Source organism: Microtus oregoni, unplaced genomic scaffold (assembly GCF_018167655.1).
Source record: "Microtus oregoni isolate MIOR12 unplaced genomic scaffold, Mior012 000044F_ref0000062, whole genome shotgun sequence".
Lineage (NCBI taxonomy): Eukaryota > Metazoa > Chordata > Mammalia > Rodentia > Cricetidae > Microtus > Microtus oregoni.
Window position 1 is genome coordinate 3,397,037 of NW_024543218.1, and position 144,179 is coordinate 3,541,215.

The 144,179-nt window shown below is 38.8% G+C and overlaps 1 pseudogene; it reads right to left on the bottom strand.

Annotated features, from left to right (window-relative positions):
• Window positions 1–9,248: 9,248 nt before the first annotated feature.
• On the bottom strand, window positions 9,249–60,006 carry LOC121434682 (annotated as a pseudogene).
• Between the last annotated feature and the right edge of the window lie 84,173 nt (window positions 60,007–144,179).

The following is a 144,179-nucleotide window of genomic DNA, read 5'->3' on the forward strand; positions in this document are numbered from 1 at the left end:
GAGTACATACCATATTCATCTCTCTGGGTCTGGGTTATCACACTCAGGACAGTGTCCTCCTTTTCCATCCATGCATACAAAATTCAAGAAGCCACCATTTTTTACCTCCGAGCAGCACTCCAATGTGTACATGTTTGACACCTTTTTAAAATTTTTTCCATTCAAAGATTTACACTTCTTCCCCTCCTCTCATTCCCCTCCCGCTTACCCACTCCCCCTCCTCCCTCCCTCTCTTTCCTTAAGAGAGAGCAAGGAAGCCTGATCTGTGGGAAGTCCAAGGACTAGGAAGCTTTGCATCCAAATAGACCAGGGTCCTAAATAGCCAGTACATGCAGTAGGAACAAGTCCCAGTGCCTTTATCAATTGCTTCTTAGTCAACACCCATTGTCAGCCACAGAGAGTCCAGTTTTATTGCAGACTCATTCAGTTTCAGTCCAGCTGGATTTGGTGAGTTCCCATTAGAACAGGCACACTGTCTTGGTGGTGGACAAAACCCTCACGGTCCAGATTTTCTTGCTCATCTCCCTCCTTCTGCTCTTCAATTGGACCTTGGGAGCTCAGTCCGTTGCTCTGATGAGCATCTCTGTCTCTATCTCCATCCATCACCGGGCGAAGATTCTATGGTGATATTCGAGATAATCATCCGTGTGTTAGTGGGGCAAGGCCAGTTCAGACACTCTCTCCTCTGCTGTCCAAGGACCTAGCTGGGGACATCTCCATAGACACCGGGGATCCCCTCAAGTGCCAAATCTCTTGGCAACCCTAAAATGGCTCCCTTAATATAGATATCTGATGTAGGTGGGCCTTCTACTTTCATTGGTTAATAAAGAACCAGGAATGCAGCCTGAAGCTCTTTCTACAAATGGCACCCACGTGGATAACTGCATCCACAGAAAGCCTGAGAAAGCTTGGAAAAGAATAGAGTAAAGCATGTTTTCTTGCTGGCAGCAATTTCTTGGGTCCGTTCTGCTTCCTAGAAGCAAGCAAGCACTCTCATCTAAGAGAGGCTTCCTGACTCAGTCTTAGCTGCAAAACCCTGCAGCTTCTTTTAAAGGTTCTGCCACGAAACACTTAAATGGTGTTGATGAAAAGTTGAATACATGCTTTTCGGTTTTCAGCCATAGCATGAAAAAAAGCTGAGTTGTTTTAAAATGCCAGCTTCCTGGGCCGTGCTGCCAGGACAGACTCTGACTCTGTAAGACAGACATTCTGACTGAGTGTGATCTGTGAGCAGAATGGTGCAGCTTTCTTGCTGGCAGGGACCTTGAAACGCCATAGAGTTGTAGCGGAAAACACAGCTACAGCCGGTACCTCTGAAATGATGCTGGAATGCTAAGGAATGGGCTGAATCTAGGTGGCAAAGCCATGGCTTTAACCCTCTCCTTAAGGACTCATGTAGTCAGAAAAAGACAGATATACAGTAAAGAGAGATTCAAAGACAAAGAAAACCTCTAGATGATTTACAGTGTGTTAAAAATATATGCCGGCTAAAAGTTAAAGTTCTTAAAGTAAAAAGAAAAAGAGTACTTGGGTGTGGTAGTACACACCTTTAATCCCAACACTTGTGAGGCAGAAGTAGATTGACCTCTATGACTTCAAGGTGTGGTAACACACACCTTTAATCCCAATGCCTGGGAGGCAGAGACAGACAGATCTCTGAGAGTTCAAGGACAGCCTGGCCTACAGAGTTATTCCAGGACAAAGATTTACAAAGAACCTGTCTCAAAAAGTAAAAATAAATGAAATAGAGGTTAAAAATAAAGCCACACAAAGATGGAAAATACACATATTATCTTAATACTGTATGCTATTATGCTCTCATTGAATTGTTTGAATGCTGAGGATGGAGCAACAGATGCTAAAAGATATTTGTTTATGAATCCTGCTGAACTAATCCAACATACATATTTTGAAAATACCTTGACTTCAGAATTTGGATCTAAGGATATGATGCTTTGGAAAAAAGATTCTTCTTTTGTTTTCACAGAGGATGAGACCCTGCGGATTGCTTCTATCCCAATATGGTATGATAGACTATGCCCTCCTGAAAGGTTGCTGTGAAAACCCTCAAAAAATTACTTCACTCAACTGCTGACTGAGATGAACCTGGCACACAGGTTACACCTTAAAAGACCTGATTAAGAGTGCCCCCATTCAGCACGAAGCAGTTTGGAATGAAATAACAGTGCCCATATTCCCAAATATTGCTTATAAATGTTCATTTTACATTTAAAGAGAGATATGATAGAGATATGAATAATTTGCATTGGTATGGATTTGACTTTAGTGATTTAAATTTTAGGTCAATCTTGTTATATGTATATGTATTTGTGACCTTTGACTGAGGTATTGTGATTGTGTAGTTCATGTGAAAATGTAATCTATTATAGGTTGTTAATGGATAGTCATCTATAATAGTCAAGTTTGTAGTCATGTTAGATTTTCTAGATGTACATAGATATATTTTAGATAGAAATTCTTCATATCTTTTAAAGACTACAGAATATGATATTTAATGTTTTAATAACTTAGGGCTTTTCATGACAATGAAAATGGCAGCACCAATTTACTTCAAGAGGAAGATGGGCATCAAAGAGGCTCCTTATGGAGTTTGACAGCCATTTGGGCAAGAAAATGCTCTTGCCTGGACTGTTGCATGAACTGGACACAGAACCCTCAGAGAGAGGACAGCTGAACTTGCTTAAAGGTGAGATGGTTTTTTGGGTTTCCTGATTCATGAAAGAGTCTGTGAGACATTCTGCAGGACACAGAAGTTAGTGACTGAACTCTTTTAAAATATTTTGATTCATGGAGATGTCTCTGGATACTATGGGCCTAAAGGCCAAAGATGGATGCCCCAATGGTCCAAAAGAACTTTGGGCGACTGTCCAGGTAGTGAGATGTCTCTGTCATTTCTAGAGTTTGGAAGTTGCTTATTTCTTGTTTGCTTAGGTAATATTATATCCTTCTGGAGTCTTTGATGGAGTTAAATAATATATAGATAGTTATAGTTTTCCTTAGTTGTGATAAAAGATAAAGTAGATGTAAATATTGTCACTTTAATTCTTGCTTTGTAACTGCTTTGTTATATGTAATTTTGCTATGTTAAAGTCTTTCTTTTTTGCTTAAACAGAAAAAGGGGAAATGATGTAGGTGGGCCTTCTGCTGTCATTGGTTAATAAAGAAACGGCCTTGGCCCTGATAGGTCAGAAAATTAGGTAGGTGGAGTAGACCGAACAGAATGCTGGGGGAAAGTGAGGCAGATGCCATGCCTCTCCTCTCCAGGTCAGACGCAATGAAGCTCCAGCCCAAGATGGACTTAGGCTAGAATCTTCCTGGTAAGCCAAACCTCATGGTCTACAGAGATTACTAGATATGGGTTAAAACAGGATATGAGAATTAGCCAGTAGGAGGCTAGAGCTAATGGGCCAGGCAATGTTTAAAAGAATACAACTTCTGTGTTATTATTTCGGGGCATAAGCTAGCCAGGTGGCCAGGAGCCAGGCTGCAGGAACACAACCCGAAGCTCCTTCTACAAATATCTTCTTCCCTGCTCCTATATCTGCCCTTCCTCCATCTCTACTTCCCCACTCCCTCAAAGATCTTTCCAGTCTTTCCTTTCTCCCTTCTCTCTTTCTCTTTCCCCTTCCCAGAACCCCACCACCATGCTTCCAATTTTGCCTGACAATATTGTTTCATTCCAACTTCCAAGAGGATCTATTTATGGTTTTCTTTGGGTTCACCTTGTTATTAGGCTTCTCTAGGCTTGCAAACTATAGGCTTAATGTCCTTTCTTTATGGCAATAATCTCCTAATATGTGAGTACATACCATATTCATCTTTTGGGTCTGGGTTATCTCACTCAGGATAATGTTTTCTATTTCCATCCATTTGGATGCAAAATTCAAGATGTCATTGTTTTTATTACCACTGAGTAAGTACTACACTAATGTGTATATGTTCCACACCTTCTTTATCCTTCCTTCCATTAAAGGGAATCTAGGTTGTTTTCAGGTTTTGGTTATCACAAACAATGCCACTATGATCATTGTTGAACAAATGCCTCTGTAATATGACTGGGCATCTTCTGGGTACATTCCCAAGAGTGGTATTGAGGCAGACTGACCCCCAATCCCCTGAGAAACTGCCAACTAATTTCCAAAGTGGCTGCACATGCCCACACTCCCACCAACAATGGACAAGTGATCCCCTTTCTCCACATCCTCCCCTGCCTTGTCCCATGGTCACACTGACAGGTATCTCGCATGTTTCCATGGTTGCTTCATCTGGGGTTGGAGAAAGGGACCCACATTGGAGCACTGGAGTGAGCTCCCAGGGTCCAGTTGAGGGGCTGAGGGAAGCAGAGGATGAGCAAGAAGGTCAGGGCAGAGAGGGGTTGGTCCACTCACAGAGACAATGTCCCTGATCTAATGGGAGCTCACCAATTCCATCTGGACTGGGACTGAATGAGGCTGTGGTCAGGCTGAAATCTCTGGGCATGAGTGATGGTGAGGGCTGGCGGAGAAGCCATTGATAATGTCACTGGGACTTGTGTCTGCTGGATGAACTGGCTTTTTGGGATTCTGGTCTATTTGGATGCTTGCGTCCATGGGACTGGATGGATGGGGGAGGGCCTTGGACTTCCAACAAGATGGGGTATCCTGGGACTGGAGGGGGAGGGAGGAGGATAGGTCAGGAAGTACGGGGAGGGAGTAGGTGGAAATTTTGGAATGGAAAAATTAAAAAAAATGAAAAATAAAATAAAAAATGTCAAAAAAAAAGAAAGAAAGAAAGCCTAAGTTAGTTTTCCATGCTACCACTCTTTTATTTCTTCTGGGTCATCAAGGTTGTGGTAAAGAACTTAGATCAACCATTCAAACCACACTGGTACTGACATGTTCATGAGACTCAGCAGTTAGAACACTGGTGACTCATCCACGGGGACCAACCTTGATACCCAGCACCCACAACTGTATATACTTCCAGTCAGAGGTGATTAGACACTGTCTCCATGTCTACGTCTAAAGTAAACTTCATTCTTTTTGAAGATAACAGGCACGCAAAGAAAACCTATTATAAATAAAGAATCACATACAGACCTTTCTGTTCAGCATTTGCATATCTTGTGCCATAAGAAGCCAGAATAATGTACCACATATTCAGGACCTACAATTACATGGAGTTCTGACCAATCTGAAATGTGGGATAGGAATCACACTTGGGTACCCAAGAGAACCAGTACTCCTGAGACCACTCTCCAGTTCCCATATGTCATGATAATGCTGATGGTGAAGGTGTCCCAGTTTCCTTCTGTCTCTTGTCTCTTGAAAGATAACATCACCTCTAAATGGTTGTCAAAGGATCTAATAGACTGAATGTGAATGGAATTTCTATATTGCTTCTTATCTTCATTGATAAAACAGATCTCCTTATGTGAAAAGATAAAAAACTTGGTTAAAATAAACCTGAGTCAAGCCAGATTTGATTAGAAAAAGTCCACATAGCCAGGGATTTCAAGAATTCATGATGGGGAACAAGTTGACCTCAAACTTACTGTGGTGGGCCCCACACATACTCCTGTGTGCTATGATTATAGCCATACACCTCTAAGTCCAGCTGAAATAGGTGTTTTTAAAGGACTTATCATTGAATCAGAGAAATAAGATTTAGAGGGAGCACCATTGTTTTCATGATGAGCAATATTTCTTGAAATTCTATAATATGAACAGCCAAATCATTTCGTATGTTCTCAATAATGGGTTATTTTCTTTGCATTGTTAATTCCATCCATTTTTAAATGTTTGAAGTGTGTTTGTGTGAATACACCTGTGCCATGATGTGTATGTAGCACTGACAGGAAAACTAACAGGGGTCTATGATCTACTTCCACTTCGTGAGTTCTAGTGATGATACCTAGGGAACCACTTGGCTGCAAGTGACCTCAATGGCACTTCTTTGTATTTAAAAATTATTCATCAATGAGCTCATATAGAAGTGTGCACATGGAAGCACCCAAGTGAAAATATGGGAAACAACTGTAGAAGTCTTATCGGTAACCCAGAGATAGAACTCAGGTTCTCAGAATTAGCAGCAATGAACTTTACTAAATGAGACAATTCTATGCCATATAATTTATCTTCTAAGAATATATATATAAATATATTTAGCCTTCAGAATGAACAAATTAGAAATGTATGGTAGTATAAATAAGTACATATGCAAAGATTTATTATTCAAGATATCCTGGGTCCTTATACCCTTGAATGAATTTACATTTACAATCTGAAAGACAATAATTTACTGATGTACTATTTCTTCAAATCAAATTTGATCATCACTGATATAGTTCTGTGGGAAGAAACTGTGTATACTAGGCAAGAAACCCAACATTCATCCCAGCAGAACATCAAGCTATGGTATGAGATACACAACTGATTGCTGATTATTTTACTTTATTATATCAATATCATATAAATGAAAATATTTTTTGAATACACACATGAGGTATTTAATGTTTCTTATAATCACATTTTTCAGTCATTTTAGCATTAACATTGTTAAATTGTGTTGAGAAAACAGAACACATTGGGAGTTCATGATCTACCCTTGAACTTGTGCTCAGGTAGCAGACACATAAGCATCATGACTTCAAATGTATCTCTGAATCATTACTGACATCCAAGCCAGCATGAGGACCTCAAGGAATTTTGTGAAAAGATGAAAGTCAAAACCAGAAACAACTGACCACCCTTTCACTTACTTGAAAATTCCTTACTTGAAAATTATTATCAGACATGTTTTAATATTTTAATAACCAATGGGTCACTTCAATGATGGGGATGTCATCTTATACATTACATCATAAAAATACCTATTACTAGGGAAAGGCACAATAGAAGCTGAACAAAAGCCATAGAAGGAATATAATGTATAAAAATTAAATTTTAGTAAATAAAGTTGTCACAATATAGAACACTTTAGTACCTACCTCAAATGTTTCAAAATAGAAACCAAAATGCAATGATTTCCACCATCAATCTTGAGTGAACATGTTACATAATTTACTTCTTTCAAAGTTATGATGAAAAATAATTTTTCTTCAAGCTGAAGAAAACTTTGATGGCTAAAGTCAATAAAAATTGTTTTCTGCTTATGAGTTTGTTCCTACTTCCAAAATTCAATGTAATATGAATAGACATTAAAATATTTATAGGACTAGAATCATGTCTAGGTGACTAAGAAATCTTCATTCCAAGGACTCAGGTCAAATTTTTAAGAGCTACCTGTAATTTCTGCTACAAGAAGATGCAAGGTGTTAACGTTTTCAGAATACAGAATGCACATTAACATTCTCTCTCTCTCACACACACACACATACACATGCACATCATTACAACAAAAGCAAACTTTTAAAAAAATTTTCACGCATGGAAATTTTTCTCCTGTAAGCATTTATTAATGTAAAAGATGAGTCCAGGCATATTACAGCTCACTTACAGAGTGTTTCTTCATGAAGTATTGGTTCATGTAAAGAGAAATCAAATTTAAACTTGAAGTAAGAGAAATAAATCCTTCTAAGTTGGTGGTATCATTTGGGAAGATTTAGGACACGCTGCACTGCTGAAGGAAATATGTCACTGAGAGTAGGCTATGAGAATTTACATTCATACACCAGTTCCAGTTCCAACACTCTGCTTCATGTGGAAGATTACAGCTTTGGGTTCTTAAGTTCCAGCTTTAGTGCCATGTCTGACACTTTTTGTCATGGCTCTTTCATGGTGATCCTGTTTTCCTCTAGAACCATGGCCTGAATTATATGCTTTTATATGTTGAAAGAGACATTATATCACAACCAAAAAGGAGGCAGTACACATCCATAAATATTTACACCTAAATTACAAATTCCATGCAGTTGAAGAGAGTATAAAATCTAAAAGGGTTACATTATTGTTCAAATTCATTTTGCAGGTCTTAAAATTCTGGAAGGAAGGATACGCTGACTACTGAAAGTTAGGCAACACCAACAGCTGTGAAAAGAAGTTTGCCCCCACTAGACATAGCAATTCTCTTTCTCTCTGAGAGAGAGTCATTACAGCTGGGCTCTGCTCCATTCTTCTATGAAAGCTTCCCAGCAGAAATGTCAGTTTCTGATCTGCTCCACTCTCCTAAGGGAGTCTCCCATAAGAGGTGTCCATTGCTTCTGTGCTCTTCTGGGCTAAGTGAGTTTCCAAACAGTTATGTCAACTGTATCTCTGTTCAACTCCACTAGGGATTTCCTGATCCATTTCAGTGAAAGAAGGTGTTCATATAAATCTCAGTCAAGAGATTTATTTGGGAGGGAAGAATCCAGAGTGTGAGTTCCTCTGCAAGTTTGGAAAGAGGCAGCTGCCAACTGAATGAGCATATGACTCATATAGGGCGTCTTGGAGGCAGAGCAGCTCTAAGGAGATTTAGAAGGTGAGAATTGGTCAGATTTAAATGCCTGGGCTTGAACAAGCTCAGACATGGGCTGGATTTTGTGCTCTGGAGTTGGTGGGTTTTGAGCTCAGATTGACAAGGGTAGATTGCATTTTTTTTTGCTCTGGTTTGAGAGACAAAGCAGATTTCTTTCAGTATCCAGTTTTGATGTTTGACTGTGTTTTCAGGGTGATGTTGTATTTTTCACTAGTTCTGGAATTAGGGGCAAAGGGTTTTCCTTTGTATCTCATTTCAGTACCAGGTTGAAATTCTTACCCTGGCTCTATCTCCTTCCCAAAAGACTTCATAAGATCACAAATTAGGTTTTGTCCATGAGTTTCCTGGTGCAAATAAAATAAAAGCTGGTATCATAATGCTTGAACAGATTGTTGACACAATCATTTTTTTTACAGAATAAATACTGTTGGTTAATAGACTGTAAATGTGATGGCTTAAAATTAATTTGCAATAAGAAACCCTCAGTGTCTTCTTCAGGTACCCAAAAACTTTATCAGATTGATTACACACAAAAAGTTTTACTCCTGTAAAAAGTACAAAACATTTACAACACTAAGTTTATTTTTTTCACTACATTATGATTATTCTCATGTTTTTGAAGACTATAATCCTTAAGTTTACAGTTCTTCTCCAGGATGGTTTGCTTCATGTACTTGGAGATTATTGTGACAACAGATTTGCGAAACAAATCCATTCACAAGTTTCTTTCCAATCTGTGTCCTTTTCTGCATTTGAAGATGAATAAGACATGAAAAGACTTTTCCAAACTCATTTCATGCATACCTTTTTGCACCCATGTGTGTTCTTCGATGCCTTTGAAGAGCATTGTTTTGAGCAAAGACCTTATCACACTGATTACATTCATAGGGTTTCTCTCCAGTATGTGTTCTTTCATGTATTTGAAGAGCACTGTGTTGAGAAAAGGTCTTACCACAGTGATTACATTCATAGGGTTTCTCTCCAGTATGTATTCTCTTATGCAATTGAAGAGTATGGGCCTGTCCAAATGCCTTACCACACTGATTACATTCATAGGGGTTCTCTCCAGTGTGTGTTTGCTTATGCGATTGAAGATGATCGTGTTGTGCAAAGGCTTTACCACACTGATTACAATCATAGGGTTTCTCACCAGTATGAGTTCTTCCATGTGTTTCAAGATGACTGTGTTGAGCAAAGGCCTTACCACACTGATTACTTTCATAGGGTTTCTCTCCAGTATTTATTCTTTTATGCAATTGAAGAGTACGGGGCTGTCCAAACGCCTTACCACACTGATTACATTCATAGGGTTTCTCACTAGTATGTGTTCTTTTATGATATTGAAGAGTATTTTATTGAGCAAAGGCCTTACTACACTGATTACATTCTTAAGGTTTCTCTCCAGTATGTGTTCTTTTATGCACTTTAAGATGACTGTGTTGAGCAAAGGCCTTACCACACTGACTACATTCATAGGGTTTCTAGGTAGTATGTGTTTTTTTATGCAATTGAAGAGTATGAAGCTGTCCAAAGGCCGTACCACACTGATTACATTCATAGGATTTCTCTCCAGTATGTGTTCTTTTATGCTTGTGAAGAGCACTGTGTTGAGCAAAGGCCTTACCACACTGACTACATGCATTGGGTTTCTCTCCAGTATGTGTTTTTTTATGCCTTTGAAGATGATCATGTTGTGCAAAGGCTTTACCACACTGATTACAATCATAGGGTTTCTCACCAGTATGAGTTCTTCCATGTGTTTCAAGATGACTGTGTTGAGCAAAGGCCTTACCACACTGATTACTTTCATAGGGTTTCTCTCCAGTATGTATTCTTTTATGCAATTGAAGAGTATGGGGCCGTCCAAATGCCTTACCACACTGATTACATTCATAGGGTTTCTCTCCAGTGTGTGTTCTTTTATGCAATTGAAGATGATCGTGTCGTGCAAAGGCTTTACCACACTGATTACATTCATAGGGTTTCTCTCCAGTATGTGTTCTTTTATGCACTTTAAGATGACTGTGTTGAGCAAATGCCTTACTACACTGATTACATTCATAAGTTTTCTCTCCAGTATGTGTTCTTTTATGCTCTTTAAGATGACTGTGTTGAACAAAGGCCTTACCACACTGACAACATTTATATGGTTTCTCTCCAGTGTGTGTTCTTTTATGATATTGAAGATGATCATGTCGTGCAAAGGCCTTACCACACTGAATACATTCATAGGGTTTCTCTCCAGTATGTGTTCTTTCATGTATTTGAAGATGACTGTGTTGAGCAAAGACCTTACCACACTGAATACATTCATAGGGTTTCTCTCCAGTGTGTGTTCTTTTATGCGATTGAAGATGACCGTGTCGTGCAAAGGCTTTACCACACTGATTACATGCATAGGGTTTCTCTCCAGTGTGTGTTCTTTCATGGTTTTGAAGAGTATTTTGTTGAGCAAAGGCCTTACTACACTGATTACATTCATAAGGTTTCTCTCCAGTATGTGTTCTTTCATGGTTTTGAAGAGTATTTTTTTGAGCAAAGGCCTTACTACACTGATTACATTCATAAGGTTTCTCTCCAGTATGTGTTCTTTTATGCTCTTTAAGATGACTGTGTTGAACAAAGGCCTTACCACACTGACTACATTCATGTGGTTTCTCTCCAGTGTGTGTTCTTTTATGTGATTGAAGATGATCATGTCGTGCAAAGGCCTTACCACACTGAATACATTCATAGGATTTCTCTCCAGTATGTGTTCTTTCATGTATTTGAAGATGACTGTGTTGAACAAAGGCCTTACCACACTGATTACATTCATAAGGTTTCTCTCCAGTATGTGTTCTTTTATGCCTTTGAAGATCACTCTGATATGCAAAGGCCTTACCACAGTGATTACATTCACAGGGTTTTTTTTCAGTATGTGTTCTTGTGTTCATTTGAAAAGAACTGTGATGAGCAAAGGCTTTACAACACTGATTAGATGCATAGGATTTCTCACTATAATGTTTTCTTTCATTCCTCTGAAGCTGACTATCATATGCCAAGGCTTTATCACATTGAGGATGTACTGAATATTTCTTTCCAGAATTATTTCTTTTAATCCTGCAAGTATAATTGGAACACATAAAAGTTTTACCACATTCAATACACTCATGAACCTACATATCTGTATGTATTATTTTTTATAATTTAGTCTAATAGTAAACAGAATTCAGATATTAAGGTTTTATAACTTTGTTTAAACTCATGCTTTCTTTTGTAATTAAGGGTTGTTTTGCATTTTTTAAGACACTTGTCATGGTAAATTCCTTTATTATGTGGTTTAAATTTTCACCTTTACAGAAACATTTTTCAATTTGACATATTTCACATATTTGAAGACAACTGAATAACCTCAGAACAACTTTATTGCATTCTTAAACTGTCCTATACTGTAAATCATACTACATTTGCTAAGTAAACTAGGACAATAAGAAGTATTTGCACAATTCTAGAACTCATGTGGCTTCTCTGCACTGTGACTTTTTTATGTATTAACAGTTATGTGAGAAAACCAATTTTTTATATAGTTCAATCAATTTGAGAAAGGGTACTTAACATGGGGACTAATGCTTATCTTCTAATTGTTTTTAGAGAGAGATATGCTGTGATTTTCCATATTCCCATGTGCATAGGCTTGTATTGAGAGTAATTTGTGGTATACAAGGTAAAGGAAGAATCACAAACAAAAAATTTCCACACTGAATTATCACGGTGTGACATTCTGTTCCTCATAGATGTGCAGTAGAAGTTTCTTCACAACAACTGCCACTTAACTCTAACTGCTTCTGTCACCAATCTTAATATAGTAATAAGAAGTATATGAGTAATACAAGATTTACTATGTGCTCTCGATTTATTAGAAAGTCTTGCAGATATACTTATCATCACTCCAATGTATACACATTTTGTATTATGAGTAGTAAGAAATAAATGGATTGGTGGATCTACAGAATAGCTCTCATGGTTGTATGCTTCAAATGCTGATATCTGTTTAGCCATTTCTCATGACTTCTTAATTTAAAAAAATGCCTTGAAAATGTAATTCAACTACATGAAATTCTATATGGATTTTTCAGAAGTTAATAATCATAAATGCACTTAAAGCTGTGCTTATTCACACTGTTGCTTTTATTTAAATCTTCTAGGACACATTATCATTTTATTAGAGGATCATTATTTTCAGCATGCATAAGAAAATTACCTTTCATGTCTTCTAGAGTGTTGACAATGTTCTTTACTATTATGTTCTTCCCAAATGTATCCTAAAATGCAGTACCAGAAAATGTATGTTATAATATTGAATACTATGCATCATTTAAGTAACTATTTTAACTAAACCTTAGAACCATTTTGATTTATTTACCTCATTCTTATTCTCCTTTCTAAATCAAATTATTTTTTTCTCATTTTTTTTTTGTTTTTTTTCGAGACAGGTTTTCTCTGTAGCTTTTGGTGCCTGTCCTGGAACTAGCTCTTGTAGACCAGGCTGGCCTCGAACTCAGAGATCTGCCTGCCTCTGCCTCCCGAGTGCTGGGATAAAAGGCGTGTGCCACCACTGCCCGGTTTAAATCAAATTATTGAAGAACATCATTAACCAAGAAAAAGCTGTCCCTTTATCTTGAAACAAGAAGGAAATTAATTTTTACCTATAGTAGTGAGGTTCCTGTAGGTCTCCAGCATCACATCTTTGTAGAGATTCTTCTGGGAAGGATCCAGCAAATTCCACTCTTCCCAAGTGAAGTTGATATGCACATCATCATAGGTCACTGCCTTCTAAAATATGCCATACATGATAGTGACATGATAGTGACACCATTGTAAATGTATACTTCTTTGATAGTATAGTCATAAAATTCTGGTATTCCCTAGTCATATTCTAAGACATAGACACTCACTTTAGAAGGAAAGTGTATAGGAGAGTCATCTCTGTCATTTCTGTACTCTTTGAATGAGATATCACCTTACATGTGAAATATCTATTAGCAAAGAGAAACAAGAAAACATATCAACAGTATATAGTACACATGAGAAAATTTTATGAAGATTAACTAACTACAAATAGAAAAATAAGTTGGACAACCTGGTTGTATTGACTCATGCCTTTAAGCTCAGAACTTCAAAAGCAGAGGCGGGTATATTTTTCCCTGAGTTAAATGCCAGACAAGTCTATGCAATAAGGTCCAGGAAGGTGAAAGTACATAGTAAAACCCTGTCTTCCAGGAAGTGGTGGTGCATGCCTTTAATCCTACCAATCAGGAGGCAGAGGCAGGTTGGTCTCTGTGAGTTTGAGGACAGCCTGTACTTTGAGAGATAGTTCCAGGACAGGCTCCCAAGCTACAGAGAAACCCTGACTCAAAAATCAAATAAACAATAAACAAAAAACAAACAAACAAAAAGACACTGTCTACATTGCAAATATCAGTGAATCAAGCAAGAAAAATAGAGGAACTCAGAGGTTTTTACTGGAGTTCCCACAAAGAAATATGCATTCACTCCACTTCTCTATTTATCTTCCAAACATCCGAAGTGCCCTAATTTAAATTGTAATGCCAATAACATTTTACAAACAGAGCTTTATGTTTAAACAGTTACAAATGGACAGATGAAAACATTAGCAATATAAATCTTGGGCATAAGTAATAAACACAAGCTGGGAGAGGGATGACTGAGTAGTACCTAGCTTTTGATGGTCTTGAATAGATGTGGCAGAATTGCCAGTACTTATTTGGGAATCATAACTATCCATTATTCCAAGTTCACAAATTCTGTGATCCTTTGATCATGTTGAGGACCAGGTACTCATGTGGTCCATAGTCATGCCGATACATCAAATTGTTATATTAATTTTAAAAATGTAAAGTAAGCATAACAAGCAGGAAGAAGTTCAAGCACCTACAATTCAATGACTCTGAATACTTAGGCAGTACTAATGTCACACCTACTGACAGACTTCCAGACCCCAAAATGGGGAAAAAAGCTACTTCTATCATAGCCAACACAGACCAGAATACCAAAGAGCAGATAGAAACCAAGGAATAAACGTGCATCCAACAAAGACAAACAGAGATACTGGCACCTAGACCTGCAGTCACCTCAGACCCAGACACCTGACAAGAGCACAATAACATGATCAACAACAGACAGAACAATATGTCACTACCATATTCCAACTCTCCTACTACAGCACACCCTGAATATTCAAACCCAGTCAAAGTACAATTAAGTTAGATCAACTATGTAGATGTTTTATGTCCTTAAGAAAGAAGTGAATGAATTTTTTAAAAAAGCAAAGGAAGAGGCGCTTTGTTTACGAGCTACCCATCTAGCACTGAGATCTGATCTGGGCACCAGGAGAGCCATCACCAGGGTGAATGAGTTTCACCTGCAGCAGCAGCCCTAGACATGGAACTCAGACATTCCTCATCCCCCAATACTTCCTGGACTTCCTGCAGGGGCTATACTCCCCAGATACTGCCTCTCTCTTTCTATTCCACCCAGCTTGCATCCAGAACCCCCCCTTCTGCCTCCCTCCCCTCTTCAGGCACATTACATCACCCAGCTCAGCCTGTTTGGGCTCTGGGTCCAAATCGTGAGGGCAACCAGGCAGACAGGAGTTCCTTTGTCTCAAGAGCCTGCCTGCAGCAAGAAAGGTAGGCGCTTTGTTTACGAGCTACCCAACCAGCATGGAGATCTGATCTAGGCACCAGAAGAGCCATCACTGGAGAGTGCCATCACTGGGAAGGTACATCAGTGGGCAAGGAGACCTGGTCCTGTAAAAGAAATTCCATAGGGGAGCATTTGGAGGAAGAGATGGGCAGGTGCCAATGCAAGAATTCACCCAACAATCTGAAAAACAACATGAAACCACCAGAACCCAGTGACCTCAAAACAGGAGGACATGAACACCTTAATCAAGAAAAAGTAGAAAAAAATTGACTTTATGAAAGTGATTGACACCCTTAAACAGCATGTAAAAAATGCCCTTATAAAAATGGATGAGAAGTATAACAGAAAGTTTGAAGAATTGAATAAATCAGTGAATGATACCCTAGGAAACCAAGGAGAAACAATCAAACAGATAATGGAAACAGTTCAAGACTTGAAAACTGAAATGGAGGGAAGGAAGAAAACACACACAGAAGGCCGGATGGACATGGAAAATTTAAGTAAACAAACAGAGACTACAGAAACAAACATAGCCAACAGAATACAAGGGATAAAAGAAAGAATCTTAGCTTCTGAAGATATCATAGAGAAAATAAATGCTCTGATCAAAGAAAACAGCAAGTCCAACAAACTCACATCACAAAACATTCAGGAAATCTGGGACACAATAAAAAGATCAAACCTAAGAATAATAGGAGTAGAAGAAGGAGAAGAGTCACAGTTCAAAGGCCCAGAAAATATTTTTAATAAAATTATAGAAGAAAACTTTCCCGACCTAAGGAAAGATATACCTATGAAGGTTCAGGAAGCAAACAGAACACTGAATAGGCTGGATCAAAAAAAAAATCCCCTCACCATATAATAATCAAAACACAAAGCAAACAGAATAAAGAAAGAATATTAAGGGCTGCTAAGGAAAAAGGCCAAGTTACTTATAAAGTTAAACCTATCAGACTTACACCTGTCTTCTCCATGGAAACCATGAAAGCCAGAAGGTCCTGGATAGATGTACTGCAAAAACTGAGAGACCATGGATGCAAGCCCAGACTACTATATCCAGCCAAGCTTCCGTTCACTATAAATGGAGAAAACAAATTTTCCAGGATAAAAACAAATTTAAACAATATTTAGCCACAAATCCAGCCTTACAGAAAGTAATAGAAGGAAAATCACTAACCAAGGAGTCCAACAATGACCACAATAACTCAGACATCTAGACACCCTTCACCAGCAAAACTCAAAGAAGGAAAACACACAAACCCTACTACTAAAAAAGTGACCGGAGTTAACAACCACTAGTCATTAATATCACTTAATGTCAATGGACTCAACTCACCTATAAAAAGGCACAGGAGAAGAGATTGGATACGAAAACAGGATCCAACATTCTGTTGTTTACAAGAAACACACCTCAACCACAAAGACAGGCCCCTACACAGAGTAAAGGGCTGGGAAAAGGCTTATCAAGCAAATGGACCTAAGAAACAAGCAGGTGTGGCCATACTAATTTTTAACAAAGTTGACTTCAAACTTAAATCAATCAGAAGAGTCATTGCCAAATTCCTTTTATGAAGCTACAGTTACTCTGATACCAAAACCACACAAAGACTCAACCAAGAAAGAGAATTACAGCCAATCTCACTCATGAACATCAATGCAAAAATCCTCAATAAAATACTGGCAAACCAAATCCAAGAACACATTAGAAAAATTATCCATTATGATCAAGTAGGCTTCTTCCCAGAGATGCAGGGCTAGTTCAACATATGGAAATCTATCGATTTTTTTTTTGATTTTGCGAGACAGGGTTTCTCCGTAGCTTTTGGTTCCTGTCCTGGAACTAGCTCTTGTAGACCAGGCTGGCCTCGAACTCATAGAGATCCGCTTGCCTCTGCCTCCCGAGTGCTGGGATTAAAGGCATGCGCCACCTCCGCCCGGCATGTAATCCATCATATAAATAAACTGAAAGAAAAAACCATATGATCATTTCATTAGATGCTGAAAAAGCATTTGACAAAATTCAACATCCCTTTATAATAAAAGTCATTGAGAGATTAGGGATATAAAGGTCAAACCTAAATATAATAAAAGCTATTTACAGCAAGCCAACAGGTAACATCAAATTAAACAGAGAGAAACTCAAAGCCATCCCACCAAAATCAGGAACAGGACAAAGATGTCCACTCTCTCCATACCTCATCAATATAGAGCTTGCACTTTTAGCAATAGCAATAAGACATCATAATGGGATCAAGGGGATTCGAATTAGAAATGAAGAAGTTAAACTTTCATTATTTACAGATGATATGATAGTGTACTTAAGCGACCCCAAAAACTCCACCAAAGAACTCCTACAGCTGATAAACACCTTTAGTAATGTGGCAGGATACAAGATCAACTCCAAAAAATCAGCCGCCCTCCTATACACAAAGGATAAAAAAGCAGAGAGGGAAATCAGAGAAGCATCACCTTTCAAGATAGCCACAAACAGCATAAAATATCTTGGGGTAACTCGAACCAAGGAAGTGAAAGATCTATTTGCCAAGAACTTTAAGGCATTGAAGAAAGAAATTGAAGAGGATACCAGAAAATGGAATGATCTCCCTTACTCTTAGATTGGGAGGATCAACATAGTAAAAATGGCAATTCTTCCAAAGGCAATTTATTGATTCAATGCAATCCCCGTCAAGGTCCCATCAAAATTCTTTACAGATCTTGAGAGGACAATAATCAACTTTATATGGAAAAACAAAAAAAAAAACGGGATAGCCAAAATAATGTTATACAATAAAGCAACTTCTAGAGGCAGTACCATCCCTGACTTTAAACTCTATTACAGAGCTACAGTAATGAAAACAGTGTGGTAGCGGCATAAAAACAGAGAAGTTGACCAATGGAATCGTATAGAAGATCCAGATTTTAACCCACAAACCTATGAACACCTCATTTTCGATAAGGGAGCTAAAAGTATACAATGGAAGAAAGAAAGCATCTTCAACAAATGGTGCTGGCAAACCTAGATGTCAATCTGTAGAAGAATGAAAATAGAACCATATCTATCACCATGAACAAAACTCAAGTCCAAATGGATCAAAGACTTCAATATCAATCTGAACACACTGAACCTGATAAAAGAGAAAATGGAAAGTACCCTACCTCATATGGACACAGGATATCACTTCCTATGTATAACCCCAGAAGCACAGACATTAACGGTAACATTAAATAAATGGGACCTACTGAAACTGAGTACATTCTGTAAAGCAAAGGACACTGTCACGAAGATAAAAAGACAACCTACTGACTGGGAGAAGATCTTCACCAACCCTGCAACAGACAAACGTCTGATCTCCAAAATATATAAAGAAATCAAGAAACTAGACTTTAAAATGCTAATTAACTCAATTAATAAATGGGGCATTGAACTGTACAGAGAATTCTCAACAGAAGAAGTTCAAATGGCCAAAAGACACTTAAGGTCATGTTCAACCTCCGTAGCAATCAGGGAAATGCAAATCAAAACAACTTTGAGATATCATCTTACACCTGTCAGACTGGCTAAAATAAAAAACACCAATGATAGCCTTTGCTGGAGAGGTTGTGGCGAAAGGGGTACACTCATCCATTGCTGGTGGGAATGCAATCTTGTGCAACCACTTCAGAAATCAGTGTTTCAGTTTCTCAGGAAATTCGGGATCAACCTACCCCAGGACCCAGCAATACCACTCTTGGGAATATACCTAAGAGATGCCCTCTCATATGACAAAAGCATTTGTTCAACTATGTTCATAGCAGCATTATTTGTAATAGCCAGAACCTGGAAACAACCTAGATGTCCTTCAATGGGAGAATGGATGAAGAAAGTATGGAACATATACACATTAAAGTACTACTCAGTGGTAAAAAACAATGACTTCTCGAATTATGCGTGCAAATGGATGGAAATAGATAACACTATCCTGAGTGAGGTAACCCAGAACCAAAAAGATGAACATGGAATGTACTCACTCATAATTGGTTTCTAGCCATAAATAAAGGTCATTGAGTCTATAACTTGTGATCCTAAAGAAGCTAAATAAGAAGGTGAACCCAAAGAAAAACATATAGTTATCCTCTTGGATATGGGAAGTAGACAAGATTGTCGGACAAAAAATTGAGATCTTGGGGGTGGGGTGGGATGGGGGTAAGGGGAGATGGGGAGAGAAAAGTGAGAAGGGGAGGATGGGGGGAACTTGGGGAAACGGGGTGATTGGGATAAAGGAAGGGTGGATAGGGGAGCAGGGAAGCATACATCTTAACTAAAGGAGCCATCTTAGGGTTGGCAAGAGACTTGAACCTAGAGGGGCTCCCAGGTGCCCAGCGCAATGTCCCCAGTTAGTTACTTGGGCAGCTGAGAATAGGGAACCTGAAATGGCCTTATCCTTAGCCATTCTGATGAATATCTTGCATATCGCCATAGAACCTTCATCTGGCGATGGATGGAGTTAGAGACAGAGACCCACATTGGAGCACCAGAACGAGCTTCCAAGGTCCCAATGAGGAGCAGAAGGGGGGAGAACATGAGCAAGGAAATCAGGACCATGAGGGGTGCACCCATCCACTGAGACAGTGGGGCTGATCTATTGGGAGCTCACGAAGGCCAGCTGGACTATGACTGAAAAAGCATGGGATAAAACCGGACTCTCTGAACATGGCAGATGATGAGGACTGATGAGAAGCCAAGGACATTGGCACTAGGTTTTGATCCTATGTCATGTTCTTGCTTTGTGGGAGCCTAGCCAGTTTGGATGCTCTGCTTCCTAGACCTGGATGGAGGGTTGAGGACCTTGGATTTTCCATAGAGCAGGGAACCCTGACTGATCTTAAGACTGGAGAGGGAGGGGGAGAGGAGTGGGAGGGAAATGGGAGGCTGGGAGGAGGCCGAAATTTTTTTTCAATAAAAAATAAATTAAAAAAAAGAACAATTAGTAAACCATAATTTCAGTTCCCCCAATCAAACTGTAGTGATCTCAACACTGGCTTTGTATTGTTGCATGTTTTTTAAGTAGTAGCACATTCTTTGTTATGTTTTTATTTGTTGTTGTTGATTTTATTTATTCATTTATTTTTGTTTTTTTCGAGATGAGGTTTCTCTGTACCTTTGGTGTCCATCCTGGAACTAGCTCTTATAGACCAGGCTGGCCTCAAACTCTCAGAGATCCACCTGCCTTTGCCTCCTGAATGCTGAGTTTAAAGGCCTGCACCACCACCGCCTGGCTGAGTTATGTTTTTTTTTAGAAGTATCATATTCTTTGAGTTTCATCCCACATCATTTCAATAGATAATGTTTACAATAAATATTATTATGAATTTCAGTTTATATGATGTAAGATCAGAGAAGTTACCTAAAATAATAGGCAATGTTATAGTGAAACTACAAGTTAAAAAACAATAAACTCAATAGATTGGAAATAAGTGATATAATAACCACCTTTGCTTTATACAATCAAAGAAACTGAATATCCCACATTAGCTGCTCGAACAGATCAGTGGCAATGCTGGGTGTGCTCTCTGGTCTTCTAGTTGGCACCTGTCTAGTACATCCCCTTCAAGTTACTTCTAAATCTCAGGTTTATTTAAAATTAGCTCTCATTTATTATATTTAAGTTAACCTTATATTGTGTGTGTCTATTGGTTATAGAAAGAGAAGATATAAAAAGAAGGATACTAGTCAGAACTAAATGTGATGATAACACCCGTTCCATTCATAGTTTGTGAGATATGTATAGTTCATTAACCTTACAAAAAAGGTTTAATGATATAGCAATTAATATTTGACAAAAATGAAATTATATATCCTATAGGAAAATACATCAGATATCTTGCAAATTTTGTTTAAGACAAAGATACATGTGTTGCAGTAGCTCATTTTGCTCCTTCAGCCAATAGCCGATGAGATACCAGACCATTGGAGCGTGGTCTCTCTCCCTTTTTTTTTTTTTTTTTGATTTTAAGAGACAGGGTTTCTCTGTAGCTTTTGGTTCCTGTCCTGGAACTAGCTCTTCTAGACCAGGCTGGCCTCAAACTCACAGAGATCCACCTGCTTCTACCTCCAGAGTGCTGAGATTAAAGTTGTGCACCACCACCGCCTGGCTCTCTCTCTGTTAGGAGCCAATTTCCTCCTAAAATCATTGCAGGAACCATCACCCTGGAGAGTCTGCAGAGAACCCCACACCCTTAATTGTGTTAGGAATAGTTCTATTGACAGAGCCTACCCCACACCCAAATTGGCTGTTAATGAGAGCTATCTGTTAGCGGAACCCACCCCACATTCCAAACTATCTAGGGATCTAGGTGTGTCAACTCGCGACTTCCTGGCCTACAGTGACCTGACCGAAGACAACCTCCTGCCTACGTGACCAACTCGGACCATGTGACCAACGTGAACCACGCGGCAAGAGCCCAGGCCCCTGTGCCCACCCCCCAACTCTTTACCCTATAAAAGTTGTACCCCGTCTCTAATAAACGGAGGCTTTGACAAGAATTCTCGCTTAGCCTCATTCCTCTTTCCTAGCCCATGTCTTCCAGGTGGTGCCTCTCCGGGACCCTGGAATAACAGATTGCAGGGTGGGTTACAACCCCTAGACTGAGTAGCCCACCCAAAGGCAATCGACATCTCTCCCTTTAAAAAAGCTGCCACTTCCCTCAGCTCACTCTCTGGCTTCCGGCTCTGCTTTTGGCAACTGGGCTCCCTTCCTGATTACACAGAGGGCTGTTGTCTGGGACGGTGATCTGTAAGTTTTCCCCCCTTAAATAAATATCCATTCTATTAATCATAAAAAAAGCAAAGGGAAAGATAAATGAAATTTTGGAGAATAATAATAAACCCCTTAAAGAAAGTCAAACAAGCAAACAGTTGACAGAAATGAATAACTCAGTTCAAGAAGTGAAAATTGAAATAGAAGGATGTAAAAAACCACAAGCTGAAGGAATTCTGGAGATAAAAAACTAGATAAATGAAAAGAAAAATCTGGCAAATTAAGGTGAAGTTTATCCTATCTTTGTGAGTCTAAACTTTTATATATAATTTACACACACCATAACTAAGAAAAACGTTGAGGACTGGAGAGATGGCTCAGAGGTTAAGAGCATTGCCTGCTCTTCCAAAGGTCCTGAGTTCAATTCCCAGCAACCACATGGTAGCTCACAACCATCTGTAATGGGGTCTGGTGCCCTCTGCTGGCCCGTAGGCATACACACATAATAAATAAATATTTAAAAAGAAAGAAAGAAAAACGTTAACGATATAATTGTTTTCAACTCAATCAAAAAACCCAGGGCATAACATTAGCCTGGAAGGTCTGTGGCAGCAAAAGCAGAGCCTATTTTCCAAAGTAACAAATTTTGAAGTCAAGATAACTTTAAAGTATGTGTGGGGTTACCATAGCAGCCCCCAAATCAATTGTCTCTCTCTGCAGTCCAAAAAATTCAAAGAAAGCACAAAGTATAACCCAGACTCTGTGTGTATTTTCTATCTTTTCAAGGTCCATTAATTGTTTTACTTACTTTTTTCTTTAAGAACCTTAGTGTAAATTCCTTAAAAAACTATTTTGAATCCATGACTCGGTCTATATTTATCTTCTCTGTCTTAAGCCCATGGACATTTATCAAATAAACTATCACACCCACTCAGAGGCCTTTTTATCTGAATGTTTTTACTGTGTATCTGTAATCCTTTACTGATGAGGAGTGTTTTTGTAATTGGAAGCTGCATTTGACTTCCATTTTTGTGCTTTTACAACCCCTCATTTTTAACTTTCTTAGGGTTTATGTGGATTTAGTTGCCAAACATTTGGTGTCCTAATGTAAATGGGGACTACACTTTCATCTTCTGGCTGCCTAGACCCAAATAATCACACATAAACTATATAATTATATCAGCATTTTAAAAATGCCTCAGGCATATTCTTAGTTAGATTTTTACATGTTCAATTCATCCATTTCTATTCATCTATGTATCACCATGTAAAGTTTTGGGATATTTCACATTCAGTGAATACATGGCATCTCTTTGATCTTCCCAAATAGTGCACCTACCAGTCTGGTCTGTCTCTATAAAAAAAAAAAAAAAAAACAAGTAACAAATGCTGGAAAGTAATGAAATTGGTCTCCAACTACAATCAGGTTTTTTTTCATAATTGGGACTCCAGCAGTCCTATTTTCCTGTGCAGTGCACACTCAAAACTGTTGCTTCTATTCTGGACTGAGGTAGAAACCACTCTCCACATGCAAATCCTTTTCCGTTACCTGCAATGGATATTCAGTTTCATAACTCAAATATATAACTTTGAAACTGTGGTAGAATCATTTAAGATTTTAAAGGTGTAAAGTAGGACAAGGTCATTACTAAGGAGAGAAGACAGGGACCAAATCCTTTTATGTCAAGATAAGATAGATAGTGTTAAAAAATTTTCTGAAATACTAGAAGTACAGCAGTTCAAGAATTAATATGACTTCCTAGGGAGAAATCACTCCACATGTTTGCCAGATTAATAAACAAAAAATCATTTAATAATATTCACATACATCTCTGACTAATGCTCAAAGAGGACCCAGGCTGGAATAAATTTTTGCATTTCACATATTTTCTTATCCTTATGTCTTTTAGGTTCAGGCTCCACACTCTGAACAATTTAAATAGGGGTGGAAGGCTACAAGTCTACCCACCTGGACAGATGGAATACTTACACAGTAAAGTCTTCCCAGCATTATTTCTTACATAAACCAGTGACCTTAAACAGTAAGACCATCTTCATCGACAAGATCATGAGATGTCAGACTTTTCTTCCATTTTTACAAGCTTTTCATTAGCCTCTTAAACGAGTTGATGGCCTGATTTTGGTACATTTCTGTCCAGAATTACAACATGGAGATTCCGGGGGATGTGAAGGATAGGAAAAGTATAAGGCAGAAAAGATAAAAACAGGTTAGGGAAGTCTTGCACAAGCTATGTCTCATGTCAAGTAAATTTCCCAAGAAGAATAAATTTGGGAGACGCACAGAGGCAGAGCGGCGGGGCGGCCAGACGCACAGAGGCAGAGTGGTGCCACGGCCAGACGCGCAGAGGCAGAGCGGCGCCACAGCTAGACACACAGAGGTGGAGCGGCGCGGCAGCCAGACCATTCAGGAAGAGGCTTTGGGGGACCGGCGTGGCGGCAGACACAAGCAGTGGGGACAGGCGTGCGATAAGCAGAGCAGATCACCCTACTACAATTAAATCAAAAAGGTAGGCCTTTGGTTGGCCAGGTCACTGGCACACTGGGAGCCTGGTCCTGTCCTGAAGACCCTTCAGAGGGGTGAGAGGGTTCTTGGTCTGCAGCAGGAACCAGGAAACAGAGCGAGGGCATTTTGTAAGCGGAGCCCTTGGCCAGCAGGGAAACCTGATCCGGTTTTTTAAAAGACCCATTAGATAGGATCAATAGGAGGAGATGGGCAGGCGCCAAGGCAAGAATTCACCCAATAATCTGAAAAACAACATGAAAACACCAGAAACCAATGATCTTACAACAGAAGTATTTGAACAACCTAACACAGAAGAAGTGGAAAAAATTGACTTTATGAAGACAATAGAGTCCCTTAAACAACATGTAAAAAATGCCCTTATAGAAATGGATGAGAAGTATAACAAAACGTTTGAAGAAATGAGTAAATACGTACATGATACCTGGGAAACCAAGAAAAAACGATCAAACAGGCAATGGAAACAGTTCAAGAATTGAAAACTGAAATGAAGGCAAGGAAGAAAATACAAACTGAGGACCAGCTGGATATGGAAAATCTAGGTCAACAAGCAGAGGCTACAGAAACAAGCATAATCAATAGAATACAAGAGCTAGAAGAAAGAATCTCAGATGCTGAGGACACCATAGAGAAAATAAACGAACAGATCAAAGAAAACAGCAAAGACAACAAATTCTCAACACAAAACATTCAGGAAATATGGGACACAATAAAAAAAAACGTAAGAATAATAGGAATAGAGGAAGAAGAAGAGTCACAGCTCAAAGGCCCAGAAAATATTTTCAACAAAATTATGGAAGAAAACTTTCCCAACTTAAAGAAAGATATTCACTTAAATATTCAAGAAGCATACAGAACACCAAACAGACTGGATCAAAGAAAAACATCTCCTTGCCGGGCGGTGGTGGCGCACGCCTTTAATCCCAGCACTTGGGAGGCAGAGGCAGGCGGATCTCTGCGAGTTCGAGACCAGCCTGGTCTACAAGAGCTAGTTCCAGGACAGGCTCCAAAGCTACAGAGAAACCCTGTCTCGAAAAAACCAAAAAAAGAAAAACATCTCCTTGCCAATAATAATCAAAACACAAAATATACAGGTTAAAGAAAGAATATTAAGAGCTGCAAAGGAAAAAGGGCAAGTAACTTATAAAGGTAAACCTATCAGACTTACACCTGACTTCTCTATGGAAACCATGAAAGCCAGAAGGTCCTGGATAGATGTACTGCAGAAGCTAAGAGACCATGGATGCAAACCCAAACTACTATACCCAGCCAAGCTATCATTCATTATCAATGGAGAAAACAAGACATTCCAGGATAAGAACAAATTTAAACAATACGTAGCCACAAATCCAGCCCTACAGAAAGTAATAGAAGGAAAATCGCAACCCAAGGAATCCAACACTGCCAACACTGCCTACAATAACTCAGGCATCTAGTGACCCTTCACCAGCACATCTCAAAGAAGGGAGACACACAATCTCTACTACCAAAAGCAATAAGAATAACCAGAGTAAACAACCACTGGTCATTAATATCACTTAATATTAATGGGCTCAATTCACCTATAAAAAGGCACAGGCTAAAAGATTGGATATGAAAACAGGATCCAACATTCTGCTGTTTGCAAGAAACACATCTCAACCACAAAGACAGGCACCTATTCAGAGTAAAGGTTGGGTAAAGGTGTTTCAAGCAAATGGTCCTAAGAAAAGAGCAGGTGTGGCCATACTAATTTCTAACAAAACTGACTTCAAACTAAAATCAATCAGAAGAGACCGAGAAGGTCACTTTATACTCATAACAGGAACAATTCATCAGGATGATGTCTCAATCCTGAATATCTATGCCCCCAATATAAAGCACCTACTTATGTAAAAGAAATATTACTAGAACTCAAGGCAAACATCAAACCACACACACTAGTAGTAGGAGACTTCAACACACCTCTCTCTCCAAGGGACAGGTCAATCAGACAGAAACCTAATAGAGAATTAAGAGAATTATTGGAGGTAATGAAGCAAATGGACTTAACAGACATCTATAGAACATTCCACCCAAATAGGAAAGAATATACCTTCTTCTCTGCAGCTCATGGAACCTTCTCAAAAATTGACCACATACTCGGAAACAAAGGAAACCTCCACAGATACAAAAAAAATCAGTGTCCACCTGTGTCTTATCAGATCACCACGGATTATAGTTAGAAGGCAACAACCACGCTACCCCCAAAACACCGACAAACTCATGGAAACTGAACAGTCAACTACTGAACCACACCTGGGTCAAGGAAGAAATCAAGAAAGAAATTAAATTCTTCCTTGAATTTAATGAAAATAAAGGAAACATACTCAAACCTATGGGACAAAATGAAAGCAGTGCTAAGAGGAAAGTTCATAGCACTAAGAGCCCACTTAAAGAAAATGGAGAGTGCATACATTGGGAACTTAACAACACACCTGAAAGCTCTAGAAAAAAAAGAAGCAGACGCACCCAGGAGAAGTAGAAGACTCGAAATAATAAAACTGAGGGCTGAAATCAATAAAATAGAAACACAGAAAACAGTCCAAAGAATCAATGAAACAAAAAGCTGGTTCTTGGAGAAAATCAACAAGATTGACAAACCCCTATCCAAACTAATTAAACGACAGAGAGAGAACACGCATATAAGATCAGAAATGAAAAGGGGGACATAACCACAGACACAGAGGAAATTCAGAGAATCATTAGATCTTACTACAAAAGCCTGTATGCCACAAAACTGGAAAATACAAAAGAAATGGACATTTTTTAAAATAAGTACGAAAGGTAAACCAAGACCAGGTGAATGATAAATAGACCTGTTTACTCACGAAGAATTAGAAGCGGTTATCAAAAATCTCCCTTTGAAAAAAAGCCCAGGACCAGATGGTTTCAATGCAGAATTCTACCAGAACTTCCAAGAAGAGCTAATACCTATACTCCTTAATGTATTTCACAATATAGAAACAGAAGAGTCATTGCCAAATTCCTTTTATGAAGCTACAGTTACCCTGATACCAAAACCACACAAAGACCCAACAAAGAAAGAGAATTCCAGATCTATCTCACTCATGAACATCGACGCAAAAACTCTCAATAAAATACTGGCAAACCGAATCCAAGAACACACAAGAAAAATTATCCATTATGATCAAGTAGGCTTCATCCCAGAGATGCAGGGCTGATTCAACATACGCAAACTATCAATGTAATCCACCATATAAATAAACTGAAGGAAAAAAAAACCATATGATCATTTCATTAGATGCTGAAAAAGCATTCGACAAAATTCAACACCCCTTTATGATAAAGGTCTTGGAGAGAATAGGGATACAAGGGTCCTACTGAAATATAATAAAAACTATTTACAGCAAGCTGACAGCTAACATTAAGTTAAACGGAGAAAAACTCAAAGCCATCCCACTAAAATCAGGAACATGACAAGGATGTCCACTCTCTCCATACCTCTTCAATATAGTGCTTGAAGTTCTAGCAATAGCAATAAGACAACATAAGGAGATCAAGGGGATTCATCTTGGAAAGGAAGAAGTTAAGCTTTCGTTATTTGCAGATGATATGATAGTATACATAAGCGACCCCAAAAATTCTACCAAAGAACTCCTACAGCTGATAAACACCTTTAGTAATGTGGCAGGATACAAGATCAACTCCAAAAAATCAGTTGCCTTCCTATACACTAAGGATAAGGACGCAGAGAGGGAAATCAGAGAAGCATCACCATTCACGGTAGCCACAAATAGCATAAAGTATCTTGGGGTAACTCTGACCAAGGAAGTGAAAGATCTATTTGACAAGAACTATAAGTCTTTGAAGAAAGAAATTGAAGAAGACACCAGAAAATGGAAGGACCTCCCTTGCTCTTGGATTGGGAGGATCAACATAGTAAAAATGGCAATTTTACCAAAAGCAATCTATAGATTCAATGCAATCCCCATCAAAATCCCACCAAAATTCTTCACAGATCTGGAGAAGACAATAATCAACTTTATATGGAAAAACAAAAAACCCAGGATAGCCACAACAATCTTATACAATAAAGGATTGTCTGGAGGCATTACCGTCCCTGACTTCAAACTCTATTACAGAGCCACAGTATTGAAAACAGCTTGGTATTGGCATAAAAACAGAGAAGTCGACCAATGGAATCGAATAGAAGACCCTGACTTTAACCCACAAACCTATGAACACCTGATTTTTGATAAAGGTGCTAAAAGTATACAATGGAAAAAAGAGAGCATCTTCAACAAATTGTGCTGGCAAAACTGTATGTCAATCTGTAGAAGAATGAAAATAGATCCATATCTATTACCATGTACAAAATTCAAGTCCAAATGGATTAAAGACCTCAATATCAGTCCGAACACACTGAACCTGATAGAAGAGAAAGTGGGAAGTACTCTACAGCACATGGGCACAGGAGATCGCTTCCTACGTATAACCACAGCAGCACAGACTCTAAGGGCATCATTGAATAAATGGGACCTCCTGAGACTGAGAAGCTTCTGTAAAGCAAAGGACACTGTCACTAAGACAAAAAGGCAACCCACTTACTGGGAGAAGATTTTCACCAACCCCGCAACTGACAAAGGTCTGATCTCCAAAATATATAAAGAAATCAAGAAACTGGACCGTAAAAAGCTAATCAACCCAATTATAAAATGGGGAATTGAGCTGAACATAGAATTCTCAACAGAAGAAGTTCAAATGGCCAAAAGACACTTAAGGTCATGCTCAACTTCCTTAGCGATCAGGGAAATGCAAATCAAGACAACTTTAAGATACCATTTTACACCTGTCAGAATGGCTAAAATAAAAAACACCAATGATAGCCTTTGCTGGAGAGGTTGTGGAGAAAGGGTACACTCACCCATTGCTGGTGGGAATGCAAACTGTGCAACCACTCTGGAAAGCAGTGTTTCGGTTTCTCAGGAAATTCAGGATCAACCTACCCCTGGACCCAGCAATACCACTCTTGGGAATATACCCAAAAGAGGCCCTATCATACAACAAAAGTATATGCTCAACTATGTTCATGGCAGCATTGTTTGTAATAGCCAGAACCTGGAAACAACCTAGATGCCCTTCAACGGAAGAATGGATGAAGAAAGTATGGAATATATACATATTAGAGTATTACTCAGCAGTAAAAACAAGGACTTCTTGAATTTTGCATACAAATGGATGGAAATAGAAAACACTATCCTGAGTGAGGTAAGCCATACCCAAAAAGAGGAACATGGGATGTACTCACTCATATTTGGTTTCTAGCCATAAATAAAGGACATTGGGCTTATAATTCATGTTCCTAGAGAAGCTAAATAAGAAGGTGAATCCAAAGACAAACACATAGGCATCCTCATGAATATTAACCTTCATCAGGCGATGAAAGGAGACAGAGACAGAGACCCACATGGGAGCACCGGACAGAAATCTCAAGGTCCAAATCAGGAGCAGAAGGAGACGGAGCATGAGCAAGGAACTCAGGACCACAAGGGGTGCACCCACACACTGGGACAATGGGGATGTTCTATCGGGAACTCACCAAGGCCAGCTGGCCTAGGTCTGAAAAAGCATGGGATAAAACCGGACTTGCTGAACATAGTGGACAATGAGGTCTACTGAGAACTCAAGAACAATGGCAATGGGTTTTTGATCCTACTGCACGTACTGGCTTTGGGGGAGCCTAGGCAGTTTGGATGCTGACCTTACGAGACCTGGATAGAGGTGGGCTTCCCACAGGTCAGGGAACCGTGATTGCTCTTCGAGCAGATGAGGGAGGGGGACTTGATCGGGGGAGGGGGAGGGAAATGGGAAGCAGTTGCGGGGAGGAGGCAGAAATCCTTAATAAATAAATAAATTTAAAAAAAACTAAACAATTTAATTGCACTTATGCCTACGTGTAATCAATTACACTTTCTAATAAAGTTATTAAACTAGAAAAATAAAAAAAAGAATAAATTTGGGCTAGAGAGATGGCTCAGCAGTTAACAGTATTGACTGCTCTTTGAGAGGACCTGGGTTCAATTCCCAGTACCCACGTGACAGCTCCTAAATATCTGTAAATCCAGTTTCACAAGATCTGATCCCTACACACCAACACATATAAAATAAAATAGAATAACTCATAAAATATCCAGTATTTATACTGGCTGAGAAATAACTTGGGGCTCTTTCATATTGACTTTCAGTCGGCTCAGTCTGTTTTATGTTTATGTCTTCATTTCTCTTAATCTAACATTTCCTCAGCCTCAGCATCCCTTCCCAGAGAACTCCCAGCTGAATTCTGTTGGACAGACCATATGGGGTATCCAACTATGCATGAACAAAATTTACTGCAGTTTCTGTATGATGCTGCTTTTGATACAAGGAATTACTTTGCATAATCTGTCCATAAATTAAGAGCTTAGCTGGATAGAGCCTTACACATTAGGGCACCTTGTTAAGATTAAAATGTAAAGCAAGGGCCTTCTCCTTAGCTGTGTAAAATCCTTGAAAATCCCTCTTGCTTTCACTACTGGACAGCCATCTAAAACAACCTAGTGCTTTTTTTCCTCATCAAAAACCTAGATTTTTTTCATTCTTTTTATGTTTTTCTTTTTCACTGTAGATTTGAAGGAGTCAGCAGTAATAACCATACAGCAGAAGTAATATTTTGTCTAAGATATCAGTCCATTAATTTTTAATTCTGCCTTTGTCACTTTCTTGGGACATGGAAAGATTAAGAAAGACTGGGGGCCAAAGTGTCACACAACTGATCTCCAGCAAACTTTTTATGAAGTCTTCTAAGTTCCTTTACTTACTTACCAGGCCAAAATAAATCAATAGGGCCACAAGGAATAAAGTCAAGCTTGGGATGGAGGGACCAGAACAAGATGAGGTTATGAGAGCAATCATAATTATTATATCTTTATGAGAAACAGAAAATAATGGCAATTTCCAGGATCAATACAGTGTAGTTGCCAGGATATCATGAACTGCAAGCTATACAGGGAATAAAGGATTGTGGTCTCAGATCAAGTGTACTGTTGAACTTCCATACTTCCTTGACCACTAAGGGATTACTCAGAGAAACACAGATTAGTCTGAATGACTCACTGCTCCAGAGAGTGCATCCCTATGTCAGCAACTTAAAAAAGCACACTGTGCCCCAGGAGCCATGGACTTTAATGTGACATAACCAAGACACACATCTCTCAGGGTAGATGGGCCAATCCAACTCCTTTGTTCCCTGCAGAGTCTTTGCCCACTAAAATCCTATAACCTTGAACTCTACTGCCTGCCAACACTCCCATCTTTCAGGTCCTACAACGACAGTCAGTTAAGCTGTGTAGAGTTTTCTATGACTTTTGCCATCTAAAGTCCTGTTAGCTTTAAAATTCTTCCACAGTCAATATTCCCAAGTCCATTGCAGCAACAAAACCATTTTTCTGGTACCATTTTTATTTCAACTTGCTTCTTTGTTCCTGTGATTAAATTATCTAACCTAAAGCAACTCTGGTAATGGACAGGTTGAGTTGTTACCCCTAAGTCAGAATCCACCATTGTGGGAGCTTAGGATAGGAACTCAAGTTAATCACTGGAGGCAAAACATTTGGAACCATTGTTTCTTGGTTTTCTCTTGTGCTTTGTCACTGTTTTGTGCTCAGCTAGCCCCCTTATTCAGCCCAGGCCCACTTGCTTAGAGACATTGCCAACTCAGTGGAAGAGTCTTCTTCAAACATCAATCATCAATCAATATAATCACTTTCAGACAGAAATCAGACATTCTGATCTAAGCACACACTCAATTGATAATTCCTCAGATGACCCTAGGCTTTGTCTTGTTGACAGCTGAGGCTAATTATCACACAGAGACAATATTGTATGAGAATGTTTTAAAGAACAAAAAATATAATGTATTATTCCTGTCAATCACTTAACCAGCATGTACCCATGAAGGTAACAAGAAATGGAAAACACAGATTGCCAGAAAATGGAAAGAGATAAGGATCTAAGATCAAGAAGAGAAAACTAAAACTTTCAATCCAAAGAAACTATTCAAAACAAAAACATGATAGCAGAAGAAATATTCTGAATACAAATTGATGAAGGTTCATTATTTTTGAAATTTTAATGATATAAATAGATAATGGTTCATAAAATCAACAAAAATGTCACCAGTGCCAAAACAAGACTCAAAGACAGACCTATGAATATACATTATGGTCCCTTAAAAAGAACTATAAGATTCTAGTCAAAATTGAACTTCAGAAAATCACTGGCCATCATTCATCCTGTACACTCCAGTTCTCTTCTTTAACAATAATAAAAAAAGGGTTTTGTAAGAAGGGCTATTCCACCAAAATTCAAAAGATTCACTTGACGCCTTCTGATATTTTTGCTTTGTGGAAATAATTTTCATGACTAAAAGGACCTCATTTTCTTATGATAAAGAAAATGATGTTTGTTAGGATCACTTACACACCATTTCATTTCGTACAATTGGTGATTGCCTCTAAGTCTGTATCAGAGTGAGGAAATATAAGCTTTTTAAATGAAATTTTAAGAGAACAGATTTTTAAAGAATCACTGTACATGTGAAGTAACTTGCTTTATTCAGACTGCTTTCTAAATCGCAAAGAATTTTGAAAATAAGGTTATTCCAACAATTTATAAGAGGAAAGCTAATTACAAAGTAACATTCACAGTGGAAACACTCAGAATGCTCATTGGGATTATGTGTTAATCACATCAACATTTAAGTAGCAAAGACTCAAATATGAAGATAGCAACAACTGGAACATATGCCAGGAAATGGAAAGATGCTGGCATCTAAGATGAAAAAAAAAATTCCGCACGGAAACATCCCCCAAACCTCAAACTTAAGGAACTGATGAAGTAAGAAATTTTCTGAATAAAATTGGTGAAGGTCCATCATTTTCAAGAAAGTGAATAATAAATTAGATTTCAGTTGTAGATTACAAAAAAATCATATACAGATTCACATGATATGGTTTCTGCATTTTTCACAAAGATCCATCAATCAAGAATGTGTACAATGTTTGTGAAAGAATAAAGTGTTAAAGAGAAAGAACCGTGAACAAAAGCAGAAATATGTAGTCAATTTTAAATCAAAAGACCAAAGTAAACTTAGGCAAGGAAAAGTGTGATCTTGGTCAATGCTACCCAGCGATCTTTGGTTATATGTGTACAGAAATTAAATAAACATAAACTGTTCAACTTTCACAAAGATATCTCAAAGTGACCCTTAAATTGTTGTTTCTGACCACAGATCTGTCTTCTGAGATGCAGCCACATGATATGGATGCTCTCTTTGCAAATAGAGAGGATCTCTTGTTACAGCTCTCCAGATCCTTGTGCTATCTTCTGGTTGAAGGTAAACACAGTCCCACTAATGTGCAATCATAAAACAACCTAAAAAATGATTTAAAATCTGCTTCCTGCTACATGAATTATGACGGAATTGGTAGATTGTGCCCGATCTACCTGGCTAACACAACGCACACCTGAGAAATCTCTGCACATAAGAAACTCCTTAGCCGGGCGGTGGTGGCGCACGCCTTTAATCCCAGCACTCGGGAGGCAGAGGCAGGCGGATCTCTGTGAGTTCGAGACCAGCCTGGTCTAGAAGAGCTAGTTCCAGGACAGGCTCCAAAACCACAGAGAAACCCTGTCTCGAAAAACCAAAAAAAAAAAAAAAAAAAGAAACTCCTTTTGTTCCCTGGTAAGCTTCACTGGATCACACCATTGTGGCAAGTGGCAGAATCACAATAACAGAATTCTACTCAAGTATTGCTCTACCAGTTCCTAAACAATTTGTAATCTTTAGAACAGAAACCTGAAATTGGAAAGCAATATTCAGATATTCAATAGTCTAGAAATTAGAACTTCACTTTTCTAATCTCTCTTCCCACTGCACAACAAAAGCAGTGCCCATGTGTATACTCTGGACATAGATACAACCAGCATCATATCTTTCCATTCCAGGGCTGCAGAGTCTCCCCTTCCCCACTAAATCTACACACAGGGAGGCTCAGAGAACAAGGGCCACTGTCAGCATGAACCACATGAACCAACATAACCACAGTCTGTCTCATGATCCTTCCAAATCACATCAGAAATAACAGTTCAACAGACCTGCTCTATACACCACCCCCACTCAGCAAGGGATAGCTTGTGGTCTTCCTTAAAGGTACCTACTACAGAGGCAGAGGAGAGTCATGGAAAGAACCCACAAACTATCTGCCACTAGTACTCTTGATTGTCAGTGCTTCCCAGAATTCCCTCATTGCCTAGGACCTCCCAGCTAAGACTCAAAATATTAGCAGGTTTTCTACTGGAGGATCAGAGATCAAATGACTCAGACAGCACAGCCCTTCCAGTTCTGCCCTCCCAGCCCAGCAGACAGGGCCCCAGTTTAAAAACTTTCTATTTGCCGGGCAGTGGTGGCTCACGCCTTTAATTGTAGCACTTAGGAGGCAGAGGCAGGTGGATCTCTTTGAGTTCGAGACATGCCTGGTCTACAAGATCTAGTTCCAGGACAGGCTCCAAAACCACAGAGAAACCCAGTCTTGAAAAACCAAAAACAAAACAAAAAAACAAAAAAAAATACAAACTTTGTATTTAGCACACATTATTCCACTCTCCTAGAGCACACACATCCTGTTCCTCATCCAAAGTGCAGGGTCCATTGTGTGCACATTCCATTACACACTTACTTTCCAGTGCAGCCATCACCTTGTCTGAGAGATGCGAAATTTTGGAGAAAATCATGTCAGATTCATAAAGTAATTACTCTTACTGTGTAACTGTGGTTACTTTGTAACTGTTGTCAAAATGACAGACCATGAATTAGAAAACAATTCAGGCATATTAGGACTTGAAGGCAGCAAAGAGAATGTAAATATGACATAGTTTTCATCTCAAAAATTATTTCGAAAACTTGAAACACACTTTCTGCCCATGTGCTCCAGAGTCTAGGGATTTGTATTCATGCACATTAAATATTTCTCATATATTTTACTAAAGATGAATGTCCTAATGCAGAAAAGTAACAGTCCTTTTAAGCAGGGCCACAACATTTTAACTACATCTTCTATTTTAGATGAACTTCTGTAAATAGAGCAATTAGATTTAAAGATATGGTCAGTCCTTTTCCAAGATTCTTGACTGCTCTGGTCTATGGACTGCAAACAATGGTCAATCAGGACAGTCATAGAGCATCTACAATTGACTCCCTCATTCCACATAGCTAATCTCAACTTCTATTGAAGGAGGAAAGCTCTCACCCTCAGTCCAACCTTATTTTTTTCTTTCAACACAGGGTTTCTCTGTGGTTTTGGAGCCTGTCCTGGAACTAGCTCTTCTAGACCAGGCTGGTCTCGAACTCACAGAGATCCGCCTGCCTCTGCCTCCCGAGTGCTGGGATTAAAGGCGTGCGCCACCACCACCAGGCCAACTTTTTTGTTTCTGCCCTGTGTCTCCACCAGCTTCAAGTTGGTCAATGAGCTCAACTTTTGCACAGGTCTCTCTGCTTCTAAGTCCCCAACAAAAGCCAGAAAGATCAGCAGACACTCATTAACTACTCTATTTTTCTTTCTCACTTACAAATCAAGGTCAAACCTGTAAGGAGTTGCAGAACTGTTTTCCCAGCACTGGCAGCAGAGGAAAGATTGATTAGGAGTTCAAAATGATTCTCAGTTACACAGCATGAGGCAAGCCTAAGCTATAGGGCACATTGCTTTACACAGAAATCAATAATCAACATCACTTGAAAGAAATAAAATGCAAATATTAGTGACTTTGAAATGTTGGAGAACTGCCTGGTGGTGGTGGCAAGCCTTTAATCCCAGCACTCAGGAGGCGGAGGCAGGCAGATCTCTGTGAGTTCGAGGTCCACCTGGTCTACAAAGGGAGTTTCAGGACAGGCTCCAAAAGCTACAGAAAAACCCTGTCTCGAAAAAGCAAAAAAAAAAAAGTTGGAGAACAAAAACAGAGACAAGAGCAACAATACACTTAAAGAGAATAACTGAAAATGACACCAATAAGTGATTTTTTAAATGACAAAAATACTGCACTTTTAAGATTAAATAAAACTTTCTACATTGACTTTGACAGAGTAGGACCTTCAATAAGAGAGGGGATGTCATTAATGAAAGATTGATGGTGCCCATATACATATGTTGGCTGCTGAGATCAGTAACCTGACACATAAGAGTTAGTCAATGGGGGGGCTGGAGATATGGCTCAGTGGTTAAGAGCACTGATTGTTCTTCCACAGGTCCTGAGTTCAATTCCCAGCAACCACATGGTGGCTCACAACCACCTGTAATAAAATCTGGTGCCAACGTCTGGCCTGCAGAGACACATGCAGACAGAACATTGTAAACATAATAAATAAATTGAAAAAAAAAAGAGTTAGTCAATGGCCTGTTTCTCAGATCTCTGAGTTGATATAACTGTGTCAAGCAAGATCAACCACATCTGCACAGGATAGTGGCCTAATTGCAAATTCAATGTTCATTGGCTCAAGATGACCTTCCCAATCTGTACACCCCCACAAATTATATGCATTCAATCACATGGGATTAAATTAATAACACATGCTGGGAAATTACAAATTCACTGAACCTACAACAATCAGACCCTTTTTCATAATGGTGGCTTCAATAGTTGATTGCCTCCACTGTTTCCCCTGCAGTGTACACAATAAACTATTCATCCTATTCTGGTCTGAAGACAGAAGGTATGCTCCATATGCACATCCTTTACAGTGACTGCATTGCATGGTCAACTACATGACTCAAATGTATAAGTCTAAATCTGTGGGTGGGCAATGGTGGCGCATGCCTTTAATCCCAGCACTCGGGAGGCAGAGGAAGGCGGATATCTGTGAGTCCGAGACCAGCCTGGTCTACAGAGTTAGTTCCAGGACAGGCTCCAAAGCCACAGAGAAACCCATTCTCGAAAAAACAAAAGAAAAAAAAAAACCTGTGAGGTTTTATGGTCATTTTTTATAGGAATTTTGAGAGTGTAGTATACCAAGGACACCTGAGTCAAAATAAGAATTTGTCTTAGAAACTATTTTTCTAACAGGATGGAAATGCAGCTGTTCTAGAATTAATACACCTTTCCATTGAGAAATCACATCATACACTTAGGAGATTAATAAAGAAAGACCTCTTTAATGATGGTATACATCAATCTCTGGCTAATGCTCAAAGAAGAATCAGCTAGACAGATTTCACATTTGCTGTTGTCCTTAAGCCTCCTTTAGGATTAGGCTCTAGGTTAAACTTTCAATAACTGAAATAGAAACAGACAACTTGCCAGGCTAGACATTTAGTCAGATAGGAGAGTTACAGAGCAAATACATTTCCAGCATAATTTCTTATGTACACTGGTGACCTGAATCAGCAGATCATGCTTCAGTAAAAGGGTCCTGAGTTGAAGGTCACAGGGGATGATAAGTTAGGAAAAGTAAAATGTGAAAAGTTAAAAATTTAGGGTGGGGAGGTCTTGCAGATGCCTAGTAAGCTTCCTGAGAAAAACAGCAACTTGCTGGGCATTGATGGAACATACCCTTGATGAGCCAAGGGAGATCTATGAGTTCAAGGACAGCCTGGTCTACCCAGTAAGTTCCATGATAGTCAGGACAGTCCTACAGAGAAAGACTGTTTCAAAATATTATTAAAAAGGAGTAAAAGAAGAATAGCAACTTGGATCCTTCCAGAGTGGAAATGGAAGGAAATGGGAGAATTATAAGAAGACAGTAAACAATATCATGTGAATTTGGGAGGAGGTTCGTCAGACATTTCTACTCAATTGGAACACAGGTTATCTCAAGAACTTTACTAAAGAGCACAGTGGCCTGGGGACTGATAACCATAGCTCCATATGGTGAAAGGCTTGGGTTCTTGGTCCTAAAGGAACCCCTCCACAAAGGCCTTGGCACCAGACCATTACCAGCTCTCCAAAGAATATTCCTTAGAGAAGGAGCTCTGTTTTATTATCAATACATCAGGTCTTTAGGGAAACTCACAAGACTTAGCCCCCAGGCTGTTACTAGGTCTTCTAGGAATGTCCCTGATCTCTGCCAGAGGGAATAAATAAAACCCTTGATTGATCAGGTAACTCCTTAGCAAAACAATGTTTGGCATTTCAAATATATGTCACCTGGTGTCCTATTGCCCATCTGGAAGAACTGTGCTTTTCATAAGAAGAAAACTGGAACTTTGAGCCACATCAGGCCTTAAGGTTGTTTAGGAACCTGTAATGCCTCCTTGAAAAGCTTGCTTGAGGGTTTTTTTTTTTTATATGAGCATGTGCGTGGTGTCTGGTTTTAAATCAGTGGTGGCTTCTCTGTAGCAGTTTGGAGCTAAATATCTGGACAATCCAGTTGAACAAAGTGTGCCCTAGCATCCTAATCTCTAACAGCCCTGATTAAAATACATTTATCTTCTGGGTGATTTAGAGGCAGTCCTCCCCCAGCTAATTCTACTTTGTGAGACTGAACTATTTCCAAGGCATTGGAAAATTCATTATATCAGCAATTCAACTCTTCTATGTTGCAGCTTAGAAGTGCAGCGCTACCCCACAGGTGAGCTGCCTTGATACCATTCACAAGTTAAACACAAATCAAGATTTATGAAAGTACTCAATTTTGAGAAGACACTGGAGAAACTAGACCTCTCTGAGTAAGGCAAGTTAAAGTTGAGAAGAAAGATGTTTGTATACATAGCACCCTGCTCCCAATTCTCTAAGCAGATTAAGCACACAGCAATAGGTCTAGGAATTAACAGGACCACAAGGGACTTCACGAGGCAGGGAATATGGCGGCAGGTTCCCACACAGATCACGCAAGGATGCACCATGCTGTTTGCCGCACCTCACCCTCTGCTCCTCCCCATCTGGAGACAGCATTCCCTAGCTCACCATGTTGTGGTTCCCCAGATCGCAAAAGCTCTCAGACCGTCATCTCCCTGCAGCAGCAACTTCAGCACAGCACAGGAAACAACTGGCACAAGCTCCTCCACAAAGCCAAGTCTGAAGGCGGGTGCCCGGAAGAACCCTGCACTGTTTCTGACTGGCAGGTCACCTGGAGGGCCTGATTGGCTGGTGCGGTCTGAGTGGCAAGAACACTCTCCACAGGGCTATAGTGTGCTTAAAGACACAGTACAGTGGTTCCTGGCCATTCCTTCCACCTGAGTCAAAGATCTTTTCTAGATTGTCCAAGCTTTGCATTTCAAAAGCACTTGCCCCTTGCTCCAAAAGGAGACACTTTCACAATCTTGCACTCCATAGGAACTTTTCCTTTTTCCTCCAGGACACAGTGTGCCTAGCTAGCCTGTACTGTGCACTGTGCTGTGCTAGGTGTATGCAGGGATTTCTTGTCCTACAGGGGGATGGGTGCACAGAGTATTAACAGCTAAAAATAACTTTAAGGTCACTAAAGATGATTGTTCTGTGGCTTCATGCTGAGGTCACATGAACGTAAGGTACTTTTTACATGGTTTTCACAGGGATTTCACACAACAGAAAAGAGAAAAGGAGGAACCAGATCTTAAACAAGATGATTAGTCTTTCCCCAACTGATGGCTGGATGATGGCTCCATTGCCTAATGGGTTCTATTCCTGAAATTCAGAGCAAATTCGAGGCAAATGAATGCTAATAAAAAAGTGTAGTGTTGCCGGGCGGTGGTGGCGCACGCCTTTAATCCCAGCACTCGGGAGGCAGAGGCAGGCGGATCTCTGTGAGTTCGAGACCAGCCTGGTCTACAAGAGCTAGTTCCAGGATAGGCTCCAAAACCACAGAGAAACCCTGTCTCGAAAAACCAAAAAAAAAAAAAGTGTAGTGTTCATGAAAATTTTAATACATAGATAATAATGAAGCTAGGAATAATGTCTTCATGAGCACTATTGTTAGCCAGCACATTTCTTTCCTTGGTCAGGTAAATAAAATATACAACTGCAGTATTTAACATTCTACATGACCAGGACAGGTAGAATGAATCTCACCATTATGTAAAAAGTGGGTTTATTAGAATGTCTCACAAGCTGTAGTCCAGGTAACTTAAAAATACCTTGCTAGCAATGCTAATTGGAAAAATCCAGTCCATCACTTCTCAACGTTTTGTCTAAGATCAAGTGAAGAATTCAGTAGTTTTTTCTGTCGACGAGACTGGCTATTGTGTGTGTTTTGTTTTCTGCTATAAATTGGAGTAGTGTGCTTTCAAGGCCTGGGAAGAAGAGTTTTGGGATGTTGATGGAGATTGCATAAATATATTAATTGCTTTTCGTAGGGTTGCCATTTTTATCAAGTTGATTCTACCTATCCAAGAGCATCTGTCCATTTTCTTGTATTTTCTTCAGTTTATTTCTTTAAAGATTTAAAGTTTTGTAATAATAGGTATTTCACTTCTTTGGTTACTGTTACCTGAAGATATTTTAAATTATTTGTGGCTATTGTAAATGGTGATGCTCCTCTGATTTCGTTCTTAGCTTTTTTATTTTTATATAGGAGGGCTACTGAATTTTTTGAGCTGATCTTGTATCCTGACAAATTACTGAAGGTATTTATGAGCTGTAGGAGTTCCCTGATAGAGTTTGTGGGGTCACTTATGTATACTGTCATATCATCTGTGAAAAGCAAAAGCTTAACTTCCTACTTTCCAGTTTAGATCCCCATGATCTTCTTTTGTTTTCTTTTCTCTCTAGCTAGAGTTTCAAGAACTATGTTTCCTAGGTATGGTGAGAGAGAAGAGCCTTGAATTGTTCCTATTTTAGTGGAATCATTTTGAGTTTCTCTCCATTTAATTTGATGTTTGCCCTATGCTTTCTGTATATTTCTTTTATTATGTTAAGATACCTTCCTTGTATCTCTCATGTCTCCAAGACCTTTATCACGAAGGGGTGTTGGATTTTGTCAAATGCTTTTTCAGCATCTAATGAGATGATTATTTTTTTTCAATTTATTTATATGGTGGATTACATTGACAGACCACATGCTTCATATGTTAAACCATTCTGCATCTCTGGGATGAAACTAGGTTCATCATGGTGAATAATTTTTTTGGTGTGTTCTTCGATTCAGTTTGTCAGTATTTTATTGAATATTTTTGCATTAATGATCATGAGGGTGATTGGCATGTAATCCTTTTTGATTCTTTGTGTGGAATTAGTATCAGGGTAACTGTAACATCATAAAATGGAAATGTTTGTATGGAAATGTTCCTTCTGTTTTTATTTTGTGTAACCATTTGAGGAGTATTGTTGTTACCTCTTCTTTGAAGTTCTGGCAGAATTCTTCACTGAAACCATCCAGTCCTTGGCTTTTTTTTAGGGGAAGGGATGCTTTTGATGTCTGCTTCTATTTACTTGAAGGTTATAGGTGTATTTGAATTGTTCACCAGGTCTTGATTTAATTTTGGTATGTGGTACCTATTCAGAAAATTGTCCATTTACCTTACATTTTCCAATTTTGTGGAATACAGGATTTGAGGTATGATGAAATGATTCTCTGGATTTCCTTAGTGTCTGTTGCTATGCCCACTTTTTCATTTATGATTTTGTTAATTTGGATGTTCTCTCTCTGCCTTTTGGTTAAGTAGGATAACGTCCCTAAGAGTCTCTGCTTTTACATTGTGATTATGGTTAGAAGTGGATTTGTTAACTGAGCATGCTCCAGGAAAGGGAGAACTTTGCATGACCATGTTCAGACTCCCTACATACTCCAAAACCACAGAGAAACCCTGTCTCAAAAAAAATAAAAATAAAACAAACAGACTCCCTACATAAAATCCCCATGCTTCATTTGTTGGGGAAAACACTGTTTTGAAAACAACTCCCATGCTTTTTGTGCCTTCTGCAGGAAAGAATTTTTTTCTCATTTCTTCTGTCTTGGCTGTTGAAATGTCTATTTTTGGTAGTCAAAACTGACTACCCCTGGGATCATGTTATACACAAAGAATTGATTATACCTGAGAGATTTTACTTTAAGGTTTAGAAATCAGAAAATCCTACATTAATCCATATAATTTGAGATGATTAGACCCACCTTAACCCTCTTGGTTTCTGTGTACACTTAACCAGTGAGCCATCTCTCCAGCCCATGTTTGTGCACAGTTTTAACACCATCACTCATGAGCAGAGGTAGTGGGATTTTCTGGTTTGAGATCAATCTGACCTACAGAATGAGCTCTACAAATACACAGAAAAATCCTGTCTTGAAATCACAAAAAAAAACTGAATTATACAAAGACTATGACCCAACTTTAATCAGTAACTCCCATTCTGCTAACAGCAGTCACATATAAAGTATTTTGATGAAGAAGCAAAGTCCTTTTTTTTTTTTTAAATTTTTCGAGACACAGTTTCTCAGTAGCTTTTCGTTCCTGTCCTGGAACTAGCTCTTGTAGTCCAGGCTGGACTCGCCTGCCTTTGCCTCCCGAGTGAAAAGTCCTTTTTTTGCCTCTGTGCTCTAGCTCTGCTTACCAAGCTCATTCCTTTACTAGCATTAGTGCCTACTTCATTGTAATTTTGGTGAATACTTAAAACTAGCTGAGTCACAGAGCCTTGTGGACAGAACAGCTACTGGATTCAAAAGGCTGAGAAGGAAGCTATTGGATTCTTCAATTGCCATTGGTAAGCAGCTGTTCTTAAGGCATCTGAACAACAGCTTGTCAGACATTCTAATAAGCTTGCTTTTTACGTCATGGTGAGATTTATTCTATCTGTCCTGTTCATGTAGAGAATCTTGAATACTGCAGTTGTATATTTTATTTACCTGACCAAGGAGGGAGATGCGCTGGCTAACAATAGTGCTCATAAAGACATTTTTTTCTAGCTCCATTATTCTCTATGTATTCAAATTTTCATGAACACTACTCTTTTTATTACTATTCAGTTGCCTGGAGTTTGCTTCGAATTTAAGGAATAAAACCCATAAAGCAATGGAGCCATTATCCAGCTTTCTGATGGGGGAAAGACTAATCATCTTGATTGAGACATGGGTCCTGCTTTTCTCTTTCCTTTTGTGTAAAATCCCTGTGAAAACCATGTAAAAAGTACCTACAGTTCATCTGACCTCAGAATGAAGCCACAGAACAAATATTTCATTTTGTAATTTTAAAACTCTCTTTTGTTCTTAGTATTCCAGGCATCCTTACCTCTGTGGGACAGGAATTACTCCACCCACCTAGCACAGTGCACCGTACAAGTCACATAGTGTGCTGGAAGAAAAAGGGAAAGTTCCTAGGAGTGCAAGAAGATGACATTGAGCTGGGCGGTGGTGGCACACGCCTTTATCCCAGCACTTGGGGGGGGGGGGCAGAGGCAGGCGAATCTCGGTGAGTTTGAGACCAGCCTGGTTGACTGCTTTTGTAGACAAAGGCAAGTGCTATTGAAATGCATATGGTCTCAGATCTCTGTTGGGGTAAATGGATTGGACAGGAACAAGTATTGTGTCTCTTTCAGCACACTATACCCCTATGGGCAGTGCTCTAGCCACTCAGGACTCACTAGCCAATCAGCATTCCAGATGACCTGCCAGTCAGAAGCAGTAGAGGTCTCTTAAGGGCAGCGGCCTTCAGGCCTGGCTTTGAAGAGGAGCTGGCGCCAGTGGATTCCTGTTTTGGGTGCAGTTGCTGTTGCAGAGAGACAATAATCCGAGAACTTTGGCAAAATGGAGAAGCATAACATGGTGAGTGAGGGAATGCTGCCCCCTGATGGGGAGGAGCAGAGGGCGAAGTCCGGAAGACACTATGGTGTTACCTCCATGGGTTTGGGTGGGAACCTGCTGTTATATTCCCAGTATTGTGAAGTCCCACATGGTCCCTGCTAACTCCTGAACCTAGGGGCAGGCCTCTGAATAACTTTGCTTTGTGACTTCATCTCCTTAGAGTATTGGGAGCAGTAAGCTCCAAAACTCCTTCCTAGTCAACTTCAACAGGGTTCATGCATTCATAGATACAAGTTGCCAAACTCAGAGAAGCCTCGTTTCCTCAGTATCTTCTCTATATTGACCACTTTGCATTTAAGCTTTAAATATAATCTGAATTAATATTTAAATTTGTGGAGGTTATCAAAGGCTTCTCACATGTTGTGTAGCTTTCGACTACTGTATCATAATGATGAATAGTAGAATTGGTGATACAATAGATTGACCAATGCTTAAAAAATAATTAAGTCCCATAAAGAAGAATTTATCAGAGGGAGAACTGCATCTAAAACACCCAAAACGTAAGTATATGCTAATTAGGGCTGGAAGAGATTAGAATGCCTGTTAGAATGATTGTTCACCAGGATTGTCCAGATATTTGACCCCAAACCATTTCAAAGAAGCCATCACTGATTTAAAGGTGGTGGTAGAGCACGCCTTTAATTCGAGCACTCTCGAGGCAGTGACAGGTGGATTTCTTTGAGTTCAAGGCCAGCCTGATCTCTCAAGAGTTCCAGAACAGGCTCCTCAGGTACTGAGAAACCCTATCTTGAAAAATCCCTGAGTGCTGGGATTAAAGTCGTGCACCACCACTGCCCAGAAAAGATGCTATTTTTCTTCAGAAGCTTACTCGGCATTGCATGTATCTTCTGCAACACCTCCCCACCCTATCATTTTTATCTTTTACTTGTCCAGTCCAGTCTTCCTCCTCCCTTGTGATCTTCACCTTAGAACCCTGTCAGTGAAGAATGACCTGCTGTAACAAGTCATGGGCATACTTGAGAAAATAGTCTGGGAATATTCTTGCCTAGATATTTAGACTGGCAAGTTGCCTGTTTCTATTTCAATTGTACAGAGTATAATCTGGATCATTATCCTAAGGGATACTTATGGATAACAGCATATATTGAATGCACAATCTATCTAACCTAGCTCCCCTTGAGCAATGGACAGATCAATGCATAACATCATTAAAGAGACTTTTCTTTATTAGTCTTCTAAGTCTGTGATGTGAATTCTCAGTGGGAAGACATATTAATTCTTGAAGAGATGCATTTCCATCCTGATAGAAATATTTTGCTGAGGCAACTTCTGTTACGTTGACTCAGTTGGCCTTGTTCCCTGTCTGTTGCTTTCCTGGACAGTGACCTTGAGTGTCCTCTATATTACACCATCAAAGTTCTTTTTTTGTTGTTGTTTGTTTGTTTGATTTTTGAGACAGGGTTTCTCTGTGGCTTTGGAGCCTGTTCTGTAACTCACGCTGGTAGACCATGCTGGCCTCGAACTCACAGAGATCCACCTGCCTCTGCCTCCCGAGTGCTGGGATTAAAGGCGTGCACCACCACCGTCTGGCTCACCATCAAAGTTCTTAAATAAGTGTACCAATTCACAGTTCTAAAATTATGTATTTGCCGGTCAGTGGTGGTGCATGCCTTTAAAGCAAGCACTCGGAAGGCAGAGGCAGGCAGATCTCTGTGAGACTGAAGCCAGTGTAGTCTACAACAGCTAGTTCCCGGACAGGCACCAAAGTTACAAAGATACCCTGTCTCAAACAAAACCAATAAAATAAAATAAAGCATTTGAACCATGTAGTTGACTGTGCAATGCAGTCACAGGAAAAGGGTTTGCATATGGAGCTTTTATTCTCTCCTCAGACCACAATAGGAAAAATAGATTATTGTGTGCACTGCAAGGGGCACAATGTAGGCAATCAGCCGTTGGAGACATCACTATGGAAAAGGGCCTGATTGAGGTGGCAGGAGAGGTTTGTAATTGCCCAGCATGTGTAAATTAATGTCATGTGAATGAACACAGACCAGATTGTGTGGGTGTCCACATTAGGAAGGTTATCTTGAGTCAAGTAACATTGAATTTACAATTATACAATTATCCTGCAGATATGATTGATCTTTGTTTATTGATATTTACTGAGCTCTACAATTCTCTTTGCTTCACTCCCTGCCTCTCCACTCCCCCATTCAACCCTCTCCCAAGATCCCTATGTGCCCAATTTACTCAGGAGATCTTGTCTTTTTATAATTTTTACTTCCCATATAGATTAGATGTATGTAAGTCTCTCTTAGCATCCTCATTTTTGTCTAAGATCTGGGATTGTGGTTTGTAGGCTGGCTTTCATTGCTTTATGCTTAAAAACCACCTATAAGTTAGTACATGTGATAATTGTCTTTCTGTGTCTGGATTACCTCACTTAAAATAATGTTTTCTAGCTCCATCCTTTTTCCTGAAAAATTTAAGATATCGTTATTTTTTTTCTGCTGTGTAGCACTCCATTGTGTAAATGTACCACATTTTTCTTATCCATTCTTCTATGGAGGGGCATTTAGGTTGTTTCCACATTCTGGGTGTGACAAAAAAAGCTGCTATGAAGATAGTTGAGCACATGTCCTTGTGGTACGATTGAGCATCCTTTGGTTACATACCCAAAAGTGGTATTACTGGGTCTTGAGAAAGGTTGTTTCCTAATTTTCTGAGAAATTTCCACACTGACAACCAAAGGGACTGTATCAGCTTGCATTCCCACACTGATTCTTTAAAATTCTGTTCTTTTGATAATCCAATTTAAAAGTTTTCATTTTCTCACTGTAATGCAGACTTGGATTCCATCACCAATTGTAGGAAACATGGTAAGTGATCCTAACAGACATAATTTTCTTTATAAGAGAATGAGATGCTTTCAGTAATCAAATCTATTTTCTCTAAAGGAAAAACATCAGAAGACTTCAAGTGAATATTGTAAATTTTGGTGAAAGAGCCCTTCTCACCGAACCCATTTTCTATTATTGGTAAAGGAGAGAACAGGAGTGTACAGGGTGCGTGATGGCCAATGATTTCTAAAGAATTGATTTTGAATAGAAACTTCTTGTTCTTCTTTAAGAAACAATAATATGTGTGTGTGTGTGTGTGTGTGTAGATTTGTGTTTGTCAATGGTGTCATCTATATTATTGATTTTGTGAACCATAATTTAATTATATCATTCATTGTTTGCAAAATTGATGGACCTTCTCCAGTTTGTACTCAGAATATTTTTTTTTTGATTTTTCGAGACAGGGTTTCTCCGTAGCTTTTGGTTCCTGTCCTGGAACTAGCTCTTGTAGACCAGGCTGGCCTCGAACTCACAGAGATCCACCTGCCTCTGCCTCCCGAGTGCTGGGATTAAAGGCGTGCGCCACCACCGCCCGGCTCAGAATATTTTTTATATTCTTTGGTGATAAACATTTTTACTTTTCTCTTCTTGATCTCAGATGCTTGCTTCTAATTATTTAATTTTATTTTTTCATTTATATTTTAACAATAAAGCTTGCTTGAAGATCATAAAGTAAACAGATTCCATGGCCCGCCTTACACCCCAGGCAATACTGACACACACCTTTAATCCCAGTAGTCACACTAGTTTGTTGTAGAGTCAATGCTGGTGTCTAATATCTTTAATCCTATCACTAAGGAACTGCAGATAGAAAGTGGCATGCCTGGGCAGAGAGAGGAATATAAGGTGGTACGAGAGAGGAGCTGAGGATTGAGTGTTTTGTAGAAACAGCATTCACTCTGAGGACTTACAGAGACAGGATACCCCATTTGGTGAGTCTAACAACATTTATCTAGAGCTTCCCTTGGAGGGAATGCTGAGGCTAAGGAAAAGTTAGATTAAGAGAAATGAAGACAGAAACATAGGTTAGACTGAGAGGATGAAAGGTCAATAGAAAGCAGCCTGAGTTTATTTCTCAGCCAGCATATATACTAAACACAGTCAAAAGGCAGATCAAAAAGCAGTACAGTCAGCTCCCCACCTCCCTGCACTGTGCTTGGAGGCAGCTCAAACCTGTGCATTATCTGATCCAGCTAAGCAGCTTCTAATCACTAACAAGGAGTGCCCCTGGCTGGCCTCCAAGCCCAAATCTTAATAGAAAAAATATGCTCTTTTAGCTGAGAAAAATGCTTTTTCTGTTGAGAAACACAGATGTTACTCATCGCCCACGAGTTACTGTAAGAACAGCAGGCATGCTTGAACTCAAATGGAATTTTTTTTAAAGATTTATTTTTTATGTAAACAGTGTTCTGGCTGCATGTAACCTGCATGCCAAAAGTGCACCAGATCTCACTACAGATGGTTGTGAGCCACCATGTGGTTGCTGGGAACCGAACTCAGGACCTCTGGAAAAGCAGCCAGTGCTATCAACCCCTGAGCCATCTCTCCAGCCCCTCAAATGGAATCTTTAAGTCTGAAATGACTCCAGATGGAAACTGAGTCACACGTGGGCTCCCACATTGGACTGTGAATTTCATAAAGTTAAGAACTAGTGGCTGGATGCTGTGCTTCTCTAATCTTTCAGCCTTCAGCCCTACTATCTGACTACAGGATTTATGAATAAGATCAATTTGTACTACGTCTAAAATCTAATTTTAAGAAAGGCTTCTTCTTAATTCCTCTTCATGATTTTTGGTCTAAATTTTTGTCAAGTAACTTAAAATTAAGATTTTGAATTCTGTATATAAATAAAAAAAACTATGCTCCTTTAACCTCTTTTAGCTTTACTACATACAGCCATACAGCACTTAAAAGGTTTTCTACAGTAAACCATGATCATTCTTAGCAGTGACCATTAAAATCTTAAACAAGGGCTAAGGGCCCCACACCATTGATTCCTCCTAGAGTGTGGTAATGCCACTAAACTGACTACCCTCCTCCAAAGGTCAGCTTTGGGCTATAAATTATTCAGGACAGTTCCAAGATTACTATCTAAGATGGTCCTCATGCACTACACTAGCCAGGACATGAGACAATTCCACCACTTTCCCATTACACAAAGACTGGACAATTCTCCCATGAATTGAAATTATCCTAGGTTTATTTCAGGGTCTCTTATAGATGCCATTGCCCACAAACAACCAAAAATAATTTTTGAAACATGGTGCCCATATTTCCAAGAGTTTGGGTAAGCAGTTTGGACATGCATTAGGTCATGATTCATGTGTTCATTGAGATGGAGGTGGTAACAAGATACTATGGGTAATGGTAAAAAATATAAACAAAGGAGATTATATTCAGTTGTCTTGAAAAGAAAAAGGGAAGATGTATAAATTATAGGATAAATGATAGATTACTAAATTGACTTTAAATAAAAACAACTATTTTTATTAAATATTTTACATTAGTATGGCTTTTGTATATTAATACATATTTGAGATTATTTTTGTTATATTATAGATGTTTCTAATCTTAACATATTTGTGTATACTCATGCAAATTCACGGTTATTTTTGATAAAACATACTGTAAATACATTTCTAACTCTTTTTTTTTTGCATTTCTCAGTTTTCATTTTTACTGATTTCAATCACAACCCATGGGGTAGTGCTTTGCATGTTTGTGACAGGTTTTCTCCATTCAGTTAGCTCTCTCTGGGAGAGCACTCACAGAAAATTCCTGAGACATGTCTTATGAAATGCGCTAGGCATTTGTTCATTTAATCAAGCTGACAATGGAAAGTAACCATAGCAAGCGTATCTGTTATCAACTTGATAAACAAATACTTTATTCCAAAAGATAACATTGCACTCATTACATAAAAATGCCTTCAGTTTGTCTCCAATATTCCCAAAGTCTTAACATTCTAACATTGCTCAAACGTCTAAGGTCAGTGTTTCAACTGAGACTTTGGCAGTTTCTTGACAGTAAGGCCTGTAAGATCAAAAACAAAGAAAGGAAGACCACCATACTGCATACTTCAAGTATATAACAGCACAGTGTAACCATCCCCAGAAGGAAGGAATAGAAGATCAAAGAAATACTGGGCCACAGTCAGGCAGAATCCCAGCCGACTCAACACCAAATGCCCGGATGTGGCACCTGGGCCTGTGATATTCTCTTCTGTGTTCCACTAGCCTTGGCTGTTCCCACAAGCACTTTCTTCAATGCTGCGTCTTCTCTCTTGACTATGTGGATTGCTCCCCTCACAACGTGGTTACTCTCCATTAAGTCTTTTCTCTTTAGGAAAAACAGTTCTCATGAGCACAACAAATAATGTGTCATATTAATAACTTGAGCACTAATCCCATCAAGTTGACAATTGAAATTATCCATCACACAATAATATATATACATATATAATTATATAAATTTAGTTATTTTTGCACTAACTGTAATTTATCTCCTTTTTTTTATTGAGAAAAGGAGAAAAAAAAACAAGTTTCCACCTCCTCCCAGCCTCCCATTTCCCTCCCCCTCCTCCGCCCCTACGCCCCCTCCTCCCACCCTTCTCCCCCTCCCCCCACTCCTTTCCCCCTCCCTCTCCAGTCCAAAGAGCAGTCAGGGTACCCTGCCCTGTGGTAAGTCCTAGGTCCTCCCACCTCCGTCCATATCTAGGAAGGTGAACATCCAAACTGGCTGGGCTCCCACAAAGCCATCACATTACGTAGGATCAAACCCCCGTGCCATTGTCCTTTGCGTCTCATCAGCCCTCATTGTTCGCCATGTTCAGAGAGTCCAGTTTTATCCCATGCTTTTTCAGTCACAGTCCAGCCGGTCTTGGTGAGCTCTCAATAGATCAGCTCCACTGTCTCAGTGGGTGGGTGCATCCCTCGTGGTCCCGACTTCTTTGCTCATGTTCTCCCTCCTTCTGCTCCTCATTGGGACTTTGGGAGCTCAGTCCAGTGCTCCAGTGTGGGTCTCTGTCTCTATCTCCATCCATCACCAGATGAAGGTTCTATGATGATATGCAATTTACAATTTAACAACAACACTAACCACAAAAAGCCTAAAAACCCATGGAAATTGAACAGTGCTCTATTAAACTACCCCTGTGTCAAGGAGAAAATAAAGACATACTATAAAAAAGCTGTTCTCCACAAAACTGGAAAGGTTAAACACATTTAAACAAGGTTAGTCAGCAAAGTAAAATCAACCCAATGACAGCAGGCAACTTATCCATCTGTTTTTGACCAACTTTTATGAGACCTGATTTTGAAAATCGGGAGTTCCTGTCTACCACTATAATCCATCAATCTGTCATTGAAACATTCCTTCAACAGTGTCAGTTTTTCTTTTCCAATGGAGGAATTGTAGAAACTAAGAACATTTTGGCTCTTCCTTCACCCACAAATCCAGGACTTGGTGGAGTCAATGATAACACTTCATTGCCACCACAGTTGCAACCGCAGCTCATTCACCCACAATTGCTAATAGGTCCTCTTGATATTATATAAACAGAACATGATTGCAAATGGCCTGAAATTGGACAAAAGCAAATCTAGACATGCACATTTCAGGGTTTAGTAATATATTTCATGTTTCATACAGATAAGCTACATTCAAATTGATGAGACATTTTCTCTTTGAACTATGTTGTATTCCCATACCTTGCAAACTTAAAATGTGGTAAGCATGACTGGAGAGGCTTAATTTTTATAAACAAATAATAGTTATAAAAATGCAAAGCTGCTGCTGCATGCACCCTGATTGCAATGAGTATATCATTCCTGTGGTGATTTCTGTCACATTATATTGTGAATAAAATTGTTCTATAGAAATTAAATGATTTAAAACTTATATATGAAATGTTTAATGCTTTCAGCCTGCTTTATGGCTGGTTTTGTTATTTGATGTGCTAATTTTTGAACTTAATTCACATTCAAGCAGCCTGTATAGATAACTAAAGCAGAGTTAAGTATTTTATAATTTCAGGCTGCTATGCCATGCTTGGGATATTGTTGGAAAGAAAGAAAAAAAAATAAGTAACATATTTCATATTTCTGCACCTTCATCTTCTAAGTAAATCTTTGGATGATTTCATGAAGAGTGAATGTTTCATATACTCAAATACCAAGGACACACTTGTGGTTAAAGTGAGCTGATAATGTGGTGTAAAGGGTGGTTGTCCCCAACTCATTTCTTTATGATCTCTAATGAAAAATACATTTTGTGGGGGCTGGAGAGATGGCTCAGCAGTTAAGAGCACTGACTGCTCTTCCCGAGGACCCAGGTTCAATTCCCAGCACCCACATGGCAGTCCACAACTGTCTGAAAATCCAGTTCCAGCGATCTGATCACCCTTACACCAATGCACATAAAATAAAGTTAAATAAACCATAGAAAATTAAAAAAAAAGAAAAATACATTTTGTATACAGTTAATTCTGTAAACAGATGCATGTTCATAAGATCTATGATGGTCTTATAATCTTAATCTAAAATATTTTAGATATTTTTAACTTTTTCCTCTTGGGAAATACATTTAGTATAGTGTAGAAAAATACTTCATGACATTTTTTTTCATATAATGTTATATAACTTTTCATACATAAACATGAAATTTGATGTAGAAAATATTTTAAATGAAACATTTTATCTAGGACTTCAATTTAATTTGTTTCTTGAATCTATTTCTATGTGGCATTGAAAATATATTCCAAAAATTCCATTGCTAATACAGCAATAAAAAGAATTTCAGTACTGACAAACTTCTTGGAGTATGTATATATACAATTACAAACTTGTATTCCTACTCTTTCTGTGATATGTTGTTTTACAGTCAAGAATGGCTTTTGTGAAATTTTTTAAACCAGTTTTCCCCTTTGATGTTGGTACCAGAGTTGCTATAAATGACTGCTGCTTTAGGGGTTAAATATTTTGTTAGTGGAGATACAAGCAATACACTAAATGATAATAAAACTTTCTGACTGGATAATAGGTAAATATAGTTGGGCTATATTCAAAATTATTTTAATACACTAATTATATCATGTCGATTGCCTTTGGGTGGGTTACTCAATCTAGGGTTAGTAACCCACCCGGCAGTCAGTTATTCCAGGGTCACGGAGAGGCACTACCTGGAAGATATGAGCTAGGAAAGTGGAAGGAGGCTAAGCGAGAGTTCTTGTCAAAGCCTCCATTTATTAGAGACGGGGTACAACTTTTATAGGGTAAAGAGTTGGGGGATGGGCACAGGGGCCTGGGCTCTTGCCGCGTGGTTCATGTTGGTCACATGGTCCGAGTTGGTCACGTAGGCAGGAGGTTGTCTTAGGTCAGGTCACTGTAGGCCAAGAAGTCACGAGTTGACACACCTAGCTCCCTAGATAGTTTGGAATGTGGGGTGGGTTCCGCTAACAGATAGCTCTCCATAAACAGCCAATTTGGGTGTGGGGTAGGCTCTGTCAATAGAAGGATTCCTAACACAATTAAGGGTGTGGGGGTCTCTGCAGACTCCCCAGGGTGATGGTTCCTGTAATGATTTTAGGAGGAAATTGGCTCCTAACAATATCATTTCTTTTAATGGGAAAAGGAAAATGGTTTGTTTTTTATGCTGGGTCATGTTTTGTGTAGTAAAGAAAAAATTCTTTAGTCAATATTGTAATCTTTGTATTTCAATGTTAAGATTTCCTTGTTTGTATTATACTAAATCAATGATTTTGAGAAAAAAAGAAATCAACAATTTTCTGAATAGGTATCACATACCATTATTAGATCAAGACCAGGTGAATAATTTAGATCAACCTATAACCTGCAAGGAAAGAGAAGTCATTCCAACCAAAAAAAGTCCAAGGCCAGAGAGTGTCAGTGCAGAATTCCATCAGAACTAAGACCCAATAGCAATACTCCTCAAAGGGTTCCACATAATAGAAACAGAAGGAACATTGCCAGACCCCTTTTATGGTGCTACAGTTACCCCTATACCAAAACTATGCAAAGATTCAACCAAGAGAGAATTATAGACCCATCTCACTGATGAACATACATTCAAAAAATACTCAATAAAATACTAGGAAAGGAAATCCAAAAACACACCAAAAAATCATCTACCATGATGAAGTCAGCTTCATCTCAGAGATACAAGAATGGTTCAACATACAAAAATCTATTAAGAATCCTGCCCTCTTTAAGTTCTTTCCTGACATCCTTAAGTAGTGAATGACAATATGACAATATAAGCCAAATTAATCCTGTTCTCCCACTAGAACTCCTGATTGCTAAGGCTTCCCAGAATCCCTCATTGGCTAGGGCCACCCAGCTGGGACTCACAATATTAGCAGCTTCTCTACTGGAGGATCAGAGACCAAATGACTCAGACAGTACAATCCATCCAGTTCTGCCCTCCCAGCCCAGCAGACAGGGCCCCTGTTTAAAAAGATTGTGTTTAGTATACATTATTCCACTACCCTAGAGCACATCCTGTTCCACATCCAAAGTACAGGATCCTTTGTTGCACATTCCATTGCACACTCACTTTACAGTGCATCCATCCCATTGCATCAGAAGTGGGAAATCCTGCAGACTAACACAGGCCACATTCATAAAGTAACTCCTGTTACTGTGTAACTGTGGTTACTTTGTAACTGTTGCTAAAGAAAAACATACCATGAATTAGAAAACAATCCAGGCATATTTGGGTTTGAAGGCAACAAGGAAAATGTAAGTATAATGTGGATTTCATCTCTAAAATTATTTTGAAAACTTGAAATAGACTTTATGGCCATGTGCTCCAGAGACTAGGGATTTGTATTAGAGCACATTAAAGATTTCTCATGCATTTTCTCAAAAGATGAACATCTTAATGCAGAAATATAACAGTCCTGTTAAGCAGGGCCACAACCTTTTACCCAGATTTTGTATTTTAGCTGAGCTACTGTAAATATAGCAATGTGGTTTAAAGATAATGTCAGTTTCTTTCCCAGATTCTTGATTGCCTTGGTCTGTGGACTGAAAACAATTGTCAATCTGAACATTCATGAAATATCTACAATTGACTACCTGATTCCACATAGCTAATCTCAACTACTGTTGACGGAAGAAAGCTTTCACCCTCAGTACAACTTCTCCCTTTGTGCCCTGTGTCTCCAGCAGCTTCAAAATTGGTCAATGAGCTCACCTCTTGCACAGGTTCCTTTTCTTCTAAGTCCCCATAAAGACTAGAAAGATTAGCAGACACTCAGTAACTACTCTACATTTCTTCTTCATTGACAAGTCAAGGCCAAGCCTATAAGAAGTTGCAGGACTGTTTTCCCAGCACTGGGGAGCAGAGGAAAGATTAGGTGTTCAAAATGATTCTCAATTATGTAGTATGAGGCAAGCCTAAACTAGAGGAGACATTGTTCTCCACAGAAATCAATAATTAACATCACTTGAGAGACATAAAATGCAACTATTAATAACTTTGAAACATTGGAGAACAGAAATAGAGACAAGTGCAGCAATACACTTAATGAAAACATCTGAAAATAATACCAATAAGAGCCGGGCGATGGTGGCGCATGCCTTTAATCCCAGCACTCGGGAGGCAGAGGCAGGCGGATCTCTGTGAGTTCAAGACCAGCCTGGTCTACAGAGCTAGTTCCAGGACAGGCTCCAAAGCCACAGAGAAACCCTGTCTCGAAAAACCAAAAAAAAAATACCAATAAGAGATTTTAAAATGATAAAAATATTGCACTCTTGAGATTAAATAAAACTTTCTATATTGACTTTGAAACAGAGTTGGCCTTTGTATAGGAGAGGGAATGTCATTAATAAGAGATAGATTAATGGTTTCTATATACATATGTTGGCTACTGAGATCTGTAACCTGACACATAAAGTTAGTTAATGGCCTGTTTCTCAAATCTCTAAGCAGACAAAACTGTGTCAAGCAAGATCAACCATGTCTGCATAGAATTGTTGCCTAATTGCCTTTCCTGGAACTAGCTCCTGGAGACCAGGCTGGCCTTGAATTTACAGCCAGCCTTTGCCTCCCTAGTGCTGGGATTAAAGGCCTGTGCCACCTCTGCCCAGCCAGGAACATCTTCATAATGGTGGCTCTAATAGTTGATTGCCTCCACTGTTTCCCCTGCAGTGTACACAATAAACTATTCATCCTATTGTGGTCTGAAGACATAAGGAATGCTCCATATGCACCATATGCAAATCCTTTCCCTGCAACTGCAATGCACAGTCAACTACATGACACAAATGCATAATTTTAAAACTGTGAGGTTTTTTTTTTTTTTAGGAATTTTGTGTTTTTTTTTCTTTTTTGGATTTTTCAAGACAGGGTTTCTCCATAGCTTTTGGTTTTGAAAGTCTAATGTACAGGACAGCAAGGTCATTGCCCTGGACAGCAGCAGACCTAGGGCACCTGAGTCAACATAAGAGAACTTCTCTCGGGGGCTGGAGAGATGGCTCAGTGGTTAAGAGCATTGCCTGCTCTTCCAAAGGTCCTGAGTTCAATTCCCGGAAACCACATGGTGGCTCACAACCATCTGGAATGAGGTCTGGTGCCCTCTTCTGGCCTACAGACATACACACAGACAGAATATTGTATACATAATAAATAAAAAAAAGAGAACTTCTCTCAGAAACTATTTTCTAACAGGATGGAAATGCAGCTGTTCTAGAACTAATATCCCTTTCCATTGAGAAATAACTTTACACACTAGGAGATTAATAAAGAAAAACCTCTTTAATGATGGTAGACATCAATCTCTAGCTAACGCTCAAAGAGGTGCCAGCTAGACAGATTCCACATTTGCAGTTCACCTTAAATGTCCTTTAGGTTCAGGCTCTGGGTTACACTTTGAACAATTGAAATAGAAACAGGCAACTTGCCAGGCTAGACATTTAGGCAGATAGGAGAGTTACAGAGCAAAGATATTATCAAGGTAATTTCTTCATTAAACTGGTAACCATAATCAGCAGGTGATTCCTTCAGTGACAGGGTCCTGAGGTGAAGGTCACAGGGATGAGAAGGATAGGAAAACCAAATTGTAAAAAAGATAAAAAGCTAGGGTGGGGAGGTCTTGCAGATGCCTAGAAAGCTTCCTAGGAAAAATTGCATTTTTCTGGGCATTGGTGGCACACACCCTTGCTGGGCCAAGTAATCTCTGTGAGTTCAAGGATAGCCTCTTCTACCCAGTGAGTTCCAGAATAGTCTGGACACTCCTACAGAGAAACCTTGTCTCAAAAGAATTTTAAAATGGAGAATAGCATCTTGTATTGAAAGACCCCCACAGTATAGACAAACAGCTAAGCAGCAGCAATGCCAGGCTTAAACTTTGGAGCAACGCAAGTAACATTAGAGCAGGGAAGTTCGACTTGAGAACAAGGGCGGAGAAGCCAGGCAAGATATCTGCGGTCAGCCGGTCAGCCATCTGGCCCCAAGCGATAAGGAACCCGCAGCTGGCCTGCTCTAATGAGAACCTCCCGTTTGCTTAAGGAAACAGGATGCCTATAGTCAGCACATGTGCCCAACTTAGAATATCAGTAATTCACAGAAGAGACAACTCCCCCTATGAAAGATCCCAGCTTGGCTGCTGTAACATCATTTCACAAAGCTTTTGATGAACGACTGTAAGTGCAGAGTAAGGTCAGGGTCCCTGGCTGCAAAACAGGATATTTATATCCATAGATTCGGGCAGGACATCAATTAACAGGATATCTGTTCCCATACATCTGTGCTGGGAGAGGAAAAACCACCTGTGCCCCTTGCCCCATTCCAACTGACCACTAACGATGCATTTGCTTCTGTAATCTGCTTCTGCTGCCCTCTTTCCTATAAAAAGACCTTCCCCCAGTCTGCAGGCGCGCTTTGTCTTTCGAGAGACTAAGTCGCCCCAGGTACCTGTGTACTGAATAAAGCCTCTTGCTGTTTGCATCCGAAGAGTGATCTCGCTGTTCCTTGGGAGGGTCTCCTTAGCCTGAAAGACTGCCCACCACTGGGGTCTTTCAGTATACTTCCAAGGGAGAAATGAAAGAAATTAGAGAATTATAAGTACAAATTATCACATGAATTTAGGAGGAGGCTACTCAAACAAATCTATACAATGGGAACACAGGGTATCTCAAGAACTTTACTACGGGGCTGGAGAGATGGCTCAGTGGTTAAGAGCATTGCCTGCTCTTCCAAAGGTCCTGAGTTCAATTCCCAGCAACCACATGGTGGCTCACAACCATCTGTAATGAGGTCTGGTGCCCTCTTCTGGCATACATGGAGGCTGAACACTGTGTACATAAATAAATAAATAAATCTTTAAAAAAAAAAAAAAGAACTTTACTACGAGCAGAGTGGCCATGGGACTGATAACTATAGCTCCATATGGTGGGAAGAGTTAGGTTCTTAGAATCTTTTTTTTTTTTTTTTTGGATTTTTCGAGACAGGGTTTCTCTGTAGCTTTCGGTTCCTGTCCTGAAACTAGCTCTTGTAGACCAGGCTGGCCTCAAACTCACAGAGATGTGCCTTGTCTCTGCCTCCCAAGTGAGGTTCTTAGAATCTGAAGCCACCCCTCCACAAAGGCTTTGGCACCAGAACATTACCAGCTCCCCTAAGCATATTCCTGGTTTTAGAAAAGGAGCTGTGTTTTATTATCAGTAGATCAGATACTTAGGGAAACTCACAAGGCTAAGGCCCCGGACTATTACTAGGTCTGCCAGGATTGTTCCTCCTTCCTCAAGGGGACATAAAAGAAAACCCTTGATTGTTCAGGTTACTCCTCCACACAACAATGTTTTGCATTTCATTTATATGTCACCTGGTGTCATATTGCCCATCTGGAAGAACTGTGCTTTTCTCAAATAGAAAACTGGAACTTTACATCACACCAGGCTTTAAAATAGCTTAGGAACCTGTCATGCCTCCTTTAAAAGCTTGTTAGAGGTTGTTTTTTGATATGGGGATGTGCCTTGTGTCTGGTTTTAAGTCAGTGGTGGCTTCTTTGTAATTTTTTGGAGCCAAATATCTGGACAATCCGATTGAACAATGTGTACCCTAGCATCCTAATCTCTAGTAGCCCTGATTAAAATACATTTAACTTTTGGGTGATTTAGAGGCAGTCCTCCCTCAGCTAATTCTACTTTGTGAGACTGAACTATTTCCAAGGCATTGGAAAATCCTTTATATCAGCAACTCAACTCTTCTATGTTGCAGCTTAGAAGTGCAGTGCTACCCAACAGGTGAGATGCCTTGATACCGTCCACAAGTTAAACACAAATGGAGATTGTATGTAAAGGTTAAATGCAAAGTGCTCAATTTCAAGAAGATACTGGAGAAACTAGGCCTCTCTGAGTATGGCATATTGAAGTTGACAAGAAAGATGTTTGTACACACAGCACCCTGCTCCCAATTCTCTAAGCGGATTAAACCCACAGAACAAAGTTATTCAGAGGCCTGTTCCTTAAATCTAGGAATTAACAAAGACCACATGGGACTTTACAACACAGGGAATATGGCAGCAGGTTCCCACACTGATCCCAGGAGGATGCACCATGCCATCTCCTGCACCTCACCCTCTGCTCCTCCCCATCTGGAGACAGCATTCCAACCCCCCCCCCCCCCCCCCCCCCCCGCTCACCATGTTATTGTTTCCCAGCTCGCCAAAGCTCTCAGGTCATCAACTTCTTCCAGCAGCAGCAATTTCACTGCAGCACATGAAACCACTGGGAACAGCTCCTCGGCAAAGCCAAGTCTGAACGTGGCTGCCTGGAAGAACCCTGCACTGCCTATGACTGGCAGGTCACCTGGAGGGTCTGATTGGCTTGTGCAGTCTGAGTGACAAGGACACTGTCCACAGGGCTGTAGCGTGCTTAAAGACTCTGCAGAGTGATTCCTGACCATTTCTCCCACCCCATTCAAAGATCGTTTCTACATAGGCCAAGGTAAGCATTTCAATAGCACTTGTCCTAGGCTACAAAAGCAGACAATGTCACAATCCTGCACTCCACAGGAACTTTCCCTTTTTCCTCCAGGACCCAGTGTGGCTAGCTGGCTTGTACTGTGCACTGTGCTTATCTAGGTGGGTGTAGTGATTTCCTGTCCCAGAGGGAAAAAGATGTTCAGAATATTAACAGCTAAGAGAATTTTAAGGTAACAAAAAAAGATAATTGTCATGGTGTTAAAAGTGTGCACTGCCACCAAGCAGTTAAAGATGGTCATATCATCTCAAATTCTACAGATTAATGGAGGTTTTTCCCATTTCAAAATCGTTAAGTAAAATCTCTCTCAGGTATAATCAATTCCCTGATAGAGTGCATGGCGTCACTTATGTATACTAATATATCATCTGTGAATAGCAAAAGCTTGATTTCTTCCTTTCCAGTTTGATTTCCCATGATCTTCTTTTGTTTTCTCTTTGCTCTAGCTAGAGCTTCAAGGACTAAGTTTACTAGGTATGGTGAGAGAGGACAGTTTTGTATTGTTCCTTATCTTAGTGGGCTCATTTTGAGTTTGTCCCCATTTTTTTAATGTTTGCTGTAGGCTTTCTGTCCATTCCTTTCATTATGTTAAGATACCTTTCTTGTATCCCTGATCTCTCCAAGACCTTTATCATGAAGGGGTGTTGAACTTTGTCAAATGCTTCTCAGCATTTAATGAGATGATTATATTTTTTCTTCCAATTTATTTATATGGTGGATTACATTGACAGACTTTCATATGTTAAACTATTCTGCATCTCTAGGATGAAGCCAATTTCATCATGGTGAATAATTTTTTTGGTGTATTCCTAGATTCAGTTTGTCAGTATTTCACTGAATAATTTTGCATTGATGATCATGAGGGAGACTGATATGTAATTCTTTTTTTGATATTTTGTGTGGGATTAGTATCAGGGTAACTGTAACATCATAAAATGGAAATGTTTGTACGGAAATGTTCATTCTGTTTTTAATTTGTGTAACAATTTGAGGAGTACAGCTGTTTCCTCTTCTTTGAAGTTCTGGTAGAATTCTTTACTGAAACCATCAAGTCCAGGGATTTTTTTTAGAGGTGGGGTTGGAAGAAGGCATTTGATGTCTACTTCTATTAACTTGAAGGTTACAGCTGTATTTAAATTGTTCACTGTGTATTGATTTAATGTTGGTATGTGGTACCTATTCAGAAAATTGTCCATTCACTTTACATTTTCCAATTTTGTGGAATACAGGATTTGAGGTATGATGAAATGATTCTCTGGATTTTCTCAGTATCTGTTGCTCCACCCACCTTTTCATTTTTGATTTTGTTAATTTGGATGCTCTCTCTGCCTTTTGACTAAGTTGGATAAGGGTTTGTCTATCTTCTTGATTTTCTTTTTCATAGAATCAGTTTTTTTTTTACATGGATTCTTTATAGTCTTTTCCTTGTTTCTATTTTATCGACTTCACCCGCAAATTTGATTATTTCCTGTCATCTACTCATCCAGGGTGAGTCTGCTTCTTTTGTTCTGGAGCTTTCATTTGTGCTGTTGACCCACTAGTGTGAGATTTCCCCACTTTCTTTATGCAGGCGCTTAGTGCTATGAACTTTCTTCACAGCACTGCTTTCATAGAGTCCCATAGGTCTGGGTTTGTGGTGCCTTCATTTTCATTGTATTCTAGAAAGTCTTTAATTTCTTTCCTTCATTCTTCTCTGACCCATTGTTGATTCAGCTGAGCACTATTCACTTTCCAAGGGTTTGTAGATTTCTGTGATTAGTGTTGTTGAATTCTAACTTTAAAACATGGTGATCTGATAAGACACAGGTGCTTATTACAATTGTTTGTGTCTGTTGAGGTTTGCTTTATCACCATGTATGGGGTCAATTTTAGAGAAGGTCCATGAGGTGCTGAGAAGAATTCATATTCTTTTGTGTTTGGGAGGAATGTTCTCTAGATGTCTGTTAAGTCCAATTGAGTCCTGACATCTATTAGTTATCTTATTTCTCTGTTAAGTTTCTGTGTGGTTAAGCTGGAAGTGGTGGCGCACTCCTTTAATCTCAGCACACGGGAGGCAGAGGCAGGCGGATCACTGGGAGTTTGAGGCCAGCCTGGTCTACAAGAGCTAATTCCAGGACAGGTTCCAAAGCTACAGAGAAACCCTGTCTCAAAAAAAAAAAAAACAAAAACAAAAAACAAAAAAAAGTTTCTGTGTGGTTGACCTTTTCACTGCGGAAAGTGGCCTTTAACATCTCCTACTATTTATGTGTAGAATTTGACTGCAATTTAAGCTTTAGCACTGTTTCTTTTACATATGTATGTCCTCTTGTATTTCGGGCATAGATGTTCAGGATTGAGATTTAGTCTTCATGGATTTTTTCCTGTGACGACTATGAAGTGTACTTCCCCATCTCTTCTGATTGATTTTAGTTTGAAGGCTCTATTTTGTTAGATATTAGGATAGCTATACCTGCTTGTTTCTTAGGTTCATTTAATTGAAAATCTTTTCCCAACCATTTACTCTGAGGCAATGTCTGTCCTTGAGGTTGAAGTGTGTTTCTTATATACAGCAGAAGGATATATTCTGCTTTTATATCCATTCTCTTAGCCTGTGTGTCTTTTTATAGTTGAATTGAGTCCAATAATATTTGGAGATATTAATAACCGGTGATTGATAATCACTATTATTTTTGGTGGTAATGCTTGTGTTTCCTTTCTTTGGGGTTTGCTGATAGGGAGTTATCTGTTGCTTTTTTGGGGATACAATTAGCTTTCTCAAGTTGGAGTTTTTCTTATTTCCTTTTTTATGCTAGATTTGTGAATAATTATTGTTTAAATCTGGGTTTATATGGAATATTATGTTTTCTCCATCGATGGTCATTTAAAGATTTACTGGGGCTAATTGTCTGTGTTCCATCCATGGTCTCTTCATGTCTACAGCAAATTTGTCCACGACCTTCTAGCTTTCATGGTTTCACTTAAGAATTCAGGTGTAACTCTGATAGGTTTGCTTTAATATTACTTGCTCTTTTTCTTTTGCAGGTCTCAGTATTCACTCTTTCTTCTGTATGCTCTGCATTTTGATTATTTATTTTTTAAAATATTTATTTATTTATTATGTATACAATATTCTTTCTACATGTATGCCTGCAGGCCAGAAGAGGGCACCAGACCTCAATACAGATGGTTGTGAGCCACCATGTGGTTGCTGGGAATTGAACTCATGACCTTTGGAAGAGCAGGCAGTGCTCTTAACTGCTGAGCCATCTCTCCAGCCCTGCATTTTGATTATTATATGGTGAGGGGACTTGTTTTTGTTCCCATCTATTTGGTGTTCTGTAAGCTTCTTCTACTTTCATAGTGATATACTTCTCTAGGTTGGGAAAGTTTTCTTCAACAATTATGCTGAATATGGATTCTGTGCCTTTGAGCTGGAGATCTTTTCCTTCTTCTATCCCTGTTATTCTTAGGTTTGAATTTTCATGATGTCCCTGATTTCTTGGATCTTTTGCATTAAAAATTTGTTGAATTGAAAATTCTCTTTGACCAATGAATCTATTTGTTCTTTAGTACCTTCAACTACTGATATTCTTCCTTTCACCTCTTCTATTTTGTTAGTTATGTATGTTATGTATGTTGTTCCCATTTGTTTAAATGGATTTTCCATTTATAGAATTCCCCTTATTTGTGTTTTCTTTATTGCCTTTATTTCAGTTTTCAAGTCTTAAGTGTTTCCACTCTTTGTTTCACATGTTTGATTCTTTTTTCTTGGTTTTCTTTAAGATATTTGTTGATTTCTTCCAATTTTTTTTGTTTGCCTTTTCCTCCATTTCCTTAAATTAATTTTTTATTTCCTCTTTAAATCTGTCCATCATCCTCTTAAAGTTATGTTTAAAATTATTTCTCTCAGCCTCCTCTGGGTTAGGCTGGTCAAGTCTTCCTGTAGTATTTCTATTGGGTTCTGGTGATACCATGTTGCTTTTTAGGTTGTTGAATAAGCTCTTCCATTGGTACCTACCCATCTCTTCCTCAAATTTTTGCTAACAGAGTCTTTGCCTCTTGGTACAATCATTGCAGTTACTGTCTGTGTCTTTGGGAGCTGTTTTTACGTGCTCTGTACTGACACTGTTTGTGTCTTATGGAGTGACGGAGGACTCTTTTGGCCTTCTGTCTTGGTCCACTGTCTTGGTCTTCTCTCTTGATATTCTCTGTGCACTAACAGCCTATGCTTCAGAGTTCCTCTGAAGCCATGTGGGATAGAGGTTTTGGGGCCAGAGTAGGACTTCTAGCTTGAAGCCTCCTACTCTGAGAATTTTGGAACAGCCAAACTGCTGGAAGCTTGTCTTCTGACTGGCTGGATAACCAGAACCTTACTGTACTTAGAGTGGGGTATCAAGCTGGGTGGGTGTTCACTTACCTCTTTGTCTGCTGTGTGCAGTAGCAGCCTGTGCTTGCAAGTTCCTCTTAGGTCACAGGAGACATGATGGTTTCGGGGGTGGATTGGGACTTGTAGCTTACAGGCTGCAATAGAGAGGGTGGTGGATTTGGAGCATCCTACCTGTAGGAATCTTACCAGCTGGCTGACTAGAGAAGCTGATGCAGGTAGGGGAGGGCCCAGGGTTTTGTATGGAGCCAAGGGCCTAGAGAGTGAGTGCCTAGTGGGGTGGGTGCTTACCCACCTCTTGTTCCGCTCTGTGTCCTCTCAGCCTGTGCTTTAGAGTTCCTCTGCCCACCAGCCCCACATATTTCTCTCTCTAGTACAGCTATTGGCTATTAAGCTCTATAGTTGATTAATCAGGTGTTTTAGGCAGGCACAGTAATACAGCTTTATATAGTTAAACAAATGAAAAAAATGAATGCAATACATCTTTGCATCATTAAACAAATATTCCACAGCATAAATTCATGTAACACATCTTAAAATCATATTCCATTACATGAATTAATTCATCGCATACTCAATGTTGACTCAATTCCTGATTTATTGATTTAGTCACTAGAACAAGGTCAGGAAGACCACAGATGCTCTCCCTTATCACCTGACCACGCAGCTATTCTCCTGCCCTGGAATAGACCAATCACTGCTAGTAACCCTTTGAATAAGCCAATCCAATAAGGTGGAAAACAACCTACAGGTTCCCCCCTTGTGTCTGTGGTTTTTTTGCTTTAAAAAATGGACTGTAACAGCTATCAGATGTCCTTCATATCCTGAACTTGAAGGGTCCTGTCATGACAGAATAAAAATCCTCTTGCTTTTGAATCAATTGAGGCTTTGTGAGTAGTGTCTGGAGCAACCCCTCCCTGATGATTGGACTTCTAGTCCAACATTTTGATGCATTGGTCAGGAATTGAGTTGCTTCTGGACTCAATCCAGGCACAGTTGGAGGTAACATCGAGCGCTCTTATTGTCTTTGTCTGTCTGCTTTGTTTCTGTGATTATTGTAGTCTGTGTTTGTTGTTATTTTGAGTCTGTAGTGCTGCAGAGCTTCTGAAATTGTACCTATGTAGGGCCAGTATCTGTACTGGAGGACACTCCAGTAATCTGTAAATCTGGGGGATGCTCCAGTAATCTGTAAATCTGGGGGATGCTCCAGTAATCTGTAAATCTGGAGGACACTCCAGTATCCAAAGGGGCTAAGAGTGACCAGGTCACTCCTCTAGTTCCCAAGAGGCAGGGCTTTTTGCCACTCACTTCCTCTGAATCTGTAGTGCTGTGCAGTTTCTATTTTTGAGTTTGGTTTGGCTTTTTGTGTCTTTGTTTTTATGTCGTGTCTTTGTTTTTGTATATCTGTTTGTATTCGAGTCTAAATCTGGTACGATGGGGCAGTGAGAACCACCTCTCTGACCCTAACTCTGACTTGACAGAAAAGCTGTAGACCAAGCTGTGGAAATCTGAAAGAAATACTGGCAAGTGGTCTGCTTCCTGGAATGGCCCACTTTTTTTTGGGAGGGTGGATTTTTCGAGACAGAGTTTCTCTGTAGCTTTTGGTTCCTTGTCCTGGAACTAGCGCTTATAGACCAGGCTGGCCTCTAACTCACAGAGATCCACTTCTGTCTGCCTCCCGAGTGCTGGGATTAAAGGCGTGTGCCACTGCTGCCAGGCTGGAATGGCCCACTTTTGATGTGGGCTGGCCACAGGTTGGGACGTTCAATCTAGATACTATTTTGCAGGTAAAAGAAAAAGTCTTCCAGCCTTACCCTTATGGCCACCCGGACCAGGTTCCCTATATTGTCACCTGGGAGAACTTGTCCAGAGAACCCCCCTACTCTGGGTCAAACCATTTCATTACAGAGCACAGTGCAGGCACCAAGGCTGCCTTCCCTCTGACTTTGATAACAGCAGTTTGCCCCTCCCCCGTCTCTTTTCCCTGCAGGCGGCCCACAAGCCAGCAGGGTCCAAACTGGTGCTAATTCCTCCCCACAGGACCCAGTAAGCCTGGGGGCTGTTTCTCTGGGGTCAGATACCCTATTAGAAAGCTAAAGTCTTGTAAAGAGCCTGGACCTTTTCACTTTGGCAGCAGATAGAAAGATTGCAAATAAGTATCCCTGTGGCTTTTGGTAAACCACAAATGTGGATTCAGGAGCAACAGGTAGTAGGGCAAGCCAACATCAGAAGGGCCTCCCAGCCCTGTGACATCTTTCTTCTAGGGATGCTCTGTTCTGGTCATCACGTGCTGTGTTCAGGGTAAAGCTTCAGGTTTAAAAACTGGGGAAAGTTGAGCTAAGTCACTTTAAAAAATATGCTTATAAAAAACTACAGATTGTTGGTTTCTATATTTCTTACTAAACAGTGTGTACAGAAAAAAGTAAATTCCCAGCTCTGTTAGATGGACAGAACTACACTGCCTTCAAGAACTATTGCTGTAAAAGCCCTGGCCCCAGGACAGGGCCATGTAAAGAGCCCAGCTGAGCTTCTAAGCCACCCATGTGCCCATGTTCAGATCTGAATTTAACATTTGACTGCTCGCAATACTAGTGATGAGGTGGGGACCCCGAGTTGCCCCACATGGTGACGATTCTCATTTATTATTGATATAAAAAAGGTACATTTTCAGTTGTTTTCAGATTCTGTCTATGAGAAAATAATGTAAAATAGGCCCAAAAGGGATATTGCTGAGTTTTGAGGTAATATGTTACCTAATTCTGAAAATTCATCATACTAATGTTCAAAGTAGCTGTATCAGTTTGCATTTTTACCAAAAATGGAGGAATTTTATTCCACATTCTTTTATTTTTTTTTTTCTTTTTTGGATTTTCGAGACAGGGTTTCTCCATAGCTTTTTGGTTTCTGTCCTGGAACTAGTTCTTGTAGACCAGGCTGGCCTCAAACTCATAGAGATCCGCCTGCTTCTGCCTCCTGAGTGCTGGGATTAAAGGCGTGCACCACCACCGCCCAGCTATTCCACATTCTTTTTTTTTTTTTTTTTTTTTTTTTGGTTTTTCGAGACAGGGTTTCTCTGTGGTTTTGGAGCCTGTACTGGAACTAGCTCTTGTAGACCAGGCTGGTCTCGAACTCACAGAGATCTGCCTGCCTCTACCTCCCGAGTGCTGGGATTACAGGCGTGCGCCACCACCGCCCGGCCAAACAATATTTTTAATCTTGGTCATTTTTAAAGGGATAAGATAAAATCTCAGAATTGTTTGATTTGCATTTCCCCGATGAATAAGGATGTTATATTTAAGCAAATTTTAAATATCTTTCAGTCATTTTAAGTTCATCTGTTCAGAATTTACAGTTTAGGTCTGTAACATAATTTTATTGGATTATTTGTTCTTATTAGGACTAAGTTTTTTTGTTCTTTATGTTTTTTAAAAATAATTAATACAGCCTGGTGGTGGTAGCACATGCCTTTAATCCAAGCACTCGGGAGGCAGAGGCAGGCTGATCTCTGTGAGTTTGAGACCTGCCTGGTCTACAAGAGCTAGTTCCAGGACAGGTTCCAAAACCACAGAGAAGCCCTTTCTCAAAAAAACCAAAAAAAAAAAAAAATAATTGATAAAGATACCTTCCCATTCTATAGGTTGATATTATGTTCTGTTGATTATATCCTTTGCTACACAAAAAGCTTCTCAGTTCTGGAGATCTCATTTATTGATTGTTTCTCTCAATCTATGCCACTGAGGCTGTGTTTGAAAATGTATTTAAAACTTTTTTCTTCTATGAGGTTCAGTATTGTTGGTTTTATGTTGAGGTCTTGATTTGTTTGGGTTTCAGTTTTGTGCATAGAGATAAATATGGATCTATTTTCATTCTTCTATGTCTAATTAATTCTTAAAGGGAGAAACTGACAGTCAAAATGCCGGGCTCATGGCAAATCTCAGGGGCAAGGCACCCCACTAATTTGGCCAAGGTAAAACAGGTTCTTCAGGGGCAAGTTAAAATCTGTGTTTCTTAAATGTTCACTGGAGGTTTACAGGCATTTTACCCAGCCACTAAAGGTCAGCAGGCAGTGGTAGCCATGACCTTCATAGGACAGTCAGCATCAGATATAAGGAGAAAGTTACAGCAAGTAGATAGGTTGCAAGATTATAGCTTGCAGAATTTGGGGAGACAGAGAAAATGTTAAACGAGAGACAGAGAAAATGTAGCGAAAGAGAGAGAGGAGGGAAGTGAAAGAGAAAGGCGGGAGGCAGAGAAAAGAAAAAAAACAGAGGGATCATAAGCAAGAAAGAAATTTGACTAGAAAAAAAAAAGAGGACTCAGACAGATAGGGAGCCTGGGCAACAGAAGATCAAAGACAAATGAAGATGGACAGAGGCACTCCTTGGAAAAAGGCCAATGTGCTTATGGCAAGAAAAAGGAATTAGATTCCTCTATAGATTTTCTAAGGGACACAGGGACTGACCACTCTGTACTAAAACAACTGTTGAACAAAATGGACACCTTACAAACTATAAATTTGGGACAAGAACAAATAAATGACTCATTCCTCCCTGATCACCCCTAAATGTATGATCAAAGCCTTTTGTTGACCAAACGAGGGACTTTGCTTTCCCTGCTGTTTTCAGATCTATAGGAGATGCAGGCTGCTTGTCTGCCTCAACCTCCACCACACCCTCCTCACCAGGATGACCACCTCCCCCTGCCACACCACCAGAGAACTCCTTGCCTCCTAGCAAGTGCCTTGGTGCCATGCTTGCCCTAAAGCCTGCATGAGCCCTGGCTGCTCACCCTGCAGTCTCACTCCCCTCACACATGTCAGACTGTGATAGAGCACTCCCAATGCTACCACAGGTGCCCTCCTGCACTGGGCTGCTGCTCCTGTGCCCTGCTCACACCGATGGACTATGGATCCTACCAGCATCTGCAGAAAGGACATGTGACTGGCAGAATGGCAGACTGAGCTGTGCCAGGCAGAGCCGGAAATGATGGCGAAGCTTGCCAGTGGCACAAGGCTGGGGGTCTGAGCCAAGCAGGTATACAAGACTGAAGGTAAGCGGAAGGTGGGGGGCAGCAATGGTGGACAGGAAGCAAATGATCTGGGCCAGTAATCTCCCTGAAGGGACATTGGCCCGACCAGAAAGCAGAACTTGTGGCTTTGATATAAGCTCTACAGATGGTAGAGGGAATGTCTACGCTGACGGCAGGTATGCTTTTGCCACTACCCACATACATGGAGCAATATACAGACAAAGAGGACTGTTGACATCTGCGGAAATTATTTTGAGCCTCCTCGAGGCCACACAGTTGACAAAGAAGATAGCCATCATACATTGACCTGGACTGGGACAGCCAATGTAATGGCTAAGAAGATCATAAAAGAAATCTTCCTGAGGTTTGGAATGCCCAAGGTAATCATGTCCAATAATAGACCTGCCTTTGCTGCCCAGGTAGATCAGGGTGTGGCCAAGACATTGGGCATCAATTGAAAATTGTGCTTACCAACCCCAAAGGTCATGTCAGATAGATAAGATAAATAAAATTCTAAAAGAAAATTTTTACAAATTAACAAAAATTGGCCCTAGAGACTGGCAAAATGACTGGATAGACCTCCATCCCTCTGTCCTGTTCTGGCTTCAAAACACCCCTGGGCTATTTAAACTCACTACTTATGAGATCCTATGTGAGGGCTGCCACTGCTCACTAAGGCAAATGAGGTATATAATCCTGATGCTGTTTTCCCAGACTGTTATCTGCCCACCTAAAGCCCTCCTGATCATCCAAGCCCAGTGTGGAAGCCTCTGGCTGCTGGCTACCAGTCCAGACACCCAGAGATCATCCATTGGTGATTCCATATATGTCTGGAGCCATCAGTCCCAGAGCCTTAAACCTTCCTGGAAGGGACCCTACACCATACTCCTTATGACAACCACTGCTCTCAAAGTAGATGACATTGTGATTTGGATCAACACATCTCACATAATGCTGACACCTCCACAGGATGACTCAGGACCCTCCAGATAAAAGCTTCAGCACACCCAAAGCTAAACTAAGAACTCTTAAAAAAATACCAAATGAACTCTCCCCAGGACTCTTCCCTACATGTAGACATTATGACTGATATATTTGTTTGGGGGGAGGGGATGTAAGCAAACTTGACAAGGTGGGGGGAGCTGAACTAGCCCCCTCCTGCAGGGGCCCTAAGCACCACACCAAGCCCTAAGGCCCTGCCATTTCCCAGCTCCCGCCCTAAAAACCCCAGCTAGATTCTTTCGAGTCCCAGGTCTGTAGAAAATACCAACTCCTGACGTTCATTTGTGAACAACTCAATATTACCCAAGTTTTAGTACTGACTCAACAATATCAGGCTCTCAAGAGAGACCTCAGAAAATCCCAAGATTGGGATTTGACAAAACAAGAGAAGGGAATGAAAGATTCTAAATGCATTTCTAAGCCCCCTCAACCCTAAGACATTCTTCTAAAACCTTACACTCACTCTTGGAAATGGGACAGTCTCCCCCCCACACACACACTTGCTGGACTGCTTATCTTCCTATGTCCTTGTTAATAATCTTCAAACATAACTCCACTCTCGGAATTGAGGCAAAGACAACCCACAGATGGTGACTCAGTTCCTGATGTGTTGATTTAGTACCTAGAACAAGGTCAGGAAGACCACAGAGATGCTCTCCCTTATCACCTGACCACGCAGCTATTCTCCTGCCCTGGAATAGACCAATCACTGCTAGTAACCCTTTGAATAAGCCAATCCAATAAGGTGGAAAACAACCTACAGGTTCCCCCCTTGTGTCTGTGGCTTTTTGCTTTAAAAGATGGACTGTATCATGCATCAGAGGTCCTTCATATCCCGAACTTGAAGGGTCCTGTCATGACAGAATAAAAATCCTCTTGCTTTTATACCAATTGAGGCTTTGTGAGTGGTGTCTGGAGCAACTCCTCCCTAATGATTGGGCTTCTAGTCCAACAGAGTATAAATTGAAAAATTAGAAACTAAAAGTTTAAAAATTTAATTGACTAAAAGTTACAGTATATTAGTTAGGGTTCTCTAGAGTCATAGACTTATGGACCAAATCCCTCTCCATTCATCTATCTATCTATCTATCTATCTATCTATCTATCTATCTATCTGTCTGCCTTTCTGTCTGTCTGTCTATCTATCTACCTACCTATCTACCATCCATCTATCTATCTATCTATCTATCTATCTATCTATCTATCTATCTATCATCTGTGATCATATGAAGATTTTTGGGGGAATAACTTTCAGAGTGCAGTCCAAAAATGGCTGTCAGTGAAAGGAAGGTTCAGGAATCTACCTCAGACCGACAAGACCGGGTTTCTCAGCTGTTTTGTGTATATGCTGGAATCTCAAAGAAGTAGACTTCAATGACAATGAAGGAATACCTGTGCTGACGAGGTAAGGGAATGCAGAGATGTTGAAGACCCCATGACTATACAGGAAATGCACATGTGACAGAGCACTAGGCAGATCCACAGGAAGTGAATACATCCACCCAAACATGGAACAAGCTATTTTGCTGAGCTGCGGAAACACTTCTCTTTTGGAAAAGTCACTGTCGTACCTTTCTGTGTTAACTTTGTGGAGCCATGATTCTTCCCGAAACACCTCAGCAGTGTGACTTCTGCAGCGCAATGGTGTGACCTTGCTTCCCCACACCAGTGGGCTTTAGAGTGATAACATTCATTCCTTTTTCTAACAGTCAAATTGACATTTGTCAGTCCCACAAATTTACCCTCTAACAGACCACATAGAAATTTCTATAGAAGGCAGGCATTGAGCAGTAAGACAGCATGCCCCACCTTTACGAAAAAAAAAATCTGGGCAGTCCCAAAACTGGTTATCACAAAGAGATTAGATAAGGAGAATGGGTGAATCCAGGATTTAGGCAAGTTTATTAACTTTATCTAATGGTTTGGAATGTCAGGTATTCCCCTTGACTGCTAGCTCTTTCTTTCTTGGCTCAGGTCACCTGTTCAGGAGTACTGCTTTGTCTGGTTCTACCTGATTTTGTCATTCTGATATGCCTATTATCATTGTTATTGCTTGGGGAATATTCCAACTGTGTCTGTAAAGACTAGAAACCTCATGGAGACCAGCCCTTACTCTTACTCTTCTTCTCCTCACTACTTCTACTTCTTCCACTTACTCTCCTTCCTTCTCCTTTTCCTTCCTCTTAGTCTCTTCCCCTTGTTCCCCTTCCCCTTGATTCCCTTCCCCTTCCCCTTCTCCTTCTTTCCCTTCCCCTTCACCTCCTCCTTCTTCTTCTTTTCTTTTCTTTTTTTTCCCTTCTTCACTTTATTTCTCTCCCCTTACATGAAAAATAAAGAAGATGCAGTGGTAATGTACTTCAGTTTAACTTTTACACTCAGATACTTGCCTGTTGTACACATCCAATTCTAAGCATTCTGGGGGTACTGAGGCTGGCACTCAAGGCTCCCTGGTAGAGAGAAATAATACCCCATCTTTCTTCTTCCATTGTCCTTCCAGCATGGTGTGACACAAATTGAAGTTGTGCCTTCTAGCTTCAAGGTCTAGATCAACGTTGAGTGTCATTCATCCTTACTATTTGGATCATTGGCCTGTGGTCCTCCTCCCTTAAGGTACAGATCACAACTGTGCCCTCCAGTTTTGAATTGTAGTTCATTCCCGATATAATACAGTTGAAAACCAAGAACAACTGTCATAATCAATTCATTGTCAACATGACATACAATCATATCACCTTATTAATTTCCAAATGAAAATCAATAACCGGGTTGTAATTATGACTAAACATAACATAATTATGTCAAATACAAGTGATTATATATTTAGAATATTGGCAAGGTCTCATGGAGGATATCATTCTAGTATCTCAAAGTTCTGATAACCACAAATATTCTCTTAATTGATGTTGCAACATATGATAAGGAAATTTAAAAGACATAGAAATAACTTTACAAATACATTGTCAACAAAATACAACAGAAGCACTCATATCAGTTAAAGTTCTCATTGCTGCAATAGTCACGTGACTTTAGATGGCATTTAGAGCTGCCACACTCTGCTGGCCATTCTGTATTTCTCCCGACCTCTGCAAGCACTTCACAAGGTCTTGGGTCTTTTCCTAGAGAAGTGACCCATGCCTTCATTCCTGATGGGCATGTGAAGTTTGTCATACTTACTGGATTATACTGCTTTTGTTTCTCATTTGTTTTAATGGCAAGCCCTGGTATGACAAGGGGATGCCCTGAAAGATCTCCTGCATTCTGGACATATTATCTTTCTTGTCTCTATTGTGAAGAGCAATCCAATTTCCCCATGCTAATCTGGATATATCACCTTGCCTAAAGTTGTTATTCTTTCTCTAGTCTGTTGGTTTAAGAGCATTTGAAGCCCAAATGTCCTTTTCACAGAGGAAGTTTTCCAGTGTAGTCAACCTGCCAGTAGGTTGGTGGCTGGTCACTCTAGTAATGGTGTCATACATGGGGCTAAGTTTTGGTCTGTGCTAATGCGTAATATGGCAACTCAGCAAAACTGTAGCCAAGTCAGCCATGATGAGTTCAAGTCCATGTTCTTGAACCCATGCCTATCTCCCATTTTGGCAATGTGGCCACTATGGTCATGGGCCCATTGGACACTGACATGAATAAATGGGAAAAGAGGCTGATTGTACATGGAAGAGTCAATGTGTCTCAATGAGTTTTGAACTCCTCCTCAGCTGAATGAACATTTTGATCAGCAAAGGTCTTTATACTCCTTTCCCTTTCACAGAGATTCTTCACATTCTCCTTCCTCAGATGTCTTCAATCACCAATTTTCTTTTTTTAAAAATATTTATTTATTTATTGTGTATGCAATATTCTTTCTGTGTGTATGCTTGAAGGCCAGAAGAGGGCACCAGATCTCATTACAGATGGTTGTGAGCCACCATGTGGTTGCTGGGAATTGAACTCAGGACCTCTGGAAGAGCAGGTAATGCTCTTAACCGCTGAGCCATCTTTCCAGCCCAATCACCAATTTTCTAATCATGCTCTTTACTAATCTCTCAGCATCCAGTCAAACCACTGGATAAAGTCCATCAATCAGTTCATTGCTAGTTGTAGATTAGACCATCTCTCCTTCCAAATAAACCACATTCAAATGTGTATTGTTTGATTTTCTGCCCACTGGGAACATTTCCTTTCACAAGCATCTTTCAGGGTTGTCTCAGCCAGGGATTGTAATCCTGCAGCTGTCTAATTCTGAGTGGTTCCTGCATGATGTATTGAACCATCAGCCAGGGCCTAGTCATCTCTTTCTCATTCAACCAATCATAGGGAATAGACTATAGGTGTATTATTGACAACAGAATGCATAGTAACAGGAGTAGAAACCATTGGAAGTGAACCTTCCTTGTGTCATGAACCTTCCTTGTGTCTTCAGGACCTCCTTGGTCCTGATCTGTAATATACCACTTCCATTTGATAGCAGGTTGCAGCTGTATATGTCCTACTTTGTAACTTGATAGATCCAGAAATACCCAGCTCATGATGGGCATTTCACATCACCTGATAAGGTGGTGACTATAATGATTTAAGCCACATATATTTGATACTCCTAGGTTCTAGGGGTCATGTAGGGACAGACAGGCCCTCAGGCACCCAGGGATGTTAAAGGCTCCCTCCTGCATGATCCACATATTACTCAGCTAAGCCCTTCTCTACTTGCATGAGCCCTATCATCTGCATATGATGTAGCCTTGTCAACCCCTGTGTGCATACACCAGACAGCTTGTAAAAGCTGGATGAGCCATCTTCCCAGGCCTGTGCACATCCCTTCTAATACACTCCTAAGAGTATTCGTTGTGTGCTCTGTTTCCTTCATGTTAAGAAAAAAATCCTAGCCCATAGTCCAATTAGGTAAAATGAATCCAAATCAAAATGCTTACCATTTTATTAAGTACAGAGCCCTCTGATGACCGATCCCATGTTGGGAGACAGGACAAGGGGGGGGCGAGAGGGAGGAGCCCATGCAAACTGGGAACTAAGTGTTTCTCCTCTAGGATCACACCTAAATACACTGTTGGAGAAGTCCTGACCCCTCACTGAGGGGGTTGTACCTGGAATGCTGGGATTTGTAGTCCAGGCTAATGCAACTCCTCATCCAGAGGGTGCGGTGATGAATGTCAGAGCCTTGGGCTATGTTCCAGACTTAACATTTCTCACTTGTGCCAAGTAATTTCGGTGACCTACCGTCAAATGTTCGGTTTTTCCCAGTGAATTGAATTAATAATATGTGCTTGCATATTTGAGTATATTTATTTAGCAAATGCTTTTCTGGGCAGCAGCGACAGATATTTGGAATGAATTTAAGAGGTAATATTGTTCCAATTCTCCAGTTCTCCTTTTTTGGATGTTATTCAGGTTTCTTATTTTCCTGGGTTGTGTAAATTTTTGTTTGTAGACTGTGTAGTGGCTGTGGTCTTCCACCTAGTCAGCCTTCTCAGAGATAAATAGAGATCATTATAACTGTTCCTCCAGAAGCACTGTATACAGGGCTGTTAGGTGACTTTTCCTTGATGTTTTCTGGTTTTGTGTTCTCTATTTTTTTGTGTTTGTGAAAATTATGGTGTTGGTAAAGTTATCTTTTAGAATAAGCATCAAGATTGATAGTCAACTTTTCACAGTGTCATCTACTTGAATTTCAAGCAAGACCTTATGGTACAGTATGAACATGTCAGAGGCATTTCTTTCCGTCATTTGTCTAATTTACATTTGTTCCTACATGATTTTGATTTAAGAATGTCCCTAAATGTCTCTGCTTTTACATTGTGATTATGGATAGAAGTGGACTTGTTAACTGAGCATGCTTAAGGAAAGGGAGATGATACATGAGCATGTTCAGACTCCCTACATAAAATCTTCACGCTTCATTTGTTGAGGAACAATACTGTTTTGAAAACAACTCCAAGCTGGACGGTGGTGGCTCACGCCTTTAATCCCAGCATTTGGGAGGCAGAGGCAGGCGGATCTCTGTGAATTCGAGACTAGCCTGGTCTACAAGAGCTAGTTCCAGGACAGGCTCCAAAGCCACAGAGAAACCCTGTCTCAGAAAACCAAAAAAACAAAAAAAAAAAAACCCAACAACTTCCACACTCTTTGTGCCTCCTGCAGGCAAGAATTTTTTTTTTATCATTTTTTCTGTCTTGGTTGTTGAAATGTCTGGCTATTTTTGGTAGTTAAAACTGACTACCTCTGGGATTATCTGATACACAAAGAATTGATTATACCTGAGAGAGATTTTACTTAAAGGTTTTTGAAATGGGAAAATCCTCCATTAGTCTGTATAATTTGAGATGATAGGACTCACTTTAAGCTGCTTGGTGTTTGTTCACAATTAACCAGTGAGCCATCTCTCCCACCCACGTCTGTGCACAGTCCTATCACCATCACTCTTGAGCAGAGGTAGTGGGATTTTCTAGTTTGAGACCAGTCTGGCCTACAGAATGAGTTGTACAACCACACAGAAAAATCCTGTCTTGAAATCACGCACACAAAAACAACTGAATCCAACAAAGACTATGGCCCAACTTAATCAGCATCTTACATTCTGGTAGCAGCAGTCACATATAAAGTATTTTGAAGAAGAAAAGTATCTTTTTTGCCTCTGTGCTCTAGCTCTGGCTACCAAGCTCATTCCTTTACTAGTATTAGAGCCTACTGCATTGTAATTTTGATGAATACTTAAAACCAGCTGAGTCACAGAGCCTTGTGGGCAGAACAACTACAAGATTCTTCACATGACCTTAGACAAAAGGCTGAGAAGCAAGCTATTGGATTCTTCAATTGCTTTTGGTAGGCAGCTATTCTTAAGTTACCTGGACAACAGCTTGTGAGACATTCTAATAAGCCCACTTTTTACATACATGTTGAGATTCATTCTATCAGTCCTGTTGATGTAGAGAATCTTGAATACTCCAGTTGTATATTTTATTCACCTGACTATGGAGGGAGATGTGCTGGCTAACAACAGTGCTCATGAAGACATTCTTTCTAGCTCCATTATTCTCTACATATTCAAATTTCTATGTCCACTACTCTTTTTATTATTATTCATTTGCCCGGAGTTTGCTTCGAATTCAAGGAACAAAACCCATAAAGCAATGGAACAATTATCCAGCTTTCTGATGGGGGAAAGACCAATCATCTAGATCAAGATCTGGTTTCTGCTTTTCTCTTTCCTGTTGTATAAAATCCCTGTGAAAACCATGTAAAAAGTAACTTCAGTTCATCTGACCTCAGAATGAAGACACAGAACAAATATTTCATTTTGTAACTTTAAAACTCTCTTTAATTGTTAGTATTCTAGGCATCCTTACCTCTGTCGAAGAGGAAATTACACCACCCACCTAGCACAGTGTACCATACAAGTCACATAGTGTGCTGGAAGAAAAAGGGAACGTTCCTAGGAGTGCAAAAAGATGACATTGATTGCTTTAGTAGCCTTGGGAAAGTGCTATTGAAATATATATATTCTCAGATCTGGAGAAGTTCTCTATTAGGGGGAATGGATTGCACAGGAACCAGTATTCTGTCTCTTTAAGCACACTATATCCCGATGGGAGGTACTCTTGTCACTCAGGACTCACTAGCCAATCATGTACTCCAGGTGACCTGCCAGTCAGAAGCAGTGCAGGCCTCTTCCTGGCAGCCATCTTCAGTCTTGGCTTTGGAGAGGAGCTTGTGCCAGTGGATTCCTGTTCCCGGGTGCAGTTGCTGTTGCAGGGAGACGATGCGCTGAGAACTTTGGCAAAATGGAGAAGCACAACATGGTGAGTGAGGGAATGCTGTCTCCTGATGTGGAGGAGCAGAGGGTGAGGTGCGGAAAACACTATAGTGTTTTCTCCATGGGTCTGGGTGGGAACCTGTCGCCATATTCCCTGTATGTGAACTTCCTCATGGTCCCTGCTAACTCCTGAACCTAGGGGCAGGCCTCTGAATAACTTTGTTCTGTGGCTTCATCTCCTTAGAGTATTGGGAGCAGGAAGTTGTGTGTAAATACACTTTCCTAGTCAAGTTCAACACGGTTCATGCATTCATGGCCAAGTTGCCAAACTCAGAGAAGCCTAGATTCTCCAATATCTTCTCGACATCTAGCACTTTGCATTTAAGATTTAAATATAATCTGAATTTATATTTAAATTTGTGGAGGTTATCAAAGGCATCTCACGTGTTGTGTAGCTTTCCACTACTGTACCAAAATGTTGAAGAGTAGAATTGGTGATACAATAGATTGACCAATGCTTAAAAAATAATTAGTCTCACAAAGTAGAATTTAGCAGAGGGAGAACTGCATCTAAAACACCAGACTTTAAGTATATGCTAATTAGGCCTGGTAGAGATTAGAATGCCCAGGTATACACTGTTCAGATTGTTCAGATATTTGACTCCAAACTATTTCAAAGAAGCCAGCACTGATTTCAAAATAAAAAGTCGTTGCCAGGCAGTGGTGGTGCACGCCTTTCATTCCAGCACTCTGGAGGCAGAGGCTGGTGAATTTCTTTGAGTTCAAGGCCAGTCTGGTCTACATGAGTTCCAGGACAGGCTCCAAAGCTACTGAGAAATCCCCATCTCGAAAAATCCCCGAGTGCAGGGATTAAAGGAGTGCCCCACCACTGCCCAACTAAGATGCTATTTTTCTTCAGAATCTTACTAGGTACGGGATATATCTTCTGCAACATCTCCCCACCCTATCTTTTTTATCTTTTACTCGTCCAGTCCAGTTTTTCTCCTCTCTCATGATCTTCACCTTAGAACCCTGTCAGTTAAGAATGACCTGCTGTAACACATGTCATTGGCATACTTAAGAGAATATTCTGAGAATACTTTTGCCTAAATATTTAGACTGACAAGTTGCCTGTTTCTATTTCAATTGTTCAAACTATAATCTGGATCATTATCTTAAGGGATACTTATGGATAACGGCATATATTGAATGCAAAATCTGTCTAACCTAGCTCCCCTTGAGCATTGGACAGAGATCATTAAAGAGACTTTTCTTTATTAATCTTCTAAATGTGTTTTGTGATTTCTCAGTAGAAAGTCATATTAATTCTAGAAGAGCTGCATTTCCATCCCAATAGAAATATTGTTTCTGAGACAACTTCTGTTGTGTTGACTCAGGTGGCCTTGGTCCCTGTCTGTTGCTTTCCTGGGCAACCTTGAGTGTCCTCTATATTACGCCTTCAAAGTTCTTAAATGACTGTACCAGTTCCAGTATTAAAATTATGTATTTGCCTGGCAGTAGTGGTGCACACAGAGTCTACAAGAACTAGTTCCTGGACATGCACCAAAGCTACAGCGATACCCTGTCTCAAAACCAATACATTAAAATTAAATAAAATAAAATAAATTAATGTATTTGAGCCATGTAGTTGACTGCCAACACAGTCACAGGAAAAGGATTTGCATATGGAGCATTTCTTCTGTCCTCAGACCACAATAGGAAGAATAGATTATTGCGTGCACTTCAGGGGGCACAGCATAGGCAATCAGCTGTTGGAGCCACCACTATGAAAAAGGGCCTGACCGTGGTAGCAGGAGAGGTTTGTAATTGCCCAGCATGTGTAAATTAATGTCATGTGAATGAACACAGACCAGATTGTATGGGTGTCCAGATTAGGAAGGTTATCTTGAGTCAAGGAACATTGAATTTGCAATTAGGGAACCATCCTCTGCAGATATGATAGATATTTTTTTAATTGAAATTTACTGATCTCTACAATTTTCAATGCTTCACTTCCTCCCTCTCCACTCCCATCTTCAACCCTCTCCCAAGGTCCCCATGTACCCAATTTACTCAGGAGATCTTGTCTTTTTATACTTTATACTTCCCATGTAGATTAAGACTGTATGTAAATCTCTCTTAGCCTACTCTTTTTTAAAGTCAATATAGAAAATTTTATTTAATCTCAAAAGTGCATTTTTTTGGTGTATTGAGAGAGGCTTTCTCTGTAGCTTTGGAGCCTGTCCTGGAACTAGCTCTGTAGACCAGGCTGGTCTCGAACTCACAGAGATCGGCCTGCCTCTGCCTCCGGAGTGCTGGGATTAAAGGCGTGCGCCACCACCGCCCGGGCACCATTCTGTTTTATGTAGTTCAGTGTGTAGGTCATTATGCTGTAGTCTTTGATCCATTGGGACTTGAGGTTTGTTCATGATGATAGATGTGGATCTACTTTCATTCTTCCCCACATTGATATTCAGTTATGCCAGCACCATTAGTTAAATATGTTTTATCCATTTTATATTTTTTGGTGCTTTGTCAAAAATCAGGTGTAGTAGGTGAGTGGAGTGATGTCTGGGTCTTCGCCAGCATCAGTTCCATTGGTCCTCCTATCTGTTTTTGTGCCACACCAGGCTCTCGTCAGTACTGCAGCTCTGTTTTCATCTGAAGAAGTCAAGGAATGTGATGCCTGCAGAAATTATTTTTATATAGGATAGTTTTGGCTATCCTGCAATTTTTTTGGCTTTTCTATATGAAGTTGAGTGTTTTTATTTTGAGATCTGTGAAGAATTTTTCTGATATTTACATGGGAATGGTAGTGAGCCTGTAGATTGCTATGTTGATTTCTACCTAACAAGGGCAAGGGACATCTTCCCATTCTCTGCTGTCCTCTTCAAAGATTTAATGTTCTTTTCCTATAGTCCTTTCACTTCTTTAGTTGGTAATTCCATAATATTTTATATTATTTGCAGTCACTGTTAAGGGTGATTTTTCCATCATTTATTACTTCAAGCCATCTTTCTTTTTCAGAAAATATTTCTTGTAATCACCTCCTACCTACCTTCCTGATGACCACTCCCAATCTTCTGATAACCATAATTTTATCCCCATCTTCTAAGGATACTTTTATACAAAACATACAAGTAAATGTATGAGAGATTTGACTCTACATGTCTCTCATATTTCTGTTAATGGTATCCTTTGAGCTTAAAAACATTGTTGAAACTTTTAGCATTTTAAAGCTCTGGTTTGAGAGCCAAATTGTGTTTCTTTCACTGGGCCTTTTTAATATTTTGGCTGTTTTCAGGAAGATGTTGTTTCTTTATCTAGTTCTAGATTTAGAGACAAAGTTCTTTCCTTTGGCTCTGGTTTAAAGACCAAAGTTGAAAAACCCCTCCTGTTTCCAATAATGTTTTATCCATTACTTTGCTGGTTCAAACTAAAATAAAGAGAGTTATAATGATGTATAAACAAATTGTTGACATTATCAAACTTTTTTCTATGGAATAACTGATTTTGGTTAACTGACTATAAGTGGCTTAACATCTGAAGGAACAATTTAAAATAAGCTCCCAGTTTTTCCTCAGGTCCAAAAGATCATGATAATATGCACAAGTTTTCTTAGATGACTACACACAAAGTCTTACTCTTATATGAAGTACAAAACATTATGACACTGAATTCATTTATAGAGTTTAACTACAGTATGATTTTTTTCATGTTTTTGAAAAGTATCCAAATTATCTTCAGGGTTTCTCTACAGAAGGGCTCATATTATGTATTTGGAGATAATTGTGAAAAAGAATTTACCACATTCCATTCACAGGTATCTCTAGAGTATGTTACATTTTAAGCCATTTAAGAGTACCGGGGTCTGCAAAGGCCTTACCACACTGATTACATTCATAGGGTTTCTCTCCAGTATGTGTTCTTTTATGCAATTGAAGATGATGATGTCATGCAAAGGCCTTACCACATTCATTACATTCATAGGGTTTCCCTCCAATATGTGTTCTATTATGCCTTTGAAGATCACTGTGACATGCAAAGGCCTTAGCACACTGATTACATTCATATGGTTTATCTCCAGTATGTGTTCTTTTATGCAATTGAAGATGACTGAGATGTGCAAAGGCTTTAACACATTGATTATTTTCATAATGTTTCTCTCCAGTATGTGTTCGTTTATGACTTAGATGAGTTTCATGAGGAAGAAGGTCTTTATCATTTTGACCATATTCATAGGGTTTCTCTCCAGTGTGTGTTCTTTTATGCACTTCATGATGATTGTGATAAGAAAAGACTTCGTCACATTGCTTAATTTCACAGCATATTTCTCTGCTATGTGTTTTTTCATTCCTTAGGAGATCAGAGTTATAAAACAAGACTTTACCACAGTGAGAATATACTGAAAACTTCTCTCCAGTTTGATTTCTTTCAATCCTGCAAGGATAATTTACACATGTAAAAGCTTTACCACCTTCAAAGAAGTTGAACCTCATATCTATATGAATTAATTTCTTTTTTTTCAAATTGTAAAAAGGAATCAAATATCAAGGTTTTATAGCTTTGTTTAAAATCATTTTTTGTTCTCTCATTAGGGGTCATTTTACATCTAGAAAAATATTTGTGATGAAAAATACCATTATGTCATTGTTTACGTTTTCATCTATAACTATAACTATAATTTTCTAGGATATTTTTTACATTTTAAGAGAACTCCATATACTGAGTGCTTTACCAACTTTACTCCATTCATAATTTTACTATATTGTGAACCATTATACATTTGGGAAGTGAACTAAGACACCCAGAAGTATTTGCATAGACCAAGAACTCATGTTTGTTTGTTTGTTTTTGTTGTAATGTGAGTTTGTATTTATGTATTACCCATGATGATAGAAAATAAATTAACTTTGTATTTGTGGATCAAATTAAACATGTACACTCTACATAGGAACTACAGTTTATCTTCTTAATTGTTCTTAAAGAGAGGTATGCTAAATATTTCCATATTTTTATTCCATATTCCTATGCTCATACACTTGTGTCAATAGTGACATATCATATATATACATAAAAAATATATATGTATATATATGAAAAAAGAATAGTGACATGGGAGTGTCATATCAATCTGTTGATTTCATTGGTTAAGCAATAAAGAAACTGCTTGGCCCTCATAGGTTAAAACATAGGTGGGTGGAGTAAACAGAACAGAATGCTTGGAGAAGGAAGCTGAGTCGAGGAGTCGCCATGATTCTCCCACTCCAGACAGACGTAGGCTAGAATCTCCCTGGTAAGCGCACCTCGTGGTGCTACATAGATTAATAGAAATGGGTTAAGAGGCTGAAACTAAGGGGCCAAGCAGTGTTTAAAAGAATACAGTTTCCGTGTAATTATTTCGGGTCATAAGCTAAAGCTAGCCGTGCAGGCAGAGGGGGTGCCGGGGACGCAGCCCCGCCGCTCCAATGATTACAACAGAATAGTGTATAAAAGGTTTCCAAAATGAATCTACAAGGTTCGACTTTCACAGACTTTTGTATAGATATTAAGGTTTCTCCACAACAACTGCCCCTTGACCCTTGACTAGTCTGATTTCATTAAACTTAGCACAGTCACAAAAAGTATATTAGTGATACAAGGCTTACCATGGGCTATTGAATTAGTAGAAAATTTTGCAGCTATACTCATCATCACTGAAATATGTATACATTTTCTGTCATGAATAGCAAGAAGCAAATGAAGCAGCAGTTCTACAACATAGCTCTCATGGTGCTATGAATCAAATGGTGATATCTGCTTAGGTATTGCTACCTAGACTTTTTCTTAAATGAAGGCTTTGCAGATGCAATTCACATTCAAGAAATTGAGGTATATGGATTTGTGAGAACTTAATAACCATCAATATATTTAAAGCTGTGGTTATTTACACTGTTGCTTTTGTTTTAAAGTTCCAGAACACATTGCAAACTATTCAAGGGAAATTGTTATGAACTTGCCCAAGAAAATTACCTTGCATGTCTTCTAGAACATTGACAATGCTCTTTGGTGTTAAGGTCTTCCCAAATATATCCTATAATACAGTACCAGAATATATGTCATATTATTTAAGAATGTGCAACAATTAGCTTATTATCTTAAGTGCTCCTATGGATTGTGACTGTGTTATTCACCTCATTCTTCTTTCTCTAAAAAAATTACAGAACAAAATCATAAACCAAGGAAAAGTTGTCTCCATATTTTGAAACATGAAAGAAATTCTTTTTCACCTAGAATAGTTAGGTTCCTGTAGGTCTCCAGCATCACATCTTTGTAGAGATTCTTCTGGGAAGGATTCAGTAAATCCCACTCTTCCTTAGTGAAGTTGATGTGCACATCATCATACGTCACTGCCTTCAAAAATATACCATACATGAGTACAATGTAAGTATGACAGTGAAATGCATACTTCTTTGACAGTATAGTTTTATGATTCTGGTGTTCCCCATTTTTGTTCCATGACATAGACAGTCACTTTAGAAGGAAATTGAAAAGGAGAATCAATTCTGTTATTTCTGTGTCCTTTGTATAGGATACCACCTTATAAGAGCAGTATCTATTCACAGGGAAGAAAAAAAGAAAAGATCAACAGTACGTTGTATGCATGAGAAAATTAATGCCTACTGAAAGGAAAAAAAAGATGGACAAACTGGGCATATTGGTGTATTTTGCCTTTAAAACAATACTCAGCAAACAGAGGTAGGTATATTTGTTTCTGAGATGAATGCCAGTCAAGATTTAACAGAACTGTTATCCATTTTTTGGATACCATGTATTTTGTCAGAGGTTGAGGCATGAACATGTCTTTGACCAAAGGCCAGTTTTGACAACAAGAAAACAAGCTTTGAGTGTCTCCGGTGCTCAACATTCTCTGGAAATAGACAATGCTACCAGTAGTAATCGTGTCTCACTTCAACAGTACCCTAGGTTATTTAAATTCCATATATTACAGCTCTTTGAAGTGGCTGAAGATTACCTATCTATGAAAAATATTTTATGTGTGTGAAAAACCTGATTATTCTAACTGTAAGTATGACAAACATAGATGACTATTGATCTATAATTCTAATACCTGTATAACTTAAAGACTAAGACTTCATATTAGAATATTGTAAATAAGCAACTGTACAACAAATGAGTACAATGTGCTCAAATTGTAACCAATGAATAAATATCTTGATCAGTGGAAGAAATGTACATTGCAATTTGATAAATATATTTGTCAATATATAAAATGTTTTAAGCATTGGTAGAAGCATGAATGCATACAATATTCAATATTTAACATTATATCAATATACAAAAATCTATATCAAAGCAATTGCCTATAAATTATAACTCACAAGCATTCACTCTATTACTCACTATTATTATTAATGTATGTAAACTCACACAAATCTATTATTCCATCCAATTTTCCCTTTTTTTCAAAGAAATCCCTGGGACTGGAGAGATGGTTCAGTGGTTAAGAGCACTGCCTGCTTTTCCAAAGGTCAAGTGTTCAATTCCTAGCAACCACATGGTGGCTCACAACCATCTGTAATGAGATCTGGTGCCCTCTTCTGGCCCGCAAGCATATATGCAGGCAGAATATTGAGACATACATACATACATACATCATACATAAAATTTAAGAATAAAAAAAAATCCCTGAGCCCATAAAATTTCTCTTCTCACCTGCAACCCTATACCAATTATAATCAACCCCTAAATGATGTCCCTAACCCTCGGACAAACTTTGTTGGTAGAGGGGATTGTAGTCTTTTAGAATTACTTCCAGCTGTTATGGGGGCGATGTTCTTTCTATGGGATCCTGCGAAACTAAAATGATGGTTAAGTTCCAAGATTACTGTCTGGTATAACTGCAAATAGTCTCTGAGTATTTTGTAAAGGTTTTCTGATCTTCCTCTTATAAGGTCTGTCTAGAACTTTGTAAAAAGTGGACCATTTCAGCTAACCAAGTTGGAACCATCTTGAGCAGGTGGTATGCGAAACACGTCTGGTAGTAGCACTATCATCATCATGCCATTGTATCAACCAGGTTGAGTTGTTGTTGTGGGGCCCCAACTTCTTCCTGAAACTTCAAAAATTACTGCAGGAAAATTCATTGTTCATTGTGGAAAACTGAAACATTATTTATAGTCATATACAGACATATATATTCAATGACATATACAATAGACTTGAAAGTAGAAATGTAGAAAAGTGAAAATTTTTCTAAATTCTTTTTTCTTTCTGTCCCATGATCCTGACATTGAGAGAGAAACTCTGAATTTTTATTTTAATGACATGCTTGGATTTATAGAGGGACAGAGCCAGTGTCCATCTCCAAAACCAGCTCTATATATTCATAAATATACATCCACTTACAAAAGGCACCCAATGAAATGATAGGATAAAAGTGTACATTACTGAATCTAAAAAAAAATAAAGGGGCATATATGTGTATGATGTAAAAGTGTAGATCATTAAAATTAATTTAAAAAGGCAACTACTTATTTATATATTTTATATTGATATAGATATGGATGCTCCCTTTTGATATAAACTTGACATTTTTATCAAAACATACTGTCTATGATTTTTATATTCTTACTCAAACCATTTTATCTAATTTAACTCACTTAAACATGTAATGAATATTTCTAGTCCTTGAAAGTTATTATTATAAACCAATTAGGATATAAAGTACTGGATGTTAGTACTTTGTTATTTATTACAATGGAAATTATACTCAAGTTAGGTATGTTTTCAACATTATATGGAATTTCATTAGTTGATTCAAATGTAAATACTTTAAAGAAAATGTTTGGTGAAGTAAAGCAAACTTTGTCCCCTGGGAATTACTTCTGAAAATATACAAAAAGGTGATTGTATTAATTATTCAGCATATAAAATAGTGTTATAAAATTTTGAGCCCAAAAATTAAAAATTTGGAGAGGTTATATGTGGAATCCATTATTGGAGTAAAAAATTGAAAATAGTAATTAGAACCAAACCATAAAAGGTGACAAGTCAAAGAGAATTATCATCTACAGCAGAAAAAAATGGTTTTGTAGAAATAAAATTATAGGAGGCACTTATGGATTGTTTGGATCTGGAGTTTGGTTACATTCAAGACTTTTTTTTAATATTGAAAAAAAGGAGAAAAAAAACAAGTTTCCACCTCCTCCCAGCCTCCCATTTCCCTCCCCCTCCTCCCACCCTTCTCCCCCTCCTCCCACCCTTCTCCCCCTCCCAACACTCCTTTCCCCCTCCCTCTCCAGTCCAAAAAGCACTCGGGGATTTCTGCCCTGTGGTAAGTCCTAGGTCCTCCCCCCTCCGTCCATATCTAGGAAGGTGAACATCCAAACTGGCTAGGCTCCCACAAAGCCAGCACATTAAGCAGGATCAAACCCCGTGCCATTGTCCTTTGCGTCTCATCAGCCCTCATTGTTCGCCATGCTCAGAGAGTCCAGTTTTAGCCCATGCTTTTTCAGTCACAGTCCATCTATTGGGTGAGCTCCCAATAGATCAGCTCCACTGTCTCAGTGGGTGGGTGCACCCCTCATGGTCCCGACTCCATTGCTCATGTTCTCCCTCCTTCTGCTCCTCATTGGGACCTTGGGAGCTCAGTCCAGTGCTCCAGTGTGGGTCTCTGTCTCTATCTCTATCTCCATCCATCACCAGATGAAGATTCTATGATGATATGCAAGATATTCATCATTATTGCTCTAGGATAGGGTCATTTCAGGTTCCCTGTACTCAGCTGCCCAAGGAACTAAATGGGGACCTCAGCTTGGGCACCTGGGAGCCCCTCTAGGGTCAGGTCTCTTGCCAACCCTAAAGTGGCTCCCTTAACTAAGAATTGTGGTTCCGTGCTGCCCTGTCCAACCTTCCTTTATCCAAATCCTCCTGTTTCCCCAAGGACCCCCCTCCTTCCCTTCTAATTTTTCTCTCCCCATCTTCCCTTACCCCCATCCCACCCCACCCCCAAGATCCCAATTTTCTCCCCGGCAATTTTGTCTATTTCCCTTAGCCAAGAGGATTACTATATGTTTTTCCTTGGGTTCACCATCTTACTTAGCTTCTTTAGAGTCACCTATTGTAGACTCCGTGACCCTTATTTATGGCTAGAAACCAATTATGAGTGAGTACATCCCATGTTCATCTTTTTGGGTCTAGGACACCTCACTCAGGATAGTGTTTTCTATTTCCATCCATTTGCATGCAAAATTCGAGAAGTCATTGTTTTTTACCACAGCGTAGTACTGAAATGTGTATATATTCCATACTTTCTTCATCCATTCTTCCATTGAAGGGCATCTAGGTTGTTTCCAGGTTCTGGCTATTACAAATAATACTGCTATGAACATAGTTGAACAAATGCTTTTGTCATATGATAGAGCATCTCTTGGGTATATTCCCAAGAGTGGTATTGCTGGGTCCAGGGGTCGGTTGATCCCGAATTTCCTGAGAAACCGAAACACTGACTTCCACAGTGGTTGCACAAGATTGCATTCCCACCAGCAATGGATGAGGGTACCCCTTCCTCCACAGCCTCTCCAGCAAAGGCTATCCTTGGTGTTTTTGACTTTAGCCATTCTGACAGGTATAAGACGATATCTCAAAGTTGTTTTGATTTGCATTTCCCTTATTGCTATGGAAGTTGAGCACAACCTTAAGTGTCTTTGGCCATTTGAACTTCTTCTGTTGAGAATTCTCTGTTCAGTTCAGTGCTCCATTTTTTAATTGGGTTAATTAGCATTTTAAAGTCCAGTTTCTTGAGTTCTCTATATATTTTGGAGATCAGACCTTTGTCTGTTGCGGGGTTGGTGAAGATCTTCTCCCAGTCAGTAGGTTGCCTTTGTGTCTTAGTGACAGTGTCCTTTGCTTTACAGAAGCTTCTCAGTTTTAGTAGGTCCCATTTATTCAATGTTGCCCTTAATGTCTGTGCTGCTGGGGTTATACATAGGAAGCGATCTCCTGTGTCCATATGAGGTAGGGTACTTTCCACTTTCTCTTTTATCAGCTTCAGTGTGTTCAGGATGATATTGAGGTCTTTAATTCCTTTGGACTTGAGTTTTGTGCATGGTGATAGATATGGGTCTATTTTCATTCTTCTACAGGTTGACATCCAGTTGTGCCAGCACCATTTGTTGAAGATGCTTTCTTTCTTCCATTGTATACTTTTAGCTCCTTTATCGAAAATGAGGTGTTCATAGGTTTGTGGGTTAAAATCCGGGTCTTCTATATGATTCCATTGGTCGACTTCTCTGTTTTTATGCCAGTACCACACTGTTTTCATTACTGTAGCTCTGTAATAGAGTTTGAAGTCAGGCATGGTAATGCCTCCAGAAGATCCTTTATTGTAAAAGATTGTTTTGGCTATCCTGTTTTTTTTTTCCATATAAAGTTGATTATTGTCCTCTCCAGATCTGTGAAGAATTTTGATGGGATCTTGATGGGGATTGCATTGAATCTATAAATTGCCTTTGGAAGAATTGCCATTTTTACTATGTTGATCCTCCCAATCCAAGAGCAAGGGAGGTCCATCCATTTTTTGGTACCCTCTTCAATTTCTTTCTTCATTGCCTTAAAGTTCTTGTCAAATAGATCTTTCACTTCCTTGGTTAGATTCACCCCAAGATATTTTATGCTGTTTGTGGCTATCGTGAATGGTGAAGCTTCTCTGATTTCCCTCTCTGCTTCCATATCCTTTGTGTATAAGAGGGCGACTGATTTTTTGGAGTTGATATTGTATCCTGCCACATTACTAAAGCTGTTTATCAGCTGTAAAAGTTCTTTGGTGGAGTTTTGGGGATCGCTTAAGTACACTATCATATGATCTGCGAATAATGAAAGTTTAACTTCTTCCTTTCCAATTCGAATCCCCTTGATCCCATTATGTTGTCTTATTGCTATTGCTAGAACTTCAAGCACTGTATTGAAGAGGTATGGCGAGAGTGGACAGCCTTGTCGTGTTCCTGTGTTAAGCGGGATGGCTTTGAGTTTCTCTCTGTTTAATTTGATGTTAGCTGTCGGCTTACTGTATATAGCTTTTATTATATTTAGGTATTACCCTTGTATCCCTAATCTCTCCAAGACTTTTAACATAAATGGATGCTGAATTTTGTCGAATGCTTTTTCAGCATCCAATGAAATGATCATATGGTTTTCTTCTTTCAGCTTTTTTATATGCTGGATTACATTGATAGATTTTCGTATGTTGAACCAGCCCTGCATCTCAGGAATGAAGCCTACTTGATTATAATGGATAATTTTTCTTATGTCTTCTTGGATTCGGTTTGCCAGTATTTTGTTGAGGATTTTTGCGTCAATGTTCATGAGTGAGATTGGCCTGTAATTCTCTTTCTTGGTTGAGTTTTTGTGTGGTTTTGGTATCAGAGTAACTGTAGCTTCATAAAAGGAATTAGGTAATGACCCTTCTGTTTCTATATTGTGGAATACATTAAGGAGTATAGGTATTACCTCTTCTTGGAAGTTCTGGTAGAATTCTGCATTGAAACCATCTGGTCCTGGTCTTTTTTTGGTAGGGAGGTTTTTGATAAGAGCTTCTAATTCTTTGCGACCAACAGGTCTGTTTAGATTGTTCACCTGGTCCTGGTGTAACTTTGGTATATGGTATTTATCTAAAAAAGTGTCCATTTCTTTTACATTTTCCAGTTTTGTGGCATACCGGCTTTTGTAGTAAGATCTAATGACTCTCTGAATTTCCTCTGTGTCTGTGGTTATGTCCCCCTTTTCATTTCTGATCTTATTAATTTGCGTGTTCTCTCTCTTTCGTTTGATTAGTTTGGATAGGGGTTTATCAATCTTGCTGATTTTCACCAGGAACCAGCTTTTTGTTTCATTGATTCTTTGGATTGTTTTCTGTGTTTCTATTTTGTTGATTTTCGCCCTCAGTTTGATTATTTCCAGTCTTCTACTCCTCCTAGGTGAGTCTGCTTCTTTTTTTTCTAGAGCTTTCAGGTGGGCTGTTAAGTCTCCAAAGTGAGCTTTCTCTGTTTTCTTTAAGTGGGCACTTAGTGCGATGAACTTTCCTCTTAGCACTGCTTTCATAGTGTCCCATAAGTTCGAGTATGTTGTCCCTTTATTTTCATTGAATTCAAGGAAGACTTTAATTTCTTTCTTTATTTCTTCCTTAATCCAGGTATGGTTCAGTAGTTGACTGTTCAGTTTCCATGAGTTTGTAGGCTTTTTGGGGGTAGCATTGTTGTTGAATTCTAACTTTAATCCATGGTGATCTGATAAGACACAGGTGGTTATTAATATTTTTTTGTAACTGTGGATGTTTGCTTTGTTACCGACTATGTGGTCGATTTTTGAGAAGGTTCCATGAGCTGCAGAGAAGAAGGTATATTCTTTCCTATTTGGGTGGAATGTTCTATAGATGTCTGTTAAGTCCATGTGATTCATTACCTCCATTAATTCTCTTATTTCTCTGTTAGGTTTCTGTCTGATTTACCTGTCCATTGGTGAGAGAGGAGTATTGAAGTCTCCTACTATTAGTGTGTGCGGTTTGATGGCTGCCTTGAGTTTTAGTAATGTTTCTTTTACGTACGTGAGTGCTTTTATATTAGGGGCATAGATATTCAGGATTGAGACTTCATCCTGATGAATTGTTCCTGTTATGAGTATAAAATGTCCCTCTCCATCTCTTCTGATTGATTTAAGTTTGAAGTCAACTTTGTTAGAAATTAGTATGGCCACACCTGGTTGTTTCTTAGGTCCATTTGCTTGATAAGCCTTTTCCCAGCCCTTTACTCTGAGTAGGTGCCTGTCTTTGTGGTTGAGGTGTGTTTCTTGTAAACAGCAGAATGTTGGATCCTGTTTTCGTATCCAATCTCTTTGCCTGTGCCTTTTTATAGGTGAGTTGAGCCCATTGATATTAAGTGATATTAATGACCAGTGGTTGTTAACTCCGGTCACTTTTTTAGTAGTAGGGTTTGTGTGTTTCCCTTCTTTGAGTTGCACTGGTGAAGGGTCTCTAGATGTCTGAGTTATTGTGGTCATTGTTGGACTCCTTGTTTAGTGATTTTCCTTCTATTATTTTCTGTAAGGGTGGATTTGTGGCTACGTATTGTTTAAATTTGTTTTTATCCTGGAAAATTTTGTTTTTTCCATTTATAGTGAATGAAAGCTTGGCTGGATATAGTAGTCTGGTCTTGCATCCATGGTCTCTTAGTTTTTGCAGTACATCTATCCAGGACCTTCTGGCTTTCATGGTTTCCATAGAGAAGTCGGGTGTAAGTCTGATAGGTTTACCTTTATTAGTAACTTGGCCTTTTTCCTTTGCGGCCCTTAATATTCTTTCTTTATTCTGTATATTTTGTGTTTTGATTAGTATATGGCGAGGGGATTTTTTTTTTGATCCAGCCTATTTGGTGTTCTGTATGCTTCTTGAACCTTCATAGGTACATCTTTCTTCAGGTTGGGAAAGTTTTCTTCTATAATTTTATTAAGTATATTTTCTGGACCGTTGAGCTTCCCTTCTTCTCCTTCTTCTACTCCAATTATTCTTAGGTTTGATCTTTTTATTGTTCCCAGATTTCCTGATGTTTTGTGATGAGAATTTGTTGGTTTTGCTGTTTTCTTTGATCAGTGTGTTTATTTTCCCTATGGTATCTTCAGTGTCTGACATTCTTTCTTCTATCTCTTGTAATCTGTTGTTAGTACTTGTCTCTGTAGTTCCTGTTCGTTTACCCAGATTTTTCATCTCCATTCTTCCCTCGGTTTGTGCTTTCTTCATTGCTTCCATTTCATTCTTCAAGTCTTGAACCGCTTCCCTAACCTGTTTGATTGCTTTTTCTTGTTTCTCTTGGTTTTCTTGCATGTCTTTGAGCGATTATTTCATTTCCTCTATCTTTTTGTTTGTAATCTCTAATTGTTTATGGCAGTTTTTTACCTCCTGTTTAAGGTCCTCTATTATTTTCATATAGTTCACTTTTGAGTCGATTTCTTCTAATTCTTCTGGAGTAGGGTGTGCAATTCTTCTTATTTCGGGATCCCTGGATTGTGGTGATGTCATGTTGCCTTTCAGGTTGTTGGAGGAATTCTTGCATTGGTGCCTTCCCATCTCTTCCTTCAAATGGAGCCAGGAGAGGCCTGGTGTCTTGGTCCAGTCTTTGTTGTGATTGACTCTCTGGGTATATCTCTTCAGTGTAGAAGCAGGAACCGTTCCCGTCCAGATGGAATTCCTCAGCAACTAAACAGGGCCGCTGGTAGCCCAATGATCCAGGGCCAACAGGATGAATGGAGCAGGGGGGGCAGTATCCAGGAGCTCACAGGAAGCCTGGCGCCGGAGCTGAAGGTGCCCGGGCTCCCTTACATGGGACCCTGAGGCCTGCCAGGTAGGCAGGCACTCACCGCTCTGGGTGGGTAGCCTTTGTGTTGGAGCTTAAAACTGTTCTTGAGCACTGGTCCTAGCATACAGCAGGGCAGGGTTGGGGAGGCGTGCTGGGGGGGTCGGTCGTGAGAAAGAAAGACAGCCCTGCAGAAGGAGCTGGGGGAGGGGGGATTGTGCTCTCTTCTGGGACAGTCCGGCCCTGGATAGCACACACTCACCCATCCAGATGGGATTTCTCAGCAACTAAACAGGGCCACCGGTAGCCCAATGATCCAGGGCCAAAAGGATGAATGGAGCAAGGGGGGGGGGTATCCAGGTGCGCACAGGAAGTGTTGTACCTAAATCATTATTTATCCCAACCTAAAATAAACTTTTTATATCTCTTAACCTTACATATTTCATGCTAGTTTCTGAGTTGTTTCACTTTTATAACAGAAAAAACTACAATTATCTAGTATTTAAGTCCTTTAGAGACCTGAGTAGGTTATAGTACTACCTGAGTAAACAGAAAATATAGTGTTTATCTATCTCCATGCAGAAATCTCAAGTCCAAATTGATCAAAACATAAAAACAACCACATTGAACTTCATAGAAAAGAAAGTGGAAAGTACACTTGAACACATTGGTACAGGAGACTGCTTTCTATATATAACCCCAGCAACATGAACACTAATAGTAATATTTAATAGATGGGACCACCTAAAACTGAAAACTTTCTGAAAAGCAGAGAAAATGTTTAATAAAATGGCAGCCTACAGGATAGAAAAAGGTCTTCTTCAACCCCACTTCAAACAAATGGCTGATATCCAAAATATATAAAGAGCTCAAGGAACTGGTCATCAGAAGAACAAATAAGCCAATGGAAAAAAATTGTACAGACTTAAACAGAGAAGTCTCAACAGATGACTATAAAATGACTGAAAGACACTTAAGGAAATGCTCAACATCCTTATCCATTAAAGAAATGTAAAAACAATTCTGAGATTCCACTTTACACCTGTAAGAATAGCCAAGATCAAAAACACAGAGGACAGTTTATGCTGGAGAGGATGTGGGGTGAAGGGAAAATATCTCCATTGCTGGTGGGCATGCAAACTGGTACAATCACTTTAGAAATCAGAATGGTGATTTCTAAGAAAATTAGGACACAACCTACCTCAAGACCAAGCAATACCACTTTGGGTATAACATAAATGATTCTCAATCATACTGCAAGGGCATGTGTTTAGCGATATTCTTAGCAGCACTATTTCTATTAGCCTGGTAACAACCCAAGCACTCCCTGACCAAAGAATGGATGAGGAAAATGTGCTGCATTTACACAATGGAGTACCACACAGCAGAAAAAAAAATAATGACATTTGGAAATTGCAGGCAAATTTATGCATCAACACATCATACGGAGTGAGGTAACCCAGACCCAGAAAGACAAAATATACAATGTCCTCACTCATAAGTGGCTTTTAGACCTAAAGTAAAGAAAACCAGCCTACAATTCTCAACCCCAGAGAACCTAGATAACAAAGAGGAATCTAAGTGAAATACACATGGATCTAATCTACATGGAAAGTAGAAAAAGACAGAAACTTCTGAACTAATTGCAAGCATGGAGATCATTACAGAAGGTAGAAGAGTGGAAGAAGGGAAGAGAGCAGAGAAAAATATATACCTCAATAAAAAACAATTTTAGCCTGGATAGTCACCCAAGATTCCACTGTACTGTTGGACTTTTTTAACTTTAGCCTATACACCTAGAAGATCTGACCAAGTTTCTGTGAGGCAGGAATTTTGAAGGATTGTCCTGCTTTGCCATGGCAATGCTCAGCTGTCACTTTCTTTCATGTCCTGCCTATCTAATTTAGACAGTCTACTGTCAGTAGTCAACTCAAAGGGCAGTTTCTTGCCAGTGCCTAAGTCTTGCCAGCAAGAAAGTTAACTACATTTAGTCATTTCTATGATAGCCATCATATCTCTGAAATAGGTTGGTGTTGTCAGGAACAGACATGCCTTGCCATAAAAGCCTTATATAATCATAACATCTTAAATGCCATATTTTGAATAGGAAATGTTTGATGACTTATTTAAAATGTATTTTTTGGCCAGGGAGTGATGGTCATGTCTTTAATCCCAGTACTTGTGTGGCAGAAGAAGGTTGATCTCAGTGTGCTCAAGGCCAGCCTGGTCTACAAAGTGATTTCCAGGACAACCAGAGTAATACAAAGGAACCCTATCATGAAAAAGAATGGAAATGAAATGTATTTTTGTTTCACTTTGAAAGACTCCCTAACATGACCATAAGTATGATTATAATATGTAACTATTAACCTGTAATTTTATCAATTTAAATAGCTTGTAATAGTAATTTTCAGGACTAGAGATTTATTTTACATCGTAAAGTGACTTGGGCAAAAACAATACATAAGAGTTAGAAATGTGGGCGCTTTTATATTCGGGGCATAGATATTCAGGATTGAGACTGCATCCTGATGAATTGTTCCTGTTATGAGTATAAAATGTCCCTCTCCATCTCTTCTGATTGATTTAAGTTTGAAGTCAACTTTGTTAGAAATTAGTATGGCCACACCTGGTTGTTTCTTAGGTCCATTTGCTTGATAAGCCTTTTCCCAGCCCTTTACTCTGAGTAGGTGCCTGTCTTTGTGGTTGAGGTGTGTTTCTTGTAAACAGCAGAATGTTGGATCCTGTTTTCGTATCCAATCTCTTTGCCTGTGCCTTTTTATAGGTGAGTTGAGCCCATTGATATTAAGTGATATTAATGACCAGTGGTTGTTAACTCCGGTCACTTTTTTAGTAGTAGGGTTTGTGTGTTTCCCTTCTTTGAGTTGCACTGGTGAAGGGTCTCTAGATGTCTGAGTTATTGTGGTCATTGTTGGACTCCTTGTTTAGTGATTTTCCTTCTATTATTTTCTGTAAGGGTGGATTTGTGGCTACGTATTGTTTAAATTTGTTTTTATCCTGGAAAATTTTGTTTTTTCCATTTATAGTGAATGAAAGCTTGGCTGGATATAGTAGTCTGGTCTTGCATCCATGGTCTCTTAGTTTTTGCAGTACATCTATCCAGGACCTTCTGGCTTTCATGGTTTCCATAGAGAAGTCGGGTGTAAGTCTGATAGGTTTACCTTTATTAGTAACTTGGCCTTTTTCCTTTGCGGCCCTTAATATTCTTTCTTTATTCTGTATATTTTGTGTTTTGATTAGTATATGGCGAGGGGATTTTTTTTTTGATCCAGCCTATTTGGTGTTCTGTATGCTTCTTGAACCTTCATAGGTACATCTTTCTTCAGGTTGGGAAAGTTTTCTTCTATAATTTTATTAAGTATATTTTCTGGACCGTTGAGCTTCCCTTCTTCTCCTTCTTCTACTCCAATTATTCTTAGGTTTGATCTTTTTATTGTTCCCAGATTTCCTGATGTTTTGTGATGAGAATTTGTTGGTTTTGCTGTTTTCTTTGATCAGTGTGTTTATTTTCCCTATGGTATCTTCAGTGTCTGACATTCTTTCTTCTATCTCTTGTAATCTGTTGTTAGTACTTGTCTCTGTAGTTCCTGTTCATTTACCCAGATTTTTCATCTCCATTCTTCCCTCGGTTTGTGCTTTCTTCATTGCTTCCATTTCATTCTTCAAGTCTTGAACTGCTTCCCTAACCTGTTTGATTGCTTTTTCTTGTTTCTCTTGGTTTTCTTGCATGTCTTTGAGCGATTATTTCATTTCCTCTATCTTTTTGTTTGTAATCTCTAATTGTTTATGGCAGTTTTTTACCTCCTGTTTAAGGTCCTCTATTATTTTCATATAGTTCACTTTTGAGTCGATTTCTTCTAATTCTTCTGGAGTAGGGTGTGCAATTCTTCTTATTTCGGGATCCCTGGATTGTGGTGATGTCATGTTGCCTTTCAGGTTGTTGGAGGAATTCTTGCATTGGTGCCTTCCCATCTCTTCCTTCAAATGGAGCCAGGAGAGGCCTGGTGTCTTGGTCCAGTCTTTGTTGTGATTGACTCTCTGGGTATATCTCTTCAGTGTAGAAGCAGGAACCGTTCCCGTCCAGATGGAATTCCTCAGCAACTAAACAGGGCCGCTGGTAGCCCAATGATCCAGGGCCAACAGGATGAATGGAGCAGGGGGGGGCGGTATCCAGGAGCTCACAGGAAGCCTGGCGCTGGAGCTGAAGGTGCCCGGGCTCCCTTACATGGGACCCTGAGGCCTGCCAGGTAGGCAGGCACTCACCACTCTGGGTGGGTAGCCTTTGTGTTGGAGCTTAAAACTGTTCTTGAGCACTGGTCCTAGCATACAGCAGGGCAGGGTTGGGGAGGCGTGCTGGGGGGGTCGGTCGTGAGAAAGAAAGACAGCCCTGCAGAAGGAGCTGGGGGAGGGGGGATTGTGCTCTCTTCTGGGACAGTCCGGCCCTGGATAGCACACACTCACCCATCCAGATGGGATTTCTCAGCAACTAAACAGGGCCACCGGTAGCCCAATGATCCAGGGCCAAAAGGATGAATGGAGCAAGGGGGGGGGTATCCAGGTGCGCACAGGAAGTGTTGTACCTAAATCATTATTTATCCCAACCTAAAATAAACTTTTTATATCTCTTAACCTTACATATTTCATGCTAGTTTCTGAGTTGTTTCACTTTTGTAACAGAAAAAACTACAATTATCTAGTATTTAAGTCCTTTAGAGACCTGAGTAGGTTATAGTACTACCTGAGTAAACAGAAAATATAGTGTTTATCTATCTCCATGCAGAAATCTCAAGTCCAAATTGATCAAAACATAAAAACAACCACATTGAACTTCATAGAAAAGAAAGTGGAAAGTACACTTGAACACATTGGTACAGGAGACTGCTTTCTATATATAACCCCAGCAACATGAACACTAATAGTAATATTTAATAGATGGGACCACCTAAAACTGAAAACTTTCTGAAAAGCAGAGAAAATGTTTAATAAAATGGCAGCCTACAGGATAGAAAAAGGTCTTCTTCAACCCCACTTCAAACAAATGGCTGATATCCAAAATATATAAAGAGCTCAAGGAACTGGTCATCAGAAGAACAAATAAGCCAATGGAAAAAAATTGTACAGACTTAAACAGAGAAGTCTCAACAGATGACTATAAAATGACTGAAAGACACTTAAGGAAATGCTCAACATCCTTATCCATTAAAGAAATGTAAAAACAATTCTGAGATTCCACTTTACACCTGTAAGAATAGCCAAGATCAAAAACACAGAGGACAGTTTATGCTGGAGAGGATGTGGGGTGAAGGGAAAATATCTCCATTGCTGGTGGGCATGCAAACTGGTACAATCACTTTAGAAATCAGAATGGTGATTTCTAAGAAAATTAGGACACAACCTACCTCAAGACCAAGCAATACCACTTTGGGTATAACATAAATGATTCTCAATCATACTGCAAGGGCATGTGTTTAGCGATATTCTTAGCAGCACTATTTCTATTAGCCTGGTAACAACCCAAGCACTCCCTGACCAAAGAATGGATGAGGAAAATGTGCTGCATTTACACAATGGAGTACCACACAGCAGAAAAAAAAATAATGACATTTGGAAATTGCAGGCAAATTTATGCATCAACACATCATACGGAGTGAGGTAACCCAGACCCAGAAAGACAAAATATACAATGTCCTCACTCATAAGTGGCTTTTAGACCTAAAGTAAAGAAAACCAGCCTACAATTCTCAACCCCAGAGAACCTAGATAACAAAGAGGAATCTAAGTGAAATACACATGGATCTAATCTACATGGAAAGTAGAAAAAGACAGAAACTTCTGAACTAATTGCAAGCATGGAGATCATTACAGAAGGTAGAAGAGTGGAAGAAGGGAAGAGAGCAGAGAAAAATATATACCTCAATAAAAAACAATTTTAGCCTGGATAGTCACCCAAGATTCCACTGTACTGTTGGACTTTTTTAACTTTAGCCTATACACCTAGAAGATCTGACCAAGTTTCTGTGAGGCAGGAATTTTGAAGGATTGTCCTGCTTTGCCATGGCAATGCTCAGCTGTCACTTTCTTTCATGTCCTGCCTATCTAATTTAGACAGTCTACTGTCAGTAGTCAACTCAAAGGGCAGTTTCTTGCCAGTGCCTAAGTCTTGCCAGCAAGAAAGTTAACTACATTTAGTCATTTCTATGATAGCCATCATATCTCTGAAATAGGTTGGTGTTGTCAGGAACAGACATGCCTTGCCATAAAAGCCTTATATAATCATAACATCTTAAATGCCATATTTTGAATAGGAAATGTTTGATGACTTATTTAAAATGTATTTTTTGGCCAGGGAGTGATGGTCATGTCTTTAATCCCAGTACTTGTGTGGCAGAAGAAGGTTGATCTCAGTGTGCTCAAGGCCAGCCTGGTCTACAAAGTGATTTCCAGGACAACCAGAGTAATACAAAGGAACCCTATCATGAAAAAGAATGGAAATGAAATGTATTTTTGTTTCACTTTGAAAGACTCCCTAACATGACCATAAGTATGATTATAATATGTAACTATTAACCTGTAATTTTATCAATTTAAATAGCTTGTAATAGTAATTTTCAGGACTAGAGATTTATTTTACATCGTAAAGTGACTTGGGCAAAAACAATACATAAGAGTTAGAAATGTGGGCGCTTTTATATTCGGGGCATAGATATTCAGGATTGAGACTGCATCCTGATGAATTGTTCCTGTTATGAGTATAAAATGTCCCTCTCCATCTCTTCTGATTGATTTAAGTTTGAAGTCAACTTTGTTAGAAATTAGTATGGCCACACCTGGTTGTTTCTTAGGTCCATTTGCTTGATAAGCCTTTTCCCAGCCCTTTACTCTGAGTAGGTGCCTGTCTTTGTGGTTGAGGTGTGTTTCTTGTAAACAGCAGAATGTTGGATCCTGTTTTCGTATCCAATCTCTTTGCCTGTGCCTTTTTATAGGTGAGTTGAGCCCATTGATATTAATGACCAGTGGTTGTTAACTCCGGTCACTTTTTTAGTAGTAGGGTTTGTGTGTTTCCCTTCTTTGAGTTGCGCTGGTGAAAGGTCTCTAGATGACTGAGTTATTGTGGGCATTGTTGGACTCCTTGGTTAGTGATTTTCCTAATTTTCTGTAAGGCTGGATTTGTGGCTACGTATTGTTTGAATTTGTTTTTATCCTGGAAAATTTTGTTTTCTCCATTTATAGTGAACGAAAGCTTGGCTGGATATAGTAGTCTGGTCTTGCATCCATGGTCTCTTAGTTTTTGCAGTACATCTATCTGGCTTTCATGGTTTCCATAGAGAAGTCAGGTGTAAGTCTGATAGGTTTACCTTTATAAGTAACTTGGCCTTTTTCCTTTGCGGCTCTTAATATTCTTTCTTTATTCTGTGTATTTTGTGTTTTGATTATTATATGGCGAGGGGATGTTTTTTTTTTTTTGATCCAGCCTATTCGGTGTTCTGTATGCTTCTTGAACCTTCATAGGTATATCTTTCTTTAGGTTGGGAAAATTTTCTTCTATAATTTCATTAAATATGTATACACACTCATGCACAAATATACACACAAAGTATATACACTGGCACATACATATACATACAAATCATTACTAACTTTGCTTGTGTAGCTTTCCAAATGCTTATTTATTTTAGTTTATATTTGTAATATGAACATTCCCAGCTATTGTATAGGTTTTACATAAAAATGAAGCCATAGTTTCATGAGTAGCCAGGTTTTGAATATTTGGTAAGCCAAATCCCATTTTCAAGTAATTTTATTGTATACTCTATAGATTTGTCACTCAAATTGGTTGAATAAAACACTGACTGGCCAGAAGCTGGGCATGAGGCATTGGGAGCTTGACATGAATGTGTCATGCTGATAAATGTTTTACCAGTGAAAGATACTAAATGGGGAATATGGGTTAACTTAAAATTTAAGAGCAGGTTAGTAATAACTATGATCTTTGTGTAAACATTTTCAATTCTTAAAATCTTAAAACCTTCTGTGTGATAATCTTGCGCTGGCAGTTAGGGAAAAAATGTCTGTTCACAAATGGCATTCCAATGTGTAGCCAAATTTCCACATAAAATCTGAAATAACTTGGAAAAATTCTAAAGACCCCAAAACATAGTTAAATGCAGCATCTTTGTAATGCCTTTTCTTTGGTGGGCTATGTTTTCTAGCAGTGACCAGAGACTTTCCTCCTTCAACCAAGGACTTCATGACTCAACATTAGCAACAAATAAGCAGCTCTCTTAAGAGATCCTAAGTTTACTGTTTGTGTGTCTTCTTTCTCTATCTGGCCAGAGAACACAGGTCAGGCACCTTCTGGCTGCTTTCTCTGTATTTCTGCAAATCAAAGAATGTGTGAAACCTTAATGTGATTGTCTATGACAGACACCCACAGGTTTCAAGGTCATGCATTTGTTTGTGGCTCCAGCCCACCTCTGGTCTGTTATTCAACAGGGCTGCCTTTGAATAGTTTTTGGGAAGCATTACTGGGAATTACCTCCAACTCCTTCCCAGAAATGTCCTTTCTTAGTCAGTCCACTGATCTACTTTGTTACCATACACTAGACCCTATAGAAATTTGCCACAAAGTTCTTGGCCCAAATACGATGGCCGACTTGTAATTTGGAATACTATTTTCCCATTTTTAATTCTGTGTCAAATTTATTGATAGTTCAGAATGATGAATTAGTTAAATGCATGATGGTTAATTGAGGTCTATAAACAAAATTCAGGATAAGAGAAATTTGTGATGTGTAAGCATACAAAAGTAATGTTATTTTTACTGTAGACATTGAAAGACCGTCAGAGAGGACTTTTTATCTGATGAAGTCCCCAGAACCAGGACACTCCGAGACCAGGCCACTGGATGCAATTAGCAAGAGGTTTATTGAGTAAACACAGGTACCTGCTGGCGGCAAAGTCTTTCGGAGGACTTGCTTGCCTGCAGACTGGGGGAAGGTCCTTTTATAGGAAAGAGGGCAGCAGAAGCAGATTACAGAAGCAAATGCGTGGTTAGTGGTCGGTTGGAATGGGGCAAGGGTCATAAGTGGTTTTTCCTTTCCCAGAACAGATGTATGGAAACAGATATCCTGTTCCTCTTTTGGTTTTTCCTTTCCCAGCACAGATGTATGGCAACAGACATCCTGTCATATGGATGTCCTTGTCTTATATCCTGCTTTACAGATTGTCCTATTGTATCCTGCTTTGCAGCCAGGGACCCTGACCTCACTCTGCACTTACATTTGTTAGTCAAAAGCCTTGTGAAATGATGTTACCGCAGCTAAGCTGGGATCTTTCATAGGGGGAATTGTTTCTTTTGTGAACTGCTGATATTCTAAGTTTGGCACATATGCTAGCTATAGGCATACTGTTTCCCCAAGCAAACAGGATGTTCTCATGAGAGCCAGCTAGCTGGAGGCCCTGAAAATTTTTTTAACAAAATAGGCATTCTCACGGGAGCATGTTAGCTGGGGTTTTGAGGGGGGGGGTCTGTAGGGTCTTTCAGACACTAGGTGGTGCCACCAATAAATTGAAACAATGTGATTTCTTGCTGGCCTTTGTGGTACATGAATGATCAAGTGCATATATCCAAGAATGTGTGCACATGAAAGAAATGATTTCACTAGTCCTCAAAATGTAACATAAAATGTACTTGTGCATATAAAGTCATTTGTTAAGTTGAAGCACTCTGGAAAGCAACAGATTGAGGTAAGACAGCAAGAACTTGCAAAGGCTTGCAAATCAGCTAGTAGTCTGAAATGACTGCTTAGGAAAGCTTCAAGTGGAATACTGCAAAATTTTTAAGTGTAGGTGGAAATGCAATCAGCTGAAACATGTTTGTATATTAAACATGGGGAATGTTACATCTCTGCACAATTTCACAATGTAAAAGTTAAAACATACAGAAAACAAACAGGCCATATTCTTGTGCTCTCTTCCACTAGTTTGAACTGTGGAATATTACAGAGATCCTTGTTCATTTAATTCCAAAAGAATGCTTTTGATTTTCTTAAGGAGAAATACCATTTGAGTAACTATTTAATAACATGAAAACATAAGTAATGTTATAATGTTTTGCTTTGTTAATTATGTAATAATCATATATTAAGAGATGTATTAATCATATATTAAGAGTTGTGTTAAATATTGTTTAAACAGTATGCAAAGCAAAAATGAAAGTGTTACTCTCTAAGGTGATTTACTTCAAGAAAAGAAAACATTCAATTGTCTAATATTATCCCATTTTTGTCAAACTACCATGTATTGTCATTATTTAAATTCAAACAAAACAAGGCAATTTATTTCCTCACTTTAATTTTACTTTTTGTGTGGTATGACTCATTGGCAAAAAGTTCTCCGACTAATCAAATAAAGCAATTTTTCTGCATTTTTATGCCATAATACCATATTTTCTCCTTTTCTCCAAAACAACCCTTGCTTTAAAAAGCTTGATATTTTAGTTCTCCACATATCAACTAAATGAACATTAGAAAAACCCTTTAAAAGCAATTACCTCAGCAATATTTATTTTTTGACCTTAATTTTTCATTGCTACCTTAGTTAGATTAATTATATCCAGCTCTTCATTTTTTATTGCTGTAGCTCTTACTTCCATGTGATTTATGAGAGCAAAATAGTGATTAAAAATAAATGAGAGAAATAGGTGGGTTGACATACCGTAATCTGTAATTACTTTTTATTTTATGATGGACACAGTACTGACTGTGACAGTCCTTTAGGAGTTCATGAGCTTTTGACCATTGTTATCATCCTCATTATTTAGCACACTGGCCTCATGAGACAACACTTTTTTTCTAGAAGTGAACATTTAGGTTGTTTTTATATTTAGAACACCATGAATATAGCTGCCATATGCATGCGAATACAATAATTCTTAATTCTAATTTCAATAATATGAAAAATATAATGAGGATATTGCTGGGATCTATAATATAATAATTTATGACATTTTATGAGTACTACTCTGTATATAATAAAGACACATAAACACATGGATTTAAAGAGAATGTCTGGGCATGACACTTTACTGTCCCCTGTGGTAAAGGTGCTGGCCCATGGGAGTATTATGTCCTAATGCATCAAAATACATACACTAAATATGTGTAATTTTACATCAACTATAACAGTGCAACATGTTGTTATTTAATTAGTTGATGTCTGTGGGAAAACCCCACCTATTGCTATCAGAGTTTATATCCCATGATACTACACAATTTCATGTCACATTCAGATTCATTGTTAAATTCTGGAACATGCATTATTTTCACAGTTTGTTTTCTCATTTAAATCATACCGAGTGTTGAAACTTTAAGGTGAAAAAAACAATGTATTTTTTGTCACTGTCCGATACTGTACTATACCATACTATACTATACTATATTATACTATACTATACTATACTGCAGTCTTCTTTCTATGTCTCTGTACATTATTTTCCAAATACACACTCACTCCTACAGCTGATAAACAGCTTTAGTAATGTGGCAGGATACAAGATCAACTCCAAAAAATCAGTTGCCTTCCTATACACTAAGGATAAGGAAGCAGAGAGGGAAATCAGAGAAGCATCACCTTTCACAATAGCCACAAATAGCATAAAATACCTTGGGGTAACCCTGACCAAGGAAGTGAAAGATCTACTTGACAAGAACTATAAGTCTTTGAAGAAAGAAATTGAAGAAGACACCAGAAAATGGAAAGACCTCCCTTGCTCTTGGATTGGGAGGATCAACATAGTAAAAATGGCAATTCTACCAAAAGCAATCTATAGATTCAATGCAATCCCCATCAAAATCCCATCAAAATTCTTCACAGATCTGGAAAAGACAATAATCAACTTTATATGGAAAAACAAAAAACCCAGGATAGCCAAAACAATCTTATACAATAAAGGATTGTCTGGAGGCATTACCATCCCTGACTTCAAACTCTATTACAGAGCTACAGTATTGAAAACAGCTTGGCATTGGCATAAAAACAGAGAAGTCGACCAATGGAATCGAATAGAAGACCCTGACATTAACCCACAAACCTATGAACACCTGATCTTCGATAAAGGAGCTAAAAGTATACAATGGAAAAAAGAGAGCATCTTCAACAAATTATGCTGGCAAAACTGGATGTCAATCTGTAGAAGAATGAAAATAGATCCATATCTATCACCATGCACAAAACTCAAATCCAAATGGATTAAAGACCTCAATATCAGTCCGAACACACTGAACCTGATAGAAGAGAAAGTGGGAAGTACTCTACAGCACATGGGCACAGGAGACCACTTCCTATGTATAACCCCAGCAGCACAGACACTAAGGGCATCATTGAATAAGTGGGACTTCCTGAGGCTGAGAAGCTTCTGTAAAGCAAAGGACACTGTCACTAAGACAAAAAGACAACCCACTGACTGGGAGAAGATCTTCACCAACCCTGCAACTGACAAAGGTTTGATCTCCAAAATATATAAAGAACTCAAGAAACTAGACCGTAAAAGGCTAATCGACCCAATTATAAAATGGGGCACTGATCTGAACAGAGAATTCTCAACAGAAGAACTTCAAATGGCCAAAAGACACTTAAGGTCATGCTCAACTTCCTTAGCGATCAGGGAAATGCAAATCAAGACAACTTTAAGATACCACCTTACACCTGTCAGAATGGCTAAAATCAAAAACACCAATGATAGCCTTTGCTGGAGAGGTTGTGGAGAAAGGGGTACACTCACCCATTGCTGGTGGGAATGCAAACTTGTGCAACCACTCTGGAAAGCAGTGTTTCGGTTTCTCAGGAAATTCGGGATCAACCTACCCCTGGATCCAGCAATACCACTCTTGGGAATATACCCAAGAGAGGCCCTATCATACAACAAAAGTATATGCTCAACTATGTTCATGGCAGCATTGTTTGTAATAGCCAGAACCTGGAAACAACCTAGATGCCCTTCAACGGAAGAATGGATGAAGAAAGTATGGAATATATACATATTAGAGTATTACTCAGCAGTAAAAAACAAGGACTTCTTGAATTTTGCATACAAATGGATGGAAATAGAAAACACTATCCTGAGTGAGGTAAGCCAGACCCAAAAAGAGGAACATGGGATGTACTCACTCATATTTGGTTTCTAGCCATAAATAAAGGACATTGAGCTTATAATTCATGTTCCTAGAGAAGCTAAATAAGGTGAATCCAAAGACAAACACATAGACATCCTCAGGAATATTAACCTTCATCAGGCGATGAAAGGAGACAGAGACAGAGACCCACACAGGAGCACCGGACAGAAATCTCAAGGTCCAAATCAGGAGCAGAAGGAGACGGAGCACGAGCAAGGAACTCAGGACCACGAGAGGTGCACCCACACACTAAGACAATGGGGATGTTCTATTGGGATCTCACCAAGGCCAGCTGGCCTAGGTCTGAAAAAGCATGGGATAAATCCGGACTAGCTGAACATAGCGGACAATGAGGAATACTGAGAATTCAAGAACAATTGCAGTGGGTTTTTGATCCTACTGCACGTACTGGCTTTGTGGGAGCCTAGGCAGTTTGAATGCTCACCTTAAGAGACCTGGATAGAGTTGGGCAGTCCTTGGGCTTCCCACAGGTCAGGGAACCCTGATTGCTCTTCGAGCAGATGAGGGAGGGGGACTTGATCGGGGGAGGAGGAGGGAAATGGGAAGCGGTTGTGGGGACGAGGCAGAAATCCTTAATAAATAAATAAATTAAAAAAAAAAGAATGTTTAGAGTCCTGTGTGAATGGCCTAAATAACACCCGAATGAACAGAACCACAGTCTATTATATTGTCCATCAAACTCCCAGAAGATCTGTCAGCTCAGTCAACCTACTCTTTCTATTCAGAAGGCAATGTACCTCCACTTCCCATGGTATGACTTATGGTCTCCCTCACATTTCCCCAGAGCATCATAAGAGAAAACTAGAATGATCCCCAAATCTACCTCCCAATTGTATCCCTTACTATCACCCTGCTGGGCCTCAGCATAATAGCAGCCCCCCCTACAAGCTGAGCAGAGATCAAAGATTAGACTGCACAGGCCTTCCCAGCTATGGCCTTCTACCCTAGGGGAAGACAAGACTCTCATTAAGGAAATTGGTTTTTAGTAGGAACTCTTCCAGTCTCAGTGCACTTCCTGTTCCTCCTCCAAGATACAGTGTTTCTTGTGTGCATGTTTCTTTACATACTTGATGTCCAGTGCAGACAAGTCCATGCATCACAACTCAAGAATTATCCTGCCAAAGAAAAGTCACATTTACACAGTAACTGCTGTTAAAGCAAAGGGAGGCCATGAATTAAAAATTAATGAAGAGTGTATGAAAAAGCTTAGAAGAAAGATAAGGAAATGGAAATTATGCAATTGTTATCCCCAAAAATTTTTTTAAAAAGTTGAAATAGGCTTTATGGCCATATGCTCCAGAGTCAAAAGTTTTATAATAGAGCACACCAAGATTCAGTCACTTTCTCTCAGAATGTTCATCTTAAACCTATAAAATAAGTAATTTTAGGCAGGGCCATATCATTTTATCCAGTTATATTTTGTTCAAATTAGTGTATCTTCCATAATTTGGTTCCATAATTAGTTCCAATCTTTATCCACATTCTCAATTTCCTTGTCTGTACATGTGAGAAATGACCAGTCAGGACATTTATCAATTACTACATGATATTTTGTTTGTTCCAATAAATAAAGCTTGCTTGGATATTAAAGGTGGGGGGTAAGCACTAGTGGACCGCAGGATGTGGCAGGAAGTGGCTCATGCCTTTAATTCCAGCATTTGGGAGATTAAGACAGGAATATAAGATGGGTGGGGACAGGATCTCATCTCCCATTTGGTCCAAGGATTTAGACAGCTAAAAAGTGAATTTGCTGATGGATTTCTTCTCTGTTCTGTCAGATTTAAAATCTGACTCTGGAATTTTATTAATAATACTAATTAGGATCATGCTTCAATCAATGAAGTTAACTCCTTATTTTTAATGTGGCTGCTTGGTTACTTCTTTGTTCTCCCAGTTTTACCCCAATATCTTACTCTGGAATTTTATTGATAGTACTATTTCAGATTACACTTCAATGAATCAACTTAACTACTTCTTTCTAATATACACTACTTTCAAAAGAGGGAAGTTTTTATGCTCCTTCTTGTCTATGCCTTTTTCTGCTGGGATTACATATGTTTTACATTTAGCCATTGAACTCAATTCTTACAAAGGAGCACACTCATTTACTGGTCTATTTTTCCTTCTCACTGCCTAGGTAAGACCCATGCTTGAACAGTTGCAGGACTTTCTTTCTGGCAATGGGTGGCAAAAGCAGGATTATGAGTTCAAAGGAATTCTCAAACTGCTCACTGTAAGAAAAGCCTAGGTTACGGAAGACATTGCTCTAAACAGAAATAAATAATCAACATAACTTGAGAAAACAAGGAAGAAATTCTTAATGACCTAGAAGCAATGGAGAACAGAAAGAAATAAGAAAGTAGAACAAGGATAAATGTAAAGGAATTCAAATTTAAAAACTGAAACTCATAATTATATTTAAAAAACAAATATAACTGAAAAAAGCACATAGCTAAATTGACTTTGCAAAAGAGAAAATAATTCTCTGGCAGAGGGAATGGCATTCATAAGATATTAATTTACCCTGTGCTTATATGTAATGTTAGCTGCTGAGACCTGTCACCTGAAATATGCAGTTACAGCTAATGGATGGAACAATGAGAGCAAGGTTGAACATATCTGTATATGAGAGCACCTTTTTAGAAATTCCATATTAATTGGTTCTATTAACCTCCACATTGTATATGGAAATCTGGCCTGATTTCATTTATATGGCATGGATCAATACATGCTGGGAAAAACAAAATCCCATAACCATCTAGAATCATACTATGTTTCATAATGGTGACTCTACAACTGTTTGCCTTCACTGTTTCCCCTAAAGTGTACACAGTAAACTATTCCACCTATTATGGTATGAAGGCAAAAACCATGCTGCACACACAAATCCTATTTCTATTACTGAAATGGATACATGACTCAGATTTGTAATTTTATAACTGAGTGATGATTGAGTTCTTTACCCTAAGAATTTAGTTGGTTTAATCATGAGGAGAACAAGCTCATTTCCGGGGAACAATGGAGTGAGATCAATGCCACATGATCCAACATAAGAACTTTTGGTTCAGAAACATTTTGTTACAGCTGGAGATACTGATGTTCAAGAATAATATGCCTTCATCTGCTTAAATCATTTCACAAACTTAAAAGTTGAATAAACAAAATCTCTGTAATAACACCAGGCATCTGGGGTAGTTAATTTTAAAATGAGGAGCCAGGCTGGAACAGATTTTGCATTCCACATAAGTTATCATCTTGAAGTCTGTTTTGGAGTCAAGCCCAGGGTTATACTGTGAACAATTTAAAATGGGATGGGAGAACCCAGTCGGTAGTGGTACAAACCTTTAATCCCAGCATTCATGAGGCAGAGGCAGGTGATCTCTGTGACTTCACGACCATCCTAGGCTGCAAGAGCAAGTTTCAGGACAGGACACAAAGCTACAGAGAAATCCTGTCTTGAAAAATGAAACAAAACAAAAAACTAACACATGAAAAATGGGACATGAGAAGGCATGTCTAACCACTTATTCAGATGGAGATTTACAAAGCATTACTACCTTTTTTTTAAGATTTATTTATTTATTATGTATACAACATTCCTTCCATGTATGCTTGCATGACAGAAGAGGGCACCAGACCTCATTACAGATGGTTGTGAGCCACTATGTGGTTGCTGGGAATTGAACTCAGGACCTCTGGAAGAGCAGTCAGTTCTCTTAAACACTGAGGCATCTATCCAGCCCACCTTCTTTTTTTTTTTTTTAGGTTTTTCGAGACAGGGTTTTTCTGTGGCTTTGGAGCCTGTCCTGGAACTAGCTCTGTAGACCAGGCTAGTCTCGACCTCACAGAGATCTGCTTGCCTCTGCCTCCCGAGTGCTGGGATTAAAGGCGAAAACTATCTTTTTGATAATTCATGATGATCAGAAATTCAAAAAGAACCAAGTCTAAGTTAGTTTCTGGTGCTATCGATTTTTTATTTCTTCTGGGTCACCAAGCCTGAGTAAAAGATGAACTTATTATACCAGCCTTTCCCACATGACTGTTATTAATGACATGTTCATGAGGCTGAATAGAAGATCAGCACCTAGAACACTGAAGACTCATCCACAGGGCCTAACATTGAGATTTACTACCCACAACTGTCTGTACCTCCAGTTGCAGGGGATTAGACACCATCTTCTGGTCACCACTGGTACCTGGGATACCTTTCATATATTCACTGGTCAAACTTTTATATCTAAATTCAATTTCATTCTTTTCTAAAATATGAGACAAACAAAAAATACCTACTAAAATAAAGAGTCAAAGAGATACATGTCCTTTCAGCATTTACATATCTGGTGCCCTAGGAGACCAGAATAAGACACCAGATATTTAATGTCTGCAATGACAGGGAGTTCTGATCAATCAGGTGTGGTGCTACGACTTGAACTTGGGTACCAAAGAGGATCAGTACTCCTGAGACAACTCTCCTGTTCCCACATGTGTCATTACAAAGCTGAAGGTGAAGATGTCCCACTGTTCCTTCTGTCTCATTGCACTTGAAGGATCTAAATGTCCTCTAGACGGTTGTCAAATGATTTCATGGACTGAATGTTAATGGAATTTCAATACTGTTTATGGTTATTGTTATCACAGTTCTTTTTTATGTAAGTGAAGATTAAAAAAAAAGGTTGGTTGAAATCAGTCTGAGTCCAGCCTGATTTTATTAGCAAAAAAGTTCCATAATTTGAGATAGGCTTTTTTTTTGGAATTTTTGAGACAGAATACCTCCACATAGCATGGAGGCCAGGAATTTATTATGGGGAACTAGCTGGCCTCACTAAGATCAGTTGACCCACACTCCTGTGTGCTGTAATTATAGCCATATACCTATAAGTCCAGTTGAAATATGTGTTTTAAGGACTTCTCATTGAATCATAGAAAGAAATAATAAAATAATATACAAAAAGGAGCATCATTGTTCTGATGAATAGCAATGTTTCTTGAAGTTCTATAATTTAAATGACCAAATCATTTCACATGCTCTCAATAATGGGTTATTTTTATTGTGTTGTTAATTCCATCCACTTAAAAATGTTTGAAGTGTGACTGTGTGAATACACCTGTGTCATGATGTGTATGTAGCACTGACAGGAAAACTAACAGGGGTCTATGATCTACTTCTGCTGTGTGAGTTCTAATGATTAATCCTATGGAGACATTTGACTACAAAAGACCTAAATGGCACTTCTTTGGGTTTAAATATTATTCATGAATGTACTCTTAGAGAAGTGTCTATGTGTCACTGCTGAAGTGAAAAAATGTAAGAAAATTTGTAGAAGTATTGTATATAACCCAGAGTATTGTATATAATACCAGGTCATCAGACTTGGCAGCAATGAGCTATAACTTTACTAAATGAGACAATTTTCTGGTGTATAGTTTTGGTCCTGAGGAAGTGTTATAAATAAATGTCTACTCTTCAAAATGAACAAATTTTTCTGTTGTAATATTTTTTTCACATTTAATTTGAGCACCAGTGAAATGGCTCAGTGGGAAAGCACTGTTGTGAGAAAGACTAAAAACCTTACCTCAATTCCTATAGAACATCAAGCTATGGAATTTCATATACAGATGTTTGCTGATTTTCATAAATTATTATATCCATATCAGATAAATGGAAATACTTCGTTGAATACACACATGAGGTATTTAAATTTCTCATAATTTTTATCAGTTATTTTAACTGATAAAACATTGGTGTATTATAACTGATAACATTGTTAAATTCTCTTGAAATCACAGTACATTGGGTGTACATCATCTATCCTGGGATTTGTACTCAAGAGTAAGACAAATGAGCATCATGAGTTCAAATGTATCCCTGAATCATTACTGACATAATAAGACAAATATCAAACAACAAAATTTCAATGAAATTTGTGAAAAGATGAAAATCAAAACCGGAAACACAATCCACCACCATTATGTGAAAAGTGTGATCGAATGTGGCCTGATATTTCAATAACCAATGGGCAAATTATATGATAGGAGCTCCATTATATACATTACAGAAGAAGAATACCTATCACATTGTACAGGCACAACAGAATATGAACAAAAGTCATAGAAGGAATATAAGGTCTACAAAATAAACTTCACTAAATGAATTTGCCACACATACAGCAAACTCTAGTGACTACCTCAAATGTTTAAAAATAGAAACCACAATGCAATTATCTCCTCCATCAGTCTTGACAAAACATGGTTTATAGTTTACTTCCTCCAAGGCTATGATGAAAATAATTTATTTTGAACCTGAAGAAATCTGTGATGTTTAAATGCATTAACATTTTTTTCATGAATAGGAATTTCATCTTTATGAGCTTGTTTCAATTTTAGTCTTAAAATTGATCTAAATAGAATTTAAAACACTAGAGTAATGGTTACTTGACTAACTGAATTTATTCACAGAGTTTCAATGCAGTATGATATTTTTATGGTTTTGAAGCCTACATTCATTAAATTCATACTTTCTCTCCTGAATGGTTGATTGTGACAAAGGATTTACCACATCGATTTCAATCATGGTTGTTCTCACATACAGGAGATTATGCATTTAATGATGAATAAAATATAAAAAGGCTTTATCACACTGATTACATCCATAATGATTCTTACTCTTTTAAGCCTTTGAACATTACTGTGATCTGCAAAGGCTTTACACACTGAATACATCAATGGGGTTTCTCTCTTTTGTATGTTATTTTATGCCTTTAGAGATCAGTGTGTTGTTCAAAGACCTTACCACAATGATTACAATCAAAGAGTTTCTATCTACGATGAGATCTTTTATGCCTTTTAAGATTATTGTGAGCTACAAATTTCATATCACACCGATTACATTCATAGGGTTTCTCTCCAGTATCTGTTCTTTTATGACTATGAAGTTGATCATGTGCTACAAAGGCCTTCTCACACTGAATAAATTCAGAGTTTCTATCTAGGGTGAGAATTTTTATGCCTTTGAAGATGACTCTTCGTTGCAAAGGCCTTACCACACTGATTACATTCATATGGTTTTTCTCCGGTGTGTGTTCTTTGATGACTTTGAAGATTACTGTGTTGTACAAAGGCCTTACCACACTGATTGCATTCATAGGGTTTCTCACCAGTATGTATTCTTTTATGCCTTTGAAGATGAATGTTCGTTGCAAAAGCCTTACCACACTGATTACATTCATAAGGTTTCTCTCCAGTATGTGTTCTTTTATGGCTTTTAAGATGATTGTATTGAGCAAAGGTCTTACCACACTGAGTACATTCATAAGGTTTCTCTCCAGTATGTGTTCTTTTATGGTTTTGAAGAGTACTCTGAGCTGCAAAGGCCTTACCACACTGATTACATTCAAATGGTTTCTCTCCAGTATGTGTTCTTTTATGCAATTGAAGATGATGATGACGTGCAAAGGCCTTACCACACTGAGTACATTCATAGGGCTTTTCACCAGTATGCATTCTTTGATGGTGTTGAAGAGTTCCCTGAAATGAAAAGGCCTTACCACATTGATTACATTCATATGGTTTCTCTCCAAGATGTGTTCTTTGATGGTTTTTAAGATTACTCTTAGCTGCAAAGGCCTTACCACACTGATTACATTCATATGGTTTCTCTCCAGTATGTATTCTTTGATGACTTTGAAGATTACTGTGTTGTGAAAAGGCCTTACCACACTGATTACATTCATATGGTTTCTCTCCTGTGTGTGTTCTCTTATGGGATTGAAGATGACTGTGAGCTGCAAAGGCCTTGTCACACTGATTACATTCATAAGGTTTCTCTCCAGTATGTGTTCTTCCATGGTATTGAAGAGCATTGTACCGTGCAAAGGCCTTACCACACTGATTGCATTCATAGGGTTTCTCTCCAGTATGCGTTCTTCCATGGTATTGAAAAGCACTGTACCATGCAAAGGCCTTACCACACTGAGTACATTCATAAGGTTTCTCTCTAGTATGTATTTTTTTATGCTTTTGAAGAGTACTGTGATCTGCAAAGGCCTTACCACACTGATTACATGCATAGGGTTTCTCTCCAGTATGTGTTCTTTCATTCCATTTAAGGTGACTGACATGTGTCAAGGGTTCACCTTGTTGAATATCTACTGAAAGTTTTTCTTCAGCTTGAATTCTTTCAATCCTGCAAGGATAATTGGCACATATAAAAGCTTTACCACATTCAATACAGTGTTGTGCCTAGACATTTGTATAAATTAATTTTATAATATAGTCCAACTATAAAGAGGAATCAGATACTATGTTTCTATAACTGTGTCTAAACTTATATTTTGCCATCTAATTAGACACTTCTTTGCAACTTGGAAGATACCTCCAATGGTAAATTCCTTTCTTTCATGGCTTACCATTTTACCTTCCATGAAACTTTTTTCTATAGGATATTTTATACATGTGTGAAGAGAAATGGATAAACACAGAGCTTTAACATTCATGAATTCTCCTATACTGTGAATCATATGGCATATACTATGTCAACTAGCACACCCAGAACTATTTGCACAGTTGTAGAAGTTGTACGGCTTTTTTGCAGTGTGAGTTTGTTCATGTATTAATGATGGTGGAAAAACAATTAATGGTATACTTGAATCAAATTCAACAAGTATACTCAACATGTGGCTACTAGTTATCTGATTGTTCTTAGAGAGTGGTATGCTACATCTCTCTATATCCCCATGCTCATACACTTGTATCAAGAATAATGTATGGTATACTTAGTAAAGAAGAATAACAAATAAGAGATTTCCACATTGAATTCTCAGGTTTTGAATTGCTGTTCCTCGCAGACTGGTGGTATTGATATCAGGGTTTCTGTAGTACAACTGCCACATGACTCAACTCTAACTGCTTCTATCACTAAACTTATCACAGTCACAAGAGGTATCTGAGTAATACAAGATTTACTATGGGCTGTTATTTTGTTTTACAAAGTTTTGCAGATATACTTATCATCTTCAATGTGTATACCTTTTGTATTATGAGTAGCAAAAAAGAAATTTAATTGCAGATCTACAACAAAGCTCTCATGGTGCTATGCCTCAAAAGGTGATTTTTTTTAGCCATTGCTTTCTTAAAAGAAGGTAATTCAAATGATATTCACATATATGACTTATGGATTTGTGAGAATTTGATAAGTGTCAGCGCACTTAAAGCTGTGCTTATTTACAGTGTAGCTTTAGACTAAAACTTTCAGGATGAAGAAAACTTTCATTAGAGGCACATTGTTATAAGCTTGCACAAGAAAATTACCTTTCATGTCTTCTAGAACATGGACAATGTTCTTCAGTGTTATGGTCTTCCCAAATGCATCCTAAAATATAATACCAGAAAATGTATGTTATGTTATTGAAAATTGTGCAATGTTTAAGCTGTTATCTTAAGTGACCCTTAGAACCATAACTGCTTTATCCAACTCATTCTTATTGTTTTTAAATAAATTACTGAAGAACATTATTAACCAAGAAAAAGTTGTCCATTTAGTTTGAAACATAAAGGAAATTCATTTTTACCTATAGTAGTGAGGTTCCTGTAGGTCTCAAGCATCACATCTTTGTAGAGATTCTTCTGGGAAGGATCCAGCAAATTCCACTCTTCTCGAGTGAAGTTGATATGCACATCATCATAGGTCACTGCCCTCTAAAATATTTCATTCATGTTTATAATGGAAAGCAGAAAGGTGACAACATTGTAAATCAATACATCTTTGACAGTATAGTCATAAAATTCTAGTGTTCCCCACTATTATTACATGACACAGATAATCACTTTAGAAGGAAATTGATTAGAAGTCACCACTGTCATTTCTTTACTGTTTGAATGGGATATCACCTTACAAAAGAACTTCCTATTCATAGAGAGAACCAAGGAAACAGATAAACAGGACATAGTACACTGAGAAAATTATATGAAGAAATACTAATTACAAAAAAGAAAAATACAGTGGGGCAAAGTGGGTGTATTGACTCATGCCTTTAAGCACAGCACTCAGAAAGCATAGTTGTGTATATTTTGTCTCTGAGTTGAATGCCAACTATGGAATCATTTTTAGGACAGGTGGAAATACACAGTAAGACCCTAACTCTATTGCAAAAATCAGGGAAACAAACAAATCAGATTGAAAGAATTCAGAGATATTTACTGAAGTTCCTACAATGAATTATGCATTCACTCCATATCTGTATTCATAATACAGACAGCTAAAGTTTCCTATTTTCAACTGCAATACCAAAAACATTTTATGAAAAGCTACTTCATGTTCAAAATAATTACAAGTTGACAGGTGAAAATATTAGCTATATAAATGTTGGGCATAACAAATTAACACAGATCTGGAAATATGGCTGCGTACTTCTGAGCTCTTCCTGGTCTTGAAAAGAGGTGGGCACAATTAACAGTACTTACATGGGGATCACAACTACTTATTATTCCAAGTTCAAAATTTCTGAGAAGCTTTGATCACTCCAATAACCGAGTACCCATATGGTTCATATCCTTGCAGACACATAAAATAGTCAAATTGAGTGAAACATTAACAGCAAGCACAACAAGCAGAAAGAAGTTCATGCACCTGCAATTCAATGACTCAGAATGCACAGGCAGTATTAATGTCATGGATACATGGAATCCTGGGAATCAGAATGATACCCTCTGTCAAATTTAAAATTCAAGATATGTGTGAAGCTGAGCACAGCAGCGTATGCTTGTCATGTAAAAAGCCTACATTCCAGGGTCATCATCCAACAACATAAAAACAAATAAAGCCATGAATGAAGTCCCCCTCCCTTTAATTTCAGGAATTTGGAGCTACACAGCAAAGGTTACTCAGACAAGCAAACAAAACAATTAAAACTGCAGGCTACCAAACTCCTTAGCACTGAACAGCAACTATTTCTTCTATATTTTATGTGATTTACAGATCAAGCCTATTATGATAATCAAAACAGTTCAGTATGAGTGGGAAGCTGACTGATTAATTCCAACAACAACACAGTACACATAAAAGTCAGAAAATTAGTTGAGGATATTGAGACTCATCACATACAATGAGGCATTTCATCTAGAAAGGCCTTTCCTACTAAAGATTCATAGGAAATTGAAAGAAAGGCCACCAAGGAGAGAAACTTGTTCAAGTACATGATCTTTTCTGGGAGGTTGTTCATTCAATGAACTGCACAGACTGGACCAAGAGAATGACCCAGGAGAGCAGACCAAAAGAGCAGGCCAAGACAGAGGGCAAAGACAGACTTCTGAAGCGTTGCTCTCTGAAACACAGACTAGGCCAAGAACAGTTCTCAAAAACAAAATCAGCTACTTTATAGATTAGACCAAGAGGCAAAGACACTGCTTGCAGCCATTGAAGGATGAGATGGGTGGGTGCCAATGCCAGAATTCAGCTGACAACATAGAAAACCACATGGTGACACCAGAACCAGGAAGATTTGATCATCCTAACCCAGAAGAAGCCACAGTAAATGATTTTCAGTGTAACTTTGTGAGGATGATGAGGAAATGAAAATTCCCTTAAAGATATTTAGGAAAACACAAACAAAAATGGAAAACATCAATAAATCTCTCAAAGAAACCCAAGAAACAAAGAAAAAATAATCAAAGAGGTGAAGCAAAAAACTTAAAAGGCATAAAGACTGGGGCTGGGCAGTGGTGGTGTGCGTGCCTTCATTCCCAGCACTTGGGAGGCAGAGGGAGGTGGATCTCTGTGAGTTAGAGTCCAGCCTGGTCTACAAGGGCTAGTTCCAGGGCAGGCTCCAAAGCTACAGAGAAACCTTGTCAAAAAAAAAAAAAAAGACTTGAAGACTGAAATAGAGGCAAAAAAGAAAACACAAATGACGGTAATTCTGTATATGGAAAATCTAGGTAAACAAACAGGAACTACAGCAGGAAGTGTAACCAACAGAATACAAAAGATAGAAGAGAGAATCTCAGGTGATGATGATACTATAGAGGAAAGAGAATAATTGGTGAAAGAAAACAATAACTCCAACAAATACATTACACAAAACATCCTGGAAATCTAGGACATCATGAAAAAAAAATCCAAACCTAAGAATAATAGGGATAGAAGAAAGAGAAGAACACCAACTCAAAGGCACAGAAAATATAGTCAACAAAAAAAAATATCTTAGAAGAAAACTTTTCCAACCAAAAGAAGGGTATATCTATAAATGTACAAGAAGCTTAGGGAACACCAGAAAGACTGGACAAAAAAGTCCCCCTAACATATAATGATCAAAATGCAAAACATATAGAATGAAGCGAGAATATTAAGAGCTGCAAAGGACAATGGTTAATTACAATATAAAGGCAGACCTATCAGAGTAACACCCAAATTCTTCATGGAATCTATGAAAGGAAGAAGACCCTGGACAGATGTGCTGAAGACACTAAGAGACTAAGGACTCTGACCAACAACGCTTTCAAACACCATCAATGGAAAAAACAAGGTATTCCATGAAATCCAGTCATACAGAAAGTACTAGTGGGAAACCCAAGAAAGCTAACTGTAAACACAGGCAACAGATAACTTGACATCACAAACCCAAAGAAGATAAACACACAAACACTACTGCTGAAACATAACAGGAAGTAGCAATCACTGGTCATTTATATCTCTTACTATCAATAGATCCAATTCACTTACAAATTGTCACAAGCTTAGAGAATGGATCCTAAAGCAGGATTCATCCTTTTGCTTTATAGAAGAAATAACCTAAACCTCAAAGACAACATTACTTCAAGGCAGAACCTCGAGGGTTGTGTCCACCCACAGAGACTGTGGAACTGATCTAGTGGATGCTCACCAAGGCCAGCGGGACTGGGTCTGAATGAGCATGTGCTTAAAACGGACTCTCTGAAGGTGGCTGACAATGAGGGCAGACTGAGAAGCCAATGATAATGACACTGGATTTTGATTCTACTGCATGTACGGGCTTTTTGGGAACCTAGTCTCTTTGGATGCACATCTTCCAAGGATGGAGGGGGTGCTTGGACTTCCCACAGGGCAGGGCACCCTGACTTCTTTTAGAACTGGAGAGTGAGGGGGAGGGGGAGGAGGGGAGTGGGAGGGAAATGGGAGGATGGGAGGAGGTAGAAATTTTAAATAAATAAATAAAATAAAATAGACTGCAAAGTAAAATCAATCAGATTAGATGAAGGACACTTCATACTCATAAAAGGAACAATTCATTAGGATGAAGTCTCAATCCTGAACAGCTATGCCACAAATATAATTATGAACACCCACATATGTAAAAGAAACACTACTAAAGCTTAAAATGCACATCAAATCCCATATATTACTAGTCGGAGACTTCAACAATCTACTCTTCCCCAATGGACAGGTCAATTAGACAGAAACTTAACAGAGAAATAAGACAACTAACAGATGTCTTGACTTAAATGGACTCAACAGACATCTACAGAATATTCCATCCAAAAACAAAAGAATATACCTTCTTCTCAGCACCTCGGGGTATCTTCTCTAAAATGGACTACAAACATGGTAACAAGGCAATCCATGACACACACACACACACTCACACACAAATTGAAATAACCCCCTATGTTTTATCAGATCACTATGCTTTAAAGTTAGAATTTAACAACAACAATAATCACAAAAAGCCTAAAAACTCATGGAGAATGAAGAGTGCTCTATCAAACTACCCCTGGGTCAAGGAAGAAATAGACATACTACCGAAAAAGTTGTTCTATACAAAATTTGAAAGTTTAAACACATCTAAACAGGTTTAGTCAGCAAAATTAAATCAACCTAATGAGGGCAGACAACTTATCCAATTGTTTTTGGCCAACTTTGATGAGACCTGATTTTGAAATTCAAGAGGCTAATTAAAAAGTGAAGGTTTTAACTAACACAGTAAGGCTATATACAATAAATATATATGTAATATATACTGGGAAGAATTATATTGGCAATGTCCAATCCCTCTGCATTTGGTAAATTTAGAGAAAATATTTTATCAACTATCCAATCTCAGTAAGCCCAAGGTGTTGTTTGTAAATTTCTTTTTATCCTAACTTGTATTACCAACCTTAAATAATGTTCCTATGTCTCTTCACATTATATACTTTACATATTTTTTGCATTCAATTTTCAATTTGGTAACATGCATAATTACAATTATTGAGTCTTTAGCTCCATCAGAGAACCCAGAAGGAGAAAATAATACTACCTGAGTAAACAGGAATTATAAAGCAAACAACATTTAAAATAAAGAAACAACACCACCTGTATATTTAAAATAATTTTTTGCCAGGCTGTGGTGGTGCAGGCCTTTAACCCAGCACTTTCATAGCAGAGGCAGGTATATCTCATTGACTTTGAGGCCAGAATGATCTACAAAATGAGTTCCAGGAAAGCCAGAGCAACACAGAGGAATCTGTCATGGAAAAAAAAGGAAAAATGTCCTTTTGATTTCTCTTGAAAACATACCTAATATGATTATAATAAGTGACTGTTATGCCAATTTATACTTTTGGAGGGGGACATTTTGTTTGGATGATTTGGTTTTTTTTTTTAGATGTCTTGGTTGTCCAGTGGATTTTAGATTCCTTAGTTTGATGTTTTCATGCTTTTGTAAAGATAAAACAAAACTTTGCCTTAAACCTAACTTTATGGAGTTTTATTTTTGGAAATTGTATTTAATCAAAAGGAAAACATCTGTTAGTCTTACAAATTAGTTAAGATTGAATGGTAATGCTCTCTGATGAACTATTATCTTTTTTATTCAAGAGATCTTTTTTTGAAACTAATATTAACTAAAGTTATTGGAGTGTTAATCTAATTAATTATTATTAATAAAAATCAGGAGTCAGATATGGGGGTATGAACCTGAAAGTTCAGAGAAGCAGCAGAGCACAACCAGTGATTCTGACTGCCTCCATCTAGAAGAAAGAAGGATCCTCTCTCAACCTCAACTGTCTACTTCCTGTCTCTTATCAGTTTGCAATCCTCAAAGTTTCTATGATATTTTGTTAAGCTAATGGCTAGCTCTTATCTCTGACTACTAACAAAGTTTATTATCAATATAAGGTCAAACTATTACAAAGATCCCTGCCACTTCTCATATATATATATATTACTCTATTGCTGCTTCCATTCCTCATATGCAGGCCTCGGTGACAGATGTCTCATAGCTTGGAAATTTCAACATCCTGTGGTCTCAAATGTAACCCAGCTTCATCTTCAACACTTAATGCAATGAACTCCCACAATCTCTTCACTAGGGCTCTGAATCTCTCAATCATAGATGGCTATAATTGTGATGAACTTACCACAGAAGAAGAATCCATGACCTTCACATTTTGCATCTTTCTTATTTCCAGCATCAGTAAAACATAGGTGATCCTGCCAAGATCCAATGAACCCTACCGAACTTTGACTATATTTACTGCAGGTTATGTATGATGTTGCTCCTGAGAGTGATGTGGGAGTACACTCTGTGTGCTGTGATTATCATTAATGAATAAAGAAACTGTGTTTTCCTGCTGAAAGGGCAGAACTTTGTCAGTTGGGGAGGACTGGACTGAATGTTGGGAGAAAGAAGGGCAGAGTCAGGAGATGCCATGGATCCTCCACTGGAGAAAAATGTGCACAAACTTTGCTGGTAGGCCACAAACTTGTGGTGAAACACAGATTAATGGAGATGGGTAAAATTAATATGTAAGAGTTAGCCAATAAGAAGTTAGAGCTAATGGGTCAAGCAGTGATTCAATTAATATAGTTTCTACATGGTTATTTTGAGGGTCTGGGTGTGCGGGGAATGATCAAGGGGCCAAGTAGCATCCCTCCAACATGAGACAAGAATTACATTTTATACTACTTCCATTAATTAAGGGCATAGCTGGATAGAGTCTTAGGCATTGGGCACTTTCTTAACTTTAAATTCAGAGCAAGGGCCTTCCTTTAATGGTGCTGAAAACCATGAAAACCCCTGTCTCTTTTTCATCATAGGACTTCCATCTGAAACTACCTAGGGCTTTTATTCTTCAGATATGGAAAAATCAAGATAGTTTTGGGGCCAAGTATCACACAAATGATCTCTACTTAAAAGATTTTATGAAGTCTTCTAAGCACCTGCCCTACTTACCAGGCCAAGATCACATAATAGAGCCATGAGGAATGAATCCAGGCTTGGGATGGAGAGGGCACAGCAAGTTAAGCTGTGACTGTGTATTGAGAGCAATCAGATATTTGATAACTTTATCAGAAATAGAAGATAATAGAAATTTGCAGGATCAACACAGGATAGCTGCTGGGATATCATGAAGACTGTAAACTATACAGGGAATACAGGATTATTGTCTCAGACCAATTTTGCTGTTGAACTTCCAAACTTCCTTGACCACTAAGGGAATACTCAAGAAACACAGATTATCCTAATGCCTTACTCAAGGCACACTGTGTCCTAGCAGCCATGGATTTTAACCTGAAAAAAAACCTAAGACAAACATCTCTCAGGATAGATAGACCAATCTAATGCCTTTGTTTCCTGCAGAGCCTTTTGCCCACTAAAATGCTATGATTTTAACATGCACTGTCCACAAGTACTCAACATTCACATCTTTCAGGTCCTACAAAATAAAATTAAGCTGTGTAGAGTTTTCTGTGACTGACTTTTGCCAACTAAAGTCACAGTATCTTGAAAATTCTTCCACAGTCAAGATTCCCAGAACTTTAAGATACCATCTTACACCTGTCAGAATGGCTAAAATCAAAAACACCAATGATTGCCTATGCTGGAGAGGATGTGGAGTAAAGGAAACACTCATCCATTGTTGGTGGGAATGCAAACTTGTGTAACCACTTTGGAAATAAGTGTGGCGGTTTCTCAGGAAACTGGGCATCAACCTACCTCAGGATCCCACAATTCCACTCTTGAGAATATACCCGAGATGCCTAATCATACTACAAAAGCAGTTGTTCAACTATATTCATAGCAGCACTATTTGTGATAGCCAGAACCTGGATACAACCGAGGTGCCCCTCAGTAGAAGAATGGATAAGGTAGGTGTGGGAGGGAAATGGGAGGATGGGAGGAGGTGGAAATTTTGAAAAAATAAAGAGAAAAAAGAAAAAAAAACCACTCAATTATGCTGTGTAGATTTTTCTGTGACTGACCTTTGCCATCTAAAGTTCTGATATCTTAAAAATTCTTCCACAGTCAATATTCCCAAGTCCACTGCAGCAACCAAAACCACTGTTAAGGTACCTCTTTTATTCCGACTCTCTTCTTTTTTGCTGTGATGAATCTATCTAAACAAAAGGAACTAACTCTGGTAATGAACATGTTTATTTGGTTATTACTCCTAAGTTAGGGTCCACCACTGTGGGAGCTTAGGATAGAAACTCAAATTAATCACTGAAGGCAAAACATGAGGAACCATTCATTCCTAATTTTCTCTTTTGCTTTGTTACTGTCTTGTGCTCAGTTAGCTCCCTTAATCAGCCCAGGCCCACTGGCTTACAGACACTGCCAACTCAGGGGAAGAGTATTCTTCCAAGTCAATCATCAATCAATACAATCTCTTTCAGACAGAAATCAGACATTCTGATCTAAGCAAGGACTCAATTGATGTTGCCTCAGATGACACTAGGCTTTGTCATGTTGACAGCTGAGGCTAATTAGCACACAGAGACAATATTATATGGAAAGGTTTTAAAGAACCAAAAATAATGTATTATTCTTGTCAATCACTTAAGCAGCAAAGACCTAAACATGAGGATAACAACAAATGGAAAACACAGATATACCAAAAAATTAAAAGAGGCACTCATCTAAGATCAAGAAGAGAAAACTAATACTGTCACTCCACAGAAACTATTCAAAACAAAAACTTAAGGAACTGATAATAGAAGGCATATTCTAAATGCAAATTGGTGAAGGTTCATTATGTTTGGAAATTTAATGACATAATTAGATTACGGTTATAAAATCCACAACAGAGATGGCACCACTGACAAAACAGGTCTCAAAGACAGACCTTCAAATTCATATTATGGTCTCTTAAACAAGAACTACAAGATTCTAATCAAAATCTAACTCCAAGAAATCACTGGACATCATGCATCCTGTACACTCCAGTTCTCTTCTTTACCAATAAAGAAAATGGGTTGGATGAGAAGGACTGTTCACCAAAATTTGCAAGATTTATTTAATGCCTTTGATATTTTTGCTTTGTGGAAAATAGTTTTGGTTACTTAAAGTATGTCATTCCTTATAATAAAGAAAACGATGTCTGTTAAGATCACATAGATACCATTTCATTTTCTACAATTGGGGAATGCCTCTCAGTCTGCATCAGAGTGAAGAATTAAAACTTTTAAATAAAATTTCAGGAGAAAGATTTCTAAGGAATCAGTGTACATGTGAAGTAACTTGCTTGACTCTGCTTTATAAGCAAAAACAATTTTGAAAACAAGGTTATTCCTATTTTTTGAGTATGTTTGTACATGAGACAAAATGCCTTATGTATGTGCACATGTGATATACTAAAAAAGAGACTGTCAGATCCCCTGGATTGAGAAAAAGTAGAGATTTCTTAACCTCCCAACATGAATGTACGTTTAAACTCACATCATCCACACAAAAATAATGTGTTGAACTACATGCTAAGAGACACAATACCTTGTACCAAATAAGCCAAGTCTTTCTCAGATAAATAGAAACAAGAAAATCAAAAATAAATAAAGAAGTAAAGAAATGATCTTTGGGAACATGATGCATCAAAATTTGGATGGTCTGCAAGGTAAATTTGCAGAATTAAATAAACACAATTTAATAACTTTGTCCAAGAATTTGTAAGAGGAAAGCTAACCACAAAGTTACTTTCCAATGGAAACATTCAGAATGCTCATTGGGATTGTGTGTTAATCATATCAATACTTAAGGAGCAAAGACTCAAACGTCAAGATAGCAACAACTGGAACACACAGATATGCTAGGAAATGGAAAGAGGCAGGCATCTAAAATAGAAAAAAATCTCTGCACAAAAACTTCCCCAAAACCCAAAACTTGAGGAACTTATGATGAAAGAAATTTTCTGAATAAAATTGGGGAAGGTTGATAATTTTCTTGAATATGAATAATATAATTAGATTACAGTTATAGATTACAGAAAAAAATAATATACAGATTCACATAATTTGCTTTCTGTATTTTCCACAAAGATCCTTCCATCAAAAATGTGCCCAATGTTTGTGAAAGAATAAAGGTGTTGAAGAGAAAAAGCCATGAACAAAAGCAGGAATATGTTGTCAATTTTTAATTAAAAGACCAAAGTAATCCTAGGCAAGGAAAAGTGTGATCTTGACCAATGTTCCCAAGCTATCTTTCATGATATGTCTCCAAAAATTAAATAAACTCAAACTGAACAACTTCAACAAAAATAACTCCAAGTGACACTTACACTGTTTTTTCTGACCCCCAGTTACTGATCTGTCTTCTGAGACAGCAGCCTCATGATACAGATGTTATCTTTGAAAACAGAGAAGATCACTTCCTACAGCTCTCCAGATCTTGTGCTTTCCACTGGTTTAATGTAAATACAGTCCCAAAACGTCCAATCTCAAAACAACCAAAAAATAATTTAAAATCTGCTTCCTACTACATGGCATGTGGCAGAATATGTGGATTGTGCCTTGCCTTCCTGTCTAACACAATGCATACCTGAGAAATCTCTGCAAATAAGAAACTTCTTTTGTCCCCTGGTAAGCTTCACTGTATCACATCATTGTGGTTAATGGCAGGATCATGTTAAAAGCATTCTACTCAAGTATTGCTCTACCAGTTCTACAATTTGTAATCTTTATAAAAAAAAAACTAAAAATGGAATGCAACATTCAGAACTTGTAGAATCTAGAACTTCAGTTTTCTAATCTCTCTTCCCACTATACAACAAAAGCAGTGCCATGTGTATACTCTGGACATAGATAAAACCAGCATCATATCCTCCATTTCCAGGGTTTCAGAGTCCCCCACTCCCTAATAAATCCATACACAAGGAGGCTCAGAGAACAAGGGCCAAAGCCACCACAAATAACATGGACCAAGACTGCTAATGTCTGGCTCATGATCTTTCCAAGCATAGCAGAAATGACAGTTCAACAGACCTGCTCTTGACACCTTCCACTCACTATAGATAGCTTGTGATCTTCCTTACTGCTTCTTACAGCAGAGGCAGAAGAAAATCATGGAAAGAACCCACAAAATGTCTGTCACTAGTACCCCCCATTGCTAGCACTTCCCAGAACCCCTCACTGACTAGGGCCACCCATCTGGGACTCACAATATTAGCAGCTCCAATGACTCAGACAGCATAGTCCTTCCAGTTCTGCCCTATCAGCCCAACTTATGGGGGTCTAGTTTAGAAAATTTGTATTTAGTACACATTATTTGCCTCGCCTAGAGCACATCCTGATCCTCACACAAAATATAGGTTTTTTGTGTACACATTACATAGAACACTCACTTTCCAGTGTAGACATTTCATTGGCTCACAGATGAAAAATCCTGCAGACAAACACAGGTCCCATTCATAAAGTATCTACTGTTACTGTGTAAGTGTTGTTAAAGAAATACAGAAGATGAATTAGAAAACAATCAGGATCATGTTAGGACTTGGAGGTAACAAAGACAATATGGATATGATGTAGTTTTAATCTCAAAAATTATTTTGAAACATTGAAACAGGCTTCATGGCCATGTGCTCCAGAGACTAGGGATTTGTACTAGAGCACAATAAATATATTTTATATATTTTCTAGAAAGATGAAGATCTTAATCCAGAAAACTAGCAGTCCTATTAAGCAGGGACACAACATTTTACACAGATCTTCTATTTTGGATGAACTACTGTATACATAGCAAGTAGGTTTCAGTCCCTTTCCCAGATTCTTGATTGCCCAGGTTCATGGACTGCAAACAATGGTTAATCAGGACAATCATACAGCATCTACAATGGACTACCTGGTTCCAGAAAAGTAATCTCAGTTGAAGGAGGAAAGCTCTCACCCTCAGGACAAACACTCACTTCCTGTACTGTGTCTCCACCAGCTTCAAAGTTGGACAATGAGTTCAATTCTTATACCAATCCCTCTTCATTTCTAAGTCCCCCCAAAAGCCAGAATGATTAGCAGATACTCATTAACTGCTCTATTTTTCTTTCTCACTGACTAGTCAAGGCCAAACCCAGAAGGAGTTGCAGGAATGTCTTTTCACGACTGGGCAGCAGAGGCAGGATTAGGTGTTGAAAATAATTCTCAATTTACACAGAATGAGGCAAGCCTAAACTACAGGAGACATTGCTGTATGCAAAAATCAACATAACCTAAAAGAATTTAATTGAAACTATTAATGACTTAGAAACAATAGATAACAGAAACAAATAGAGATAACAGCAGCAATATACTTTAAAAAAAGTATTTGAAAATGACACCAAAAAGTGATTTTTAAAGTGATGATAATAATGAACTTTTAAGATTAAATAAAATTTTCTATTTTGCCTTTGAAAAACGAGTAGGCCCTTCCCTGAGGGGGGATGTCATCATTAGAGATAGACTGATGGTGCTCATATACATATGCTGACTGCTGAGACCTTTAACATGACACATAGACTTAGTCAATGGTCTCTTTCTCAAATCACTGAGCTGACATAACTGTGTTAGGCAATGTTGATCATATCTGCAGAGGATAGTTGCCTAATTGCAAATTCAATGTTCCTTGACTCAAGAAAAGCTTCCCAGTCAGGACAATCATGCATTCTGCTCTGTGTTCATTCACTTGACAGTAATTTAAACATGGAGGGAAATTATAAACCACTCCCAGTACCACAATTGGGCCCTTTTTATAATGGTGGCTCCAATAGCTGATTGCCTATGCTGTGCCCCCTGCAGTGTACATAATAAAATATACCTCCTATTGTGGTCTGAAGAGAAGGGCTGCTCCATATGCAAATCCTTTCCCTGTTAGTGCATTGGATAGTCAACTACATGACTCAAATGCATAATTTTAAAACTGTGAGGTGCTGCACTCATTTAAGAATTTTGAAGGTGTAATGTAGGGGACACTCAAGGTCATTGCCTTGGAAAGCAAAAAACAGGGACTGAGGCCACCTGAGTCAACATAAGAGAAGTTGTCTGAGAAACAATTTTTCTATCAGGATGGAAATTCAGCAGTTCTAGAATTAATATGACTTTCCCCTGAGAAAACACTTCACACCCTTAAGAGATTAATTTTAAAAAAGTCTCTTTAATGATGGCATGCATCAATCTCTGGCCACTGCTCAAGGGGAACCAGGTTAGACAGATTTTGCATTTAATATATGCTGTTATCCTTAAGTATCCTTTAGGTTCATGATCCAGATTACACTTTGAACAATTGAAATAGAAACAGGCAACTTGCCAGTCTAGACATTTAGGGGAATGGTAGAATTACACAGCAAAAATATTCCCAGAATATTTTAAGTACACCAGGGACATGTTACATCAGTTCATTCTGAACTGATAATGAAGGACATGGGGGATGAGAAAGACAGGACAACTAAAAGGCAAAAACATAGGGTGGGGATGTATTGCAGAAGATACGTCCCATGCCTAGTAAGCTTCTGAAGAAAAATAGCATTTTGCAAGGTGGTGGTGGCACACACCATTAATCCCAAGACATAAGGGAAAGAGCCATGAGATTCTCTATGAGTTCAAGGCCTGTCTGGTCTACTGAGTTCCGGGATGTTCAGAAATGTCCCAGAGGATCTCTGTCTCAGAAAACCAAAAAATAGAAGACATCAGCTAGCATTTTATATACTACTTCCAGAGGAAAACTGAAAAAATTTTATAAAGTCAGTAGAAAATATCATCCAATGAGACAAATTTAGAAGGAGGCTAGTCCAAAAATTCTACACAAGGGGAACATGGGGTATTTCAAAAACTTTGTTTAGTGCAGAGTGGCCTTGGTACTGATATCCATAGCTCTGAGTTGGGGTCTCCAGAGCTGAGGCAACCCCTCCACAAAGTCCTTAGCACCAGACCAGACCATTACCAGCTGCAAAGAATATTTCTGGTTTTTGAGAAGAATCTATGTTTGATTATCAATACATCAGGTCATTAGGGAAACTCACAAGGCTCAGGTCCTAGGCTGTTTCTAGATCTTCCAAGAGTATCCCTCCTCCCTGCCTGAGGTCCTAAATGGAAGCCTTGATTGATCAGGTCAGTCATTCACACAACAATGTTTTACATTTCAAATATATATCATTTGGTGTCATATTGCCCATTTGGCAGAACTGTGCTTTTCTCAAAAAGGAAACTGGAACTTTTAGACACACCAGGTCTTAAGGTTGGTTGTGACCCTGCAATACCTCCTTGAGCAGCTTGGTAAGAGGCTTGTTATTTGATATGTGGATGGGCCTAGTGAATTTTTTTTTAAATCAGTGATATCTTCTTTGAAATGGTTTGGATCGAAGTATCTGGGCAATCATGGTGACCAAGCATCCTAATCTCTACCAGCCATGATTAGCATATTCTTAGCTTTTGGGTGTTTTAGACACAGTCCTCCCTCGGCTAAATTCTACTTTGTGAGACTTAATTACTCACTAAGCATTGGTAAATCCTTTGTGTCACCAATTCTTCTCTTCTGCATTATGGTATAGTAGTGGCTTCTACCCAACACATAAGAAGCCTTTGATAACTTCCAAAAATTTAAATATAAATTCATATTATTATTAAGTTGGGGGCATAGCCCCAGCCCCTGGCCTGGGAGTTGCTTTGCTCTGGACTCCTAATCCCAGCTTGTAAAGTCCTGACCCCCAACACAGGGAAGGGTCAGGACCAGTCCTACAGGATATTTAAGGGGCCTCCTAGAGGAGGAACAGGTGGTTTGGGGGTCTGCATGAGCTCCTTGCTGTCCTGTCTCCCCACCATGCGTTTGGCCACCTGAGATCGTCTTACTTAATAAAACGATGGGCATTTTGATTTGGTTTGATTTGACCAAATTGGATTTCTTGTACCAGTGGGGATTCTCTTATTCTTATCCATTATATTTAAAGGTTATATGCAACGGGTTCAATATTGAAAAGACACTGGTGTATGTAGGCCTGAGTTTGTTTCCATGGATGCAACAAGCCTGTTGAAGTTGACTAGAAAGGTGTTTGTACACACAGCTTCCTGTTCCCAATATTTTAAGCAGATTAAGTCAGAGTAAAGTTATTCAGAAACCTGCCCCTAGGCCCATGAGTTAGCAGGGACCACGTGGGACTTAACAATACAGGGAATACGGCGGCAGTTTCTCATCCAGATCCCGGGAGGACACACCATACTGTTTTCCGCACCTCACCCTCTCTTGTTCCCACCAGGAGTCAGCATTTCCCTGCTCACCATGTTGTCGTTCTTCAGGTCACCAAAGCTCTCAGTTCATCATCGCCAAGCAGGAACAACTGCTCCACAGGACAGGAAAGCACTGCTGCCAGCTCCCCTTCAAAGTCAAGCCTGAAGGCGGCTGCTCGGAAGAGACCTGCCCTGCTTTGACTGGCAGGTCACCTGGAGGGTATGATTGGCTAGTGAGCCCTGAGTGGAGGAAACACCTCCCATAGAGCTACAGTGTACTTAAAGAGACAGCATATGGATTCCTGGTCATTCCTCTCACCCCATCAAAAATTCTTTTCCAGTTCTGAGAACATATGCATGACTTGCCCCTGGCTACAAAAGCACTCACTGTCATCTTTTTGCACTCCATAGGAACTTTTCCCTTTTCCTCCTGGATGCAAAGTAGCTAGCTAGTTTGTACAGTTTACCAAGCTAGCTGGGTGGAGTAATTTCCTGTCCCACAGGGAAAAGGATGCCCAGAATATTAACAACTAGAGAGAGTTTTTAAGTTACAAAAGGAGATGCTTGTTCTGTGGATTCATGCTGAGGTCAGATGAAATGAAGGTACTTTTAACATGGTTTTCACAGGATTTTCCAACAGAAAAAAAAAAAAAGAAAAGCAGGAACTAGATCACAAACAAGATGATAGGTCAGGCCAGGTGTTGTTGGTGCATGCCTTTAATCCCAGTTCTAGGAAGGAGGCAGATGCAGGCAAATCTCTGTGAGTTCGAGGTCAGCCTGTTCTAAAAGAGCTAGTTCCAGGGCAGGTTTCAAAGCTATAGAGAAACCCTGTCTCAAAAAAAAAATAAAGATAGGTCTTTCCCACATTGAAAAGCTGGATGATGGCTCCATTGATTTATGGGTTTTATTCCTAATAATAAAAGCAACCTCCAGGCAATTGAATAATAATAAAGAGGGTAGTATTCATGAAAATCTGAATACATAGAGATAATGGAGCTAGGAAAATTGTCTTCACAAGCACCATTGTTAGCTAGCACATCTCCCTACAAGATCGGGTAAATAAAATATACAACTGCAGCTTTCAAGATTCTCGACATGAACAGTATTGATAGAATGAATCTCACCATTTAAGTAGGAAGCGGGCTTATCATAATGTCTCACAAGCTGTGATCCTGATCACCTAAAAATAGCTGCTACCAATGGCAATTGAAGAATCCACTAGATTACTACTCAGCCTCTTGTCTAAGATCAAGTGAAGCATTCAGTTGTTTTTCAATCCATGAGACTCGATGTCTAAGTTGGTTTTCAGTGTTCACCAAAATTCCAAAGAAGTGGACTCTAATGCTAGTAAAGAAATGAACTTGGTAGGCAGAGGTAGAGCAAAGAAGCCAAAATAAGAGAATTTTCTTCTTCAGTATACTTTATATGTGACTGCTGATACCAGATTGTGAGATCCTGGTTAAAGTTAGATCATAGTCTTTGTATTATTTGGGTTTATTTTTATTTATTTATTCAGGTGATTTTTATGGCAGGGTTTATCTGTGTAGTTCTGAAACTCATTCTGTAGGCCAGACTCGTCTCAAAATCAGAAAGTCCCACTGCCTCTGCCTCTTGAGTGATGGTGTTTAAGTGTGCACTGACAACAAGCAGCTAAAGGTCAGTCCTATCATCTCAAGTTTTCCCGATTAATGGAGGGTTTTCCCATTTCAACACCTTTAAGTAAAATCTCTCAGGTATATTCAGTTCTATGTGTATTAATTAATCCCAGATATAGTCAGTTTGACTACCAATAATAGACATCTCAAAAGCTAAGACAGTAGAAATGAGAAAAAATCTAGCGTGCATGAGACAGGAAGAACAAGGGAGTAATTTTCAAGCAAACTCTTTGTCTGCAGTTCTGAAGCCATATTTGTACTTCAGTGATGGGGCTGGAGAGATGGTATTGTGGTTCAGAGTACTGATATCTCTTCAAGAGGAACTTGGCACAATTTTCTATACCTACATGGAATCTCACAACTATCTGTAGCTCCAGTTCTTGATGACATGACACAGTCACACAGACATGAATCCAAAGCATAAATACACATAAAATAAAAATAAATAAATTTAACATATGGGATGAAATTCAACATTACTTTCCAAATGGAGATATCTTATATTAGTATCATCCGTACTTAATGAATTTTCAGATATATGTCTGTAATGAATTATTAAAATTCTGTGAGTCCCCAGCAGCTTGCTGTGAGATGCTCACGGTGGCAGATAATGGGTCCTGGGATGGCACATAAGATAATGCGGCAGTTCTTCGATGAGGCATATGGGTGGTGAGTGGGAGACAGACAGATAGACACACCATACAATGTGGAGTTGGATATTTATATAGTGATTATCGAAGAGAGGGGAGAAGGGGAGGAGATGAGAGAGAGAGAGAGAGGAAGTGGAGAAGTGGGGAAAGGCAGTAGTTGCCTCTTCGAGAGAAGGACAGAAAGAAAAAAGAGGGGCTAAGACTTCAAGTAGGAAGGGAGTGTGGATGGCTCATCTCTTAAAGAGATAGAACATTACATTCTCATATCTTTTTTATAATAAAAGCAGGAATCATGGATATAGGGACAGAATAAACATAAAATTTTGGTGTTCCTTTTGGGTGAATGTGTATATTGCCTCTAGGCTTTACTAGCTTTTGATACTATGACACCCTGAAGAAAGAAATCTGCAATCTGTATGGAAAGAATCCAGTATTACTGGACGAGTTGGAGGACAAAAATTGCTGTCCTCTAGAAATGACATCACTACTGCATTCATGAAATATTTGTAGTTGTTACCTGCTTAAGACCTTAGGAAGATCAATCCAACTAGGTCAGTCAGCATTCCAGCAGATAGGGGGTGAGGGAGGGAGGAAAAATAGGGAGAAAAGAGAGCATGCATAAAAGTTGTGAAGAAAATATAAACTAGATACATTGTGTCTACTTATGGAATTTTCAAAACAGATACAAGTCAAGAAATCTAAATTTTCTGGAACAGAGGAGCAGATCTTGTTCTATTAAATTTATTATTCCACATTATTCTCACTCCTGTTTCCCGATACACGAATCCAGTGTGACATGCATGCTAATCAAGTGTTCCAGCACTGAGTTAAACAGCCAGCTGTGGCAGAAGTCATATACAATAATGTAAACCCTGAGATATAATTTCACTTTTATGAACTAGGATGGCTTTTCCTAGCAGTAAACTCACAAATTAGAAAACTTTGTCCCAAATTTGGTTCAGAAAATAAGCTCTTGCCGGGCAGTGGTGGCGCACGCCTTTAATCCCAGCACTTGGGAGGCAGAGGCAGGCGGATCTCTGTGAGTTCGAGGCCAGCCTGATCTACAAGAGCTAGTTCCAGGACTGGAACCAAAAAAGCTAAGGAGAAACCCTGTCTCGAAAATATATATATATATATATATATATATATATATATATATATATATATATAAAAGAAAATAAGCTCTTGTATTGCCAGCACTGGTCTGCTGACCTCACACTGTTGAGAGCTTTTCTGAAGAGATTCAGAAAGTAGATTTTGTACATGTTGATACAAAGTGAGATTCCCAACACAACTGAAAAGCAAAAGAAAGTGCTACCAGCCAGCAAGAAAGACTGAAGATCTCCTCAGAAATGACAATCAGATGAAATGGGATTGTTGGGAGAAACCACTGTGGGAAGGTGGAAGCCACTGTGCTAATCAAGCAGGTGGTTCTCACTCTACTAAGTCTAGGACATTAGGAACAGGAAGTGCCTCAGTTGCTAGAAGGTAACTAACTTGCCAGGTACTCCAAGGAATGCAGACTCCTGAGGCAGGTTGGACATTGTCAAAACTTTCTTAGACTCAGAGAATCTCTGGAATATTGGAGAGTGCAGATGATACCTCAGCACCAGATAATTCCTCAAGTCCCCCCTCATGATTTCTGGTCAAAATACATGCACCTCATAGATAAGATAAAAAGATACCTTACCAATAAGAAAAAACACACCTCGAAAATATAAGCACCAAAGAGGAAGAAAATAAGACCAAAGAAAGAATTAGCACTGAAAACATTAAACAAACTGAAGACATTGAAACATGTGCGATTGGCATATCACAGTGATTACACTAGATCACTCATCCACAACCTACTAATAAATCAGCATGAAAGAAAAGGCAAGGAAAGAATCTAAATCATGATATGGTGGTACACACCTTTAGTTTTGCTACTTTGGAGGTAGACTTAGATTAATTTCTGTGAGTTTGTGGTCAGTCTTTTCTACTCAGAAAGGTCTGGGACAGTTAAGTCTACATAGAGAGACAACATGTCAAAAAAAAAAAAAAGAAAAGGAAGAAAGAAATGTTTTCAGCTGATTGCTACAATAAAGGTATAACAGGGGAAAATCCAAAATCCTACAATGGATTGGGTGCATGTGTAGAGACACATATAAAGAGCAGTTGACCAAATCAGAAGGCACAGTTGAGGAATACTCCCAAATGAAAAGGACTGTAATGACTGGGCCTGTAAACTCAGCCCTTGGGAAGTCAGGCAAGAAGAGGGCCAGGTGAACTAGGCCAAACATGGGCACATAAAATAAAGAGAAAGGAGGAGTGACAGGGAAGTGAGATGGAGGAAAGTAGTTAAGAAGGAAATAAAGAAGGATGATAAAAGAAAATGAGAGTTCGAGGCCAGCCTGGTCTAGAAAAGCTAGTTCCAGGACAGGAACCAAAAGCTATGGAGAAACCCTGTCTCAAAAAGAAAAGAAAAGAAAAGAAAAGAAAAGAAAAGAAAAGAAAATGAGAGGAGAACTGGAAAGGAAGGAAGACACATAGGCAGAAAGATAAAAAAAAGGAAGAAAAGAAAGAGACAGAGATAGAGAGGGGGTATTTGTTCAGCAGGTAAGCTGTTTGCTGTAGGCAAATGCTGATTTCCATTGCTGACACCCACATTGTGGACAAAGTTTAGGTTGTGCTCTAACCTTCCCACATAATACAAGTTGTATTATTCTTGGCTAAACTGTAGAGAAGAATTTTAGGATAAGCTCTGTTTGACTGATTGGACATTAGTTTGCACAGTGCCTGTCTTTGAGTCATTATGAAAAACATTGCCAAAAACCAATAAACAACAACAAAAACTACCAATATTTCTGCTTGATGTGTTTAATCATGTTTCCCTTTTTTGGCCTTTCTTCTAGAAAAAGGGGTGCAGAAACTATGGTATCTCTTTGGTTTATGTATTGGAGAACTACTAGGCTCTTTTGCAAAGCAGCTGCCTAATTTTCCCACACCGAAGCTGTGCATAAATGTTTTGGTACCCTGGAATTCAAAGCAAGATCTGCTCTTTTTTTAATTATAGCAGTGCTAAAATAAAGGATTAATGAATATCTCCTGAATTTCCTTTCTTCCCAATGAGTAAGGACATTGGACATTTCTTCAAGTACTTATCGATAATTTTTGTCTTTGAAAAATTGTCCTAGCCAGGCGGTGGTGGCGCACACCTTTAATCCCAGCACTTGGGAGGCAGAGGCAGGCGGATCTCTGTGAGTTTGAGACTAGCCTGGTCTACAAGAGCTAGTTCCAGGACAGGCACCAAAAGCTACAGAGAAACCCTGTCTCGAAAAACCAAAAAAAAAAAAATCATCCTAAATCCTCGTGTGAAAATTGTACTACCTATCTTTCTGCAAGAGCTTTGCATGTTCTAAGTGGAAGGCCTTGTCAGATGGGTTCTTTGAAAGCACCTTCTTCCATCCTTCATGTTGTTCTAAGCTGCCTTTTTACTTTTAAAGATATCTTTTAAAGTCCCCTGGAACCTTTCTTCCTAATATTATGAGGGATTGGTATTGTTTAATTGTTGAGTAAACTGACTAGAAAAGTGACTGGCCTCCTTTTTCTATTGTCAAGTCACCCTTTTTATTGAGGATAAGTTAGCCTGGTTTGCTCCCCACTGCTGTGAAACAACATGCCCACAAAGTACATGGGGAAGAAAGAACTTATTCTAAGTCTTAGAAGCAGGAGAAGATGCAGAGGCCATGGGAGTGCTGCTTACTGGGTTGCTCCTCAGGGCTTGTTCAATCTGATTTCTTAAAGCACCCAGGGACACCAGACCAGCAATGAAAACACTCACAATGGCCTGGGCCCTCATGAGTCTTATTCAAGAAAATGCCCTACGGAATTGTCTACAGTTCATCTGGTGCAGGTGTTTTCTCAATTAGGTTTCTCTTCCCAGATAATTCTAGCTTGGGTCAAGTGGATGGACAAATAATCAGAACAAAATTCTTCTCAGAATTTCTATTTTCTCTGGGTGAGTTTGAGTGTGTACAGAAAGCTTACATACATGTGCATAAGTGTGATTGTGAATGCTGGTGTATGTGCACTGCAATTGTTACAGCTCCAGAGGGAAGGGTATCATGACTTGTCAGGAAGTCAGGCTATACTTCAAAGTGTTACAACTCTGGCAGGAGTATCCTCAATTTCGGGGGAGTTCAGATATACCTAAAATTGTTATAGCAATAGAGGTAAAGGTATTTTAACTTCTCAGGAACTCAGGCTATACCTACAGTTTTGAAGGTAATGTAACCTGGTTACATACAGTCACAAGAAAAAAAGTGTCCTGAATTCATGAGATGTCAGGCTATACCTGAATCTGGGGTCCTGTATGGGATGGTCATTCACAAAATAAGACAACCCTGCTTTTCTCCGAGAGAGAGCCATTAGAGCTAATTTCCTCTATGCTTCTCAGAAAGATTCACAGCAGAAATATCCTTTTAATCTCAACTACTCCCCAAGTAGTTATTATTTCTGCTTCACTCTGCTAAGGAGAAACCCTGCAGAAATGGACCAATCTGCTGCTTATGAAAATAAGTTATTATTTGGTTATGCCACCCTGTTGGAGCTTCCAAGAATAGACTCTGATCTTTGTCAGCAAAAGATCTTGACACAAAATTCCTTCAAGATTCATCAGCGAAGGAGGAATCCAGGAAAGTGGCTGACTCAGGAAGAGTGGAGAATGGCAGTTCCCAACTGAACATGAGCAGGGGCTTTTCTGGAGCTCCTTAGGAAGGGATTTTTCCAGGGAGAAGATTTTTAGGGAGGAAATTGGTCAGGTTTCAATCTCCTTGAGCTTAGACAATCTCAGATTGGTTAGATTTCATAAAATTGGGAATTAGATGGTTTTATATTCAATGGTTGGTTGGTTTTCCTGCATAGGGATTGTTTAGTTTTATGTTCAGTTGGTCAGAGGCCAATTTGGTTTTGGTTCCAGGACCAAAGTGTATCCTTTGGCTCCAGTTTTATGTCAGGTTGTGTTCCTTTTGTTTTGCTTTCATGGTTAGGGTGTGTTTCTTTCTCTGAATCAGCTCTCCCCTCCCCTTCTACCTTCTCTCATGATCTGCGTGCTACCAATTTACTCATGAGATTTTGTCTTTTGCTACACACCACAGACATTAGATCCATGAATGACTCTGTTAGGGTCTTCTTTGTTGTCTATGTTCTCTGGGATTGTGCCTTGTAAGCTGGTTGTCCATTGCTTTATATCTAAAAGTCATTTAGGAGTAAGTACATTATTTGTTTTTCTTGGTCTGTTAATTTATTTTATAAAATATTTTATAGATCCTGCCATTTGATGGAAATTTCAAGAGGTCATTATTTTTTTCCACTGTGTACTACTCCGTTGTATAAATGTACAACAATTTCTCTATCCATTCTTCAGTTGAGGGGATGTTTCCAGGTTCTGACTATGACAAATAATGCTGCTGTAGATACAGATGAGCACTTGCCCTTGTGGTAAGATCGAGCATCCTTTGGGTATATATAAAAAAAAGTGTTATTTCCAGGTTGTTTCTTCATATTTTTTTCTTTTCCTTTTCTTTTTTTATCTTTTTTGATTTTTCAAGGCAGAGGTTCTCGTAGCTTTGGAGCCTTTCCTGAAACTATCTCTTGTATAGCAAGCTGGTTTCAAAATTACAGTGATCCACCTGTCTTTGCCTAAAAGGTGCTAGGATTAAATACATGCACCACCACCTCCCAGTTTGCTGCCTAATTTTCTGAGAAATCACCATATTGATATACAAAGCCACAGTACCAGTTTCCACTCCTATCAGAAATAGAGGAGTATTCACTTTATCCCATAACCTCTCCAGCTTAAATTATCATCAGTGTTTTGATATTGGCTATACTTAAAGATGTAAGATGGAATCTCAGAATTGTTTTGATTTGCATTTCTCTAATGACTAAAGATGTTGGGCATTTCCCTAAGTGTCGCTTAGTCATTTTAGATACATTTGTTGAGAGTTCCCTCTTTAGGTCTGTACTCCAGTTGTTACTGGAATTTTTGATGACCAATTTCTTGAGTTGTTTTTAAGTTTTGGAGATCAATCCTCCGTCCAATGTGCAGTTGGTGAAGATCTTTACCAATTCTATAGGCTGCCATTTTCTCTTGATGATGTGCTCTTTGCTTTAAAGAAGCTTCTCAGTTTCATGAGGTCCATTTATTAATTGTTTCTCTCAGTGTCTGTCCTACTGGGCTTATATTTAGGAAGTGGTCTCTTGTGCAAAGCATTCAAATGTACTTCCTACTTTGTATTCTATGAGGTTCAGTATGTTTTTTTTTCTATCTGTCTTCCTGACGACCTTTCCCATAATTATGTCCCCAACTACTAAGGGAACTGTTAAGTACAAGTGAACTCATGTGAATTTTGTCTCTTCATGCCTGACATGTTTGACTTTATGGTATCCATTAGTCTCAAATACACTGTTGAACATTGTACATTTTCATCTTCTACAAGATGTTACAGATATTACTCTATGATCCTTATTCTGCAACATTGGGAATGGTGTCTTCCATTTATTTTCTGATTTTAAGAACATAAGTATTTTTCTTCTAAAGATTTACAATCTGATCATGGTTTTCAAAAGAATAATATTATGGTCTTATTGATTTCTTTATTATTTTTCTGTGTTATATTGTTTGTTTCTGCTCCTTTCTTCTTCCTTGCTACTGTAGAACAGGGCAAGGCAGGTTAGGCCAGGAACAGAGGTGGGTTTTTTTTTTTTTAGCACTGCCTTGCTTTTACATAACAAGAAATTAAAAATACCTCAGGAATTCCCTATCTCTAGATTTTAGATCACCTCAGTTCCAACTCTATATCCTGACATCAACATGACTTGAGTTCCTAGGATCCACCTCTATGTGTTATGGAAGAGACTCGGGTTCCTTCTGTAGTCTCTGACCCATCCTGCACCTCTATGTGTTATGGGAAGAGACTCGGGTTCCTTCTGTAGTCTCTGACCCATCCTGCACCTCTATGTGTTATGGGAAGAGACTCGGGTTCCTTCTGTAGTCTCTGACCCATCCTGCACCTCTCAGTGCTCACACCCTTACCAGTGCTTTAGCCAAATCTTCTTATAGTCTGGTGAGCTTGGGGAACTCCAAATACATAAATCAAAGTTTTAAGGTTCATCTGCTCATACTTCTCAGCTCGCACAGTCTCAATCCCAGAGCATTCTTAGTCATTTTCATTGGGTTCTCACCCTGGAACAGTTATGCTGCTATGGAAAATCAGGCTGAGTTCCAGGGACAACTTCCAAGGTCAGTAGACTGTGATAATTGAACATTGCTTTTTGTGTTTATGATAATCTTACAAATGTCCTGTTAAGAAGCAAACTTTCACCTGACTGCCATCAGTGTTTCTCATACAAATTGGGTGGCGAATGTGACTAAATTCCAGGGAATATCCTGATCTTATCATAAATAAACAAAAACATGTTGCTCAGTATAGAATGTAGAATAGGATTCAGAGTCCTTAAGTAGGAGGCAGATGTGTATTGGCTTTTCTGAACCTTCTAGTTTCTCTGCAGCTGCACCTGTGATACTTTGGAGAAGACCAGTCTACCTTCTTTGGGACAGACATAACTTTGTAGGATACTCAGCTATATGTGATTCTTGAACACTCAGTGTGTGCTCTATCATACTAACAAGTTCAAATGTACTGATATTTCAAAGTGTTGTCCAACAAAGTGAATATTTCTGATCTAAAGAAATCAAACCATATCCTCAGCTAGGCAGTCACTGTGATTCACAGCAGCACAAATCATCTGGTGTTCTCTTCTCCACTTTGGCTTGGTCTAGGATTTTAAGCTGGCATCAGTGAATGTTAGATTGATCTTTCATTTCTCCAAGACATAAGACAGTTTGGAGCAGTAGGAATGAAGTGTGCTTCTGCCCATTAATGTGCCATTTACTTTTTCACCTCTGTGATATAATTTACTGACATCTGGAAATAAAGAATTTCAACACAAAAAAGTCTCCAGTAGATCTCACTTATAAGGGACATCTTATGATTAGTGATTTAAGTGGGAGCACACAGACCACTGTGAGTTATGACACTGTCGAGCAGGCTAAGCAAGACAGCAGAGCAAGGCACTAAGCAACATTTCTATACCTTAGTTTTTGCTGGGATTTCCTCAAGGATGGACTGTGATAGGGAAATTGAAGTCAAATAAGGCCTTTCCTACTCAAGCTGCTCCAAACATTGTGGCTGTATCACAATAATAGAAAACAAACTGGCATGGGTAGAAGTGAGATCAGACTCACATTTCAAGCAATTTGGCAGCCATAACAGATATTCAGAGAGAAGAAATATGAATAACTTCAATGTTGAATTTATATTTTGCTTGCTAAGTGTATTAACTTTGATTACTAAACTTTGCAGTAAAGAGGGCACACAGTACTTAAAGGATCTCAACTGAATCAAGCTGTCTCCTTAATGATCATGTAGTGCAATATTGGAGAATATAAGAAGTTTCTCCTTGCCTATCCACTTTTCAACAATTATATACATTTCTTCTAGTTTTCCCTTTGCTTTCTTTCTTTTTCATTCTTTCATTTCTTTCTTTTTTGTTTATGCATGAATCTTTTCAAATATAAAATTAAACCTTAAGATAAATCTAAAATAAATAGCTGTGTTGGTTCATTTACAGTGCCTGTGACTAAGATACCCATGAGAACAACTCAAGGACAGAAAGTGACCAGTGGTTCATTAGGGCCAGTCATTGATCATGTCAATGCAGAAACACAACCCCACCATGAAAAAGATAAGAGATGGTTCATTCTAGAGAAAAATATGATCAGTTTCCCAGGTACAGGTTCACCACCTTCCCTTCTGCAAAAATGTAAGTTTTATGAAGTTTTTTAGAAACAGAATAAAGGACATTAAGATACTTTTAAAATACTTTGGTGAAACTGTGGCTATGAGTCATGTATCTTAGATAATACTTTGGAGACCTCTGTTCTAGGCCATTGGATTGGTAGAAATAAGGGTTTGTAAACTAGTACATTCCAAAGATTTCTATTTACAATTAAAGGATGTTAAGTAAGACATAATGGTGGGTAAACAATATCATGGTTTGTTTAAATAAGAATTTCTCAATTGGTTTATATATTTGAATACTTAGTTCTACCAAGGATTGGCAGTGAATGGGAGGCAATAGGTGTGATGTTGTTAGAGTGGGTGTGGCCTTGTTAGAGGAAGTTTGTCACTAGTGGCTGGCTTTGAGTTTTAAGAGCCCTACCTAGGCCCAGGGACTCTATTTTCCTGCTAGCTGCAGAGCTGGACATAGAAATCTCAACTTCTTCTGTAGCACCCTGACTAACTGTATGCTTCCATTTTTCCCACAATGAAAATAATAGACTAAACGTCTGAAACTGTAAACAACTCACAATTAAATGTTCTTTTATAAAATTTTATAAAAGAGTTCCCATGGATCTTGTGTCTCTACACAAAATAGATCACAAAGACAAATGGCTATTAAAGGTGCTAAACATAATCAAATAATCAAATGTAAAAGACAATCAACTGTAAAGTAGAATTATGCTCTGATCCCATATCATTCAAATGGCTTTACAGTCACTGAAGTGCTAATCAGTTAATTAGACTTGTGGAAGGCCCAGTAGAGGTGTAGATTTCTTCTGGGTTCAGTTGTTCACAGTTGCTTAGTCCTGTGCCCTTGGGCAAAAATCACAGTGCCTGGATCAGGTTGTTGAGGAATTTCTTTATGACATGGAGACCAGAAAACAAAAGGAATACTGAAAGTACAAGGAAAATATATAACTTTCAAGTCACATGTCCAGTGGCTATTCCCCACCTAGAATAAAATGATCCCACAATCCCCAAATGGTGCCACCATCTAGGAAAACCAGTCATTAAATTATGAGGAAATTTCATGTTCAAACCGCAACAATAGCAATACACTCCTAAACTCCACATTTAGACTTCATAATTGATAGGTATTTAATGTTTGTCTTCTCATATATCAATCTGTTTATCTAATATCTAACCATCTGTTCATATTGTTTTTATACCATGCTTTTTAGGAAATATCTGTGGAGCTTTGGGTGTTAAAGAACTGTGTGTAAGAATTGGGTGTTTGATTTTGTATCCCTGTACCCATATAAAATGTCAAGTTATGGATGGCTATGCCTGTGATCCCAGCTAAGGTAAGATGTAGAAAAGAAGATCCCTGGGATTTGTTGATTAGCTAGAGTAGGAGAATCAGAGAACTCCAGTGTTAGATCCTGTCTCAAAATGGGATATAGATAAAGAGAGAGAGACAGAGAAAGAGAGATGGAGATAGAGAAAGAGACAGATTGAGGAAGCCCCTTCATATCAACTTCTGGACTTCACATACACCTATTACACAGCACTTGGGGACCCAGACTCTAGGTTACATGGAATTGTATCAAAAACTAAACCAAAACCAAACAGTGAGGACAAAGTCCTGGAATTGAGTGGGGCTGAGAAGACAGGTGAGCTTGTCTTGTGAGCTTAGGGAACTCAATTTGAGGCCCAGAATTCATGCTGAAGAGAAAAAAAGTATGGCCACAAGGACTTTTGACACAGTACTGTGACATGGAGAATAATGGGTATCTAGGGCTTGTTTGGCAGCTAGCCTAGTCTACTTGGAAAGTTATAAAGCAATCACA